The sequence below is a fragment of the Falco biarmicus genome, chromosome 7, assembly GCF_023638135.1.
Source record: "Falco biarmicus isolate bFalBia1 chromosome 7, bFalBia1.pri, whole genome shotgun sequence".
Classification (NCBI taxonomy): domain Eukaryota; kingdom Metazoa; phylum Chordata; class Aves; order Falconiformes; family Falconidae; genus Falco; species Falco biarmicus.
This window is the reverse complement of record NC_079294.1, coordinates 37,611,013-37,732,908: the sequence shown is the minus strand read 5'-3', so window position 1 is coordinate 37,732,908 and position 121,896 is coordinate 37,611,013. Positions and strand designations below refer to the sequence as shown.

Here is a 121,896-nt window from a genome sequence, read left to right as displayed (position 1 = left end):
TTGTTTAAGTGCTATGTCCCATCACTGCAGTACTGCAAGCACAAACATCACAGCAATAGTTCAGTTATTCCTCTAAGAGAGGAACAAATGGTGAAACAGTTCCATCTTACAATCGTATTTAACAAGATCTAAACTCAAGACCAAATATTGCCAATATTCCTAAAGATTAGCACACAACCAGACAAGACGGAAGGGCAACAGGCACCTTTCTAGCAGTAATGATTCCATGTCTGATTCGTCCCACATCCTACTGCGTACCCCAGAACTAGCCACTGTTCACAGGAGAATCTAGAGGAACTGGCCTAAACTGGAGTCCTCGTTATGTTTTTAATGAAGTTCACCCTTACAGTTCTGGGCAAGGACAACAATGGTAGATTAAAAACAAAACAGCACTACCAAGGTTGCAGTTTTTCTAACAAGATGTCTGTCAGTTTTGAAGGTCTTTTCTCATTTTCTGTTTTGTCAGAGCCGTTGATCTAGTTTGGTGTTGAAGACATCCAAGAATTACGCAATTGGGTGTTCTGGTTTTATACATCATGCAGACTGTTAGCTACAACCGGAACTGAGGAAATCTAGAAAGAAAATCTTACGTAAAAGCAAACTGAGAAGCCCACCCAAAACTGAAATGTATACAGACATGTCCTGACAGTAATTCATTCATGATTCACACACAAGTAATGTTGACCTTAACTTGGTTTTTATACAAGTGCTTCACAAACTGCAAACCAGCCCATTGGCTCATTCTCGGGGATTTATGGATTAGAGAAGTCTCGAAGTTTCTTCTCTGAAAAAAATGAACCTTGTAAATGTAAGAATTGTTTAATAAGCAGTAGCTCAACAACTTAATCTTCCAACACACTTTAAAATATATAAAAGTTTAACACATTTAAAAGCACAGTACTAGTAATGCCACCAACCGTAAGATACTGAACGAGAAAGCTCCCTCACTGTCACCATCAACATACCATGGTCTTGCATTTTAAAACTTAATGTACATTGTAATTTGGCATGGTTAAATATTGTATTGCTATTTACACAAGTTCTCTCTCTTCCCCCCCCCCTTTTTTTTTTGAGAGAGAGAGAGAGAAAGGCTGCAAAAATAATTTTCCTTTGAAGTTGAAAGATGAAATGTAGAAACCACATTCTTCAATGTCTTTTAAGTAAGTCCTTATTAACAAGATCAGTTCTGGGTCTAAATAGTTTTGTGGATTTTTTTGGAAGCCAGACTTTTACAACAGTCTCTTCAGTGAAACACTGAGCTCTGCAGAACCGCGTGCTGCAAGGTCCGCTGAGCCACCCCGGCAGCATGCTGGTGTGAAACAGGGTGACGGCAAGGGGTGTCTGCAGCAAGAGCTCCTCAGGCAGGGTTCTCCTGCCCTTCCCCCAGCCTGCCCGGCACCGGCACCGGCACCCACCCTGGGTGCGCAGCCCGGGTGCAGAGCCAGCTCGCTCTGGCTTTGCGCAGAGAATTGAATTCACCAATGGGTGCACATAACATGTTTTGCTTTGGGGGCAGGGGGGAAGTATATATATTATGGATTTTTGTAATATAAAAAGCTCTTAATAAAAAGATTAAAACTCTAAGAGTCTACATTATATGAGTATATATTGTTAAGATAACTGAGCAACAATCTGTTCTTGCTCAAGTTCATTAATGAATTGCACTACTCTGTGCTAAAACTTCTACACATTAGCAGCATTGTATCTCACCGTTTCTAAACTGTCTTCATAGCAGGTATACCATATATGCAGCTTTCTTTAAAAAGATGCTAATAAGGTACCTCCTGGTAAACATAAGTTAAGTGCAATACACATACAACTTTTTGCATCAGTTACTGTAACCAACGTAAAACCAGATGCAAAACCAGTCAAATACTTCTACGAACTACTGATACTAATGACTCTTCGCCGCCTGTTCAAATACTAAAACTCGCTTACATTCCTGTGAGTTACCTCCAGTTGGCGCTAACCTTGAATGAATATTCCAGCTTTTCCCAAAGTTAATTTTGTTCGGCATTTTCCAACTCGCAACTATGACCACAAATACATTTGTATACACACTGGTTGCTTTTTTTTTTTACTTTCTCATCCAGCTTCACATGAAGAAAAATTTTTACAAAAGATGAACAAAATTACAAGCTTTACAGAAAAGCAAGAGGAAACACTAGTGTCTATAAAAAACTTAATAATACACACTTAGTTCCAGCAGCAGTCCCGTATACTGACAGCATATATATTAACCATAAGTAGATTTAACATGGATGTGTAGTCAAACAAGTTGCTTGCCGCTTACGGCCATCTAGCGCTTCCGTTGGGGCCCTTTGGATTTGAGTGGTCCTCTGCACAGCAGCTACTCCCCAGCGTAACAGCCTAGTGTGTAGCTGCCCGCTTCTGCTGTCACCAGCTATTATGGAGAAAGGCAGGATTTGGAATCAGCATAAGGAAATGCTGGGGCACTCTCAGAAAACAGCGAATGGGATTGTGAATTCCAGCGGACAAGCAAGAAAGTCAACCTGAGGCTTGATGTTTCCCTAAGAGCAACAGCAGCTGCTCTGGGACAGCTGCAGTCCAACACGTCAGTGTTCTTCAACCATACAAAGTCAAGGTCAAAACGTTTCCCATTTCTCCTGAACTGTCCTACCTCCACTGATTACTGTGCCCTAAGACTTACATCAACAAGTATCAAAGTTACGGTCACAGGTATTGCTATTCGTGCTATCTATATGTAATGTAACCCCAACCCTCTCTTCCGTAAAATTTAATAGCTCAATCTAGTGGTTAAGTAAGCCGTGTCCCAAGTGCTGTTTCGCCAGCTAAGGTTTCTAACAATACAATAGTACGTGGTGCAAAGGAAAGCCCCACCAATACAGTATGCTCAATTTCAATTTATACAGTAATGCACATGAATTTTATCCTTTTCTCATTCCAGCACTGTGTGTATTTACTGCAACACATTTAATTTTGCCTGCATTTTCAAACATCATTGCATTTTGGTATGCTTTAAATATGTTTATATTTTTACATTTTTTTGGCTGCTGTAATACTTGGATCTATTGAAGAAATCAATGTAACCATGAATGGGAGCAGTGCAACGAGCAATATATATCTATATAGTTTTCCTTTAGAAGAAAATATCCACTAATGCCGTGTTTGAAATTGTCCCTATTTCGAAAAGTAAAACCAGCAGTCCATTGGAAAAAAAACCAACAAAAATCTACAGACTAGGTGTTCCTATACATAATGATGAGGAACCAAAGCTTTGAAGGTCTCAGTGCTTCTTTATTCACAAAGGAATATTAGCTAGCTTCTGTCCAAGAATCTCAATGCGCCAAATCAGTATGACTGACACTCAGAGCTCTTGAGTCTGTCAGACAATTATTTCGTTCCTGTGTGAAGGGGAAAAAAAAAACAAACAAATAAATTAAGCAGATGTCCAGGTAGTTCAGCAAATAAACAAAATTACTAGTTTTAAAAAACAGGAACAAACGGGTACCGGGAACTACAGAGAACTGGCCTTGTTCATGGTGAGTAGGGGAGTACTTTTCCATACTCAAATAAACCTCTTTTTCCCCAGCCAGCAATACTGAAAAGATCTGTTGATATGTATACACACCCTTCACAATCCTGACCCAAGTCTTCCCAGAAATGCAAGAGCCCATCTATGGGAATTGCCATGAGTGTATACAGTTGGGAAACCACCGAAGTTCACAAAAAGTGAGAACTAACTTTGGTATCACAATGTGCACAGAAATTACTCTTCTGGAAGTCACATCAATTATATACTAAGGATCCACTTTAGGGGCACTTAAGGCATGGCGTTTTGAAACCTTGGCATGGTTTCTGCAAAGAATTATGCTTTACTCTGGTTTGCGGGTTTTTTTCCCCCCTGAAGTTCAGCCTAAATTAAGTTTTGCATACATTTCACACCATAGAAAACTCTGCAGTACATTCATTAGAGATAATATACTTAAGACTCCTTTATGCCACTCAATGGTAAAATGAGAGCCATACAGTTTGGGCTTTCCTGATACTTTAGGACAAACAGCAATGAAGATCCTCACGTACAGTTTTGTTAGTACAGAAGCAGTTTTATCTTCCTAAAATTAGTTGCAGTTACTGTGTCAGTAAAATGCACACGTGTTTAGAGCGCAGAACATTGCTAGCTTATTTGACAATATAAGAAGCAGTGATTTATTAGGTAAAAACAGGAAATGGGAAGTAGCTATCGGGCACACCATATACAGCTAAGCAAAATACGGGTTTATATTAGCAGAAGCGTAACATAGATCAGACAAACTTTTAGACACTGCTCCTGTACGACCTCAGAAACAACTGAAGTCACATTTAAGGGAATCTGAAAATACAGCAATTAAGACGACTGGGCCCTTTACAATAAAGGGGCTGAAGTAAAGAAATACTTAACTGGACTTTGAAAGTTCTTGTATTTTTAAAGTAGCGTTTACAAGAACTTAAGAGTCCAAGCCAGAGGCTGCTTGCTATCATAAAAGCCAATGATCTTTACTGGTCAACTTAAGCACTTGCTTAAAATTAAGTGTAATACTCAAAAGCGTTACAGAATGACTCCTCAAGCATACGCTTTAAACATCTTGCCGAAGTAGGATCTTGCCAGTCACTGGGAGTTTGTTGTTATATTATTTATCACGCTATTTTTATCCCAAACCCTACTACTGCTATCTATTTTTGTAAGAGTATTGTAGGGCTTCTTACTTGAAAATGATCTTCAGTAGCCTTGCCACCCATGTTAAGAACATTCAGAGAACTGGCACGCTTCATGCTGCAACCAGGACAGTGAACATGCAAGGATAAACCGATCAGAAAAGCTGAAAACTAACAGCTCTAAAAACACAATTAACAACGAGCAATGCACAGTTAAGGGAGTCTGAACAATGCCCCCCAAACTGATCTGAGGGACACCCCTTAAGGTAACTACATAGCTTAGCATATGTTTGTATCTGGTTCTAACTGACATGTAAAACCAAAAAAAAATTGCTAGCTCCTCTAAGCTTAAACATTTCAGGCAAGTGATTTAATTTCAACTCAAAATCTCAATTTTTAAAGCATATCAAATCAATACACTGACTTAGCACTGACTTTTAATTAACTAATTCTCAGTTTCGATTTTATGCAGCTTCTTACAAAAGCATCAAAACAGACAGTTTAGGAAAGAAAATGTGAAACACGAGTAAGTTTGTCACACAGGCAGCATTTAACTTGGAAAAGCTACAACATGAGTATTTTCTGCCTCATCTAGGTAAGTCCTCAGCATCAATTTCAAAAAGCATTTTAAAAATCCTTTAAACATTTCAAAGCGAAGGGAAGCAAGATGGTTGCTGCTATTAACTTTGATTATGCTTTTGGCTTTACAATGCTCTGAGCAGTGGTAACAACAACCCTGCAATACTGTATTGAAAGCAACAGATGAGGAAAAAAAAATGAATCACTTACACAGGACCTACTGACAGTCAAAACATCACTGCATTAATTGTAATATCTAGTGCTGTTTGAGATGAGTATTTATTAATTTACCTACATCTCAAACATATACAAAATCTAACAAAAATATTTTACGGTGTACATTACTCAGAATGTTCTATGTTTGCTTTGGGTTTTCACTAGCTCTTCAACTATTTGGAACTACTAAACGAGGGCTCTGAATAGACATTTGATGAACTATGCACAAGACAATGAGGGCCTAATCCTGCAGCGAAACAGCTGGCTGATGCAAAGTTTCCAATGCCTTCCAGTAACATGGAAAGGTTTATCCATACAGATCACATTAGATATTAACCAGTTTTTCTTTCTACTAAAGCAAGACTACTAACAGTCAAAGTCAAGCACGAGTTTTAAATGCTTTCATAAAGCAAAGGCTTAGCAGAATAATAAGCCAGAACACTAACGCACACAGGCAGCAGCTGCCACATAACATAGGCTTACTGTTTCTTCCTAGCGTTAAATCAGAATGTTTCAAAAGCTAGATTGCACGCAATTTAAGATACTTGACATGAGTGTTAGCAACAACAAAGCAAGGACTCATGCATGGTATACACCTCTCATTTATTCAGGGAAACATGTACAACAGAGGTTATATACGGAAGTCAAAGTAAGTTAATCTGTAAAACACAAAACATTACATAAAATCTCCAAAAGAGCACAAAGGTTTATGGAAAACATTCCAGGGAAATGCAAAATCCACTAGTAAAAATTTACACATGTATTTTTAGTGCCAATTAAAAAAATTTTTTTTTTTTTATGACACATGTGATACTGGTTTGTTTGTGGGTTGGGTTTTTGTATGTTTTTACATCAACATACTTAGGAACTTTAGCCTGGCAAATGCACTTTTAATTCCCTCCATGTTAGGAACACGATTGCACAAATAGCATGAAGTTGTTTTTCTGGTACATAAGCAACAGCAATAATGATAGTTTGGTCTCTTTTTTTCCTCTTTCTTTGAAATTATAAATCTTAATTGTTCCATTGCATGATCAAAATTTTCTGAAGTGAAACAATCAAACTTAACACTAATTAAGCAAAGTTGAACTATTACATAACTGAATTCTGAAATATAATAAAGAACTGATACCATACTTCAAGTACTGTATGTTTCAAAGAACAGTTAAGAGACTTGTTCGTTGTCAAAAAGGCTTTTGCATGACTTCAAGAGTTTCCCTGATGAGTTTTCCACTCATGTATCAAACATATCAAACAACATGAAAACTAAGCATTTCTTTCATGCTGTGATACTAATGTACTTCTATTTGAATATTTCTCATTCAGAATCATACCAGCACCGTCAATTACTATTTACAGCAGCACATTATAAGCAACAGGCGGAAATAAATTTCAGAATAAAGCCTTCATAGAGACATCGGCAGGGAATGCAGAGGTGTACTAGTAAGGAGGGAGGCACATACATCTTTTACCTAGAGTGGCTGACTTCACAGCAAAAATGATGTATATGTATGCTGTATTAGCACTGTAGTATTCAGCGATCAGAACCCACTAAAAACCAAAGGTCTGCATAATAAAAACTGAATATCCCTTCTATTAAATTCAGAAGCAGAAAAAAAACAAACAAACAAAAAAAACCAAAACCCCCACCAAACCAAAATCCCCACAACTCTAGTTTACTAAAGTTTCTTTAGAAAATGAAATCAAACTGACTTCTTGGAATATCAATATATACAGCTATGCTTCACGATCTACAAAGCTGGTGTTTAATACCAAGAATCTTTGCATTTTTTAGTAAAACCAGCTAATATAAATTAGATTTTAAAAAGTCTATATTTTACAAGAAAAGAAATTGCAATATTTGTTGTCTTATAGACTAAACGTGCGTATCTACAAAAAGCCTGTCAATGCAATACACTTATTCCAAGTTTTAAGAATAAATTATTCTTTGAGAACTACGGTGACATCTAAAAACCAAGAACACTTCGTCAAAAAAAGGAAAGCAAGAAAGATATTGCTTTGTTTTAAAATTTGTTTCACATTAATGTCTTTATTTGAGGAAATCTTATCTGGTGATACAGACCCCACAGTGTAATTAACGTTAATGTCGGTAGATTACTTCTGCTTTGGTCAAATAACACTACTGAAGTGCAGACCATAAAAAGCAAGATTAAAATAAATAACATAAAACTCTTACAGAGACACTGTAAAGCCAAATGTCTTCAGTTATATGTAAGCATAGTTTTCTACATCTATAATCACAGAGTTACTCTACCTGCAGAAGTTAGCTCAATTTACTACAGAGAACAGGGAATAAAACTCTGACTTTTAAGAAACCGAAAAAAATTTGTCATGTCTCAAAAATTAGGAGAAAAATGCAAAATTAGCTATAAATATATGCATCTATTTATACAGGAATGTCCCTGAACTATGATGTATGAACTCTAGACAGAACTGAATAGAAACAGAAAAAGAGCGCATAAGAATTCTAATACTGAAGACAAAGAGGGAAATCTCTTTTGTCCTATTTTGGCTTATATTTGCTTGTTTTCCCTAAAGCATTTTACATTTACATATTTCCCTCTTCTAATCACATGCCTCTCACAGCTTTTCCCAATCTATCACCTCAGAGGCAGTTCTTAAAGATGTTATCAATAAATGCAAAGGGATTTTTGACCTTGATATTAATTCAGTGCCTTCAACATCAAGTCTCTGGCAGCTTTAATTAACAATTCTAATAATCACATCAGGCTGAATTTGAAACAGATACGTGAGGAAGCAAATTCTAGATGTATTACAGCTGTACACAATGTTTACAGCCGCATAAAAACAGTAAGGCAATGCTTCACTGGAGCACTTACAAAAACACACTGAGCCCCTGCCTCCAGATCACTGTCTCGGGTATTACCATCATCGTCATCTACTATGTTACTAATATAGGTCCAGTTGCTCCATCGAAAGTTAGTCCAGGTTCTCCAATTTAACTGTTTTAAAACCTAAGTTCAAATTCACATTGTCATATAGTTCCCTGCCAACTAAATGAGTTTCAGTTTTCCGCAGAAAGGGGAAGAAAGAAACCCTGCAAAACTGACTGCCATTATGTTGGGGGTGAGGTGGAACACCCACGAGGGCTACCATGAAAATCAGTAGTACATTTTAACATTTAAACTTCTCTGCAGCAACCAATACATGACGAATGCTTTTATACATTTATTAGAAATATTACGTACATGCAAATCCATATCATGTGGTAAATAGGAAAGAGTGAGAAGTCCAATTCATTAACATTTGAATTTTGACTTCGCTGAGGCCAAAACGTTATTGAGATATACAACTAGGTTAAAGTTTTTCCAGCATTTTCCTCTGCTCTCTGAAATCTGGGGTTTCCAAAATTAGAAACTGAGAAGGGCTCAAGTCAGTACTTCTCTCTATACCCACAATATATAAAGCTGTATCAAGAATATTTCAAGATATTAAGCTCTATCAAGAACATTAGCTGTGGGTTGGGTTTACTGTATTCAGGCTTTGACAATAGAAGTCGGTAACATTTATTATTCTTCCCTGCTGCATGAAAAGGAGAATTTTGCAGGTAACTAAATTTATCAGTAATTCTATGAGACTATTCAAGTGGCTAACAGTAAATAGGGAAAAAAACCACTTTTAAAAATGAGTTGACTCTTAAAAGCAAATACTCCTCAGATGTTACAGGACTTTCATATATATTTGTAAGGAATTATTTCCTGTTTTATTTTTCTTTTAGACATAAATCTACATTATACGCAGTTAGCTGAGCAAAGAAAACACTGTCCTAGGCACTACACTAGGCTACAGCGGGGGCACAGAACGAGGGCACACCAGCACAGCTATGAACAGATAATTACCCTGGATTCTTTGGTTCACTGTCCCGTGAACTTCCTCCCTTCAGCTTTCTAACCAGCTTCTCACTGCTGCGTCTAATGGAAGCACGAAGTTTGCTAAAGGAACCACTGCGTTTTAAAGATCCAGTGCCATCCTGAAAAAAATTGAAGAAATGTGAAACTGCACGAGTTCGTTGCCCTCCCCCAACGCTGGCTCAAAAGCATTTCGTCGATGAATTATTTTTTTTATTGCTGTTAATATATACTTGGTAATTACCTAACCACATTAATACCGTATAGCTACAACTTCACCAGAACAAAAGGGTTCCTTCCAAAGACCTCTAAAATGTGAAGACATGCTCAAGCCATGATTCATAATAACAAAAACCCACCACAGCAGCTGAGCAATTCACCATCACCATGTTACCATTTCACATGAGCACACTGTGGTTAACAGAGTATAAGCCCCAAGCAAAAACATTCCAGCAGTCTAAGAAAAACACCTGTTGCATTCTGTCTAAACATCCCCGTTACCCGCAAACATGTTTAATTACTTCTAAAATCCTTAAACAAAAATATTTCTGATCAGAAACATGTATGGTTAAATTCCTGTGCTTCCATTTTCACTTTCACCAAAGAAAATGTAAAACATGATGCAATGAATTTTTCATACATTGCATTCATGTTTTACACTGCCGTGCTGATCCAAAGAAACTTCCAACTGACCACGAGTCTATTTTTAAATGTTTTACTCTTAAAAACACCCAACAGTTTAGTAAGATTAGAAGTGACTGCTTCCTACTTCACAGAAATCCTATGTGATTATGAAAGAATAATTGTGAAAGAAGGAAGTAAAGTACTACTAAGCAGACAAAGACAGACACCTGAGTTGGAGTGAGTTTATTAGAAGTTAGAAAGACAAATACACAAATCACTGAACACCAAGATTAGTAGAGAAAAGCATAATTGCCAAAATCTCACACAAAGACTAAACAGCAATGCTACTTTAGAATAATCATAAGTGAAGACATTCAGAGTTCCATATTGATGTTAACCACGTAATAGGTCTCTAAATACATTTTAAAGCACTTGGAGAACATGCCTTACTTTTACGGGTTTTGTTTTGTTTTTCTCCTGTAAAGATCACCATCATGCCATTTCAATAACACCTTGTGTGATACTTTTAACTACCTTTTTTCCATAGTGAACAGCTACTTATAAAGTTCATTGTTACTTTTTTTTTTTTTTACTAATGTATTACACAGCAAATGGTTGTATAACATTTTGTATGACTAGATACATATCTGGCAAAGCTACACATGTACAGAAATAGAAAACCAAAAAAGGACACCAGCACTGAAGGAATGGCCAGTTTACAGGGAGGTGTAGCTCTGACAAGAATCTTAAGGGGGTTGCTAAAACACAGCAGTCAGTACTGAAGAGAGAAGTTAAAGCCTGAAGGTGGTGCACGCCCGTCATGCAGGAGACAGTATAAGAATCACAAAAGGCATCTAGGCCTGTCAGAAATGGAGAGAGAAAAACCGAATGAAACTGTTGGGAAAAATTCAACAGTTTTCAATTTTGAACAGTTATTTTTTACAGTATTTCTAGGTCACATTCAAAACAATTTTTTCCTGAGTAAGTATCTGGACCGCCCTTAAGTACAAAGTGCAGGCCCTTGCAATTACCAGGATACATATCTTTCTATAGTTTCGCCTATATCACTAATACATGACTTACAAATGAGCATGACTTACATGAGCAATGCTGTGCATTCTTTAAGTTAGAATTTGTATAAAATACTAAACACCTTTATGAAGTGATAGCTTTAGCATTACATTTTGTAAACAGAGAAAGGATTTTTTTTTTCAGCTGACATTAACACAAAAATAAAAATAAAGAAAAAAACCAAACAGAAGAAAGGAACAGAGCAAGGTGCATTCATTTCAGCTTTAACTTCTGTCAGAATTTTCCTCAAAACAAAACAGCAAGAAGAAAGAGGTTCTCCCCTAACCTCCAGACAAAATTCTGTTTATTACTTTAAGGAACCTGAATCCAACTGACCTGAGTCAATTCAGTTTCACAAATATTTTTTAGAACGTACTTCTGTGTGTGTGTGCATATATATATATATATTTAAATAGAATTCAAGTGGAAACTTCTCTACTTGCCCTAATGCAGCAAGGCAGCTGAAAGAATCCACCTTTAAAAATAAGCTGTGGTTCAATTTACACATTTTCTATTCTTGCTGTAAGTACAGAGACTATTACTGATAGTCTTAAGATAACTGCTTTGAAAGCCTTTATCTATAGCAACTGGAATGAACAGTAATTAAAGTTATTCCTGGAAACGGCAAAATGCCTTGCTACCAAGTAACTAGAAGATCAAAACCTGAGTTAGTTATCTAGCAAATTAAATTGCATATATTGTTCACACTTTTAAAAACAGACTTCGGCTTTTCAGGATTGAATAAATTGAAATCTATAAATTCCAATTAGAAATATTAGATCAGTGAAAAGGCGAATTATTCTTACGGTCTTAAACCAACAACACTGTAGTAGTGAAAGTGATCCAAAGAACAAAGGCAAGACAAATTCGATAGGTATGGAGCGTAACTTCTATTATGCTAACCAGCACACTAGGAATAATCAGACAAGCTTTTGGGTACTTGAAATCCGAAATAAAAACATCAAACCCTGAACTTAAACACTGACCGCATGATTATCAAGATGCCTTTAAAACATGAGTTTAGGATTTAAAAAAAATATCCTAAATGCACTATGAACAAACAAGAAAATCACAAGAGCTATCACTTTCTATGGCAAAGTTTAATTGCCTATTTTTACATCATTCAGAATAAGAATCACCTTATTACTTTAGCTTACACCTGCCCACCATTATCATCTTCTGTACTTGTAGCTGTCTGCCACAATGCCCACCTGACTGTCAGACACTTCTTATTAAAACAAGAGCAACTCTGACCAACTAGTCTATGGTAGTAAAATACAATTTCATTTCACACCTGAAAGCGGATTTCTGTGCCCAGAAACTTGTCTTCCTGAAGTATATGGGTTAGAGTAAGAAAAGGTACTTCCTCACACTAAGAACGTTATCTTAAATTAAGCACTATCATACCACAAAGGTTTTGTCTGTCCTGCAACTGGCTGCAAGATCAATTTACAAAAATGCCGATTACAGATACCTGCTGACATTTTTTGTATACGAATATAATAAGGGATACAAATCTTGGTGTCTCTGTGTTGAATTTTTAAGACAATTTCTATACATTTTCAAGTATCTTTTGTTAACTTCAAGGGATGAACTTTAGAAGACATATGCACTATACAACCTCACTTAACATGTCTGTTTTAATAGTCAACAGAAGATTTACTTCAAAAGGTACTTCAGGTTTTTTTTTTATAAGAGTGTAACACACTACATCAAAGCATATAATGCTTAATATGGATTACATTACATATGAAATTCACTTAATCACAATAAACCTTCCAACAAAAATTGTCCATTTAAGTTTGCTACTTTATACACTACATATTCTCTCTGACAGCCAAGAACATGAGTCAGCTTGACCACTTCAGAAGAATTTAAATGGAAAAGGCAGGCCTCTCTTCAGGCTCTGCACACAGAAGTAAAGAATTCTACTATACTTTATGAGCCAGAATATTTTGTCTGGAGGAACACATGAGGGTAAAAAAAAACCACCACAAAAAAACCCCACAAACCCCCAACTACACAATATAAATTAGATGGAAGAACAGCACTGAGATAGAAACACTAGCAGGGTAAAGGGAGAGAGAGTTGCCCACTTTATGTAAAACATGTAACACAAAATACCTTCTCTTAAAAGGAGAAAAAAAGAGCAAAGATGAGAATGAAGCAATGCCACTTCAGCACACCAAAAATGAAAAGTCTGCCCTAAGAAGTCAAAATTAAATTTTTCAGAAATTTTATCACTGAGTTTGATTCAAATACTGACCTAGAAATACTGTCTATTGCTTTTCCACAGAAGGCCCTTTCAATCCAAAACCTGCATGCTTGTTTAATGTCAATAACAGAAAAAATGTTTAATCCATTTAGAACATATAGTCATGCAAAGTACAGCGAAATTAAGGGAAGAGTACAGTACACAGTTCTAATGCTGAATGGGCAAAATGAGAATTAAAAAAAAAAAGTGTTATCCAACCTTACTTTGGCTTTATTAATGATGCAGTATTATTCACAATAGATGCTGATTGACTGTCTTGGCACTGAGAACACCAATGCCAAGAAAACAATAATAAAGAGACAAAAGCAAAGATGGAAAGAACGTTCTCCTTTAAAACTAAAGCAGTATGTGTTTTCTCAAGGTTTCTTTGGAATGCTAAACTTTGTCTCATGTGCCTAACAAAAAGAAGAAGAAAAAAGATTGCTATTGTAAAAGAAATGAAACTTCAGAATGCTCAATATTGCAAAGTAGGCTACTTCCCCTCCCATACAGCAAAAGCAGGCAACACCACTTTCATCATCTAACAGAATATTTTCAGCAGAACTGCGGATGGGAGTTAGTTCTAACAGTGCAATATATATCCCATTGCCAACAATGGGATAAAGCATGGGTAAGCTGGTGACAGAAGCAAAGACCATAAGCCAGATCAATAACCGAAAGCTTGCACCGTCTTTCAAATTAAAGGAAAACAAGTTAGAAAAATGCATATGTAATTACATCACAAATATGTTTTTACTTCATGACAATCAGTGTTACACAGTGAAGCCAATATATGGGAAACAAATAGAACAAGGTCTGACTCCAGTCAAATTCTAATATGGGAAAAGGGATATTAATTTCACTTAAGAAATATGAAGTTACTATCACGTTGTTATGTAATGGCACTGCTTCTTAGAATGGATTGCACAGCAGCCTGAAAAGTTACGTTCTTTCCTCTAACAAGCTGAGTAAGGAGGAAGATTGGAATTATTTTAGTGTTAGACTGATCACATTAATAAAACTGCTAATACTTAATATATCTCCATAGCAAATGTTCTTTGTGATTCCAACAACTTCGGTATTTTTTAAAAAAATATTTAAAACATAGGCAAATATGACATAAAAAAGACAACAGCAAAAGTAAGTTAATTGCCAGAGTATTTCTAACAGCAAAAAGAAACCACTGACAAGCAATTGTACACCAGACCATAACCAGGACACTCAATCAGCATTGGTTAAATACAACTGCTTGGGATTCTTGAAGAAATTTCACCATTCAGGACAAAAGATAGAATGTTTTAAATTTTAAAATATTACATTTTTTTACATTATGTTATGATAAACAAAATGTTATTTCTTAATTGATTCTGCAAAATTACAAAAGACGAGGTAGATCAACCAAGTAACTACTGAAAACACGATAGGCTGGTGAATGGACAACCATATTTGTTACGGTGATAATTTATCTAAGCTATTTTCTTAAACTGTGTACTGTACTTACCCCATTCCATTCTACGCTCATACTCACTTCCTCGCCTCCATCAGGACCACTCTCGTACTTTACCACATCAACATTGAGGCTTTCCCGGCTTCGCCTTTTTTCTATACTCTCAGGGTCATTCAGCACTTCAGCAACCCTCTGTTTATGAACGTTGTCAAGACCCTGAGAATTAGATGAAATGTAAAAAGGTTTTATTTTATTACAAGCTGTATTAATCTACAACCTACACACAATAACCATACCAAGAAAGAAGTCCAACCAACTCCATCACCCTGATTCTGCTTTCGAAGGACGGTTAAGTTGTCCTTTTTACATGGCAGGAATCAACACAGCATGAAGTGGGCAGACAGTTTGTGGTCTAAGAATTTGGTGACTTGTCATTCTTTTCCTCCTTCCCTATCACTTGTCAAAGCCTCATGGTGTTCATGTCACTCACCTGAAGCCAGTTTAATATTTAAGCAATTTATAGATCAGGAACAGTCAATGCAATTTCAGTTTTCCACCTACCAAATGGTGCAGTATTCACCCATCTTTGGGAAGAACATCGCAGGTGTCTGAGTATCTAATACCTAAGACACAGGCTGTGTTATTTTAAAATACTGATATATGACACTTGACACAGTAGTATAATTTATCCTTCAGAAAGAAATCAAATGAAAAGTTTATAATAGAGCAGACTACGTATGTCGTCAATAAAATACATTTACTCTGTGTTAAGGAATGCCCATCAATTACCAAATAATCCTTTATATACCTTAAAAGCACGAAAATACCTTCTGTAAGGCAAAACCTTTAACACAGAACCTAGAAAGTAACACAGCTCAAATTGTACTTATTCAGTTTTGTTTTCTTTATAACAAACCTACTCCACATCATAAATGGTATCTGCTGACAGGAAGAGATCCCAAATGAATGCCTTACATGTAAGAAAATATTTTCCATCTTTCACTGTGCAGCACTAGTAGCAACTGCAGCAGGGAATCTGTACAATAAATCCATAAAGTTTATCACAATACAGGAAGTGAAAATCATGCCTAAATTATTCTTAAAAGTCAATTGCACGAGTAAGAAAGTTGTTTCAGTGACATTGAGAAATCATGTTCTTGGTTCCCATATAGCTGCCTTCCATCAACAGAAAAGCAGAACAGCCCTCCCTGATGGAACTCTACACACAGGGAAGCATGAAACCAACATACAATGATTATATATTTTCACTTCCACATGGCTGTACGGTGCAGAAAAGCAGCTACACCTCTCAGACAGTAGAGAAACACAGCCTCAAAATGGCTTTTCCACCAATCCCTTTAGCAGCACAGAACACAAAAAGCATAAAACTATCTAAATTCACCACTAAGAAGATGACGTATCCCATACAGACTAGGCTGTTCCAAAGCTATCATCTCTTATTTACCTCATATGTTAAAAAAAAATAAATAAAAACAATAAAGGGACAAGGGAAGTGCACTTTGCCAGTTTGATTCTGTCATGAAACACGAAGGACAAAGAACTTCACTAGCCTTCAAAAATCTAGCATATTTACCCCAGCAGCTAAAGCAAACAAAACATGCATGAAGGAGAACTGAGCTGTGGAGGACTGATGCTTTTCCACACCTGGGAATGAAAATACCTCCTTGATTTTGCTCAAAATGGGAAATGTATTAACCCTGTCCTCCTTTAATGACCTAGAATAGAAAGGCAGTGTTAAACACTGCTAGTAAGACAGCACTCTTTCCTACGTACCCAAATCTAGTACTGTGTGTAATGTGATGCATTATGGTATAGGTGGTATATGATGCACCAATAAAAATCTGAAGCATGCTTAATGGAGTAGCAGCAACAAGCTTCCAACAGGCTCTATGGAAAATGGAGACAAGGAACAGTTTTTGCAGTGGGAGTGGCAAGCCAGAAATGGGCTAATTAAACATGGACTCTAGAAGACACTCCTTCAATAACCAGATGCCCCCATCCTTAAGTCCCAAATAAACAATTCCAAGCTTCACAGTAAAAATTGGAAGTTGAAAAGCTGGTGCGCTGTTTTGGTGTTTATATAAAAAGGAAACAAACATAAGTACAAGCTGTTTTCTTCCAGTCTTCTTATTACTATTATTTTATGCCAATTTACCCTGGTTGCATCTGTCCACAGTGAAAAATTATCATGTCTAATGGCAACAGTAAAACTAAGAACCAAAGCAAGTATGTTAAAGATGCATCACATGTTCATGTCTTATTTTCAAATCACATTTGAATGACACACACCAAAAATGAAACTTCAGTAAAACCATGTGAAAAATCATCCTCAGTGAAAGTACCCGTATCAACTATTTTGCCCCCACCCTTGAATTTTTCTTGCTGAAGAACTTTTGTCCCAGGTTTATACTTTCCTCTTACCAGTTTCATTCCATTTATTTGGCAAACACAAGTTTTCCATCATTTTTTGTGGAAGAAAGAACTTAGCCACCTTATATCAAAGGGAACTGTTGCAGAATTCACTAGAAGAGCATGAGGTTTGCCAGGAACTTTTTTGCTCTCTCCCTTTTCCTGAAATAATCTTCTATACACATCAAACACTACACTATCATTATTGAAAATACAACTTCAAATCAGTATAACCAATAAGAAACAGTACATTATCAATAAAGATATGGTCCATCACCTAAGTCAGCTTACTTGAATTTAGAATTTGAGTTTAGAATTTTACATGGACATATAAGAAAAATAAAATAAAAACCCAAACACTTCTGAAAAAAATACAAGTCTTATTTACTATTGCATAAAAACAAAACTGACCTTTACAAGCTTTTTTATTCACTTACATTTTCTTATCTTGCTTTCAATTTTAACGCTGACTGACAAGCCATGTTTGCTTGTCCAGTCTTACGTGCTTTTTTTATGAAAGACATTGTATCAAATATCCAAAGGGGAAAGGAAAAACAAAAAGCCAACAACACCCTAACAAAAACAAACTCTCTCCCACCTTCTAAGACTGAGAAAGGGTTATCTGAACAGCACATCTGAGAGCACAGAGACAGCACTGAACTTCTCCACATTAGAAGTCCCCCCTTAAACTGTAATATCCATCCCATTGTTTTGCAAAAGTAACAGGAACAGTGACTGATAAAGTTATAAGGGTCTTCTAAAGGTCTGCACCAGTCAGTTGTATGCAGAACAGAACATTTTTAAGTTTGACAGCTCCTTATTAAAAACAGAGGAGCATTACTGGCAAAAAAAGATTATCAACAGAAACGCTCCATTTAACCCTAGTATGGTCTCTCTCCCAGGAGACGTAACCGATTGAGGACTGCTGGCCAACACAGTGTTCTCTTCTCTTCCATTTTCCACATAATTTCACTCCTAATTTGAATCATTACCCTGGCTACCTGGTGCCACTGCCCTAGCAATTAACCAGTTTGCAAGTGGTTAAGATGGTATCCAATTTATCACCAGTTCAGACTGGTCAGGCACCAGACTCTGAACAGTGAGAATTTTATATATTCTGCTCCTATAAGGTACTGAAGTTGAAAATCTGCATGACCACAATGCAGCAGTATCATTAAGGTGAATTTTCATACTTGCCTGTTTACGAGATCTCATTGCCGCCTCTTCTAATGTTTCAGCAGCTTCGAATTTGCCCTGTCGTCTGTAAAGTGCCCCAAGGTTCTTTAAGGTAGTTGTTACTGTTGGACTATTTAAAAAAAAAAAAAAAAAGTATATACACCACACGCTAAACCCTTCTCAATTCACAAAATAATGAAAACTTAAATTAATATAGTATTTATTATATTTTTGTAATTATTTAGTAAGTTTCTCTTGAAATATACTATACTGTACTCCATGTACCTGGAAAAAACTGTTAACCCCTTTCAAGGTGCATTAACAGCTGACACTATGATTAGTCAATAGCCCTGGAACTAGAAGTTAGTAACTAGCCTCTAGGTCTACTCAAGAGAAAACTGGAGTACTATATCCTTGTGTTTCTCAGATGCACCTGGAGGTGAAAATTTATCCCAATCTGAGTGTGCTCAACTGAATAATTGCAAAGCTTCCAGAAAAATAGGCCTAACTCATGCATACAGTGACCATTAGTTAGTCACAAAACAAACTAACAGTTCCTTTCATCAGCTTTTACTTAATACTTATTTGCAGGTTCTATGCATTCAAACTACACTAGAACAAAGGGAAAAAAATAAAAATCTTACATTCCATTAACAAGCCTCACTCTCAAAGAAGACATTTTTGTTTCACTGACACAATGAGAATTAGCTCAGTCACAGTATTGTTGCGTCAAGTTTTGCTCCAGTAACAGCAGAGAAAAGATTTCCTCATGCATTAGAATGAACTAGTACATGAAAAACAAACCAACAAAACATATTGCACCCAGAGTTCAGGATGGAGAAAAAAAGAGCAGATTTCAGCAGTACAAAGGTTCTGTTGCTTGTTAAATACAAGAACTCAAACACTAAAGAAACAAGAAACCCTCACCAAGCATTTTCAGTACTAGGTGAAGTTTTTTTCTTACACCTGCACATTTCAAAAAAGGCAGTTAGGGAATAAAATTAAAGCAAAAAAAAAATATTTCACCAAGTGTAATCCAAGCTGAAGTCCTTTTTTCTCTTCTTTCATTTTAAAGTTTTTTCTTTCACACAAAACTATATACATGCACCTCAAATACTGTGTTTGGTTTTGGGCCCCTCACTACATAGAGGTGCTGGAGCGTGTCCAGGGAAGGGCAACGAAGCTGGTGAAGGGTCTGGAGCACAAGACTTATGAGGAGCCACTGAGGGAACTGGTGTTGTTTAGCCTGGAGAAAAGGAGGCTCAGGAGGAGCTTACTGCTCTCTGCAACTGCCTGACAGGAGGTTGTAGTGAGGTCGGGGTCCATGTCTTCTCCCAAGTAACAAGTGCTAGGACAAGAGGAAATGGCCTCAAGTTGCATCAGGGGAGGTTTAGATTGCATACTGGGAAAATTTCTTCACCGAAAGGGTGGCCAAGCACTGGCACTGGCTGCCCAGGGAGGTGGTGGAATCACCATCCCTGGAGGTGTTTAAAAAATGTGCAGATGAGGCACTTAGCGATGGACTTGGCAGTGCTGGGTCAAGGGCTGGACTTGATGACCTCAAAGGTCTCTTCCAACCTAAGTGATTTCATGATTCTGTGATATTCTTCAAACTATAGAAACTGACATAATGCTGAATTGTGGCAGTTTAACCTTGTTTTCTTGTGCCAACTAGAAAACAAGCCTCAGTTATTTGCAGTCTCCTTTTTGCTTCTGGCACTCTTATCTACAGATCTTGCTGGGGGCAGGGAGAGCATGTATGCCAACCAACGGTATAAAAAGAAAGAAAGATGACCTATGCTTCCATGTGAAGGATTGCCAAGAACACAACTGGTGAATTTTTTATGTCACTTACTAGGTCTAGCCAGCCTATGTTAAGAGATGCCTCAGGACTTGAAAACTGCTACTGTACTCCTGAAACCCAGTCCTGGGGCCTGAATTTTTAGTACTATAGTTTTTATAGTCCTAAGCAAGCAGCTGGTTGTTTCATTTTTAAATACACTTTAATCTGACATTTCTGGATACTGGGAATTGCTGTGGTGTTTGTCCTTAAAGAAGTTACCCACCTGTCAACTTTGCAAGCTTTGTACCAGCCACCATATTCTCCAAAAGATGTGCCATCTTTTTGCTTTCCCTAAAACAAAAGTAACATTGAAGAAAACTAACCAATTTGTAACTTAAACAAGTAAAAGCTAAAAAAAAACCCACTTATGACAATGTCCTTACTTTGCATTCTTCCCTCTCTTCTGCATGCATCCAAATAGGCTTATTTTCATCTGATGAAACAGAAGAAAACGGTTAATAGAATTACAAAGCTACAAAGTGTTTATTGATTTTCATCCTTCTGAAACGATGTTGTGAATCAGGGAATTAAACTATTACCACCACAAAAAACCTTACCGTCCATACTACAAGGAGACAAATAAACATGCACCTGCACCTCTTCTTTTCTAGTTCTACAGTCTGTCTTCTATTCATATCTGAACTTAGAAACCCTTACCTCTGAGAACCTTTGAAGTCAGCATTTGCTGCCATCGATTTGTCATGTGCCCAGTTCTATGCTAGAAAACACGTATTTCTTTCTTTCATCATAACAACTGTTTTGACATCTACTAAGTGGTGCATATGCTACCATCATGGAATGCAATGAAAATTCTTCACTGTGACTTCTAATTAATATAAGGCATTCAACTTCAATATACGGTGCAATTCTTAACTGAAAGGTATCTTCCCCATTCTTTAAAAGTATTAATGGAGGACTCACATTAACAATATATTTATCATTAAATACCCTGCACTGACTTTCTCCTGTGACTGGAAAGTGACATACATTTTTCTGCCACTGTAAAAATACAAAAATTGTTTTTGGTTTGGCATAAGATAAATTATGCCAGAAACACAAACCATAAAACACAAACCTACCAAGTCTACCTCTTGTAAGAAAAGCTCTCCCTTTCCATCAAACATTACTGCTGTATCTAAATACTTTCTTATGATGAATGTATTTCAACGCATCTATAATCTTACTTTTTAAGTCTTCCTCAAGCAGACAATTTTCATCAGGATACAATTAACTTCCCACAGATTTTATTTCTCTTTCTCAACAACTAAAAACATGAAACATACATTCAAATCTAGGGACTCGGTTTCTTACCATCTACAGAGCCAAATTCCCGTTCATGAGCACGAGTAAGAATCTCTTTGTATAAAGTTTCCGCTTGCTTAAATTTGCCCTGTTTTAGATAGCAGGATGCCTAAAAACAAAATACACACACACCCCAAGAAGATATCAGCACACTGTTTTATTTAGCTTGATAAACAATAAATACAGTACATGTTGAATAAAAGTGCATTTTAATTAATCAGAAAATTTTACTTTCTTAGATTTACTTTATAACGGGCTTACCAGGTTATTCTTTGTTTTTGCAACATTTGGATCATCTGGTCCCAGCTTGGTTTGGTAAATTTCCAGTGCCCTCTGATAGTAGTATTCAACCTCCTCATATTTACCCTGGTTCTGGCATAGTAAAGCCAAGTTATTTAATTGTTTGGCAACATCAGGGTGATCTTTCCCCAGGACCTGAAAATTAAATACCTTATATTAAAATATTATCTAGTCATCATATCAGGGTTTAGAAATGCATAATTTAGAAATAACCTGTTAATTTTTATTGCTCATCAATTCAACGCAAGGATGACAAAAGTAAAATCTGCATTTGCAAGATATGAAAGTTACTCAGTTCTGTAACAAACCGAGAATGCTGCAGAACTGCTCATAAGAATAATGCAAGTAGTATAATAACATCATATGCAGCACATTATACAAAGCCTGAAGATGCAGGCATTCAGTCTCACAGACTGGAATAAATATCCATGTGGTCACAGAACAATCAACTTAAAAATGTTAATGTTGTTTCATTATAAATTCCAATGCTTTGTCAAATCAATGATTAACTATCAAAATGGACAGAAAAAGGTAAAGAAGGTTAATTACAAGATACAGAATTTAGAATACACCCAGAGTGTTCCAGCAGCTCCACAGGACTACTGGAATTTATGAGTGTTTTAAATTTCAGACACTGCTGACCACTTGGGCATTGCTGACGCTGTGGTTTATCCGGCAGATCTACCCAACCAAACATTAAAAAAAAAAAAAAAAAAAAAAAAAAAGTAGTGTTCAAACTTTGCCCTCTCCCTCAAAAAAATCCACTAAAAGGTGCTGTATTCTCTTACTCATACCTTTTCTCTGATTTCCAGAGCTCGCTTACACAATGGTTCAGCTTCTTTGTACTTTCCTCGTTTACCATAAAGTACTGCAAGATTGTTTAGAGTTGCTGCCACCTGTCAACAGTAGAGATATATTAATTACACTGGAATTTGCTGATACAAATATCTGATAAATGAACACATCTGCAATGCATCGATGTTTTCAAATTTTCCATGCACAGGATAGACCTCTTAAAATTTGCAAATGAAAGAATAATTATTATTGAATGCATACATACACAAATGAGGAAAGAAAAAAAAAAAAAATCAAGAGATTACTTTTGCTTCATTTGTGGAAATGTCATTTAGTGCATATAGTTTCTTCGTATTTTCTTCTCTTACAAAGCTACCTCTCACATATATAATCAGAGATGCCCTGCTTCACACAGGCTACATGAAGTGAGATACCACATTAATTTTAAGCACCAAGTACAAAAGTTTGATTTACACATTTCATTTAAAAGCAGCAGTAGAACAAATCAGAAGTACCCCTTCAATCTGAGATTAATAGTGTGATTTCAGTAAGAAATTTAAAATCTTTCCCCACAAATTAATTTCCCACAGAAAATCCATGCAATCCCAAATCAACTATATCATTTATGGTGAAACTGCATTGAATAGAATGCTCAAAAGATATGTTAAGTATTTACGAGAAAGCGAAGAGTGTTACATTTTGGCCTCCTACCTGTACTGTTTAGAGATATGCCAGGTCTTAAAAACTTTCCTGTTGAGTTTAATATTAGAATGAGTTGAAAAAAATTCAGAGAAAAACACAACTAAACATATAATATTGCATATGTACAAACCGCTGGATGATCTTTGCCCAAAGTCTTTTCACGGATAGCCAAGGCATCATTCAGGAGATTTGCTGCATCTTTGTATTTGTTCTGGTCTCTAAATTTTAGAGAGTCATAATTAATACTGGCGATTCAGAAAAAGTCATAAAAATGAAGCTGACTTAAATAATGGCCTAAAGTTGCTAGTACAAAATAAAAATAATTGATAATATATTCAGAAATCAAGAAGTAAAAACATGAAGCCTGTAACTGTAAAGTTGTTTGCTGGCTGAGGACTAGCATCTACTACTACTTTACACCGTACAATTTATACCTCTAGACTACCTGCAAGTGAGTAATCAAGACAAGTCCCCTCAATAGACACCAAAAAAAGGAAAAAGTATCAATCCCAACTTCATTGCCAAAGCAAAGGCGCAGGCAACAATGCAGTAATGTGTTTGACTTTTAAGTACAGGGAGACATACAAATATTGCAGGACCCTCTTGAGAGTTTTAATAAAAATCAGGGAATGGACAATAAATGGAATGGAAAATAAAAACAGTCAAAAAATGTTAGTCTGAACATTTAACAGGTTGTAGCCAAATATTATTTAACTGATAGATATCTATGTCAGTATACAAACCTGTACACCAAAGCAAGTATGTTCAACATCGTGGCAACATCAGGATGATCATGACCTGAAGTCTTCTCCAGATCTTCAAGAGCTTGTTTACAGAGAGGTACAGCAACCTCATATCTACCTTGGGAAGCATACTGGATAACAAGATTATGAAGGGTCCTTAATCTTGCTGGAATTTCATAGCCACCTTGTTGGGCAGCAGCTGCTGCACTGCTATGCTGCTGTTGAACTGAAAGAAATTCACAAGATCTCAAGTTGTTTAAAAGATGACTGTAACTAAAACATCTAAAGTTACTCCTCAATGACACAAAATGAGACTCGCTTTTATTTCTTCAATACAAAGCAGTATTTTTAGACAAAATACTTCACAGCAGTCATGCTGTCATGAAAAGCAACAGTGAAAATATGACCATTTACTCTTCGTATTCTGTCCAGTATTGTATTAATATTATTTTACACTCCTATTAGCTCAAAGGGCCAAATGTAATAAACCAATGAAGAAAGCAGGACACTATTTCAGCCAGCAAATCATTAACAACTCTCAAGATCATATCATAACTTTGCACTTAGAAATATTGACATTTCCCTATGGAAAGGAACATTATCATAGACAAGCCAAATACCTGCAGAAAAGCTCAAATGATTTGTCCTTCCTCCTTTACTCTCCTTCTCTAAGCATACAAATTCTTTTTGTTTCCCTTTGTCTGCTATACCAAGGAGTACTTCAGGTTGGCACATAAAGGATTAAAACACCCTGGATGCCACAAATAACAATTTCAAGAGAAAAGACACTGAGTCAAAGTCAGTGTCAACAGTCAGGTCTTACTTAATAACCCTCAGGGCTTGGCCACTCATTTTCCAGTAGCTCCTAACCTTTGGCTGTTGCAACACCCACCTTCCCATTCCTCCCAAAAATCTGCTACCCCTTTTCTCTTCATTTGGGAGATGTCTGGGAAGAGTGAGAAAATTCCCTCTTACTCATTTGCATTAAATTCTAGACAACAGAGGGTAAGGGCTCCCTCCAGCTGTGAGCCCGACTTTCTTCTCTGCTTTCTGTTAAGCACAAAATGCTCTCACAGCAGCTGGGAGCCTTTCTATGTCAGTGGAACTACACAATTCCAAGCCTACACCCACAATCACTGCCTACCACAGCACTGAAGCATTTCAGTATTTTTCCTGAAGGTCAAGGAAATTACTGACATTATAAAGTGAAATAAGGTAAAGGGACTATGCAGGTATATATGCAGCTTTGCCATTCAACTTTCCTGCTGCAAAATTCTAGGAAAGCAAGGATAAAACTCAGGAGAGAATTCACGGTCAACATTAACCTATTCTAAATTCTTCAAGTCCTCCTTCCATTGCTGGCTATGGATAGCATTACCATGCTATCAAGAATGTAGTGCATCTTGTGTATGTGCCCATAAAGGAAATTTGAAAATGCTGATTACAAACGTGGGACACTTCAGACATTTTTTGAGAAGTCATTTGTCTATTAAGAACCATTGTACTACTAGCACGCTCCATATACACTACAATATCAATACATTATATAGCATCAGCTTTACACCCATATGACAGAACATTTCACTAAGCGAGGCTTATCTATTAATGGCTTCTTTCAATCACACCACCAAATCTCTACCTTAAACTTCACTGCATATTCATCAGTCCTTCTGACCTGATGACAGTACTTCTAGAATGAGTAGTAAAACTAAGGAAGACAACCTTAGCGAAGGACAAAAGATTGTATGAGAAAGGCTTCATACTGAAACCTGCCCCAAAATGTTAAGTCAGATCATTAAAAAGGTCAGTAACAGAATTCACCATCTGGTCAGACCATCGAAGAACTTCAATGTTTCAGAATCCGCCTCAGTCACTTGGAACAAACCTTTTCCATTCTGAGGCCCACAGGAAAGAGACTGCGGGGCAAATCTGAACAGAAGCCAGTCCCAAGAACTTTGTAACAGCTAGTAAACACTCTTTAAAAACCTAAGCCCCAGTTCTATACACATCAATGTACAGAATGTGTATCAATGACTGGTTTCCTTATTTTAGCAGAAGCATTCACCACTGCTGCTGTGTCCCAGAGGACACTAAGCATGGATTCATTTTTGTAAAGAGCATCTTTATACTCTGCATTGCAGAAATACACTAACATTGTAATCTGAAGTGTACTTACTTCCTTGTCCTTGGTCATCTTCATCATTGGGAAATAAGTCATCCAAAGGCTCTTTGGTGGAATCCGTATCTTTATCCTCCTATAGAACAGCCCCAAACCCAAACAAATTGTTACGCTTAAATCTAAGGCATAAAGGGACAGTCCATTTAATCACCAAAAGGAAAACTCTACATCCAGAACTTGGTAATTGACAAGAATAACATTTCTCATGTAAGTTTTATGAAGGTCTTATGTTCAAATGTATTTACATACTCTGTCCCAAAACAATACAGGACACCTTCAGAAGAGCCAGGAATAGAAATCAGGTCTCCTAGATTTCAGTCTCAATTTAAGCACACAAGAACGCATCTGCTATTCTCACAGAGGCATTATACCTTATGAAAGTACCCAGTGAAGAGTGAGCGCTACTGAACACAGATTTGTCCACTGTACTTTTTCAGTTCTAAACAAAGTTATAGATGGGCAAGGAGGAGGAATAAAGAGACTTCCATTTCTGAGTACTCAACTTCTATACAAATAATAGGTTTTGCAGCTGTGATCTCTAAGGTTCAGAAAGGAAAAAAAACCTGCTTGGGAGTCATCTCCAATAGTCTCCATCCAGAATCATATTAACTTCTGCACAATCCATTAGTGTATACTGTTCTTAAACATCCAAAGATCATTCCAAATCCCACAATTATGTAAAATAAAGTAACAGATCATCCCTCAATCCTGTTTCTTAAATGTGAAATCTACACAGTATAAACAGTTGAAGTTCTCAGAAACATTAATCTCAGTAAGGAGAAGACCCAGGAGCAGAACACAATCCTATTTTTCTGGCTCTTCATCCAACACCTTTTCCACAAATGAGCAGACAACTGCTGCTGCTGGCATTCAAGTTCAGTGGTGGCAAAGTGGGTGTTCTGCAAAAACAGCAGATTGGTTGGACTAGATCTCAGATGGGAAGTTTGTAATTTTAAATGTGCTGATTCCACCCCCATACTGAGTATATACAATTGACTGTTTTCAACGGCTAACAACAGAGATTGTCCATATGTCCATAAAATGCTTTGCTTACTTTGACCCTATTTGCTAATTAAACTTCAAATAACGGTGCTATTTGGGCCATCTGCAGATTACAGTTCAACAGTTAGCACATCAAAATCCTAATATTCCCTCCTCCTACCCCTTTCCTAAACTGGCTTCACTGGAAGTATTCAGCTACAAATAAACACCAATTCATGAAATAGCACTGAAAAGTTCCGCATGCAATTGACCAAAACAACTCTCACTACTCATAATACGTTAGAAAGGATTTAGTTAAGCATGACTAACACACACGCATTTACAACCATTATGTTGCTAAAATAACTGGTTATGAAAACAGTTCTTTCCAAGACACAGCTGAGCAGGTCTGAACGCACAAAATGAGATCTTTCCCTATAGTGCTACCTAACTTAAGGAAACAAAATAAAAGGATACCAAGAAGGGCAAATAATTCAGAAGTCTTTTTAAGTGATAAATTACTTCTGAAAATTAAAATCGTATCCATTTTCTCTCTGAATCTAAGAACGTGTAACACAATGGGCTAGCTAAACACAACTGAAAACATGCAGATGATCACAAAGTCTGGCAGAAGGTCCTGAAAGGGGGTTCAGTAACATCCTATCTTAGTATGAATTCTCAACAGATATAACTAGACAAAACTTAACTATTTTTCTTGCTGTCAAAATAAGCCAAGTCCCTTATGTACTTAGGACCTCTAATATTTTACATTCCTCACTTATATAAACTGTTGAATTTACAAAAGGAATTTTTTTGTTTGGTTCAGGTTTCTTTTTTTTCAGCTAATATGATACTAAATATTTATGGATTTTGATTCTCATATGTATTTTACTATCTACACACAACAAAACATGTACTCTCTTAAAATAAAAATGAGCCGAACTCTCAGAATCTTCCTGCAAACTATGTGACACTGGTAGAAGGTAAGCATTTTAATGACAAGTTTATGTGACAGACAAATAAAACTATTCTAACTGTCATTTCTTGGTAAGCGGGCAGGTTACAACACATATGTAAATGTAAGGTGCTTTTCACTATACAGCTACTTACTGATGGTGAAATATCATCATCATATTTTTTTAATTGATTCATGAATTCTAGATGTTTCTTTTCTTCCTCCAGTTGGGCCACAGATTGCTCACTTTTCTGTAGTTTCTGTTGTGTATTGGCTAGTTCATCCCGTAGCCACTGATTTTCCTGGCATAGCCGGCGAACCTGAGCACGCAATTTCTGCTTCTCTGATTCCACTGCATTTAAGTGATTTGACAAGGCCATCATCACCTAAAAAGGAGAAGGTGTCACATGACATACTTTCTGTACAATGCAGTTCTGTATTTAACATAAGCTTTTTATTATTTAAAACCTATGTCAGCTGTGAAATCTGGTAAACATTCACACTTCTGTTTTTTATACATCTGGTTCTCACTTTTCCTCTAACATTTTTTACCATTTTTTCAGCCAGAATTAACCTAGAGGAACTCTTTACTAATGGTTGTTTTCCATGATGCTATCAGAAATCAAATTGTTTTAGAATTCCCTGAAGATTACATATAATCTTAAAATATATGAAAATTTTGAACTAGATTACTGAAACTGAAATCTTTGTTCCACTCCATGAAATGGAGCAGTGATACTTTTAACTTGAAGGAACACAAAAATAACTGAAGAACACAGAGCTCTAATTTAGCAGCTTTCAGACAAAAAAGGATTCATATACATGCTTACAATTCATAAGGATGAACACCTCAGCATAATGATAATACTTCAAAGGGACAATTATACTGCTGAGATCTAAATATGCAACTGAACACACAGTTTATGTAAGCACTTTATACATACATATCATAAGCTTGAGTGTGTAGACATTCACTGTATTTGAACAGTCACGTTACAGACAAAAAGTAGAACAGCCATAAAAGCAGCCTACTTGGATTGGGTTTTTTGCTAAACAAAGTTAAATGAAAAAGGAGCTTGTTAAGTGAAAGCCGAACAGTACATACAGAAGATATTCTCCCTTCTCTGTTTATATAACCTCCCACTGATACACGTAGAACAGCTGACAGCAGTCCCTTTACAGGAAGCACACCTTGTAAGAATGGGCCACTGGTGATAATACAAATCTTTTAGATGAGTTCAATATCCTCAAGTTATTAGCATTTTACCACCTCAATTTCATGTTTCTTTAAAACAAAGTTACCTTGAAGTGTTTTTAAACTAAGTATTTCATGTTAAACTAGTGTCCTTAACTGAAATTTCAGCTTTCAAAAAATACATCAAGCCTTTAGAAACCACTTTTTCCTATAAAGGCATGAAAACCTCCAGGTATAAATTCCTAATACCAGTCCAAATCTCCATACTTCGGCATCTACCTATTTACATATTCAAAATTGTCAATAATTTAAATTACTTGGACTAGTCAAACAGTGGCATTTGTAACATAAGAAAGTATGCACAAAAGAAATCAGTGATAATAGGGTCAGTATTCAAACACTGTACAAGCAACAATGGCAAACTAAACTCCTTTGTAATCTTACCCTCTAGAATTAACTGAAATAAAAGTTTGATTAGTTCCTTCAGCAAAGTCAGTTTCATTTTCATGGAAATAACACTTATGTCATCAGACCTACATTCACGTCACAAAAACATCCATAAAATATTTCCATATCTTAATTTAAATACTGCAAATAAAAAAAAAATTACATTGTTGCAACCCAAAATGCGCAGGAAGACCAGGCTTATCAGGTCTGAGAGTAATAGTTTGAAGCATAATTGCTTTCCTAACAAAAGCAGCAGTTGCAAATTTCTTGGCTTCTCAGTGCCACCGTTCACAAAACACCATGTGGGGCAAACAAGGCACCAACATCCACAACTGCGGCTGATGAAATCAGGTAAGAGTGAAGAAAAAGAACTAGCTTTTCAGAGTGCCAATACCATCTCAAAGTTCTGAGAGAGAAGTTACTCATTCACTCTTCTTCAGGCACCCATAAAGAGTAACTCGACTATTGCAATTGCATCCCATATATCTTCTGGTATTTTCTTCCAATACAAGGAACTGAAGTTCATATAATATACTAAGGCCTGACAGTCTGTACCACAGTGTCCAGGGCTTCTACATTCCCATGTCTGGTAACCTGTATTTGTTCATCATTCTCTCAGGCCTCAGTTCACCATGAACCAATGCACACAACACAACTTCCAGATCACCAAACAATAATAGCTCGATCCAGATAAGATGACTGATCACAGTTACACATCAATATAAAGCCTACTAATGTAAAGCTAACTCACTGGCGTTTTCAACTCATTTGCAAACACTCTGCCATTCTACACTTAACAACTGTGTCACATCACATTGTTTCAGGTTTTTGACCTAGTACAAAATACCCTAAAGTTGGACTGTAAATATAATCCTGACATCCTGACTAAATGCATCTTAACACTCTACTTCTGCAGACAATATCTTCATCAACTAAGATAGTTCACAGAAATCAGCTCAGAGTCCTTTCTTTAACACAACTGTGAAAGTTGTTCAGATTCTGTACTCAATTCGTAACCTCTAAAATGCTTTTAGATTCAACTTTGACTTAGTAAAACGTTCAGTAAACAGTAGAGATGCTCAATCTCCAGAAGCAGCATGAGCTACTATAAAGAATCTCATAATGGAATATAAACATGAATTTAAGGTTAGGCACAGCTCAAAGGTTGGGGCAAGTTATTTGTCTGTGTGTGAGACCTCCCCATGCAATAATTTAGAGTTAAAATGCAAACGCTCAGCTCTTGAGCTGCTCAAAAACTGCCTATCTAATGCCATGGAAAAGGCTAAATACAAAATAGCAACTGTCTCACTGAAGCAGCGAGGAGCTCAGTTATGAGCTTCAGTGCTTTAACACTGAATGTGTAATTAGTTCTGCAACACAGCAAGACAGTATCTACCTCTTAGTCACAGCAGTCTTTTTCCTTAATATACAATAGCAACATAAATGTCCCAGCACATTTCTAATATTTAGTAAGGTAAATGGAAGACCTCAGAGTCTGAAACGCTTTATTTCTACTGCAATTTTACCTGTGCTTCACTAAGGCCAAGCTCCAGCATTTCCAGTGACTTTCGAATCATGTTTGATTTTTCTTCAACCAGATTAGTCTCATCATCTTTCTTCAAACATTTCAGTGTTTCAAGTAAGCTCTGTAAAATTGAATTGTGTTCATTCTTCAGTGCCTCTAGTCCATTAATCACTTGCTTAGTTTTGGCAATGATTTCATCTTGAGTAAGCTTCTCCAACTTCTCTTCCTTTAAATACACCATTGTGGACATGTTTTCATACATTCTGAAATGGAAGAGTACACTAGTTAATCCAAAAGTAAAAATAAAATAAGCTGAATAAAGTTTTCCTTTAAGAAGTCATTACAACATATGAATCTGAAATGTATTTGCAGAATGTAATTGTATTTTTGCAAAAATTTTACAGCGTTTTAAGTCCTAGGTTTGAACAGTGCTTCAAGTTTTCCAGTTTCTATTTCCAGATTTAATATTAACAATAATTCATAAGCCAAACAGGAACAGAAAAAAAAATATACTACAACACAGCAGAAGAATTTCTGATGAACATTGAAAACAGGGCTGCATCTCCAAGATTCTAGTTTGTGCAAAAGCAAAGTAGCTGGTGTAAAAAGACATACTGGAATAAATACAGCTACGTGTAGATGCCACTGATATACACCTATCTTCATAAATATCCACAAAACAGAGCTTGAAGAATTTGAAGAAATACCATCCAACACTTTAAAAGCGTTCATCGTAAGAAAAATTACCCTTTTCCAGTAAGAAGGGAACACCACCTTCATCCTTTTCCAAGGGCTAGAAAAGCTATTATCACTACGTATTTTGAAAATAACAACTACCCCCTAAGATTACGTTACATTCGTTATTGTAACTCTACAGTTACATATAGACATTCAATTGCCTACAGGCCTAGATGCAGCTGTTCTGAAGAAGTTGCAACAGCTGTCTCATGCTGGGAAAAATGGCTTGTATAGCACAATTCTTGCAAGAAACACTCTACTGTGCTATTTTGTCCATACCTCATGCACTACATTAAGGCTAGCAAATTTCAGAATGTTTCTAAACACCTTTACCAAACGCAAATGAAGATCAAAAAGAATTTAGCAATTCAGGTATCTGTACTATCACACATGCTATAACTGAACTGACAAACAAGTATAACAATGTAAAAAATACAAATAGAAGACACAGAAATCACTTGACCCTTTTTAAACTTCACCAGAAAAATGTTCTATAGCAAAAACAATTGAGGAATTGCTCCTTTATATTTAAAAGATTTATATCTTTGAGCGAACCAGGAAGTATAAATTAGAATAAAGTAGGAAAGGTTTCTCAAAAGCAATAAATTAGCACATCTATATGAAGCCACTTGGGGAAAGGTCTGATTAACATTTAAAATGAATTAGCTAAACTGTATTAAAACTTTGTACAGAAACAAGTCTAGTTTTAGCAGAAAGCAAAAAAAAATTACCATCACTTACATCTTGAGTAAGAGTGCTATAAGGAACATGCATATATGCAACACTTCATGAGAAGAGCCAAAGAATGTGCTCTTACACTTTTGTATTACATTAAAAAAAAAAGTTGCACTTTCTGTTTATATACACTCAAATTACCCTCTCTTTTATGATCTCCTGCAACACATCACCTAAAAGGCATACCTATCTGTCACAAAAGTGCTGTACACTATATTGGTTTATTTTTTAATAATCTATTGTCTGAAAACACAGATAATTTGGGGAAACAGTGGATTTGGCTTTACCACTGTTTAATACAAGAACTGTATATTCACAAATACATGTAACACAGAGCATATGCATCTGTATAAAACATCTAACCTATAATGGCATAAGAAATCAACTCACCAAAACCTGATGAGCAGAATGATATTTACATATTTCCCATTTATGACCTGAGAACTATTACCCACAATTTTAAAATAACATTTTTAAAGCACATACTCTCTAAAACTGTGTGAGTCAAATTTGTAAATAAATGCTTATAACACGTACAGTCATATAAGAAATTGTTACGGATTATGCTAAATTCAGCATACAACTCAACCCTAATTACCGTCAGCATGCTTTCATGCCTTCAACTAGCAATTTCCATCCTGAATGCAAAGAACTGAACCTTTGATCATAAGGAAATAAAACCAGCAGAAGACATCTAATGAATAGGGGCTTCCATTTTGTATTAGAGAAGTTCTGAGAAATACGATTTTTAAATACCTAGAGTTTTTCTCCAACATTCTAGGTTAAGTACATGATCATTTGTCTGTCTTACATGAACAGTAGTATCAATTCCTTCTGCGTGCTTCAGTCTTTTATTGTCATTCTACACCGAAGATTGAAGGCAGGTGTGTGCACGTATGTATGTAGCACATGTATAGATGCAGTTTAAAAAAAACGGCACATTTTAACCCCTTATTTAGTAGAAAGTAAATGAATTCTAGGTGAATACAGACAAATTAGCAGCCATTCACTGTTACAAAAATAATACACAAAACCAAGAAAGTAACTACTAAAATCTACATTAGGCATTGCAATGGTCAAGCTTTCATGCAAAAAGAATAAAGGAGCCTGGAAAGTACCTATCCAACATGAAATCCAGCCAAAAGACACATCTGTGTGCACAGTTACATCTACGGTGTGATACTGACACTGATTTATTACTTTAAGGAAAAATGGTTGTCAGATCATAGACAGAATCAGGCACATAGCTCTGGTTGAACACACTAAGCGTGCACTTAAGGAAGGGAAAGCTGGCACAGAAGCTCTGGAAGAAAGGAAAAGCAGGTTTAAACCCAATGGGGCAAAAATATACTTAAAGCCCACCAGAGCAGTAAACCTGCTTTACAAATACACGCTTCTTGTCTCAATCTGGTGGGCCAGATTTTTAGCCACCTCATTCTAAACCAAAAGTAGCCATAAGCTTTCACTGCCTCAGAGCTACCAGTACAAGCAACTGTACCAGAGCTGGTGTCCAGTGAAAAGGCTACAAGACAGACTGATCTGAAGGTCCACGCAGCCTGGGAGAGGGATTCTCAAGTGTCCTCCTGTGAAAATTGTTTAGCATCCTAATCTCTCCCACCAACAGGAAAGGAATGAATGTTTCTGCATAGGTTTTGTCTGTTTAAATGATCTCTGTGCAAAACGCTACCAAAAAATTGGACAATGTTGTTTGGAGTTTTATAGGTTGTGCTTGGGAGAATAATTTAGAAAGCGGGAGGACAGCATGATAAATTACGTGTTTGTTATCAGATCTGATTCTTTGAAGGAGTAAGATTAATAAATAAATGTCTAATGTCTTTTTAAGAGTAGTATGGAGGTGTGGTGCTGTTTCCATCATTTTTTTTACAAATGTTTTACAAAAGGGTATTACCTACTCATCAAACAAGACCATATTTGAATACATAATCATACAACTAGTTTTCCATACCCTGAGGCAGCAAATCCCATACAGGAAGCAAAAAAGTTAAATTTGTATGCAGGAAGTAGGCATGCATGTATACAGAGGAAAAGAGACAAAATCTACCATGCCTTTCTATTGTAGCTTTTCAAAAAAGTTAATTCTTTCTTCCTCTATTTTTTCCCCACAGAAAAAAAAAAAAAGGGGCATAGTCAAAGGCTTCTTAAGCCTCCACTGCACTTCAAATTTTACCTGTTATAGAGCAGGAATTCTAGACTCAAATATTAATTTCTAATTCAGTGTACAATTGAAAACAAAAAAAAAAATTAAATGTACAAAGGCTTAGTTGGAAAACAGAATTCTGGATGAGAAGAAAAAAACCAAAATGCAATGCAGCCAGAGTTACAGACTAGCCATCTGGCTTAAGCAATTTACATATCGTATTAAATATGTGCCTGTGTAGATCTTGAGTATTTACCTTCCTGGTTTACTTACCACAACACAGACTATGCTAAAGTACTTTCCAACACTAAAAAAAAAAAATCAAGCAATTTTCTTCAAACATAAAAAAAAATTAATGAACTTGGACAGATCAACATAAAAAAGCCCTACAATGACAACAGCTAAAGAGAGTTTTGAGTTTTGCAAAATTTTGTAACGTGCACTCCAATCAAAGAAATGGATTGGGAATAGCAGGAATCTGAACTAAAGAAAGCATAAGGAACATAAAGCCAAGTCAAGTAACCTCTGGTATAATCTCATATACAAACAACTTACGTGGCTGTATCTTTAGGTATTTTGTTATTCATAAAACTTTCAAACCAATTGCACTAGTAATGCTGACAAGCACAGTTTGTGCATAAATTCTCATACGGGCATAACACACATCACAGCTAGCTACTTAAGATCCTCAACTCATATATTTAAGGATCTCTCAAACATAAATAGCTTTTCCTACTCAGCTGCTTAAAAAAAAAAGTGTCATTTCCCTGCAGATCACCTCAAAGAATTCTTCAACCAGAACACAAAACCGTATGAATCCTTTGCATAGGAACACTAATAAAGAAAGAACATTTTTCTAAGAAACCCAGAAGATACTTTTTTTTCCTCTTTACTAAAGATTAGCCCAGGTCCTAAACACAAATATAAAAACAAAAAAATAAAATGGTTCTAGTTTTTATTTTGATTTTCTTGCTATGTACCTCTAAGAATTCCCTTTCTCAGTATTGACGTTTTCATTACTTGTCAGCTTTCAAGTACTAAAACCTTGGAAGATAATCTTTTAGCATCTCTAGTGTCTGATCATTATAGTTTTAAAATACAATCTGAAATACAATAAAATAAAAGTTACAAAAATAAATCCCAAAGTCCGTAAACTGCTGTGACAAGCCAAATTCTTCCTAAACTCTTTCCTCTGAATATTAGTTAGCAGGTAGGATAGCTGAAAATTGCAGAATAAAGTGTCTGCATACAAGAGAGAGTAAATCATCTTCCTAACATAAAAGCTACTACAAGACTGGCCCAAGCCGTACCTATGGGTCCTGTCATCTACAAGTACAATACCAATTCCACAAAGATATAGCATGTACTCATTTGAGGGGTTTGTATCTCCAATATGTACCTATCAGTTCACTGTTCTGTAACAATAATCAGTCTATTCAGACCTTTTAACCCTAATTTCACTCTTAGTTCCTCCTTAATGAAATGGCAAGACTCAGCATCCTACATCTGGCATGCACCCGTTTCATTTTGTATTAGCTGCAAATTACAAGTCATTAATTCTGGGCTCAGACCAACAACACATCTCATTACACACGGAACACACCATCTTGAAATACTACGAGCAGCTTTAACTGCTAATCTTCGTGATGTGGAAAACTACCTTCTCAAACAATCCGCACAAGTCACAGGCCATCCAAGCACAAAAAGAAAGCCACCAACAAAGGCAAGAGATGAAAAACTGTCTGCGAGGGACACCAGTAGTATGTCAGACACTACCTTAACCGCACCCCTTCCTAACAAGGCAGCTCGGCAACACACGAGTCAGAAATGGCAAGGATGAATCACCCACTGATGTCTTTCATATACTTAGGTATTTGTAAACGGACTCACACAAGAAACACTCCAGTCTGAATGTATTGCTGTTATGGTTTACAGTCAGAAGTCTCCAAACCTGAAAGAACAATGGTTACTTACATGTTTTTAAAAATCTAAAATGTTAATTTCTCTTTCTCTGTGAGGCTATTTCTGCTATCACAATTCATATTGCCATACATATGAAAATTTATAATCTTTCTCTTTTTGTTTGACTTGCCCTCCTTTTAAGTAATTAAAAGGATCCCTTACACTCAGGAATTTCATTCCACTGAGTATGTCTAGCTCCACAAAAGAAACAGAGTAGCTTTTCCTTCTTGACATATTCAGGACTATAGCTGAACTGCCAATGCTATCTATCACTCTTTTCATCAATCTATATTTGAATCCACACACGAGCCTCTACGGAATAAAAAAATCTTGGACTCCACCTGCAAACAGTGTCCTGCTGGAGGTCAGACTCAAGGTACGCTCGCTGACCCAGTTCTATAAACAGAATACGGCTGCACTTCTGTACTGCCTCAGGTTTCCAAATACATGATGTCAGAAAGACTCTTTACAATTCAGTGCCCATGGACACAATCTACCTTAAAAATAACTCAGTGAGGACAATTAGCAGCACATACTGGAAGCTGTAGAAGTTTAGCATTTATAAAGGTAAATGCACTAATTTCTGAAGAAATGCACAACAAGCATAGAACAGCTTGACTAAAATGTCTAAATGCCAAAAAACTTGAATACTGGCAGAGATTTCCACTGGACTAACGTGGCTGTTGCTTTTCTGTTGAGAGTAGGTGCAGCCTACTCTCCACACCGCATCAGCGGGAAGAGGCTGCACAACCACGTGTTCTACCCCGACATTACAACAGCATCCACCTCTGAAAACAACTGCATCAGACTCCAGAAAACTCCAGTGGCTATCAGTAACCCCACCCACTGCATTAAATTATGTTTAAGTGAAGAGGATTATGTACTTTTTTAGCTGAAGAACACAGCCACTGTACATTTGCCTTGATAAACGTTGGAATCTTTTAATGTCACAGCCTGCTATTAAAAAAAAAAAAGCACACCTTTCAGGGGAAAGCTTTAGATTCTTTGGAAAACTAAAAAGTTAAGGAGAAAAGCGGGCTAACAAACTATTGTTTGCTAATAAAAGATATTACAGCAAAAATAACCCCTATAAAACCTGTAGCAAGGGTGAGGCTAACAATTCGCTTTGAGAAAGCACAAGCTAAGATCTGCACTGCTGAGAAAGCACAGGCTATGAAGATATGCACTGCTGTGGGGTCCTTTTTTTAGATTTCTATAGCACACAGCATAACCACTAATGAAGCGCATACTGTTTCTCAGCAATCATATCTGCATGCTTCTAAGGAACAATCTTATACACTACTGTGAAACAGAAAGTTTTGCACATTTCAAGGATAACTGACAAGTGTTAAGAGTATTTTCAACCCTCCTTCTTTTGTAGCAAGTGAACTATTTTCATTAAAATTATGACTTCCTGATGAAACAGTCAATTCAGTAAAAAAACTCTACAGTATAGAAATATTCAGTGGCTTAAAAACGTCCTGTAACTACACAGATTATTTTTCCTCTTAAATAAAAGGCTATTATGGTGTCAATCCCTTGACAGTACTCGACTGAATAAACACAAGCTACCAGCTAGCATTTCAATTATCATGATACAGTCAAATCTGTATCCTTTTAACTGCAGACAATCCAGATGACCTGCCAATCTAACAAATCTCTTTTTGATTCAATCATATCTGGAATTCCATAACGCTGCTGCAGACCACGGCCAAATTCCACCTTCCTCTTCCTGCTCACATAGTGCAGTAGACACAGAGACCCTCAGATGATATGGCTACCCCCCAGACACATTATTATGCCTGCTCCCATTATTTATGTAAAAGGAATCAAGGGAAATTATCCTCTTTCTGGCATACTTCACCCACTACATTTTACCTTTCTGAAGTCCTAAGAATAGATAGTGATTAAAACACAGAATAGCAACATATGCTAAGATCACTGTGGATTATTCCTCCTCTGAAAAGTGGCATCTGTTTAGATCCTACAATCAGTCTGCACGTATCATAAGCGTGTTAAGAGAAAAATTTATTCTCTGTATACATTCCCAAGCTCTTCTAGCATCTTGGGTTTCAAATGAAGCTGGATGGAAATAAGATCCTTCTATGCATTTGTTATCACATCAAAGATTACTCTTTGTCAAAGCTGAAGCAAGTGCAAAAGAAATCTGACAGGCGTGTGTCTAAGGCAGTTTAGTAGACCCAGTCAAGATTTTAAAGGAACTACACTAAAAGCTGTACTTTCACAAAGATATCTGTTTATTAAATCTTTGTTAATCGAGGTTACTATCATTATTACAGATTGGTAGTACATACATACTTCCTTACTCTAAATCTAAACCAGTATACTTAGCAAATATCCTCAGACCTGTGGCAAGATCAAAACTGTGTTCTTTTCCAGAATAATAAAACTGAATACAAACCTCTGCTGCTGTTTGGTAGTCTTGGGCAAAGAGCTCTAATGCCAATCTGTTCATTTTAGTTATGTCGATGCAATTTCTGCAGACGGACAGACTGCAAATCGCAAAGTCTCCTGCCCCTTGGAGCAAGGGAGTTGTCTCTTCTGTACTACTGCTGTGTCAACAGCAAACAGTGTCTGTTGATCTTCAAAGCCAGCACTTCCTTCATTTCCTGTCAGCACTAATAAACACTTCCAAGCAGCCGCCAACGGACCCCAAGAAATCAGAGCATTTTGCCTGTTCACTAGAACCCTGACACAACATACCAGTCTGGGCTGCACAGGATTTGCCTAGTGCTTATGACCACAAAGCACACTTCACTGGATCATTTTAACAAAATAATCATGACTGTATTAAGAGTAGTTACATAAAGACAGATTAAACATATTTAAATGCATCAGAAGGCAGAAGTTGAAGTATTTAAAAAATCATTGTATTTACCCTCAGTTACCAAGAATGCTTGCCACAAAAAACAAAGATATATCAGGAAAAACAAAGGGTAATTTTATTCAAAAGAACTGTATTGTAGTTTAGTATTTTGTAGTTATGAAGATGTGCTTCATAAATTACCTACTTTAAGTGGATTGAAAGGAAATTTTGACTGTGTTTTTAAAGAAATACTGTCAACAGTTTGAGTTACAAATCCATCATCATTATCAAACTCCACAGTTTTTACCCTCAATATTCCAAGAATCTACATTTATTTCCTCGTGGAAATGGCACTTAGCTCTTCATGGATTTGCCAACTTGAGTAGCCATGCCTTCAGTGAATCTTGAGTCTCGGTAAGACATTTTTAACAGACTAATTCTAGCTGTTGAGAGTCTCTCAGACTGGAATAGGAAGGTACAGTAACATCAAAGTTGTTTTCAAAGATACTTGTCTTGCAATTTTAAGCTGTCAATAATGTAGACAAAACATTTTTTGAGCTTGACTCTAGTGCTTTCATTTTGTATTGTTATTTTTGGACAAGAACTGCTTTATTGACTAATCAAAGTAAACATCCATTTAAGTTATCTATTTATCTTAACTCTAAATAGCACTTAGGCAAAAGCACAGGAATGTTCCCATCAAATCAGACTTCTAGAATACATTAAAAACACCATCAGCCCCCACTTACTAACATCAGACCTATAATCTTAACCAAATCTACTTTTCATGGCCTATCTATAACCATTTAAAAAAATGCATGCAGGAAGGGCAGAGAAGGCCACATCTTGCTTGCCTCATATTATTGGATCTACGTGGGAAGCTTTGCTGACTACTGCAAGTACAGATTATGTTGCTCTTACATGCTTGAGGACATTGAAGAGAAGGGTTATTTGAACCAAAACAAGAAAACTAGCAATTTCTTCTGCAGACATAAAAGGAACATCCATTAGCACTGCTTCAGCACACACTAGCCTTAGGTTTAACAAGTCCTTAAATCTGATTCTGAAACTACCTAACAGTTTACATTAAAATGCATAAACTGTACGCAGTCTCCCTTCAAGTCTTGGGGAAAATAGCCTCCCCCTGCTTATTCTTCCATTAAAAAGTGAAACAGAATGACTACAGAAAAAGAGAGTTGCACAATTAAATTGTTCAGGCACTGTCCTTAATATTGACAAGGAATTAATTCTACCCCATTAAATATTACATCAAAATCGATACTTTCAATGGCAATTATCAGACTAACAGTTTTTTACACCTTACAAATTTCATTTCACAGAAAGCATACCAAATGATGCAATCATCTAGAAAAATAACCTTGTATCAGTCACTGTTTCTTACTTACTACAGCAGAGAGCCGATTTTTCTCTAACGTTGGAAATAATTTCCTTGTTAAGTTCCCTATAATCTGTAGGGCTTACTCAGATGCTCTGAACTCTACTAGGCCAGGAGGTACAAAGCAGTACAGCAGGCACTATCCCAGCATTTGACAAAGGCATCTTAATGTTCTGTGCACTCACACCTGAGGATCAAACAATAGTTTTAGCCCTCTCTCCATGAACTTCCACATTCATGATTTATCTTAGTTACTGCTGGGGCACTGGGTGCTTGTTTGGGACTCCTGAAATACTGGCTGTGGTAACACTAGTATGACAGTTCTCACCGTCCTGCTGTGGTACATCACTCTTCTGGAGGACTGACACAGAACGAGAGCACACATTAACTGTAAAACAGACACATCAGTAGTAAAAAGTTATGTTTTTAATATAACTTTTTAAACCACCTCACTTGGATAAATCTGTTTTGAAAGCATCCCCCTACTGAGGCTGGTAGAGCATAACATGACATGCACAACCATGCCATCAAAAGCAACATACCACACACTTGCAACTATTGCTCTGTGTGCAGCCAGACTACTGGCCAAGAGAAAAAAAGGGAAAGAAGGCTGGGGGGGAGGGGAGAAAGAAAGAGGTAAAAAAAAAAAAAAAAAAAAGAGTCAGCAAGTATATTTTCAGACCATTTGTTAACAGAACAACTGGGTGGGGGATCAAGATTCAATGGCCACACAAACTCACAAACTACAAGCAGGCACTGTAATTCAAATGCCACTGACTAGCTGTCAAAAAATATACTGTGCATCTTTGCTCTCTATTTGCATTCTGCATGAACTCCAAACCTAGAAATTTTTACAAAGTTCATATATTATATCAGTAATATTTTAAGTGTGCTCTAAAATCAACATGCAGCATATTTTAGCTTTAAAGTACTGTGAGAAACAAATGGATACTAGCTGTATGAGAAAGACTTAATAGCGGAGTAACTGAATCATTTATCTGCCTTTATCTCTTTTCTGAACTAGGGAAAAGAGATGCAATTAAGTAACAGCAAATTACTGGGACACAGTCAAAGTCACCCTGTGGTGCCTCTTGTCTTTCCAAAAAGTATAGGATGGATAACAAGTCCTTGAAAAGTGAGGACATCTGGCTAAGACACCTATCAGTACCATACCAAAACATTAGCAGTCATCTCTGCACAGTTTCTTAAGCCCTCAGGAATGCCCACCAAGCACCAGCACTCTGTTCAGAACCCTACAGAGTGGTTTTACAACATCCTCTCTGTTAACATCCATTCTGCCTTACAGCAGGCATAGTGGTCATTTCTCAAAATGAGCGTTACCTTCCCAAAGACTCATTCATTCATACCTCTGCTAAGACCCCTAGGTTACTATCGTGTGTGCTAGCATACTGCCAAAGACCATCATGACTCCTGCACCCCTCTGTATTTCAATACAGTAATATTCATTGTACTGAATGCAAGCAGGTTACATCCAGGGAAATGGTGAATATAAACAATTGTGCATTCTTATATCTTCCACACACTACTGCCTTCTATGTACAGAGGAATTTAAAGACAGACACGGCCACTGACTCACCTAGTCTGGCTTCCTCTAAACCAAGACCACGAGCATTCACTCACCAAGGCTATGTATAGTTAGAAATAATAACCTGGTAACGCACCTCCAGCCATACACTTCATTCACATCCTCCACCACTCCAGCACAAGCACTCCTGTCCATAATAAATCATACCAAAGATACGCTCCTTTTACTGGATTGTTTTTCAGTCAGAGGTGAGGGGACAGAAAAGGAAAAGGTCCAGGACACAAACACAGCCAAAATACACCTATTTCCCCTGGCTGTCATGCAGAGAGCTGTGCTGACAGAATGAGGACACGGAACAAGCAGCAGGAGTGTGAAACTACATAAACCAGCACTGAGGCTGAAGAAAAGTTCAATTATAGCCTTAGAGATTGATCATCTATTCTGTCAGCAGAAATGTCAGCAGAAACATTTTAGGAAGTTGTTCTCCTCCTCCTATCTCAAATCTGCAACCTCCCCTATATCCTCACTGATTACCATCCCACTAGCTGCACTGATCCGATTAACTGCAGCCACCCTCTACACTGAGGCAGGGGTGGGGGTAGAAATCCCACTTTTTTTAATCAACCCTTCTCCCTCTAAACTCCCCCTCAGTATGGGGGGGTTGGGGGGTGGGAGTGGTGGGGGGAAGAGGCAGGGAGGAACATCCAGTTTAAGTATGTGAATAAATGAAATGTTAAAGGTGAGGGTGTAGTAAAATCCACTCCTGGCAAAGACAAGAGGGATGAAGGTGTACCAGCAGTCTCTGAAATGGAAGCTGCTCAAACTGGAAGAGAAAGATACGGCTGTGACTTTCCTACACTATTCAACATGACATTGTTTCATAAAGGAACACCCATAAAAGCACTCAGTCTTAAACACAATATTTTATTTGGGGGGCGGGGAAGCAAAAAAAAACCAAAAAAAGCAGAACTTCCCCCCAACACAAAACCTCCCCTGCTAGTCTGTAATCTGTAAAACATGCTTTGCAAATCATTCAACTACCATCAGCTGGAAGGAGCAAACTCAAGATATATTGCAGGAATGCAGTTACTGCAACCTCTTAAAAAGTTTGTGGAACAGCACACACACACAACTAATAGCACATTGCAAGTAATCTTAATTTTGTGTTAACGTTTAACTACTTGTGCCATCTCCTGACAAAGCACAATATTAGAACACTATAAAATATTAGTAGTAACACGCTGCCAAAAGGGGTAGCAGCACAGAATTTAAGAAAGTTTATGAATATAACATCAATGTTTGTATGAATTGCAAATTACTAAGAATTAAGATATAGCATTATCTGATAATTCCCAAAAAAGTGCTGTCCTTTAAAAAGACTGATTTTTATATACAATTTTTTTTAAGTAGTACCAAAAATTTCAACTTTATGCCAGACATTTCTTGACCTTCTGAATGTTAATTAGCACAACATCAACTTTGTAAATGGTTTGCTGGTGTACATAACATAGTAAGACGACTGTAATTAGCCACCTCCTCAACCCTACTGGTATGTAAGGAAGCCAGTACTACCGACTAGACTGGTTACATCCCTTGCTCTATCCACTTTAAAATTTAATAGTCAGCTACAGTTCTAACATAATCCCAGAAAAACACAATCTTAATACAATGAATGGGGTTTATGGCAGATATTTACAAAAGAACCAAAATAGGAAACTGCTCACTTTTAAACTTACCTGCAAGATATTTTGCTGCTTTTACCTGCAAGCAAGACTAAGATACTGAGAAACCATGTAAAAAATACTACATCTAAGTATGCAAAAATTTGGAATAGAAGATGATATGATTCCATGCTTCCTAATTTTAAGCAAGAAAGATAACCAACAATAATTATTTGACAAAACAAATTCAATTTAATTCTACGTACATGTCAAAACACAGCTCCTAGAGTAAAGATTGTTTCTGATTGCACTAAAAAGACCTAAGTAGCAGAGTCCATGGGAGATAAGCTGGATTCAAAGCAACAAGCAGTGATTAAATCAACACACAGATACTATTACTGGCATCTGTTTTCTTTGCTGACTGAATCTGAAGAAACTGCCAACCATCAGAGATTAATTTTCTTTATACATTGTAAGAAATTAGCATATCCAGTGTTAACTCTGCGTTAGTGTTCACCCTCTGAGATCAACTCCTTTGTTCACATTCCCAAATATATTATTGGTACTGGAAGTATACATCCTCAGTCCTCATGCCTGCCTATTCACTATGGCCTGTCCTTAAATATATTAATTATCTAGCACAAAACCCACCATGTATAGTGTCATCTTATGTCTGACACCTGCAAAGCACCTCAAACAAAACCCTATGGAAGTAATTCCTCCATCACTGAAAGCATCTGTAATTCTGGCTCTGACCCTCTAACAAAGTGCCCAATTTAAATCCATAAGATGAAGGCAAAAAAAGCATCTCAGCAAATCTAAGCCAGCATTAAGTGCACCTTTTTCTGGTTAGGCATTTATTGATTAAGTAATTTTTCAAAGGAACCACACTTATTTCTACAGCCTGCTTTCAAAAGGGAAAACATTTCACTAAAGAAATTACTGGGAAAGCCTTAATACCTCAAAAATGCCCAAAGCCAACTGTGACTCAGGATGTAACTATTATAATCAGTTCTAGTTTGAAGTCAAAAAATTTATTTTTTGAATGCACAATCTGTCTTTGACTGGTACTTGATTACCACAAAGTATTAGACATTCCATGTGTCATGCTTTTGTTTTAAGGAAAATTGAGAGTTAATACTAACGTGTTTTTCTAAACTTTGGTCAAGGTCAATGCTATGGTCTTATAAAACAATTTAAAAATACTTTGGAAACACAAAGTATTATACAGGCTGAATTAAGAGAAAAGCCTGTGACTAGCCACTTTATTGCAATGATGATGGAACTGGTCCATTTCTACTATACTTGTACCATACTGAACACCACCCTGGACAGACTACAAGAAATGTTTATTTAAATAGACTTAGCATGCTCGTCCCCATCACTATCTGCTACTATGCACTTCAACATTAAATACAGAAGTGTATTTTGCTTATTTATGAATTGACTTTAATTTCCTTGTACTCGTCTGTCCCCCGCTCCTCCTATAAAAACATTACTTTAACAAGTATTTGTACACTGAATTAAGTTTCAAAATAATCATGACCTATGCATCTGAGGAGATGCTATTAATCCCAGAATAAATCCAATTACACATCTGCCAGGAAAACCAGAGGAAGAGGTGAAAGAGCAACTATATAAGCCCATGTCTCAAGAGAAACAGAAGCTGCATTAAATGGACTCAGAACTGACTATGAGGCTGTAATATTTCCCTGAACTCCTGATGGAGACATATGTAGATACGTGTGTATAGAGAAGTAGATACACATACTTAGCTATACAGAGAGAGATATATACTGTATAAAAGCACACATGTGAGGGTTTTCTGACATCATCATAGCAAGCTCTTCATAAACAGAGGAAACAGCAATTGTTCATATAGACCTTAAGCATCTATACAGCATTATTTTGATTCTTGTATGTCAAAACCATTCAGAATATTGTATTCTGGACTCCTGCAAATTTAATTAACAACTGTGTATGCAATTTCTCTTCTGTCAAACACAGACCTTTTCAAAAATCAATTTCCATTAATAAGGCACTGTTAGCATATCATAGTAATTTGACAAACAGTAAATGAGGCTATTTCACGAGACGTTTGGAGGGTAATTTTATTCTCTTTCTTTATTATATATGATAGCATGTTTTCTTTTATTAGAAAGCAAAGGGAACCAAAGCTTTAATTGCTGTTAGAATTTCTGATTACAGGAATTAATCAGTTCCATCATCATCCTTCAGAAACATAAGGTTGCCAAACTTTAACTGCAACATGATGCAGAAGTGATACTGCATTGTTGTGCAAGTTTCAGGAACCGACAATTTAAATTCCCTGCATTTAACCTTGGTTCTAGAAAGTCCTTATCTAAACGGAACCGCTAGAGTACTCCATATCTATTGGAATTTCACAAAAAGGTCCTCTTAATGTGTTTACAAAAATAATTGTGCAAGACCTTACAAAATACAAGGTCTTCTGCTCAGAATCACCAGATGGATCAGCTTTCTCTCTGCTGCCATAAAATGCTGAATGTGTTACTTTCAATTGTATCTATAATCCTAGGGTTATAATATCCTCTATCGTGTTTTGCTGAAGCTTCAGAATTCATAATCAATTAAAGCTATTTTCCAAAAGACTTTGAAATCAATTGTGCATTCAAAAAATCTGAGATTTTCAGTTTTGTTACGAGGGGTGGGGGGTTTGCTTGGGTTGGGGTTTTTTGGGCTTCTTTTAATTAAAATGCTAAACCATCTAAATCTCGAATGTTCCTTTTTAGCTTCCAAAGCACACCCTTCGGGCATAAGTTTCCATTTTAAGTGATGTACAAACACAAAAGTGGAAGTGAAAGAGACAATTACTTCCCAGAGTAATTGTTACTAAACCTTCTGCCAATTACAAGAATGCAAGAATTAAATTTTAAAAGTCTTCATTTCATCTATTTTAATCTGTAACTGTGAAAGTATTTTATATCACAAATGACATTTGCTCACCATTTTTGCTGTCCAAAGCAAATGGTAAAAACAAACTTTCACTTTTTTCTAGCCCTTTTTATTTTCTGGTTCTGTATTATGATTCCATGATTCACGTTTAAATCACATACACTAATGAAAATCACTAACAGGAACAAAACAAAAAAAGAAAGAGCACCATCATCGATTTAGCAGCCTTCAAAAAGGCAGGCAATAGCACTAGATGATGCTATTTTGGTCATCAAAATATGCTTCAATATGCCTAGAACACAGAATTCAGTAAGACGTCAAGAAGTTCCTGCTTGTGATTATAGATAACTGCTATGCAGATCTACAAATCGGGCACCTTGTTACCTAAAAATACTAGGAACATAAAACCAGAATGAGTAAGATCTTGAAGTGCCTTTCCAGTTAATCTCTGCCCTAAAGATACAGTTGTCAATTAACTCAGTCATGCATTTGTGTCATTTTACTAGAATAATGCGTCCCTAATCAATGCTTTTCTTCTAAGTCTGGAGATCTGGCCAAGGCCCAAGTCTACAAATCGCCTCCAACTACAGCACGGTAGGTGACCTGCAATATATAAATCCGGTCACTAATTACAAAACCCAAGGAAGCGCGGTCCTCGCCTCATCTTTCACCATTTCCGAATCAGCCCCGGAGTAAGCCCCCTAAGCCAAGCAGTGAAGCCAAAACAAAGCGCGGCTGGCCCCGGGGCGACGAGCCGGCCGGGCAGGAGGGGCGAGGCGGCGCCTCCCGCACCCCGGCTCGGCCCAGGGTCCCTCCCAGGGCGGCGCCCGGCTCCAGCCGCAGCACCGAGGGAGCCAGGGCAGCAAAAGGGGACAAAGCCAGGCCGATCCCCGGCGCCTCCGGGGGGTTCCTTCTTCCCGCAGCCGCGGTGACTGTGACAGAGCTTGACACAAAACACCGAAAAACCACCTCCCCCCCAAAAAAACCACCAACCCCCACCCCTCGGCGCTGGCTGTCAGCGGCGCTGCGGAAGGACCGGCCGGCCCGCGCAGCCTTTTGTTGTTTGCGTAGCCGCAGATAAAAACACAAAAAATTTACCACCCCCCAAGCTGCCCCCCGGCAGGGCCGCCCCGGGCGCGGGCAGCTCCCCTGGCTCACCGCTCGGTGCTGCAGGCTCGGGCGATGTGCGCAGCGCTCGCTGAGGCGGCGGGGGCCGCGCAGCCCGGGCGGGGGGGCGGGGGGGAGGCGACCGGAGGAGGATGTCAGCGATGGGCGGGCGGAAGGGAGGAAGGAAAAGGGTTTTTTTTGGGGGGGAGAGAGGACTGAAGAGAGGGAAGGAAGGAGGGAGGGAGGGAAGGAAGGGAGGGAAGGAAGGAAGGAAGGAAGGGAGGGAAGGAAGGAGGGAGCGGGTCAGCACCACGGCGCCCTCAGTGCCTCCCCCGAGGCGCTGACAGGCCCGGCCCGGCCCGGCCCGGCCCGGCCCGGCCCGGCAGCCACGGTGGTCAGCGCACGGCCTGGCCCCGGAGGAGCGGGCGCTGACAGCTGCAGCTAGCCACCGCCACCGCCCCGGCTGCGGCTGCCGCTGCCACCGCCCCTGCGCCCGCCCCGCCTTCCCCTCCCGCCACCCCGCCCGCCATGGCGGCTCCCCCTTCTCCTCCCACAAGCCCCCGCGCGCCCTTCTTTCCCAGCGCCCCCATGACGCCACCCCGCCCCCGCGGAGGGGATCGGGCCGCGCGAGCAGGGGGCAGCGCCAGTGGAATGGCCACCGGTGGCGCGGGGCCCGCCCGGGAGGGAGCGGAGGGATGCTGATGAAGGCTGCTAGGGGCTCAGGTGCCAGGCCCCACGCCGCCATCCCCGGGGCGGGCGGGGGCCGCGCCGACCTTGCTGAGGCCTGGCCTGCCTGAAGCGTGTGTCTTGGGGCGGGGGGGAGCAACACCCGGCGTTGCCCGCAGGCGCCCTCGGGGACGCTGGGGTGGTTTTGCTGTGGAGGGGGCACGGCCGCAGGTGCTTTTCCCGTTGGTTGCTCTCAGTGTCCCGGGAAGAAGGTGATGGTTTTGCTTCGGCAGAGTAGGCGGAGGGCAGAGGTGACGCTCCCGCCTCTGTAAGCACCCGCAGCGCCGTGGGGGCAGGGAGAACCGAGGCTGGAGGGGGAATTCTGTGGTGGAGGCTGGGTCCCTCGCCAGGGCTAACTGTACCGCTAATATATTTTAACGCCCTTGTCTTAGTTCCACATTGAACTAAGTGAAAGATCCCTACTCTTCCACAGGTTTACACATAACATGGAAGACCTGCATAAGAACGCAGTGACTTGTCACAGCAGCTATTTCTCTGCGGCTTTCAATTTCATTCCCACTCTTTACCAGAAGAGAAGGAATGGTCATGGTATTTTCTTCATGTTGCTTTCATGTTCCGCTAGGTAGAATTTAAGCCCAGAAATGAAAGACTTGAAGGAATTGGAAGTCTGAGATGGAAAAAAAAAAAAGTCAAATACAGCCAAGCAATAAAATGTACATTGAAAATCATCAGGGAACAGTGACAGCTTAACTTCATGTAAGAGTTACTACTGTCTAGGTAGAATATTTTAATGGTGTGTTATCATCCGAGCTCCAAATAGGATAGAATGGTACAGGTGGAAGGGACCAACGATGATCATCCAGTCCAGCTGCCTGTGCAACTCCTGCAGTATAAACGGGGTATGAGTCAGAAGCTAATGGAAACATATGGCGGTACAGTGTACATCAAAATGTGCAGCCTCACCTAAACAGTAATACCTAAAGTACACAAGGAAAGCAGAGCGTACATCTACCCTCACATACAACAACATTGAGCAAGTCTGCAAAATGTCAGATGTGAGAATGAGTCGGGTGAGAAAGCAAGACTCCTAAGAAGCAGGAAGGCGGAAAAAGAGTCAAAGCTAATGCTGTTGTCAAAGAGGCAGAAGAACAAGAGTCGTCACAGAAGTCCGCAAGAAACAAAACAAAGTTAGGGGAGCATGGATTGCCAGGAGACTGAAAATACAGAGTCACTGCGGGATTTGAAAACATGAGGGAAAAGAAGCATACTTCCTGAATACCACTCACTATATCTTACACAGGTCAAACAGTCCAACAAAAAACAGTTGTGGTACTAGTAGTATTTCAGAGCAGCAGCTTCTTGTGTTCTTCATTTAAAACATTTCTCTGGCAATTTTGTATTAATTGTTTACCAAAATACTTTAGTTTTGACAGGCAATACAGGCTAACTATGTATAATGTGAAAAATGTGTTTGCACAGTAATATGGAAGGGGAAAAAAGAAGACTGAAGGGCATTCCTTTATACAGACTGCATTTTAAAAGTAAGAGTCATGTCAGTTGGTCCACAGGTTCAGAGTATTTTCACAAATATGCAAGAGATTTAATTAAAAATAGAACATGCCCTAATTACATAATTATGCAAGAGAACTGATTCAAAGGAACCATTCCTGTCTTTTGAATAAACAATATTCATTGCTTTCTTCCTATCACACATTTGCTTTAAAAGATTTCCTGCAATTAGCTGCTTACCCGAGGGAATCTGAGCATTTCCGAACAAAGCAACTACTCCAGCTATGACCCTGATTCATAATACACTGGCTAATCAAGTATATGCATGCTGGCAATTTCCCACATAAGCAGCACACACTATAAGCTCCCTCCCGCAGAAAGGTTGATTAGCTCAATGGAACTGAAGTGCAGTATTACTCCCCTCTGTTTATGGCACACAGCAGAAGATACACACAGGAGAGAAGTGGTGAGTGTGCTTCTGCCTGACCTGAAATACGATTAAGAGTTCCTCTGCATTGGAATCTTGTTTTTCCTGTCTCATCTACATAAGAATTACCCAAGTTCATCTAGCAGCAAAAACTATTTATTGCCCACATTTCCATTTTCTTTTAAGGAACCAGTTATGCTATATGTCCTGCTTTTAGGATGCAATATCTAGACATACTGTCTCCAGAGTATTTGTCTGCCACCAACAAGGTCACCCTGGCTTTCTGCAGATGTCTGAGTGGATATTAAAACAGAACCTGAAAACATATGATTTATAATGCTGGATTCTTTATTCTCAATATAGCCATTTCCCTCCTCTCCCAGAAAGAGAGGGAGATTTGTAATTCACAGTAGGAGAGAAAAAAGCAAACAGTTCAGCTAATGCAGCACAAAACTCTTAGGTTTTTGAGGTGCAACAGTGTGAGAAATACATGCAGCAAACCAAGATTTTGTTTAACTGACATCCACAAATTGAGCAAGCCTCTATAAAGAAATGCAGGTTCACTTAGTTTAAGAAGTGTGGGTCAATTTACCATTGTTATTAACAAAAATATATCCTGGCTTAGAGAATCTCTCCTCCAAAAGAAACAAAAGTTTTAAAAATCTAATCCTAAAGTCTACAAACTCTATGACTTAGTTTTATAAATATGGGCTACATTAAAGCACTACATTGGAATAATTTCAGCTTCTGCTAAAGTGCTGTTTAAAAGCATCCTAGCAATAATAAATATTGAAAGGCCAGATTCAGCAACCTGTCTGGCTTTTCATCATAATCACTTGACAGTTGCATATGCTTTTAGTTTGTATTTCTTACAAGAGTGTCCTTTACAGAAAAGAGGAAACATAAAAATCAGTGCTCAGGAGTCAAAAGTGTCACGTATGCAGTCCCAGACACAATTTTAGCCTAACTCCGTTGTGTGTATGTGCAATTACTGCATGCACAACTACCTTTTTATCAGGGCGTTCAGGCACTTTGGAGTAAAAGGACTGTATTTTGCTTGCCTTAACTCATTGTTATAGTCAAGATGCCTGAACATGCTGTCAGGAACCCACTGTTGGGAATGGCATTAAGGTTCTAAGTAAAATAAACACTGGCCATCATCCTGCTTCCCACGTCAATAAGCTTTATTTACATGCAAGTGAATTCTCCTTTTTCATAGTCACAAGGATTTCTAGAAAACTGTAATAAATGAAAGCCAGTGTGCTTTTCCCTGCCTTTTTCTACCCACAGAGGAGTAACAAAGAAATAAAGCATGCAGTGTTAATTCAGCTCTTTACAGGCCATTTCATTAGTTAATTTCTGTTACTTTTTTTAAACAGAGCAGGATGCTTGCACTGGACATTAACATTTTGCTAACCAGAATTCTTTTCGTCTCCCAGCTATTACAGCGCTATGCTACTGTTAAATCCAAAAGATATTAACTGAAAGATTTAAGAAGCCCATTCAATTAGCTTTATAACAGTTGTATTATGAAAAACAGACTTAAACACCTCAGGTAATACAGTTAAAGTAACCACTTGAAAGCTAGAACTATTAGAGAATTTGCATGTCAATATTAACGTGAAAGAAAAATATTAGACAATTTCAGCAACACAGCTATATTTATATATCCCAATTTGCACTGTCATCTTCAAAGTAATAAGTGATCAAGGAGCTAAGAATTGCACCCTTTGACAAACTATAATACTCTATGCTATACAAATTTACAGACACTCAGTATTTTTCAAGATACTTTTAAGCATCAAAATTCCCAAGAGCTTATGACAAGAATTAGTCTTGTATCTTTACTCCCTGCAAACAAGGAATAGGTTCTACAAGGGAATGCTTAAGTCAATACATACTTACTGCGTTCAACCAGCAATTTCTGTTCCTTCTTTACTTCTGCCGTACCTGTCATTTCATTGAAAGATGAAGCAACTTCCTTACTTGCTTCCGTGTTCTGTAGTCAGCTGATGGTTGACTACCAGCATCTTTCTGGATTGGAAAGACTCCTCCATATTCACTCTGCATGACTTTTAGCGCTTATACATGAAGAAAGATAGCATTCCATTCATGCTCCTCCTTTCCTTCCTCTATGCTCTCACTTTTCAGTGAGTTTATTCTCTCTTGGGGTTTCAGTTGCTCATTCAGTGTTATGAGAATTACTAATCACTGCATATGAGTCACAGGAAGTTACATTTATTTCTGTATTCACCTACCTCAGTCACTGAATGATTGCAGAAGTGTATTAAATCCTTCAGAGGAAATAAAAACCACTCCGTCGGTGGAATATCACAATTTTGGCCATAACTACAGTAAGAACATTCAGTGTGTGATACCTCACCCTCCCATACCTTCACTTCCCGACTATGACTGTGCTCTCTTTCTTTACCTTGCTTTTGGGATAAGGCCTAGTATTGATAGGGAAAAAGTTTATTCCACAAACGCAACAAACAGACACTTCCAAACACAAGATCTTTGATAGTCTGTATTCAAACCCAGCAACACTTAGCTAAAAGCAGAAAATGGAAGGATCACCTCTGCTGATTTCTAAGTGCCTGCTTTATTACTGCTTACGTTATCCCCTTCCTTTTCTTTGAACACTAGCTGTTTGATACCTGTATGGTTTGTCAGTATACCTGCAAGGAGATTTGCTAACTCATCAGGCTTTGCTGCCGGATTACTTGCAATTAGATTAGGTGAGACCCTTACCTTGATAATCTTGGTAGTTATTGGAGGGGGTTTTCTATGGCAAAGGAGACCTTTAGGTACCTTTTTCTCATTAAATTCTCCAGAGTTTCATTATGAAAAGTGTTTTTCCCTATAAAAAAGCCTTGTGAGGGCTGTGATTTTAATTTCAGTCACACATCAGTGTAAATCTGGGAAAATGTCATTAACCAGTATAAAATTTTGGGGGTTTTGGCAAGTGAACCTTTGAAAGCATAAGAAAGGCATTCATTTTTCCAACCAATTTTAGGCAGAGGCACAGACTGGGACATAAACTTGTCTTGGCACCAGGGGAACTGGTGCTTCCTCATAGAGATATAGAAGATGTAGTCTCTTTATTCTCAGTAAGATTCCTACATACACTTATAAAAGAAGGAAGCTGTGATTTTTTAGATGATGCCTTTTATTAAAGCTCATGCATATGCTGATCACAAGAAATGGTAATGCCAGTGTATGCCTGTATGTGACCTTTTCCAAGTAGAAATTTGCACCTACCAATGAAAAGAGAACGAAGTCTCAAAAATCTAAAAGGCATTACAGATAACCATCCTATCTGGTCTTTTTCTAAATGTAGTTATCAAAAGGTAATTATCAAACTCTATTGAAAACCAAGCAGGCACTTTGCCCTTCTAAGAACCCCACTCGTCCAGTGTTCAGTCTCAAAGGTAATATATACATACAGATACAGTGCCAAATGGTGTCATTTCTTTCTAGCTTTTTTCCCTTGCTAGTGATCAGCCTCATTTCTCTACATGTTTGCATTTCTAAGGAAGTCCTCAAATGTAACACTTCTCTTTTACATGCTTGATTAAATTATGTAGAGAAAGAAGATTCTTCCCTGGGTAATCCTCTTAGCTGGTCCTTCCTCCACGCACCTGTGTATGAGACTCCTTTTTCCCCTCCTGATGGTCAATTTGCTTGGCTAAACAAACCAAACTCTTAATCTCGCTACGAGAGATTCTACATCTCCCTGACCGTTCAACTTGCCCTTTTCTGCTCCCATTTGCTTCCTCTTTCTTGAGCCTAATGTGCTGCAAGTATTTGTGCCATGGTCACTATTGAAAATGATTGTTCCCAAGTCTGATTTATCAGTTAACCTCCCTTTCACTTCATGTATTGCTTTCCTACACATGCCGCAGTAATTGCCAAATGCCTCAACTAATAGTCTATATGAAATTACACCAAATTCATGTGGCATCCATGTAGTTTTTTTAAAATCTAAGGAACTTCTTATTTTTTATGGGAAGCCATTTTACATCTGCCTTTCATTGCCAGAGTTTACTTTGGTTAAGCGGGTACTCAAACCAAGGCAGGACTCAGCTGCAGTGGGCTGACAAATTCGTGGTAATACGTTTTGCCTGAAGGGAAAGGGAAATGGAAATGTTTCTGCTGGGTGACAGTTGTTTCTGTAGTTTCTGTGCCAATGACCAATTTTGTCTCTACAGAAAATGGCTTCTGTGAATATGCCTGTGGCTAGATGGACGGTATACAGTACGTGGGGCTGAGAAGGGCAGAGTCACTCTAGAAATCAATAGCAAACAGAACTGCCTGTGCCAGATATTTTGTGCCTCATCCTGTCTACTTGGGAAATAGAGCAGATGCAGGATAAAGAGAGATGATCTTATTCCCAGGGGTTTGGATATGAATGTACTGTGAAGTTTTTGCTTCAGTTTCAGATGTTGTAATTCCCGTCTTTCCTGTTCTAATTCAGTCTTTTTTTATCTGCTTTAACGAAACATTTTTTTTCCACTTCAAAGAGAAATCCATTGCAAAGTCTTAAGTTCAAAGACATGCCAAGGACATGCCAAGGACTCACTCTTCACTCCTCCGGTGTCTTCACAATGGTACAGAAAAAAATTGATAAGTATATCGCTGCTATCAACTCTTAGACTTAAAACATTGGTGAGGTGATTGTGTAATTCACTCCTACAGGATGGATGGTGTGTTTGATCTCAACAGGCTTGTCTGTCAGTTACCTGAGAGCAAATATTCTTGAAGAACTCAATCTTTGGGCAGTCTCCCAAAGGTCTAGATCAGAGTCTGATGAACAGTCTCATCAAACCCAGATGAAAAGGGTTTGAGAGAAGGGTTTGAAATCATCTCTGTGCCCTCCCAATCCTATGCTATTCCCTGCTCCTTGAGTGACTTACACAACCACAAGGACCTAGCTTCCATGTGATAGTTCTGCCCAGGACCTCCACGGGGGTCCATCTGTAACCCAGCCCACACACACTTGGTATACCCCCTATATTAGGGGATGTGAAAGGAGACCTAGCCTTGTAGGTGTCAGTTTCTGAAGAAATTAATTCCTCATACATCTGTGCACAGGTGTTTTGGAGACCCGTCTATAAAAAAAACAGTGAGGGGATGCTATCTATTTGTTAAATTTGGCAGATTCTGCTGCATCACATCATGTTCTGAAGGTTTTCCTTGTGCCAAAAAGGCTAGACTCAGTTTAGGTGCATTGTAATTTATGCAGAAACTGGCTAAGGCAGCAGTTACCTCATCAGTGTGTAGATCATCACAGACATTCTAAGGCTGCAATTTTGCTTCAGAGGACAAATAACTGAATATAGGAATTTAGAGCAGGACTCCCTGACTTTTGTCTTTGGTGGCCAGCTGGGCATAGTACGATTCGCAGAAAGTAGAGCTTGTAGTAATTTCTTTCAAGGAAAATATCCATGCCACCATGGTTCTCTACACCACCAGTGTCACCTAAAACACCTGGACCGTTCGAGGAGATTACACAAAGCAGTTCACTCCATCACATCAGTTAACAACAGTCTCCTGGGGAGGTTCTGGGGAACTTCCATATGCCGTACTTTACATTTTGAATCTGTGTATTCTAACGTAAAATTATTTTTTAATATTTAAAATAAAAATTATGCTTTAATGAAAGCTGAAATACATTGAAATTGTTTCAAAGACATATATAGTACAGTTTTACATAGTTTATCAAACCGTAGGTATTGAAAATAAAGCGACTGTAAACAGGAACTGAAACATGCCTCAATAAACACTAGGAGAAAGCTGGGAACAGTTGATACATATAAATTAGCCATGAAAGTGAAATGTACTGCCTACACAGTGTTACACTTGTTATTACATGCTGACGGGTCACAAAGTACACTATCACCATATGTTAGAAAACTGTCATGACTCACATGGAATAGGCTGATGAATAATAGTATCTTCCCTCATCAGTGTCTAACACTGACCAGAAATCTACCCAGTAAATGGTTCTGTTGTGGGCAGCAATTTAACATGCCCCATATCCTTATAACTAACTACATAACCGTAAAATGTTACTGCCAGGTTTATTGTGCACCAATGCAGAAAGCACTCTAAATATATTTAAAGGAAGATTCACACATTTGTCATTTCCCATCCCACTCATTTTGCAACCAAAGGAGGCTGGAATGCTGCGTTACCGGCATTCTCATTAATTTGAATTATCTTCTTTCCCTTTGAATTTTTGGTTGTAAACTCTATTGAGTAGTGCCCAAAACCAAAGTTCATATTGTAAATAAGTGAGGTTGTTTTTCTAATTTACGTGCAAACATATAATAGAACTAAAAGTTAGTTGAAAAGACATTAAGTACAAATGAAATTGAACATTGAGTGCTAAGTGGCTGTTAGAGAATATCTATAAATTATAGACTCAAGACAGTAAGTACTAAACTTCTTTGCTGCTTTTAGAGAAAGCGTGAACCTGATGATTCAAAAGCCTGAGAAAAATCTTTCTAAGAAGGAAGCATGCTCTGTCCAGTGGCAACTCTTCAGGCACGTTCTCCCAGCATCAGCCTATTTTGCTTAGTCTCATGGCAGCCGGATTTATGGCTGCGATGCCGTGGTAACTGTTAAGCATTCCCAGCAAGCCTCCAGGTGTCACACTGAATAAACCTCTCTTTCCCCAGCAGCAAAAGCAGCACCAGAGAAGCCGCAGCAGAGGAGCATAGCAAATGAATTAATTTTGAGCATCTCTTGTAAATTAAAATTGCTCAGTAATCCTACAGCAGAGCTGATTTTTCCTTTGAAGCGGGCTTCAGTTCTCCTTTGATACAAACTAGCACCTGTGGCTATTTACTCATATGCCAGTTTAGTATTTTGTTTTGGTTTTCATAGTGGAATTTTTCAGGAGGCCTGGGGAAATGGGAGGCTTTCCAGACATGACATTGAAAGTAGTATTTTGGTAAATGTGAGCAGAATATTGGTAAATCCAGAAGACATTTTATTACATACTCATTGGAATTTAGTTTCCATTTTGTCTTTCAATCTCATACAATTCTGGACAAGTAAAGAGTTTTCTACCTATTTATAGTTTTGATGGCTATTAAGGTCAGAACTGTCTTGACTTGGTTTGTTACATAATACTTATGCTGTGTCATACCATCTGTTTTCTATATGACATTCCTGAATAATAAAATCACTTGGAGAGCAATCGAGGCAGTCAATTAATCTCTTTTGAAATTTGCAATTAATGGGTTTTGTCTTCTAATATAGCCTTGACCACAATATCTGTTTTGTAAAACATCCCCTCCTCCCCCAAATAATCTAGATTTCTAATCATTCAAATCATTCTAGAAATGAAAATCTGTAACTTTTCTGGAACCCTTTAAAAACAGCCAATGTATACTACACACTGATCATTAGATGAAAAAATTTTCCACGGCAGGGATTTGTTACAAAGATAGAGCCAAAATTTGTCACCAGGAAGTTCTTTAGCAATAAGGTATGAATAGTGACCTGAATTTCTTATGATTCTGAAACTTGCATTTTGCCTGTTAATGTGTTTTGGCTCAAATGATGAAAGTTAACACAGCCAATTCTGCAGCTGAATCATATCAGTGGGTTCTTTGGAGGCAGTGGTGTGAACAGAGTATTGCTGAATGCCAGCAGTTCTTGACTGGCATGGGGGCTGCTGGAAACTCATGCCACTCATGGTCCAGCAAAGTAGCTTCAGGGCTACTCCAGCTTAGGCTGAAGGCCAACTGCATCCTGGCAGTCTCAGGAGATGCATACAGTCGCTCTTGCTGCCTCCTGCTGTCTCAGGCCCTGGTTACAACACACCTGGGACCACCCCTAAGGGTGAGAATCTGCATGCACCAGAAAGCAGAACCACTGTGCAAAATACAAGGAACTCATTTAAACGGGTATCTGGTTTGAACTAGTAAAACACAAGCAGCTGTATGAAACAGGGACTATGTCTTCAAAGCATTTACATGGCTTCTAAGACTGATTTTGACTGTGGGCAGTACTATAAAATAATATTTCTTCTGAGTAAGATCACACTTAAAAAGCGATCATCTAACTTTTTGCCTTTTCTAGCCAGAAGTATTGCTTTTGCACTTCCACAGCATCTGCTATTTGAATATATCAGTCAATTAAATCTCACAATATGTGGGTAAATCTTAATCTGTTAATGAATGCAAAGTCAAGGCACAAAGAAGTGATTTATATAATAATAAATATTAATGAGTATGTATTCAAGATGATTACATTCCATGGACTTATAAACTCTTTTTAACAAATAAACTCATAAGAAATAAATGATCTTGTATTTCCCTTACTATTTTTTTTCTGAGAAATGAACCTGAATATTCAGTTATGGGGTTATTACTCTGTGAATCAGTTTACAGGAATCAGTGAATATAATTTTTAGTATGAAAATGTTATTCATGCATATTACAGTTCCTGGCATATATTATCCTTTCCTGAAAACATTTCAGTCTCCCATTCTTTATGCATAAGACTGGCCTATGGGCTCTGCGCAGGATGTAAATTAAATTCTTGTTTGGCTAAATCTGATTACCCTGTAGGATACCAGTCTTAGTCAGTAATAGTGGAAGCTAAAAATTGCAAGCAGAACAGTTCCCTTAAAATGGGGCCAGGAAGGGTCAGCTTCTGAATTAGAAATCTGAGTTTTGAACTAAATTTTAATTTTATCCCTAAGAATGTTCAGTGTAGAAGCTATCTTCTCAGTAGTTGCTACCATCACTTCTCAAACTCATAATGAAATTGAAAAATGCATTTATTTTTCCTTAAGATGTACAGTTCTTTATTAATAATTTCCAAAGGTACTACAATCACTTCAACCTAACCATTAGTCGGTCTGCCTCTCAATCCCCATTTGATACTTCCTCTTACTCCTCTGGTATTATATCAAAATTAAAGCTCCAGTAGAGAAATTCAGTGAATAAGAAACCCCCACAGAGATTATCAGAACATAACCACTGCAAGTCAATACAAACTATCTAAAATTATGTGAATATTGCCAAAATAATGTTGCTTTGTTATGCACTTACTGAGTGCATGAGACAGATTAAAAAGGCACATGGTGACATTACTAAATATGAAATACTGCTGTTCCTTCTGACAGGATTAGCTAAATACCTAAATGATAAGAACACTCCCCTGTATTTTTCCTATACTCAGAAAATGTGCACAGAAAAGTCACTCTTTGATCTATTTCACTAGCTTCACTTACTGTAGCAGGCCTTTGTATACATAAAAAAAATATTTTTAGTAGTCTGTGGCAGCTCCTTAGTCTTCCTTTGATGTAAAAGGATTTATGATCAATAGTATCTGAAAGCAGCTGGCATTAGTACAGCTGCTCTGAGTCAAGAAAAAAACTACCAAAAGTAATGCAACTCTGGCAAAAATGATACAGCTTTTGGCTGCTCAGAAAATGTAATTATCTCAGTAAATGTATGTGGGTTTGGTAATGAGTCTCAACATTTCAGATGGATTAGTATTATTAACAACATCTTTTCACAGAGGCTTTATTAGGTACTCTAAATCAGAGCTCAACACTTACCTAATAAATACCTCACTCCTTCAATAGGCTTTAGATGAAGGGACCCAGCACTGCACACAGAATCTTAATGAACAGGGGCAGAACCAGGCTTGCCAGAGATAAGCCTGGGGGCAGCACGGCAGTGTTTGAGGGATGGCGTGCTAGCGAGGTCCTTTGGTCTGCCATCTCAGTGGAAGTAGAGGATGGAGATCCAAGCGGCATCAAAGACACAAGGGTTACTGATGCATTAGAAACCACAGAAGCGCTTGAGAATGATCCCGTAGGAATTAGGGCTTCTCCCCGCAAAAGGATGGCAGGATCAACAGCCCAACTGAAGTGCATCCACAGCAGTGCAAGCAGCATGGGCAACAGGCAGGAGGAGCTGGAAGCCAGAGTGCAGCAGGAAAACTATGATAGAGCTGCCATCATGGAAACATGGTGGGATTGCTCGTGCAACTGGAGTGCTGCAGTGGGTAGCTATAAACCCTTCAGAAGGGATAGGCAAGGAAGGAGAGGAGGTGGGGTAGCTCTGTATGTTAGGGAGTGTTCTGGTTGTCTAGAGTTTAATGATGGTGCCAATGGAGTTGCGTGTTTATGGGTAAGAATCAGGGGGAAGACCAACAAGACACCATGGTGGGAGTCTGTTACAGACCACCCAACCAGGATGAAGAGGCAGATGAAATATTCTACAAGCAGCTGGGAGAAGTCTCACAATTGCTACCCTTGTTCTTGTGGGGGACTTCAACTTACCAGGTGCCTCCTGGAAATACAATATCACAGAGAGGAAAAAGTCCAGGAGGTTCCTGGAGTGTGTGGACGACAACTGCCTGGCACAGCTGGTGAGGGAGCCAGCGAGGGAAGGTGCCAGCTGGACCTGTTGCTTGTGACCAGAGAAGGACTGGTGGGTGATGTGATGGTTGGAGGCCATCTCGGGCACAGCGATCACAAAATGACAGAGTTTTAGAGTCTCGGAGAAGTAAGAAGGGGATCAGCAGAACCTTAAATATCCAAAGGGCAGATCTTGGCCTGTTTAGGAGCCTGGTTGACAGATCCCCTTGGGAGGCAGTTCTGAAGTGCAAAAAAGTCCAGGAAGACTGAACATTCTTCAAGAAGGAAATCTTACATGTGCAGGAGCAGGCTGTTCCCATGTGCCACATCAGCCTGGCTGAACAGAGAGCTTTGGCTGGAACTCAGGAAAAAAAGAAGAGTTTATGACCTTTGGAAGAAGGGGCAACTCAGGAGGACTACAAGGATGTTGTGAGGTTATCCAAAGAGAAAATTAGAAGGGCCAAAACCCAACCAGAAATTAATCTGACTATTGCCTTAAAAGACAATAAAAAAATGTTTCTATAAATACATTAGTAACAAAAGGAGGACTAAGGAGAATCTCCAGCCTTTCTTGGATGTGAGGGGAAAAACACAGTGCAGAATGTGCTGATTTTGGCTGGGGTAGGGTTAATTTTCTTCATAGCAGTTAGCATGGGCTGTGTTGGCTTTGTGCTGGGAGGAGCGCTGGTAGCGCAGGGATGTTTTCGTTACTGCTGTGCAGTGCTTACACGGGGTCAGGTCTCTTCTGCCTCCCAGCCCACCCCAGCAGCAAGCAGGCTGGGGGTGCACAAGAAGTTGGGAGGGGACACAGCCGGGACAGCTGACACCAGCTGATGCAAGGGATATCCCATACCATACAACACTGCGTTCAGCATAAAAAGCTGGGGGAAGAAGAATGAAAGAGGAATGTTTGGACTTCTGGTGTTTTGTCTTCCCAAGTACCTGTTGTGCATGATGGAGCCCACCTTCCCTTGGAGATGGCTGAACCCCTGCCTGCTGATGGGAAGCAGTGAATGAATTCCTTGTTTGGCTTTGCTTGTGCATGTGGCTTTTGCTTTACTTACTAAACTGTCTTTATCTCAACCCACAAGCTTTCTCACTTTCACTTTTCCAATTGTCTCCTCCATCCCATCAGGGTGGCTGGTGGCTACATGGTGCCACGTAGCTGGCTGGGGTTAAACCATGACACAGAGGAGGAATAGGCTGAGGTACTTAGTGCCACCTTTTGCTTTAATAGCAAGACCAGTTGTTCTCCTGGTACCCAGCCCCCTGAGCTGGAAGACGGGGACAGGGAGCAGAATGAAGCCCCCATAATCCCAGGGGAAGTGGTTAGTGACCTGCTACACCACTTAGACACACATAAGCCTATGGGGCCAGATGGGATCCACCCAAGGGTGCTGAGGGAGCGGGTGGGAGTGCTCACCGAGCTGCTTTCCATCATTTATCAGCAGTCCTGGCTAACCCGGGAGGTCCCAGTTGACTGTGAGGTTCCACAGGGCTCAGTGCTGGGTCCTGCACTCCGGTCACAACAACCCAATGTAACGCTACAGCCTGGGGCCAGAGTGCCTGGAAAGCTGCCCCGCGGAAAAGGACCTGGGGGTATTGGCTGAATACGGGCCAGCAGTGTGCCCAGGTGGCCAAGACAACCAATAGCATCCTGGCTTGTATCTGAAATAGCGTGGCCAGCAGGACTAGGGAAGTGATGCCCCCTGTACTCGCACTGGGTTCAGGTTTGGGCCACTCACCACAAGACAGACATTGAGGTGCTGGAGCGTGTCCAAAGAAGGGCAGCAAAGCTGGTCTAGAGAACATAGGAGTGGCTGAGGGAACCGGGGTTGTTCAGCATGGAGACGAGGAGGCTCAGGGGGGACCATATTGCTCTCTACAACCACCTGAAATGAGGTTGTAGTGAGGGGGTGTTCGTCTCTTCTCCCAGATAATGAGAGAACAAGAGGAAATGGCCTCAAGTTGTCCAGGGAAGGTTTAAATTGGATATTAAGAAAAAGTTCTTCACTGAAAAGGGCTGTCAAGTGTTGGAACAGGCTGCCCAGGGCAATGGTGGAGTCACCATCCCTGGAGGTATTTAAAAGATGCGTAGATGTGACACTTAGGGACATGCTTTAGTGGTGGGCTTGGCAGTGCTAGGGTAATGGTTGGACTCCATGATCTTAAAGGTCTTTTCCAACCTAAATGATTCTATTCTACTAAGATGCCATAAAGGCATTAACTTTACCTACAAGCAGCTCAGAGCAGAATCCTAGTGTGATCCATCATATGCTGATTATACTACTTTTGGGTGACCAACTCTAAAATTCCATGTTAAGAAAACAGTTTTAACTGTGAATTGACTGAAGCTCAATCCAAACCTTCCGTCTGAATTCCCACATCTCCCCATGCCAACAGCAGAACACTTAGATCCGCATGATCATTCAACTGACATGTAACACCTTTTTCCTTGGACTACTTCTAGTAGTAAATCAATTTCCTGATCTGGTACAGCAGACACAAAAACATCTGTTAAAAAAAGTGAGCAGCTCAGAAGATGAAAATGCTTCTTTTGACTAATTTCTACCCACTTAAAGCATATGTGAAACTACCTTAGGGATCTTATGCATAGCGTGTAAGAACATACGGCTATCAGCTACCAGTCCACTGGGGTTCTGGCTTCTGCCTTTCAGGGATATTTTCTTGTGTTATCCAATCATTCTTTTACATTGTAACTATTTAATAAGTGTGCATTTGCATTGTGGTCAAAGCTTATATACTGTAAGATACAATCTACTGTAAAGCTCTGAAGAATTACATTACACACCCACAGCGGTGTACTTCAAAAACTTATTTTCCTGAAGAAACATGGCATTTTCTAACTTTCTAATAAATATATAACTTTTACAGTACCAGTGCAGTAAATAACATTCACAAATATTTTCCTACAAGTGTTGGTTATCACCTCAGCAAACATTATTCATTTACTAATATTATTCATTTACTAATAACACAACAGTTAAAAACCACAATCCAGTGACTGTTTTAGCCCCAATGATATCACCATTGTAAGAAACAGTGTGATCCTCTACTATATCATCAATATTTATTTCATCTTGCAAAGAAATTACTACTGTTGATATTGACAAAGCTCTTATTGCTCCAGCTGAAAAAGCCTGTGAATAAATCATGTCATGTTTAGATAGGAAAAACAGATCAATGACTACTGAGCTGACATTTCCAAAAGCAGAACCTTCCCTACTGCGTAGCTTTAGGAAAACACATTTCATTAGATAACATACATTCTTTATAACAGAATCCTCTTAGCAGGTACTGTACCAAAACAATTGCACTGTATAAATGGGACAGGGAGAACATTCCGAGGAAGAGAAATTATTTTAAATTACAGATACACGGCATAGTATTTTGAGTCTTTACTTACACCTTCCCATTGATGTTACATACCTGGAGGCCAGAAAAATCACCCTCAGGCGAGCTGGAGTGCCTCAGAGAAACTGGCGAGAATAGCACATTTTTTGAAAGAAATGAACCAGTATAAAGCAGTGCATATTAGTATTAATGTTGTTCTCCTCCATACAGCCAAGTATCGGTTTCCTTTCCTACTAGCAATGCATCAGTTTCATTGCTCAGCAATGTTAGAGGTCCAAGGGGGCCAAATTCCTTTTAATTAAAACAAAATTATCTAAGAAGATCCTACTGAATTAGTAATTTATGTGAAAACATCTTAAATCCTTATTAAAAATAGTAAATAATCACACTGAAAGAGGATTATTCCAAACTGATTTTATATATATATACACTCATAAATCATACTTTTTCCTTCAGCCATGTTTTATTACTTACGGATAGCTACTGCCCCAGACAGACAACTGCTGCAAAATGAGGCATTTTTGTCTTCTGTACTAATATGGCTAGTGGAGACAACATTATCTGACTGGAGTTCGGGTGCAGCACACTGAATCACATGTTATTTTGAAGTTTTGACTCTGGTAAAAATGTGACAGCTGTGATCCACTCCGTTTAATGTAAATGAGGAACAGCTTTTAATAGCTTTCTCAGATGTGTTTTGATTGGGAAATATTTTAGATATTCTTGAAATAAAAGGTAAAGGAAATTTACATAGTGATTATAAATTAAGACCAATGACAACTTTTATTTACAGAGTTTAACGAACAGATTCAAGCAATTGTTACGTTAACCATTCAGACTCTGAACATCATTAGTTTATAGCAGGCCTAACTAGTGTCACATTCTTCCTGGAGCTGTGATTAATTTCCAACATTTTTCTTTTTCCAACGAAGGCACCTCAGAGCTCTTGCCAGTGCTACTTGTCCCATGAGGAATGTGATAGTAAAGTTACGTTTATACCAGTCTCTAGGATTCCAAAGCCAGGAAAATTATCAGCACACAGAACAAGAACAGGAAAAGGTCCACAATTATAATAAAATACCCTTTGGCATCGACAAATGACAATTCAGTGATGACCTGCATTTTCCATTCTTTGTGGGAACACTTTTCCTGCTTAATGACAGTTAAATAACCTATGAAAAGGTCTATGTGACTATCCACATCCACAAACAGATAACATGGGGACTGTAGGGCTACAATCATTGAGAGCTTAACTGTAAAAAAGTTAAGGGATGGATAGTTTTATGACCAACTGTATCTGAAGTCAGGTAAGATAAAATAACTGTAACCATATCTCATGTTTCAGAAGTAAAGCCGATCATCAAGCTATCTAGAAGAATTTCCTGCCAGTGCTGTGCTATGGGTAAGACTTGTTTGTGCATGCATGAAGATGCATGTGTTGGGAAGGGCATAGTTGGTCACCTATAACTATGGGAAAAAATAAAATAAGTCACACCTCAAAGACTAATTGTATAACTCAAAACAGGATTTTTTTTCTAGAGAGAAAAAAATCTAGAAAGAAAAAAAGAAATATATTAGAAATATAATGCAGTACCTTTTAAAGATGATGCCTTTAATATTGCCAAAGTTAGCCTTTGTATCTTTAAATAGTTTTTATGAAGCATGCATAGCTTCTGAAACCAACTCAAGATATAGATAGGAGAGTCTGTATCAGCCCTTTCTAACCTCTCAGAACTTGCTTCAAATTCTTGCCCCTGTTACAAACTAACATCACAATTTTTTTCTGGTTTCTAACAAGTACCCCACCCCCATTTTGTAAAATGTCACAGAAGCAGCAAAATATTGTAGAACTAGCAGGGAATATTAAACACTGGGATTTAGGTCTTCTCTTGAGATCTCTGTGGGAAACCTTGCATGTAGAGATCTAACATAAACCTGAGATACTAACCTCTCAGTAAGGATAGTAGCCAAGATCATGCTGACAAGCAGCACTGAGCTACCCCCTCAGATGTCATGTTGAATCAAAACATCATGCTAATATCACAACTCTTTCTTTTCCCCTTTCATGCCTCATTTCCTATACCCTTCTCAAATTTTTTTCCCCTAAACTAGACTGTAGTTCTAGTCTGTGTACCCTGAACTAAATATTCATGGCATCTATGCACAGTCATTGCTTCAATTTTAATACAATTTTAGAAGTTACACACTTCAGCGGCCAGTTTTCAGGCCAGCTCGCAACACCGCAAAAGAATGTACAGCTGGATGCATAAACAGATTTTTATAAATATGACCCCTCAAAAATCCTAGTGCCTGGAAAAAGCTCCGCCGCTTCCAGGGCTGTGCAGTTCCACTTTGAAACTACAATGCAGCTGACACTACCTGATTTTACAAGGCAGCAACAAGGAAGGTCATGTTTAGACACAAAGCCTGAACTGTCTTACCATGAAGACAGGACACTGTCCTGAGGTTGCTGCAACAATGGCAACTGGTGACCAGTTCTAAGATAAACAATTTGCTTTCTCACTCATCAGCTATAGGCAATTTGAAAGATAATCCTCTTATTAAAAATAATTTTTTACTTTCCATCTTTTCATGCCGTTGCTTAGGTTTATGGTGAGATTCCTCCCAGCCCCATGGACAAGACAAGATGTGCAGATTTAAATATTTGTTACAGTAAAATTGTTATTACGGTGTAGTATGTTATGGTATACACACAATACATACAGAGAACCCTAAACCACAATTTGTTATAGATCAGTTATAATGATGGTAGAATTCTCACTAGCATTACACCACTAGGAATGCAGTTACACTTGACACCTTTGAGCCCAATAATCTTTCAATCCAATACAGAGAAAGAACTGAAGTTGCGGTTTCATATTCAGTGGGCAGTGCTACTGTAACTGGATTAAGTGCTATCCTCCCCCAGCTTCCCATTCCTTCCTCATTTCTAGCCCTCTACCAAGTGTGCACAGCTACTTGCAGGGTAACGTGTGTTTGCAAGTCATTTCTCAGTCATTTTGGATTCCAAACCCAGTTTATCAAGCTGTTGTATAAACAGTAAGACCGAAACAATGCAGTAGATGTTGTGAAGAAGCACAGTGGAACTAGGCTTACCCAGCTGTAGCTGAGGTTCTACACAGGATGAGTTTATGCAATCATTTTACTAGCTTTAGCACTAGCTTTGCCACATAAAACCCCCTGAAACTCAAGGCTAATCACTTTCGCTTTTACTGTGTGCTTGCAAAATGACAAAACTAAGAATGTTAAATATTATTTTCATTAAACAATTTTCCTTTGAGATTAATCGTATTTACTAGGCCTTAAGTCAACTAGAATCTGTTATATTGAAATTTCAAGTTTTGTTCACATATTTATCAGTGTCAGTTCGCAGCATGAAAAGACCCACGCCATAAGAGAAACAACTGAGTGCCTGATCTTGTCTCTCTGAATCTTAGACACGAGATTCATCTTGCTACTAAATCAACAATAAGCAGTGGAAAAACTCAAATGATAATACAAATTTCTGTCAAATTTTCTAAAGTGACAGTTTTAGGTGCTGTTTTACCAATTACAGGGAAAAAAAAGTTCAAATTTTAAATTCAATCTTATGCCTTTAGACTGTAATGTGTAATAACCAACAAATACCTTCTACATACCTGTTATACTGCATATGCTTTCTAAAATTTTTACTTAGAAAGTCCTTGTAGAAGTCAGCCATTTCTTCCGCATTCAGTGTTGTTTTTTGACCTGAAAATAAGTTTTGGCATAACAGTGTCAAGCTAATTATTTGCATTAAAGCACTGGGTTCAGATGCAGGAGAGTTAGGTCTGACTCCTTGCTCCTACAAGTTTCCTTTGTAACCCTGAACAAATGCATATGCTTTTATCCTCCGGCTTTTTAAAACTTATATAGGGAACACAGCAGATTAAAAATACCATCATCTTGAAGATAGCATAACTCTTAAGCCCTTATTACTTCTGCAAGTCACCATGTTTATCAGATCTTAGATTATTTAGGGAACTAGTGGACTCTGATGGAAAAGTATCTATCCTTTGAGTAAAATTAATCTCTTGTGTGGCTGAAGTCTAAAAAGCACCAGCAAGAGCACTTAGTAACTTAAATTTCCCCCTGTAAAGCAAGTCAATATAGTCACTATCCATGACTGACATGGTATTTTCAGACGTACATTTTCTTCTGTTGCTACTGATAAATTTCAAGTAACTTAGTGTATGTTCTGAGATGTCAGATTTATTAACAGTAGACAATTATTTTGTGAAGAAGCAAGTACAACAGATGACTTTGAATATGCCACTCTCATAAGCAGAATATAAGAGGAGATGGATTCTCTCCACAGACTAAGAAAAGAAAACCTGTGGCTACAGCACACATGTAGAATCCTGAGAACCAGCACATATTCTCAGCCTACCAGGTAATTACTATACAAACTTCCTGGCACTTCCAGTGTTTCTAAAGTCAGGATGAAATTTAAATGTTCCAGGGGACACGAATACAATGAAGGAGATGGAACTGTGATATTCAACTTGTTGCTGTTCCAAAATGCTCTTTAGGGCTCCTGAGACTGATCACAGAAATTTAAATTATTGATCAGTTCTATTTGTCATTATTTACAGAGCTAGTATATTACAATGGATTAATAAACTATGGGATAAGTTTATTCTACAACTATTTGAAGACTGCCTACTTAACACCTGTAGTTAATTTGTTTCCTCATACTGGTATCAGCAGAACTGATTGTAGATTCACTTACATATAAAGAAAGTAAGTTTTATTCCAACACTTCACATGTATTGTTATTTCTCTTTATTTTTATATACACACATGCAGCTGTATTATAGAACAGAGTTAATCAACATATTTCTAAGAGATGTACATGCTTACTATTTTTACTTTTATTTCTAGGCTATAAAAACAAGCCAAACCAAAACGGCAATACAAAAGAAGCATTTTCGAAACAACACAGAACTTAATTAAAATTATTTCTCAACAATACAGTGATCACCAGGATACAAACAGAAGCGGAAAATAATAGTCTGTGATATACACAATGTCAGAACAGATACTTTACTAAACTCAAACAGATCATTATTCTGTGAACAAAATGTTCAACCTCATACTACAATGGCCAATTCACTGTCACTATGAAGGCATCTCGTTTTCAGTTTCACATGATGAATTAGAGAAGCAACTATTTCACAGCAACTGTGCTCAGGCAAATAGCAGCTGCTGTCTCCTCAGAAGCTGTCTTATTCTTCCTCAAGGAAAAATATTGTATTAATTGCATACACTATGGACCTGAAGCCAAAAAATGCTCTATTGGCTTAGGAGTTATGAAAGGAAAAAGTTCCTTCCCCCTTAGACTAGACTAGAGAATTATTGTATTACTTGGCTACAATTTCAGCACATCAGCTGCAGGGAAGGAATTAGGGATGAACAGTGCAACAGATGATCTGATGCCCACATGCACATCTCTGAAGAGCTCCTCCCCTCTTTTTATCATTCTCCTGAAAACAGTTCTTAATTCTGCCCTCAAGATTTACTTGTGACAGATCACAAAGAGCACAAACAGAATTCCAAGTTAAACAGAATGCATCCTAAACTATAAATAAACATCTCACTAACCTGTTTCATCTCTCATTTCCAGACCCTTGGCTTTGAGTCTTGAATAAATAAATTCTTCTTTTTCCTGAAACAAGGTTTTCCACATTAGAATCTGATGTGCTCAGTCCTTGAAATTAACCATTGTTTTTAATCACATAGCAGTGTAGTGCTTAACACCTTCTGAAATAACCAGCAATATTCACTGTACTTGGAAACATCACCAAAACATTTCCCTGAATCCAGCGAGTTAGTTAAACTGGTAACTTTGTCACTTAGATCCTGCTACGTGCATGCATTCAAGTAAGCGTTCTACTGAAACATAAACCACTTATTTGTGGAGTAAAGTTACAGCCGAGCCTCAGTATTGCTTGACAGGATCTGAACATTCAGTTTGTAAGAAACTATTAAGATGGCTTTAAACTGAAAAAGGGTAGGCTTAGATTGGATATAAGGAAGAAATTCTTTACTGTGAGGGTGGTGAGGCACTGGAACAGCTGCCCAGCGAAGCTGTGGATGCCCCATCCCTGGGACTGCTCAGGGCCAGGCTGGATGGGGCTTTGAGCAACCTGGCCTAGTGGAAGGTGTCCCTGCCCATGGCAGAGCATTGGAACTAGATGATCTTTGAGGTCCCTTCCAACCCAAACCATTCCATGATTCCATGTACTGTATTCTCAAGTTAATTTGAATAGAGAAAAACATGCAGCCTTTAAAAACTGAAACTTCTTAGATCGAAACAGAATAGTTATTTGTACATAAGCTTTTCAAACTTAAAAAGCAGTTCTATGGAATTAAAAAACAAGCTTTGTTTTGTCCTCTGAGATCTTTGCAAGTTGGGGAGGGTATGATGATCAAAGATCATCACAAACTATGGTGAATTCCTGAACTGTTACAGTTCTTCCAACAAAATTCAGTGTCTTTAACCAATGCTGCGATCAGGAAAGAAGACAGACCATGACTGAAAAGTCTGTGCTTTTAGCTTTGTTGGGGTTTACTGCCAGTGAAACAGGGCACGTCCCCGATTTACCCTTGGTGATTATACCCAGTTTCTCTCATGACAGAGAAAGAGCTGCAGAACATTTTCAACAGCCACTCTAGTCACAGACAGGTCTTGCATGTAGGGTGGCTACTTTTTATTTTCAGTGCAAGACAGGAAAACGGCTAATATCATTATATGCCACTAAACAGCAATAAGTTTAGTTTTGTATGTCATTTTAAAGAAATGAATGACAAAAAATTTCCACAAAGGCTCCGTGCTTACTAAAAGAAACAGTATCAATTACCACCCAGTAACAGCAGGAGAACTAAATATTACTTCACAGAGACCAAACTGCCTGATTTCAGGTGGGTGTGCCGGAGCTGAGCATCACAGGGTGTTGCAGTGGGCTCACCTGGCGGAAGGCACAGTTGTGCAGTGCCCAGAAGCGCTGGTCACAGGCCTGGGACTCCTGCCGTGCCTCCCGCAGCCGCCGCTCCAGGGGTGACTCCTCAGGGGGCACGTAGAAGATGACCGGGCGCAGGTTGGAACGCGTGTCAGGGGGGCCAATCCAGTCATTACGCGAGTGTGCAGGGGGGCTGAAACCCAGGCCCTTGAAAATACAGGCAGAATTCATTACAACCAATTTGAGACAGACTCCAAAACTCCACACAACCTTCAAACATAACAGTTTAACAAGTTCAGAATTGTGCGCATTCATTTACCCCGACTGAAAGCAATGTGATACGTTTAAAATTTATGTTTATTTAGAAGTACGCTACAGAGAAGATACCTTCAACTCTTCCAACAGACGCAAATCTTTGTTATTTCCAAAAAGCAACTTTTTTTCTAAAATTTTTCTATCACTGATGTTCTACTTCCTTAAAATATTTGATGGCACGAACTAGCAAGTATGTAAGTCTTCATAATGCTACTTTCTTCGTGCATCCCTGCAAACACGCAGAAGCGCGCAGCTTTTCAGGCCGGGCTTAGTGAGATCTGGCTCCAACAGCTCGTGACTTACCGCTCCGTTTGTGAGCGCGTTTTACCTCCCGTGTGCCCCCGCACCCCACCCGCGGAGGCCCGCCTGGGATTTACAAACACCGGGGGCGCTGGAAAACACGTAAACAACGCGAGGCCGCGGGAAAGGCAGGCTTTTACCGGGACGCGCTGCCGCGGGGGCGGCCTCCCCCGCTCCCCCCTCAGAGCTCCGCGGGGGCGGGAGATCCCGAGGCCTCCCCGCGGCAGGCCGGCTCCAGGGCGCAGGAGCTGCTCCCCGCCCAGATTTACCGCGTTCTCCTGCCGCTCTCCGCGTCCAGCGGCGGGGCCGCCGGCAGAGGAGGAGAAGGGGGCGGAAGAGAGGAGGAGGCGGCGGCGGCAGCCACCCCACCGCAGCACCCTGGCAGCCGCCATCGCCTGCCGGCGCCTGGCGCTTTACGGCGGTGTCGCAAAGGCAGGGGCGGGCGGGCGCGGGACGGCGGCCGGGGGCGGTGCTGGGAAGGGGCCGCGTCGCTCGGCCGCGCCGTTCCTGCCCCCGCGGCCGCCCGCCCGGCGGGGCGGGGCTGCCGGTGTGCATTCCGCTCGGCCCGTGGCGCAGCGCCGGGCCGGGCAGCGGATCCCTCGGCCGGGCGACCGGCGGGTGAGGCGGGCCGGGAGGGAGGGAGAGTGTACCGGGCGGCGGCGGTGAGGGGATTTGCGGCGGGGGTGGGGGGGAGGCGGCGGCGGCCGAGCCTCTTCTCAGCGTGCCCTGGGCTCCCCCGGGGTGGCCCGGTGTCATCGCCACTCACCGCTTCCTGGGGCCCCATCGCCGGGGGGGCGCGGGCGGGAGGTGGCTGCCATGGAGGGGCCGGGCCGGCGGGTGCTGCGGGGCCGCGGGGCGCGGGCCGGGAAGGGCCCTGCCGGTGGCCGTGTGCCCCGGGGGCGGGGAAGGGCCCTGCCGGGGCCGTGCGTCCGGGGGCGGGGGGGCCGTGCGCCCCGGGGGCGGGGGCCTGCCGGGGTTTGTGCGCCCCGGGGGCGGGGGTGTGTGGAGCTGTGCGCCCCGGGGGCGGGGGGGGTCCTGCCGGGGGCCGTGCGCCCCGGGGGCGGGCGGCCTTTGCCGCTGTTCCCGCGGGCTGCGGGCGGCCGGTCCGTGCGGCGGCGCCTGCAGAGGCCGAGCGGGCGGGGAGGGCTGCAGGCGGCGGGTAAAGGCGAGGAGCTGGCGTGTGGTAACTAAAGCATCACCCCTGCAGCCCCAGCGGGAGGAGGAGGTGTGCGGCGGTAGAGGAATGGCTATGAAATACCAGCCGAGCGGTTTATTCCTGTCGCTACACATATTTAAAATAGCTGTAATGCTGAAGTGCTTCAGAATGTCGTTTAAGTTGCGGTATGTGCTTGCTTAGCACTTTATTAATGACCGGTCTTCTCCTCACTTTCCTTGTAGTTCATCTGAAACTGGACAAAAGAAAAGAATGGATATGGGTAACCAACACCCATCCATAAAACGGTTGCATGAAATACAGAAGGAAGTCAAAGAGATTGAACAGCAAGTGGTTGTCTTCAGTGGTCTCTCTACTGATCGAGATTACAAGAAATTAGAAAGGAGTCTTACTAAACAGCTCTTTGAGATTGATTCTGTAGACACCGAAGGAAAGGGGGATATTCAGCAAGCCAGGAAGAGAGCTGCTCAGGAAACAGAGAGGCTGCTTAAGGAACTGGAACAAAATGCAAACCATCCGCGCAGACTGGAAATAGAGGCTATATTCAAGGAGGCACAGTCACTTGTGGAACGTGAGATCACACCTTTTTACGAAGGAGGTAACTGTATAAGCGACGAATTTGAAGAAGGTATTCAGGACATTGTGTTGAGGCTTACCCAGGTGAAAACCGGAGGGAAAGTTTCTTTACGCAAAGCAAGATATCGCACTCTGACAAAAGTATGTGCTGTTCAGGAGATTATAGAAAGCGGTGTAAAGCAACAGCTGTCCCTGCCACTCTCTAATGATGCGCATCCTTCGGTCTCCAAAATTAACTCTGTAATGTGTGATGTGAACAAAGCAAGAGGAACTCTTATTGCGCTTCTCATGGGAGTGAGTAGTAATGATACCTGCAAGCATCTGTCCTGTGTGCTTACAGGCCTCATTGCTGATTTGGATGCTTTAGATGTCTGTGGTCACACGGAAATAAGAAATTACAGAAAGGAAGTCGTAGAAGAGATCAATAAATTGCAGAAGTACCTGGACTTGGAAGAAGAAGCAAATTCTACTCACGCTTATGATTTGGCACAAAACCAGTCCATTCTAAAAATAGAAGAGATCCGTAAGAAAATGAAGGAAGTTAATTCATTACTTTTAAAAACAGAAAATGCTTCTGATTTGTATTTAGGATCCAAAGCAGAATTGCAGGGGTTAATTGCCCACTTAGATGAGGTGAGTCCAGGAAAAAACCCTTGTATTAGAGAAGCCAGGAGAAGAGCAGTAATAGAAGTTCAAACTCTTATAACATACATTGATTTGAAGGAAGCACTTGAAAAAAGGCAAATGTATTCTGAGCAAACTGCTGCCGAACATCAGTCTCATAAAGCAGTTTGGACTGTTCTTGGAAACTTGTCTCAAATTCAGCAGGAGGTGATTTCATTTGATGGAAACAGAACGGATAAAAATTACATGAGATTGGAAGAACTTCTTACGAAACAACTTCTAGCACTTGATGCTGTTGATCCACAAGGTGACGAGCGGTGTAAGGCTGCCAGAAAGCAAGCAGTAAAGCTTGCGCAGAATATTCTTTACTATCTGGACATGAAAACAGATGAATGGGAATACTGAAACAGCCATGGCCTAACACAGAACATTTTTTCCTTTGGCACTTTATGCAGATCACTGGCAGCGCATAATAAAAGTGGAGTGTTCTGTGCTTGCTTAAATCACGGAGATTGCATAAGCAGTTGACTTGGCTATATGTCTGCTATCCCACGCAGTCACCCACTTGCCATGGCAACTGTCAGTACACCATCAGCAATTCTGGTCATTGCTACAAGCAAAGAAGTGCAATTCTCTGAAGGAATAGTTTAATACTTGATCAAATGGTGGCTTCCCCCCCCACCCCCCCCACCCCCCGTTTTTGTTTTAATAACCTTGTGCAATGTTCAGCAAGTGCAGATTTATTAAATGTGGGGAATCTTCCTTATGGTACAGTGCTGGCAAAACTATTTTAAAAAGACTGGATATGAAAATTAGTTTCCAAGCATGAGGCTCCATCCAGCAACTTCACAGCAGTCTGGATATACTCTTAATGTGGTGTTACGACAAAGTATTAAGGGCAAAAAACCTGCTGGCTTTTGGGTTGTACTTGATTTATTCCATCCATCACACCTTTCTGGGTGTTTAGATTTCTAAATTAATGGAGCTGGAATGCCAACTGCAAATTAACATTTACATAGGCAAAGCCAATTAGGTCTTTTTTTTTTTTTTTTTTTTTTTTAATACCAGAGCCCTTTGATTTGCAAAACCAGGTCTTTTGTTAGGGAAAAGTCTTTCCAATTACTCCTTTAAGGTACTGAGGCTTGGAGAGGAAGATCTGTACATACATACTGATCAGATAAACGGGATGTTGAGGATTTCAGCTGCCATCCATAAACCCCTGAAAACTGCACTGAACTTTATTTAGGGGCTGCTTAGGTGTCTTTTTAAACTCGGTTGTTAGATCTGGTTTCGACTTGTCTTTTCACAAGAAAACAGGAACAGAAATTCACTTTGAAGTGAATGAGCATTTTGGAATTATTTTTGTAAAATTAGGTAGCGAGCTATAAAGATGTCCTCGATGTAAATGTGTGTTACATATTTTATACTGGTCAGGTGTGGTTTCAAACATGTCTTGGAAAGGACTTGTGGCAAATGTCTCTCTTTGCAACTCATCACTTAATTGTTTTAATAACTTCATAAATAAGCTTGCTTGTACTATTGTATGTACCTACCTTTTTATTTGTGGCTGCTAGTGCCAATCACATTTCTACTGGAGCATGTTTTTTGGCATTTTTTTGAGAGCATGGCATTGAAATGAATTAATTATAAAGATATATTGAATTATGGATATTTTTGCACTTAGCTCCTTCATGTTGAATTAATGAATTATTGTTCTATAGATGATGATTTGCACCACTTTAAGGAGTAAAAACCATTTCGGATGTTAAAATAAATATTTTTAGATCTATTTTTGACTGATTAGAGATGACAGTACTGTCTGTGAGAGACAAGTGCCTTTATGACACCACTAACTTGCACCGTCATATGTAGATATAGGAACTGTTTACTGGCAGCTTGATATATTTGTAATCTTTGCAAACTGGATTTCTCACATATATATATATAATTCTACTATAATATCTGTCAAATTAATGTAATAGTTGAAAATTGTTCTCTAGAATCCTGAGAATGAATATCGAATTTGGGAAGTAAGTGTTCTGCTTATAAACGAATGCATTGACATGGGGATGGGGGACTTGGGGCAGGTCTTTTGTGCCTATTGCTACAGGAAGGAGAGGATATGTTTGCTCCACAACATGCTTTGAGATGTGGATGAAAGGCTGTGTAACTTCAGAGTGTGAATATATTTTGTTTGTGATTGTACAGGTGATAGCTTTGCAAATTTACTTGCCAAAAATGATCTATTTTTTCAACTGAGTACAGTGCCTGAGGCACAGTTTGGCAATGACATAATGTTTGTTGGAGGATTCTCTGCTCCTTCAGAGGGATAACCCCATTGAATTTATCTCTTTTTACCTCAAAAAAATCATATCCCCTAGTTAAAATTCCAATCTATTTATATATTATGTGGCTATTTTATTAGAATATTAACAATGTTATACACCTGAATGATTTTACTCATTTCAAGCTTTCTTCTTGTTCAAACTGCAACTTCTGATTTGCACTTACGTTTTTAGGAAATGAAAGAATTTGGTAGTGTAATGGTGGTGTTCTTTTTTCTTTAGTATTACTGTCAGGTCTGCAGTGGTTACTTGTTTAAACGTTTCACAATTTAGTGTCTGTGTTCATTGGAGGTTATGTGTGGCTTTATAAATGTTTGATGCACTTACATAAAATGAGTAAGTATAGTTTTCAGATCTGTTCTATTTTAAATTTCTATGTCTTTTAGCGTTTCTGAATGAATTATTACGCCTGTGTCTCTAAGAAGGCCAATGTGTAAGGTTAGTGTAATTTTGACTGAGTAGAGTTCATTAGCAAGTTATGTGAATTAAGTTTTTTTCCATTGTTCTGTAATCTAATAAATCAGCTATTTCAATTCTATGGTAAAATCCTCATCTGGAATGGGATTAATTCAGTTTTTGCATGAATGAAAGTAGTAAACTAAATATGCGTAACCAAAAAATTAATGCACAGATTTCTCGAGATCTTGTCCTGAAGAATGTAATTTCTGGTTTTTATATCCAAAGATTGAGGGACACACAACTTTTCTTTCCTATACAGCAGGCTGAAATAATCAGCAAAATGTAAATAGATCAGATTGCAGAAGCCTGCATTTTAATACTATACTGAAATATGATAACTTTTCTATGTGCTGTGTTACTTAACTTAGAGCAAAATAAATAATTGGATATTTGGGGGAGAGACAGTCCTACTTCGTGATTCCTATTTGTTAATTGTATTCCTTTTAAAATTAGTTTTCTTTAGTTATTTCAGTGTTTATTTTTGTTGTTTACCACTCTAAGTGGTTTTTCTATTTTATCAGTTTGGAGATTTTTGTTAAATATGATTCCTACTTTCTCAATTTAACAGAAATTATATTATGTGCTCCTTATGGTGTATATGTCTTGATTTATTGCTGTGTAGGATATGGCATTTGTATATGCAAACTCAAGATTAAATATTGCAGTGTTATATTCTTGATTATTAATAAAAATACATTACTACCTTTTATTAGGTATTCATTTGAATGTTGTGCCCTGCTGCCTTTCTCTGTTTATTTTTGAATGTGAGTTATCAGAATGTAAATTATTTTCATCTTAGAGAAAGTGTTTTTATTAAACGTAGACATAAAGCTCCCTTTTTTGTTTTGTTGGGTTTGTTTTGGGTTTTTTTCTCCTTTAAAAGTTTGGGTTTTCACAGCTGTATTTATAAAAATAAAGTTCTTTGTGTGGAAACCACTTCTACCTCTACTTGCTAAATCTGATGCCTTTTGGTTTTCTCTGCATTGAACCTTGCATTAGAATCATTACATTGGATCATATAAATAGGTGCTCTGTATCATAGAAACATCATTGCTCGCATTCTTTCTCGAGAAATGGCTTTGCATGCTCCTGGGCTTCAGCTGGATGATCACTGCAAAAATGCTTGTGGCTGTTCTAAGATTCCGCCACTTTTCTGTTGAAGGATGCTGCCTTAACAGATGAGCTTGCAAAACCGATGGTATGAAGTCTCTTCATGTGCAAAATCAATGTGGATTAAGGAACCTTGGGTAGGAGTTAAGGCAATCTGAGTTTAAATGGTGTAGATGAGGCATATTCACATGATCGTCCTGATGGCTCAGTATGTTTGCTCAAGATGCAGTAAGCCAAGTTAGCAGTTCACTGCCGATGGAAATCAGAAATTCTGTTTCTGCCCAGAAAGCTGCTGGCTTTGTGCAGTTTCTGCTGCTTGGCCATCTCCTATGAGCTGATTTAATCCAATAAAACAGGAGAAAACAGACTTAACGAGAATGGAGGAGGGAGTTTTCTGTGGGTTTAGTGGGTCAAATTTGCTTGTAGAAAGGCATGAGGGCCAGAACTACTGCAAAATGAATGGGTGGGTCATGCAGCAATTTTAAGATTTTTCAATAGCAGTTAAGTCATTGGATCAACCTTCTGCGTAGTTAAATGTCTGGAGGAGAAGGAAAGAAAGAAGGTGGCGCTATCAACTCCTACACACAAGTAGGAATTTGCTGCCTTTGTAATTGGGATATGATGAAGGCAATGCAAGTGAATCGTGTGGAAAATAAACCCGTTGCTTTCATTTGTCTTTTGTGTTACATAGTAAATTCATGCAGTAAAAAATACACAAGTGATCCTGTTGAAGTGCTGTACGCAATCTGGGAAAGTTTTACCCAGAAGACATTTGATAAGAATAAGGTTTATAAAGGTTGAATGTTCTTACAGGTAACAATTTCACTGTGTCTTCTTTTTCTCCCTTGTAGCAACGTAGCTTATTTGAAGGAAATGGGTTCTTCAAAGACAAGCACGTCAGCTGGGCAATGGCCCTGTATGTTGCTAAGCTGGCTGCTGACCAGTTTGTCTTGATCAAATGTTTATTTGTCAAAGGAGAGAACTTGCTTTGCTAAGAATTTTTTTTGCCTGTGTTTGGGCCAGGCAGATTTTGGTGCCTGCAATGGTTTAACTGGAAGAACTGTATTTTATTTCCATATAGGTGTATCCTCCTCTCCGGAGAATTCTCAGCTGAGAACTTGAAGGAGTAGGACTTCAGTACTGAACTTATGGATTGAAGACCTGGGGGTTTAAGCTGGTTGCCAGCAGGAGACATTTAAGTGGCAGGATCCAGGAAAACATTCCTGCTAGAGGAAACTGCTAGCAGAGACACGACCAAATGTTCAGAGCTGATATTTTGAGTGAGCTCTGTGTCTGTTCCCCTGTTGCTTATGAGCTTTCATTGAAAAAGTGGATTTGTGGGGGAGTATTCCTTGAAATACTGTCAGGCTTTCTGTTTTAGACAAGGCAGAGACATTGTGTTCAAGGCTTTTGCTGAGCCACAGCAGGGCATGTACTTGTTGTTGGCTGGTCTGGGTATCGTTCTGTTTTGCTGCATGGAACAATTGTGTAGATGGTGCTTTCAGTTATATTAGTAGGCATGTGCATGTCAGCTCGAGAGCTGGTCATTAACTGAAGAAGCTGAGGATGAGGTGTGTTTTTGTTGAAGGCTTTGCACAACACTTCCCCTTTCTCTCTGCAGCACTTGGTTCTGGGGACTGCCAAACACAGGTGAATGCATGAATTGCACGCTTGTCAGTTCAAAAATAATGAGGCCCCTAAGTCGGCAAACTCTTTCTACAGGACATAAATTGTAGCGGAGTTTGCCATTAAAAATGGAAAAGTGCAATGAGTTTCTTAATTGGGCTATTTCTCCTCAATTAGTTTTGCTAGACAAACTTCTGTGCCACAGGAGTTCCTTGTGAAACCTGTATTTCAGGCAGCTAATCAAAAGCATCTCATGAGGGAAGAAACACAACGATGCAGTGCAATGTTCTTAGTAAGGTCCTGTCTTACCTCCCTCCCCAACTTTATCAACTCTGGCAGAGATACCCAAAACCAAATCTGTGGTCATGACCACCAAGAGGTCTATAAGCCAAATAAAAAACCCGAAGAAGCAAAGAGACAAGAAAGGCTGGAGGAAAACAAAACAAAAACCTACTAAAGTTGTCCAGCTATGGTTTGACCAACTCCTTTTAGTTTTATAGTGTAAGAAAAGCAAGCAAAGCAAAGCTCCCTGTTGCCCTGTTGCAGTTACACCTAGCCCACACCCTGCAGTTCAACATTGTTTTCCACCCTAAGTGCTCCTCCTGGGCATGGTCCGACCTCTAGCTGATGAGGGTTAGCCTTGGTGCACCCTTGGGCAACACGGTGCCACCCATCTCTAGGGATGCCGTAACTACCTTCGTTCTTTCTGAAATGTCTGGTCATGGCAATTCCTTAGCATGCGCTCAGAATATCAGCGTGGCTTGCAGAAGACAGAGTGCAACACGAAGGTTATATCCTATAATGAACTGGTAAATGGAAAGGATGGTATAATAACTGGTAGCAAGTCCGAGTAAATTATCATTTGCTGAATTTCTTTAGTTTTTTAAAGAAAACTCTTCATAACATTGTTTTATTCAAATCAACCTGTAGCCTATAATCGAATGCCTGTTTCTTACCTTCCAGGTGTGTCATGCTATTACCACATGAAAAGGAGGTTTGAAGAGCTCTGCCGTCTATGGATATTAATGAATGGCCTCTGCTCACTTTCAGACAGCTAGTAAAAGCCAGATTTTCCAGAATACTTAGCAGCCCAAAGTTCCCACTGTGACAAGTAAAGCCATGCTTTGGAAAGAGTCCATCCATAGACCCACACACCCTGTCATTTCTTGTCACAGACAACCACAGGATCATCCTTGCAGCTAATCAAGCTGCAGCTTAGAATGGCTTTGCCTTACTCCTCCAGTGAAAGATTGTTCCAAAGCATCATTGCTGTGAGGATTGAGTAACCTAATTTCCAGCATAAACATATTCATGAGAAGCTTTTCTTCTCCCTTAGTGTGTAGTCTAGAATACATTTATAGGGCAGAGCTGAGTTGCCTCTCGGCTCCTGTTTTGCTTGGCTACCAAGCGAATACACCCAAACAGGCTGAGCTCCTTTGAAAATCTCTCCTCTCTGAATCCAAAGCAAATTCTTAATAGTCTTTTTCAATTTTTTTCAAGAGTTTTTCCTGTCCCTGAGGTAGGAGTCTGTACAGGTACATTGTCTGATGCATTATTTAAAAGAAGTCTAAAAAAAAAAGTAGTATCACATCTGTAGCACTGCAAATGTGAAAAACTGAACTATGTATTTTTAGTACTTTCTTCATGGCATTGTCTTCGTGCCCAGCCTGTTTTGCTGTTTGGATATTCTAGCAATCAATAATTTTGAGTGACCTGCAGAAAAGGAGTGGAAACATTTTCAACCTCTACTGGGTGTTTTTTTAGCAACAGTAGGTGTGTTGCTTGAGGAACCATGTGTGAGTGGTTTTTAGATCAGCAGCTGTCACTGATGGTTTCACTTGGCTATAAGTATGAGGGGTTTTAGGCAAGTACAATAGAATCCAAACTAGATCAAAAGCTTCCGCAGGGAGAGTCCACCCCAATTCATCACAAAGATCTTTGAAATCATCAGTTAAAAGAGGACACTGTTCATGAAGTGTGGCCTTAGTGTAGAAGGATGATTTGCATTGCTATGATGTATAGATGTGCTTTCAAATTTGAATTATTATGAGTACAAAAGTCTTAAGAAAAAATATCTAATAACTTATAGAATATCTTGCTGAACATACATACACATGAACATTCATATGGTGTGTGTGCTGTGTTTTCCAACCTTCCCCAAATTACAAACTCAAAAGAAATACATATGGCAAATTAAAATCTACTGACAAGAGTTGCCTTTTGGGAGCTTCTAAAAGGATGCCAGGGATCACTGGGAGTCTGCAGAAGACTAGTTGTGAGGTGGCTCCCTGCAAGGTTTACATAAATTTACAGCAATGAGGGCAAGTAATCTAAAATAAATAATAAATTACAGAAATGCAGTACAGCCAGTGAAACCTCTGCACAGCTTCTCAGCACCCCTGTTTTCAGGAAAGAATCCAATTTATTGTCTCTTGTTTCTACAGAGCTTTGACTTTCTGGTGTATTTTGTCTCTGTCTTTTGTTATAACCCTTAATTCAGTTTTGTGGCAGGTTTCTTAATTTCTGTTTCTGGTTTATCTTGTTCTTCCCAAGCATGAGTTGCTTCCCAAGTTACTAATTCTTTTGTGTATGCTGTTTCCACCACTTCACCAATGGCTGAATTATTTCTCTGTCCTGGTGGAAACCTTACAGTTTACATTCAGGGTGCATTTTTTAGTTGAGTTCTCTGGAAAAGATAAATTTTACTCATTTGGTCAAACTGGAGACCCTGAAAAAATACATGCAGTCTACACGAGTGGACGAGTCGTGGATCTCTGGGACCAAGGCTCTGGTAGTTGTGAAGAAACCATTTAAACTAAAATGCAAGACAGCTGGGAGGACTTTATGAGCAGAAAAAGAGGACATTAGGAGATTGTAACAACAAATAAGAAAGCATGAGAGGGTAGAAGAACTGTGAACCAGGTGACTAAAAAATAGTAATATTGCTGATATACTCAGCTGATGGAAGGAGTCGGGGGACGGGGTGTGGAGTGGGGCGTCAGGAGCCAGCATGACGGCAGGGCAGGGCAGTGACAATATCCAGGCTGTCCCAGGAGTCCGGATCGTCAGACAGGTCTGATGATAAGGCAGGTCTGAGGTTAAACCCGCAGGTTGGGGTCAGGGCCCCAGTCAGTGAGTCCAAATAATCAAGGATGGTAACAGTCATATGACAATGTTTTAGGCAGGTTTTCCTAAGCAGTTAGGGGGTCACTGAAGAGGTGGTAATAGAAAATAATCAGTGATTGAGTCAGCACAAGGATAAACCCTGGGAGATTTGGGTTTGATCTCAGCTCATAAGGCTGTATTCCTATAAATTCAGAGAGCTGTTCAGCAAAATCAGCTGAATATCTCAAGGACCTGAGCATGGAAAAGGTCTGGACTTTCAGTAACTGTGCAATTTCTGATCATATGATACAAAAACAGCCACATACCAGCACATCCACCAGTTCATGATGCAATTGCATTCCCACTTGCTTCCTATGGGATGATGCTATATAGGATGATGCCATATGACTGGAGACCGGCAGATGCAATATTTATACGTAATGCAAGGCCAATTGATCTTGACTCACAGAAGCTGCACAGAACCTGATATGGAAATTTGAGTGGTCACTACAGTATCACTTTCAGTTTTGGCACTACCTCACGGAGAGCTTTCTCATGTATTTCTACACAGCTGTCCCTACAGTGTGGCCATAAATGTGAAGATGTTCCTACAATGCACCAGAGACAATATCTCCAGTACAGAAAGGGAAGCATGACTGTCATTGCACAGGGCAGTAGGGAAACCCCCTTTGAAATATCATATGCAATATGAAATATCATATGCTGCTGCGGGCATTTCGGGCGAGCGGGAGTCAGATTCAAATACTCACAGAGTTCAAGATCTGATCCGTTTATTGTACAAACCAGGTAGACTTTTATAAGGCATTCTATAAGCGTGCAATAATGTGGTTGGCTATTTTACAAGCGTATAATAATATGATTGGTTAACAATTGTTTACTGGGAAGATTTCTGTTTCTGCTTGATCTGGCATGTAGGCTCCTTTCTGCGGTTTCCCAGCTCCTCTTATCACGTCCCGTTGGCCTTGGTTTTGTGCAAACATCTGCAATTTGCTCCTTTTTCTTCATCCCACTGTTCTGGCCGTAACCTCGTCTTATTTCTTCAGTATTTTTCCACTTGCTTCAGAGTTCAGTATAATCATTCAATACAGCAAGAGCCCCAACAATATGCACTTTTGGTCATTCCCACTCAGGGAAGCTTAATGACTACAAGAGGTGCAAAACAGACCAGGACAGTGAAGGACCTGCTTTAGTGGAAGGCCTTAAAGGAGCTGGGTTTTGTAGCCCAGAGAAATGAAAGCTGAGGAAAAAATGTATGATTGCTCTCTCTAAATAGTAGGGTAAGTATCAAAGATGAAAAAGCAATTACTTAAGTTAATGGATGCTGTGGGCAGAAATACCAATAGATAGAAGTGAGCCAGTCTGGGAATGAGAAGAGAGAATTTCTGAAGGAAACTATATGAGATGTTGCCTTGACTTGATTACCCCAAAGATACCTTTGATTCCTTGAGTATCTTCACTTCTAAGTCTTCTAGTACAGGTCATTTTTATTATTATTATTATTATTAGAAGTAATATTTCTATTTAGCTTACTCTTCTTTGGAAATTAATGCATCATCCACTTTAGAGTAGCTATAAGGTTCTGTTAAATTCTTACAGACAGGAAGCCGTGCTGTGATGGTAATGTGGCTAAGTAAAGCCCTCAAGGTGCCCTCAAAACTTAGGAAGTGTACTTTAACTTAGGAAATGCACTTTAATTCAGCTGCCCAATGCACACAGGTTGTAATTACCCTTTTTTAACAGTGCATGAAAAGTTATTAAATATTTCTCTTGAAACTCCTTATTCAATATCTGGCTTCACATTTATATAGTTTCCCACAAATAATATAAATCCTACTCCGACTATACCATTACTAGTTTCATCACAGCCTCAGCAGATTTCACTGACATTGATGAGTTTGATTTCAGAGCACCCGTGAGAGCTCGGATTGTATTGTTGTTCCTTGTTCCTAACTGGCTTTGGACACCAGTTGGTGTGAGAGGCTGCACTATACTTACTACACAGGACGTTAAAATTTCGACGGGCCCCTCTAACATGCCTTCACTGGCTGTGTGGGAGCACACTTCAGGAGCCCACAGCCGCCAAATGAAGATGCTTTTTAATAGGAAACACAGAAAACAGACACCTGGCAGTCACTAAGTCACAGAATCAGCTTGGGAGGGACCTAAGGGGATCATCTCATGAATACCTTTGTGTTAAAAGAGGATTAATATCAACAGATCATGAGAGACCAATATTTGTGTAACCTTCTCAGAGAATCCACATCCTCTGCAGGTAGCCTTTTCTAGGTTTTTACTACTTCTATAGCTAGCAAGTTTTTCCTAACAGGTTCACTCTTCATCTAAAGATTTAAATAATACTGATTTTTTTCCCCTTCTTACTCTATCCCCATAAATCTAGAAAGTAATTAAGTAATCATTAGTAATAAATAACTAATCTCCTATTATTCACAGTAAACAGCTGTTTCTCCAGCTCCCCTTTTAGCGTTTGCTTCCATAAAGCACCCAAACAGCTTCAGTATTCCATCACAGAATAACATCACACCTTATTTAAATTTCTGGTGCTGAGGTGGCTTTCCCATAGATGCTCACCACGGGCCTGTTTCTTGAAGCGCTGTTCCCAAAAATGGACACAGAACTAAAGCTGAGGAGCCATTAGTAATTAGCAGCGTGGCATAATTGCTTCTCACATTTTAGCTATTAGTTCTATAAACACAGCCAAGAACACCCTCCTTGCAAGAGCATCACACGGTTGACTCACATTCAGCGTATGCTCCTACATGAGCCTGGACCTGCCTGATCTCACACATCACGTGCAGGATTGATGCCACCGGCTTCTGCCCCTGGCCTGCCGGCAGCTAGGGTGAGAGCTGTCTGCTGTGCCAGGCAGAGCCTCCCTGGCTCCGCACGCCAGCCACGGCTGGTTGCCACCACCAGTGACTCACTGGCCAAGGCTGTACCAGCTGCTAGCCACCCCCCAGAGGAGATGACCGCTCCTGTGGCACCCTGGAGCTGCGCTTGCTGCCCCATCACGTGAATGGAGGTGCTGGGTGGCTCCTACCCAGCTGGGGATCCTGATGTGCCGTTAACTTCTGGGCATGCTTGGAAAACCTGCAACCTCCCAGACCCTTTCCTGTTCATCTTCTGATCCTGTGATCTTCTGGAAGTTCAACAGGCAGAAAGGACTCGCGTGGAAACTTCCCTGAATTATTAAGGCTGACAGCTGGAGGGAGGAAAGGTCCTTAGCTGGAGGGGGAGGCATGTTTCAGCTGCTCCATCTGAAACCTCCAGAGAAGGCCTCATTCAGAGACAGCTCCCAAATGTTTTCTGAAGACAAAGTACTGCTCACAGAGCTTTGACAGGGCACGTAAAAAAATCTCGATACTCACTAGAAGCACATTAAAATCTTGCTTCTTTTCATGTTGCTGACTATTCTCCTGATTCCCACACCCTTCCGTGGTTTTACATGTTCAGCTGCCAAAAATAGGAGTGCCTCCTGCTTTATGGCATGCTGGAGTTCTCATGCAACAAAGAGCACTCCTTCGCGGGGGTTTTATAGGCTTGTGTAGCACATTGACAATGAATACATTCTCTTCCACATAAGCTGGATTAAGGTAGACAGTGCATTGCATCACTTACATTAGTGATTGCCAGGCTGTGTGTTTAAGGTGAAGCTTTCTCTGTGTTCTCTGTATTTCTGGTCTGTGTTCTAGCTTGCAAGGGAGTAGTGTTTGTGGGTGGCAGTCATTACCGCAGGCCCAGAAAAATCTTGTTTTGCTATCTGGCCTTTGAGTTGCCGGTTCCTGGGTTAGCGGTTAGATCTTTCTATGTATTGGTTCAATACCCAGCACGATGAGGAGTTAGACCAGTGACACTGGGGAGCAGGGGAGATGGCTGTGCTGCCTCGCATACCTGCTTCAGTCTGAACCCATGAGCTGAACTGGCGTTCCCAGCCTGACCTCAGTGGCCCACCTCAGCTCCGACACCAGCTGCATCTGGATGGAGGCGCTGCTGAGATAAGCCACCGCAACCAACAGCAGAGCAGCCTTCCCCAGCAGTTATGCAGTTAGCTTTGCTCTCTCCAAGGCCTTTCCGTGAGATGCATGCCCTCCTGCACAAACATCTACACTACAATCCCTACTTGCGATTGCCAACCTGAGCTTAAGCTCAGCCTCTCCCTCAGATGAAGTCGCCTTTTAAGAAGCAGCTTGTCCCCTGGTGGGTCCTACCTCCCACAGGGATGCAAGACCACCAGCCCACCTGGAGAAGCCAGCTAACATATGAATGCAAGGCAACTCTGGCCATTTGTGCAACTCATATGGATGAAAGCTACCCCATTCCTCATGTCAAAGAGTTAAACACTTCATTTCTTTGCAACAGGCACCTGGATACTTCCAGCCATGGTACGAGCTGCTGGGTGTGTTGGGAGTGTCTATTGCCTGCACTTGTTGCAGCACTCTCCAAACTATCAAGCTGCAACAAGGCCTTTCACCACCTCATACCAGCATACGCTTCATACAATCCCTCTGCTGCCTTCTCCTCATGCCAAGCTCGCTCGCTCTTCTCTTGCTTCTTCCTCTCTTTCCTTCTTCCTCAGCTGCTCCCTCTTCGTTGGCTCTCAACCACTTAACAGCACCAGCCACAGCTGCACCTTATCTACATCAGCCAACCCACCGCCCCTGAAGCCAGCCCACAGCTGTATATTATCAATGCTAATTAACCCAGCTTCATTCCTCTACATGCACTGACCATTGTTCTTCCCTTCAAGGCAGAAGGTCAGCCTCTGCTGTAGGTTGTCTCACCCCTCCTCCCTGTAGGTGGAAAACCCACCTTTGGCAACACCTAGCAGTGTCTTGTGCTGCTCCTTGATTTTCTTTGTGATTCAATACTTGCTGTAACTCTTAAATCTCACCAGAATGGTTCTGCTGTGAAGCACGAAGCCACAGGCTCCCTTGGTTGCAGTGTTACTACAGTTTGATGGAAGTAGGTTTCATTTGGGAAGGAAGCAGGAGGGACGGTACCAGCTTTCTATTTCTGTACACTGCTCTAGATCCTTGCTCTCCACCATGCACAGCCGCTGCCTTACAGGTTGTTAACAATTCCATTTCTTCTCTTCTCTGCTTACCCGTTTTGCCTGACATGCTCCTGTGCTTGGGCACCAGATGCGTGCTTCGTCCCCTAAATCTCATGGGAGTCTTGAAAGAACAGGGCATCACCTAATCTACTGTTTTCTATATATAACTGGAGTGCATGACACACTTCCCAAAATAAGATGCAGTAGTTAGTGGCTGCTGTATTGTCACGGTGTGCAGAAATGCAGTTCCTCAGCTTTCATGAGGGCATTTATTGCTGACCTGACTTGTCACTTTTCTAACTGAAAACAGCAGGGCTTAGACTTCTTTGTTGGCTTCACAATTTTACAAAACAGCTAGTTGTACAAAGAAAATAAATATTGTCTAATGGCATTTTGGCAGTACAAGAAGTCAGAGGGATTATTGCCTGTGGATTTATTATTGCTTGTGGATGCCCCATCCCTGGAAGTGCTCAAGGACAGATTGGATGGGGCTTTGAGCAACTTGGGCTAGTGGAAGGTGTCCCTGCCCATGGCAGGGGGTTGGAACTAGATGATCTTTAAGGTCTTTTCCAACCCAACCCATTCTATGATTCTGTGATTTGTAGGGAGAAGGATTCAGCTCTGTCATTTAGCTGGAGAACCCGGCTCTGACTTCTGTCTCGCAACACATGATTCTCCAAAGCTATCAGGGAGTCTGCATCCAGTCTTGCAAAATCTTCAGCCCCTCCTCACTTTCAGTGGCCTGGCCTGTGTGGAGGGAGAGGACAGCCTGTCTGCTCACAGTGCCAAGAATGCACTGGCAGATGTTTATAGGGTGCTGATACGTCTTTAGCCACTGGTGTTAAGTTCCTAAAGATGTGAGGCTGTGAGGTGTCTAATAAACTACTCAGACAGGACACTGCCGCTGTTCTCATTGAGTGCCAGGTGAAGAGAAAAAGGTTGTGATTTTGCAAAAATGAAACCACAAAATGGAAGCAGAGGAATGTGTCTGCATTTTTTAGACTGAGTAGATTTCTTAACTACAACTCATCGACATAAATGCTGGCATGTAAAGTGTTTTTTAAAAGCCCTTCACAAATGTAAATGGTAGGAGAAACACTAAGAAGCTCAGTGAGCAAGAGGTTTAGGTTAATAGAGGTCTTTTCAAAAAATTTCATGAGGCTAATGCTTAGCCAGCTTTTTTTTTGTTTTGTCTCTTGGTTGTTTCTGGCTGCAGAAATGCAAAATCTGTGACTTCAGCCAGCAAAGTAATTTGTATGTGCAAACCTATGCACAGGAGACATCACGAAAGGCAAGATGCTAACTGCATTACAACTTGGTTAGAAGATCAAACACTGCCTGGGACTGTAAGCTTTTACTTTAGTGTTGATACGACCTAAAGACCCAGCCTAAGCCAACTTTTACTGGCTGAGAACACCTCATACCAATGGTAAAACAACAGAAGGTTTACCTTTCAATAACAACAAAAAATAAATATAACCATGGCCAAACAGCAGTGGACCGTAGGAAGTCTTGGTGAAAAATGTGGTCCTGAGTTTCTGCTTGATGTGCACTTGTGAAGTTCAACATGCTGACCCAAGGGATTTGTTCTGCTCCTCTTGGTTTAGCATAAGGAGACGGGCAGCACTTCCAAGAAATGCTTTCCGTCTTGTTTTTTATAAGAGGTTAAGCAAATAAAGGCAATTTCAGGCCCTCAGTCCCTGTGATAGGCAATGGGCCAACACCCAGGGCACACTTCCAGGTCCTCAGCTGCTCTATCTCTAGCAAACAGCTCCACAGCTGCCAGTTGTGAGCACAGCCCCTTCACATAGAATCACCTAGCACGGAGCAGAGGCTCGTGTCCAGGCACACAGCTTAGCCACAGGGTAGGCACCGTCCTGTGCCCTTGCAGGGTCAAGAGCCAACACGCAGCAGTGCCACGCTGGCTGGCGCTTTGGGGGTCACTGCCTGATGACCCTGGCTATTGCAAACACCTCTTTGTACAAATCCCCTCCATAAACTCATCAAACCTCTTCCTGAAAGGGATTATTTTTGCTCCTGCCACCCTGCTCTCAAACATCCCAGCTAGTCGCAGTCTCGCAGTGTCCTGCCTAAGATTGCTGATGATCAGTTTATAACCATTTGTCCTTGTGCTTTGGTTTTGCCTTTTAGCTTCAAAAGCACATCCTCCCCTGGGTGGGTTTGGGTTTACGTGGCAGCCCTCCGCAGCACGGTTTGTGCAGGATTTCCTCAGGGTCTCTGTCTTCAGGCACGTGGGCACATTTTGCCAGCCCGGGTGTGCCAGGATTGTTCCTCAATAAATAATTTCCTCACTGTTTCTGCAAAGGTCGCTCATGTTTCCTCTGAAAGAGTTTTGTCTATACATTAATTAATTCCTGGCTGCTTTGCCTACCATCATCTCCAGTCTATCTCTGTGAGTTCAGGCCAACCGAGGAGCATCAGTTAAGGGCACAGGGAGATGTTGCCGCTCTTCCCTGCATCCCCACTGCCCCGTGGAGAGCCTGAGACTTGCCTGCTGTTCAGCCCTCTGAGACACCAACCTGCTGCACACAGCTACTGTTTCCAAGGGTACTGAGAAAAAAAATCCTCTTTCTCCTGCACAGGAGGCTGGAAAACTGCCCACTTGCTCCAGAAATGCTGAATATAAGCTGGTAGGTGTGAGGGGTGCAGATGGTTTAACAGGGACTTTGTTTCACGAACCAGCCCTGCTGTGTGGAGACAGTTCCAGAGTGTTGTGTTTGCAGTATTTGGGTCACAGAAGAGTGATAAAAATAGGGTTGTACAGGGCTTACTGCAGAAGATGTACTGCCATCACACATGTACCTGCACACAGCACTGTTTAATGTTCATTCCCCCTTGTTGATATTGCACTTGCTCATTTTTTACCCCACTGGTGCCCACCCTCTCTAGACCATTATTTAACGCATGTGAGGGCTGGATTTTAATTCTGAGCTTCTTTGCAGCATATAGTGCAGGTACTTGGTACCCTCTTGATGAGGTGAAATCAAATTCAGGAGCGTTTATTTGTGAAGCAAATAACTTTTTGTTTGATAAACAGCATCTGGCTGAATAGCTGAGTGACAGTTTCTTTCCAGACCTTTCTCAGAAGCCAAAAGCAGCTGTTATCCTTGTGCTGAGCAGTCTTAAATGGTATGAAAATCCTGCAGCTATTGATCTCTTATAGCTAACTCCACAAATTTTGCCAGTAAGCATCTTTTTTCTTTTTTCTTTTTTTTTTCTTTTTTTTTTTTTTTGAGCCTCCCTGAATAAAAGCAAAGAGGGGAAGCAGCAGTTTTTCCACCTCTCTGCCAACGCGGATCTGCCTCTGGGATGAGGACAAGTGACAGCCAGGCCTGACAGCCCTCTGTCTGCAAAACAACATGAGATGCTAGAAGGTCTTTTAGCGCATTTGCTCCACCTGCAAAGAGAGATGGGGGCAGTCACACTCCTGCTGCGGGCATCAGTGTGCTTGTGGCTCAGGGCTCAAGAGGGAAATCCAAATTCCCTGCTTAGCCACAGAGCTCTGGTGTTAGATGCCCAAAGCAGCCTGGAAGTGGGCAGTCATGGTCTGGCAGATAACTGCCGGTTCACTTGTTTCCATGAATGCCCTCTGCAATGTCACAGTCTTTCTGCTCTGGGTTTTTCTTTCTCTGAGCGATGGGAGTATTGATTGTGCAAGCTGTGGCTCCAGCTGTAACCACGCTGTGTATTTGTGCCTTTGAGTGCCAGGTAAGGGAGACTGGGTGAACAGAGAGAGAACAGAGCATCATTTGTGTGGTTGGGATGGTGATGAAGCAGATGAGACCTCGTAAATGTCATGGGAGGGCGGCTCATCTTCGCCTTCTCCCTCTGGTGCGCAGCCAGGTGAGGTTGGCAAGGAAAAACAGACTTCCTGGATTTTTCCCCATGGCTGACACCTGAAAGCATTTACATTTTTTTAATGTACTTATTTTGAGGAATAAACAAAAGGAAATTCGTGCCTGTCCTCTGCTTTATATGTATTTAATTATTCTTTGCAAATTCAACTAACAAATCAGCAGGGTATGTCTCGCAGCCGTGCCTCCCTTCCCAAGGACAGCAGTGATGACAGCCATAGCACTATCCACACAAGCGGTCCCACCAGACAGCCTTTTCTGTTCCCTGCAATGAAAAGGGAACTCAGAAACACCAGCTCTGCACAAAGTATAAGTTTACCCCCATGCCTTGAGCTGCACCAATATATTGATGTTTCCCTGAATCCCGCTGCTGGCATTTTCTGCACTGTGCTTCGCGTGGGGCAGTCCAGACATGTCCTTCAGGTTAAGTCCACCTTTTATCTTCTGTGTTTTCCACTGTAAGAGCTTTCTGTCTTCTAAGCCCCTAAGATGAATGTTCGCAGCAGTTCCTCAGTACTGCATGCAACCAAGGTAACATCCCCTCTGGTTTTGAGACAGTTCCCTGGAACTGCTGAGTCTTGACTGGAGCAGCAAAATCAGTGGCAGACATGAAGGATGCTTTTCAGTAGCATCTGGTCAAGGTATTGAGGTCCATAAGGCTCACACCCCAGCAAGCCACCACTGGAGCCCTAGTCCCCTCAGCCACCTGCCTTTGTCCCCTGCAATATTTCTACCTCTTCCTACTAGGCTTTTTGGCCAGCCTGGGGCTGGACAAGAATTGCTGCTCTGGGAGTTGCACGTGCCCTGGCAGCCCCAAATGGAGGGGCTGCACCCCAGGCACCGGGCGAGCTCAGCCCTGCGCTGCTGGTGTGATGGCTGGGGGGCTCCATGGGGACCTTGGGATGCTTGAAGAAGGAGCAAACTCTGTCCATGCCTCCTGCTCTTGTACACTTTGTACAAGTTATCAGCTCATTCACAGGTTTTTCAGAGTTGAGACTTAGCACGAAGATTGCTGAAATAATTTATGAACTTGTTCTGCGGGTACATTAACACCCCTGCAGCCAGCGACTGCATTTGCAGGCTACCTCTGCCACCACCAGCTCCTGCGTGCATTTCCCCCCATTTCTATTTCACCTCCGCTGAAGCCAGGGCTGTGACTTTCAGAGACGGCTTGCAGCTGTTTGCGTGAGCTAATGGAAAGAAGTGAAGTCAGTTACAAAGTCAGTCCTCGCGTGGCTGGTACTTGCTTTGGCTTGCATGAACACAGCGTTTCAGTTGGCAGGTTTGTTTCTGGTGTTGCTTTGATGAGCAGCAAACACAAGCCTTCAGCGAGTCTGCATCTGAGTGAACGTGCCTCCAGAAATGGCAGGGCACACTGTGATGGGCTCATTGCCTCCCTTCTTTTGCTTCCAGGGCCCTATTAAAACCCCAAGATTTTTGAAGCAGAACAAGGTGTCAGCTGGTAGCTCAGCTGATCACGCTCTTCCCAGAGGGGATATGAAAGCACCAGTGCATTGCAAAATGTTTTGTTGACCTCGGTGAGGGAGGATGGTGACAAGAGTGATACTATTACACATTACTGGAGGTTGATGTGTCCCAGTACCTCCTGAAGATTTTTCCTAGCTGAGGAACCTGGGCTGCTCAATAGCCATTTAATTAATCTCTGAGAATGACATACAGCCCATTTATTTTCCTTGCTGGTAAGTACATGATGCAGCATGTCATGAGCTTGAGTCCGAGAAGATACATGTTCATGTAACAAGGGAAAAATAATTCTCTTCTGCTGCAGGGGTTAGCGGCAGAGACTCTGGCTTGTGCTGTGCAGGAGTCACACCACAGCGCTGCAGCAGTCCCTCTGGTTTTCAGTCTGCGAATCACGTCTGGCAGCAGGAGAGTAATTGAAGCAGGGTCAGGAGGGTAGGCAGCAGATGCTGTTAGCCCTGGTCTACTCTGGTCCTTGGGGACCTCACTGAGGGGGACCCCCAGCAGCAGCAGAGTCAGGGGATGGTCCAGCCTGCCCTGCCTTCGTGCCTGGCCACATGCTGTGTGCTGTGGAGGGGTTGCTCACTCCCTTTGCACCATCATGTTGAAATTTGTGGGGTTAACCACTGTCTGCAAGGGGACACTGGGTGTCCTTTCAGGCATGTCCTGGTGCCCCTTCACAGGCCATCTCCAAGCTTTTCAGACCACAAAGGGTTCTACAGTGCGTAGCAGTTAACTCTGTAAAATCAGGCAAATATAAAGTGAAAATTGAGCAGAAAAAGGTGTTAGGTCAGGAATTTTCCAATCAAAACTGGTCAAAAAACACAGCAGAGATCCGCTGTGGAAATGTGATTGTATTCATAGGACCATGCATCCACAGGATGCAATGACAAAGCAGAAATAGCTTTGATAATAAATGTAACCTTGACCTGAAGAAAACCTGAGGAGTGTTTTCTCTAAGAGAACGGAGGGAAGACATCTCCTTGTTGTCCATCTTCCAACGTTGTCCAACTCAGATGGGCTTTAGGGAAGCAACTGAAACAAAATGCTGTTTGGGCATTTTGTAAGGTCCACACAGGCTCAACAAGAGCTGCAGTTTGGCCCAGCTGGACAAACTGACAGCTGCTATTAATGAAGAAGCTTTGCTTTTGGATGGTGAAAAGGGGCTCAGCTCTGATGGACAGGTTGGAAGAAGGTTTTGCAGGAAAGCTAGTGTGATGAGTAAGAAATGTGCCTGTGTTTAATGGGGATTTTCAAAAAGAAAGGGTGTGCTAGATGGTCCCCAAACTTTGCTTTGTCAGTTGGATTTGAAATACTGTGTTTGCTTAAAGGTAATGGCCTCTGGGAGTTTACTGTAATGAGGGATGACGTACACTCGTGTTGGTCAGCCTCAGCTAGAAGAGCTTCCTAAAGGGTGATGCTGCAGGACTTGGCCTGACATGACTGTGGGGTGATTCAGCAGCTTCTTAGCTCTGGCTGGGTTGGTGCAACCTTCCCATGGAGAGAAAGGCAACATTAAATTCATCGACTGCTGGTCTGAGCGGAAGGGTGGATGTTCCCCTTGTCTGTATCACCAAGGCAGGGAATAATCTGGGTTGGAAGGGACCCCTGGAGGTCATCTAGTCCAGCCTCCTGCTCAAAACAGGCCTGACTGAAGTTAGGTGGAGTTGCTCAAGACACTTTCCAGTTGAGTTTTCAGAATCTTCAGGGATGGAAAGTCTACCTGTTGCTGGGCCTCTGCTCCAGTGTCTCATTGCCATCATAGGAAAATACTGTTCTGTTATATATCAGCCCGGATATCTATCTTCTGCTTATACACCTGGCTTGTAAGACTGCTACCTCTTCTGTTTTTCTGCAGAGAGTGTGAGATTCTGGAGGGATTTGTGTTTTACCCCCCAAGGATCCTTAAATGAAGTGAGATCATCCTTGATGTTCATTTCCTACAAACGGTGCCATAATGAATACCTTTTCTGAATTCTTATCAGCTTCATGCCCTAGTAGTGGAATGAGAGACACTGTTTTAAAGACTAAATATAGTTATTTGAAAAATAATGATGAGCTGCTTTCTTGGTCCCTTCTGGGAAAGATCAAACTGTAACTTGCTGTATGCAAGCATTGCCTGCAGTTTCTCCTAAGAACCAGAGATACGTAAGAACACAAAGCAATATTTCAATCATACTTATTTTATATTCTGACAGCTTGAACAGCCTCTGCAGCTGTTCTGTGATCACCTCTTCCAGCTAGAAAGCCAAACCTCAGACTGCAGTGTGTCTTAGCAGGTACTGGCCAATGCAAGTGGCAACGCCGAGCCCATCTACATGAAAACTGGATATCAAACAGAATGAGATCTTTTTCTTATAGCAGCCAATTGGAATAGTGCCTCTGTCTGGAAGGGGACCTGGACATCCCCTGCGCAGAAAGCAAGTTCACGCCTGCTGCCTGTCCTCCGTGGGGAAGAGCAAACACTCTCCTTCCCCTCTATCAGAGCCTGCCCATGAGTGCAAGGGAAGGTGGGACCACGGCCCTGTTTCCACCACCTGGATGAGGCGTTCAAGGACGCGATCTTGTCTGACTCCGACACGGAGTGCCGAAGGAAGAGGCTGTTCTGCTGTCTTGGCAGAGATCGGGCAAAAAACTCGTGTTTTCTCTGCAGTGTCAATACAGAGGAATGCGATCCAGGCTGCCGCTTGGTGGGTGTTACCTGCTTCATCCAGCCTGTACTCCCGGCAGGAGTCATCCCCATTTCCAAATCTGTGGGAATTTTAGAAGGCAGAATGGAGTGGAAACTGAGGGTGGCTTTATTTAATGCACAAAATGTGAATCTTGAGGTGTCTTTTGAAATTCCATAGGCCTCTCATTCTCTGAAGGTTGGAGCTGACTCTTCCTGTCTGGGAATGACCTGGAGCTGTGGCTGATCTCCCAGGCCTCTCCTCCCCAGGTGGTGTGGTGCTCCCCCATCTCAGGCCAATCCCCAACCCACTGAGCCCCCCCGAGCGCCACAGGGCATCCCCCAGATACACCCGCTGCAATGAAGGTCGGGAGTAGAGCAGTCTGCTTGATCAAACTGACAATAGTGGGTAGGAACGTAACACCAAAGATGCCCCTTCCTGAGCAAATGAGCATTTTTAATTTAAGCAGAAGCTTTTTCTTGCAGCTTAAGAGAACAGCGATGAGATCATGGACGGCCCTATGACATTTTGAAGGCAGCTGGGTGAGAGGAAAGCAAGGCTCAGCCATCAGGTGGCACTCTGAGCATGCCGTTCGGCGGCGATGTCACTCAAAATGTTCCTGGGCTGGAGGAAATTCCTTCAATTCAGTAATATGACATAAACTTCATGAGCTGTGATTCATTTCAGGTTAACACCCTTTCTTTATTTCTGCAAAATTAATCATCCAGCTATATTTATTGCATTGTTTTAAAACACGGGAGTCCAAGGAAAAGAAGTACAGCAACTCCATGATTTCTTAATGTTTCTTTATCTAAATATTTATTATGCGGCTCAGTTTTTTTGCTGAAGCAGATAATTCCACTATTTGTTCTCGGTAGTAAACCAGCATATCTTGGCATCTGTTATGAGTTTGTTTCTGTCTTTGTCTTAATCGCTTATCATCAAGCCGATCTCAAAATAGGAACCTGAATTAATGGTCTCCGGGTTTTTCACGTAAATCCCTTCTTAACCTTTTCAGCCGTTTAACAGTATTTGCAGTCTCTGCTATTGTTCTACATGAGGTTTCACTTGGGAAGAATTTCACTTGAGAGCTTTTATTTTGGGATTACACAAAAAATAATACACAAAAGATAAAACCATGGTACTTAAAATGCCTTCCTGGTTAGTTCCTGGATTTTTTTTAATTTTTTTTTTTTAGTAGAGTGTCTTCCACTTTGATACACAAGCAGTAGGATATTATTACTGTGTTGGTTCTACATTACTGTTTCTATAGGAAAAATTGTGGTTATGGCAATTGAAGGGTGAAATTAAAGGAGTCATGGTTAGTGCCGCAGAACAGCACTGCAGACTATCAAATCGCTGTTCTGCTGCTTAAAGCCAGAATTTTGTCACAGGCGTCAGTGGGAGAGAGACCAGGCTCTGTGGTGCATGGGCAAACACTCCTCACCCGCAGAAGAAAGCGGGGCTGGATGGCTTTTGCACAAAACTCTCCCCTCCTCCCCAGCACGTTGTAAAACATATTTTTTAACCTTTCTAACTAACCCACCACTGAAAACAATTGAAGTTCTTGCTCCTGCGTCATCTGACCCTGACACTTGGTGTATTCCCTGCCATTCACGGCTCCCATCCCCAGAGCTGAACAAAGCCCTGCTTGTTGCAAGGAAAAGCATGAGCTCATCCATTGTCATCACCGGGCCCCTTTAGCTGCTGCTCCAAAGGAGGTTTTGTGACAATTTCTGAATGCCTTCAGACAAGCTAGTGCTGGATAAACTTTGGTTGAATCTTCAGGGAACAAAACCGAGTGGATTAAGTCCTCGTATCTGATGTAAGAATAGGTTTTTTTGAATGCAGGGAAGCCCTGGTTATTCAGATAACACAGTTGTGTTTCAGCTCCAAATACAAGACTTCTTAGTGGCTCGGGGAAGGCAGGTCCCAGCATAGTCTTCAGGCACCCGTGCAGCCAGGTAACCCTGATAATCCTTTGATCCTCTGACAATCAGGGCTTCAGGGAAACAAAGGTGAGAAAATGAGAAATGCAAATGAGTAATTTTGAAAGTGCGAAGAAAAGGACTTCTTGAAGCTTAAGCTTGCCAAAAATAGCAGCGAAACAACTGCATTTTATGCAGATGAGCTATAATCACATGTAAATTGCATTTTTTAAATTGGATTCAACATAGCTTTCAATTTAGAGACCTGCTTGAGGTCCCTAAAGGTCTATAGTCTCTCCTTCAGCTGCAGCTCCAAAGCACAAAACTTTGATAAAATGATGCGTGCTGCCTGGCTCCTGAAGATCAAGCAACCGATGCCTTTTGTGTATTAACTACCTGAAAGGGCTTGAAGGATGAACAGAGGGCACTGTCCTGCAGTCATTCACTACCAAGAACAGAATTAACCAGCCAGTAGTTTTCCAACTGCACACCTGGGTAGAAATGAAGCAGCTGTAGCTCAGCTTCCATCCCATCTTTTCATTAACTTGTATGTTAAAGAACAGACTAACTTCTGAATTTTTAGTGTTAAATAATCTAATTCAATTATATAATCAACTTGAGAAGGAAGTTCAGTGTTGGAGTTCAATAAATCTTCAAAGCTTTATTTGTAATTTGCTGTGGGACCTTGGGAGACTTGCTTTGCTCCTCCATGGATCATTTTTCCCAACCATTAAAAATTATGCTGTTGTCACATCCTTGCCCGTGGGTGACAGAGGAAGGATTGCTATAGCTTGTTTGGGATTTCCTATGTCTGACTTGTCCCAGTTAACAGAGAAGTAAAAGACATGCAAACCGTTTTTTCCCTTTTTTGTAATGAGTCTTTAAAACTTCCCCATAGCTGAGATGAACCTACAAAAGAAACGTCACAGATGCCAAGATCTTCACACTTTTCTGATTCCAGTTTCATAATGTGAGCCCAACGTTGAATCTAGAAATTAGGAGCTCAGACTCTCCTCTTAATGTTGTGAGGTCAGTAATCTCTTTACATAACATGGGGAAATGGCATGATTCTGCCAGACGCCCGCAAACTTGGTGGAGAGCGAAGCATTCAGACCTTACCTATTGTTTTCCCATCCTGAGTCATTGCAAGTCATTTTTTCTATGTTTCTTTCTAATTTTTAAATATGGTGTGATTCTGGTTTAATTTTTTTCTCCTGGCCACACAGCTGTCTTGCAATAAGTGCAGGTTTTATTCAGCCAATGCACTAATTATCACTGCCTCAAGAGAGAGCAGCACTAGAATTGCAGATGAAATGGAAAATAGACCCACAGCAAAACGTACAGCAGGTTAAACCTAACTCATGACATTTTAAGACTTGTGGGTTAGCTCTGTGCTACACATTCCGATAACGTGGAATTTCCTGGCTTTACCAGAGAGATACTCAGATCTCTTTGCTCCAAAGCACAAAGTATTTACTGCTGAAGAAAAAGGAAAATCTTCCTTGTCATATGCCAGGCTGGGGAGGAATTTTATTTTTCCCAATAAGATGCACATGTACATATTTGACTATCATTTCTTCATGTTAAATTATATATTATATTACTAACATGCAGTCAAAACCACCAAAATAATTAAATTTTGTAGTACCCGGGAAAGTAAATCGTGGCTTGTAATATTACCAGCTTACAGGTGATACAGAGGAACAGAAGCACAGAGGGATTTATGTGACTTGCTAGACGTCATGAAATGAAGGTCTGCCAGACGCCAGAGATATCCTCTCTTGCAGTCTCATGTTTTAATCCCTAGTCTTTCTTTCGTTCCATTAAGATGAAATATGTTTCCCTAATCCACTATATTTAAGGGTGGGGGTTTTTTTCAGGTAAGCCCTGAATCACTGGTATTCTCTGAAGCTTCCACTGAGAAAAGCAGAGTGTGAGCATTCATGAATATTTTAGCCAATGTCATTATTTTTTTAATGTGATAAATATCACAGGGAAGAGCTGAGAGACAGCATAATTTTGCGTTTTGCTGCTTTCAGGAATAGCATTGTGCGGAGTCACAGAATTCACGGCCAACGGCTCATTGGTCCTGTCTTTACTCAAGCATCTCTCGGAGTGCAAAGCCAGATCATCACAGTACGTGTTTTTAAGTTGCTCACAACGCCTGTTTCATGCAGAGAAATTTGCCATTCCCTTTGCACCCCTGCTGCCGCCCGCGGGTCCCTTTGCAACATCTCCTGTACCCCTTTGTGTCACCAGCCACCGCTAGGTGATCTTCAAACACCTTCCTTGCCACCCTGCTTCTGAAGGGAGGCCGTAAACAGCCAACAAAATTTTCCACAGAGATGCTATTCATGAAAATATTTTTGCACGCGCTGCCTCGCAGCCTGCGAGCTGCAGTTTTGAGTTTCCTGGGAAGAAAGCCTATTAAGCCGCCTTTCTGCGGGGATTGCCATAGCAACCCTCGCACAATGCCAATGGCCCAGATTTCCTTCAGTCCCTTCTTTCTGAACTGACAGCAGTGATTTTAATGCTCCTTGAACCAAATCTTTGCATGCAAAGATCGCTTTAGAAAAAAAAAATAAAATAAAAAAAGCTTTTAATCAGGGCTGGTTGTTCTCTTTCCTTTCTTCCCGAGAAGCAAGCGGGGAAGGCTTTTTAGCACGGCATCTCTCTCAGCCCCCTTGAAGTCACAGCTGGATAATGGCCACAAAGCAGTCCTGGGTTTGGCAATTTCAATATTATTCAGGGTTATAAGACACTGTGGAAATTATGCTTGCACAGGGTTTGCTTTTTTACAGATATTTGCATCTTCGGGTTGGGAGGTTGGGAGCGTAGCACGGAAATAGCAATGAAGTTATCACAGAAACCAGGCAAACTCCCAGTTAAGTGTAAGAGTGGGACAGACTCAGGCCAGCAGTACCCTGTAAAATGGGGCAGGCTGCTCCGTTCATTTTAAGCATCCCAAAGAGGCCAATATTTGAATACTGCCAGGTCTGTAAGCTGTAGCAGGATCCCCCAGTGACAGGGCATAATGCCATAGTTAGGGCTGGCTTGTGCTGAAAGCTGGTGACATGGGAGATGGGAAAGCAGAGCCACCACCTGAGGACGCAGCTCAGAGCCAGCTCCCTGCATGGGTGAAGCCACTCGCCATCTGACCACAGGCAGACTGCACCCCGGGCGCCCAGAGCCGCCAGCGAGCCAACATATGGGCAGGCAGTTAGACACAGTTCAGGCAGGAAAAGAAATAAAAATCACCTGTGTCTGACAAATGTGACCCAACTTTTATGGCAAGCAGTGCCTGTCCGGGGTTGGTGCTGGGGTGCAGGGCTGTCACAGCACCCCCTTTCTCTTGCCACTGTCGCTGTCATCTCCCCTTTCCTCATGCCTGCCCTCGGAGTGGGTCCGTGTCTCGTTGTCCACAGGGCATGGAGAGGGTGGCAGGGTGAGGGTAGCCTCGGAAGGTCCCTGGAGAGGGGACACCATGTCAAATCCCTGGTGCATTCAGCTCCAGCATCCCGGGGTGCTGCACCCACAGCTGTGGGGGGCCCCTGGGATGCAAACTCCACCATGGGCACCTTCTGCAAGGGGAAATACATGAAAGGTATGTGTGCACTGTTGTGCCTGCTAATGGCCAGGCTCCAACCCCTTCCTCACAACTGTTCATCATATCCATTGGCAGCGTTCCCCAGCCATGTCCCAGTTTGCTGTAAGCATCTGGCCCTCAGCAAACATGCTAAGGGTAGTGCTTAGCGCTTCTGTCTTGAAAGTCTGTGCAAACATTAGAAACAGAGGGAGCTCCTGAGTCACTGAATCCAGCCCTGGGCTATCTCAGGTAACCATGTCATGTACGCTAACTAATCCTTCCAATAGTCCCCAGATGGAGGGATGAGCTGCCTGGATCTGTCTGCGGAAGGGAGGGCTGAACTGAAGTGTGTGGTGGGCAGAAGAGATCTGCAGGGTCTCATCCCCTCCCCAGCTGAGCCTGCCCTGGTCAGTAAAGATGAGCAGCTCAGACAGGGATCGTGCCATTGGCCCAAACAAATGGAGCATGGATACAGAAGCAGGGCTGAGTGGAAACATGCTTTAGGGGAGAAATAAAGGCCGATTCCCTGTCACATGCACGAAACCTAAGAAGCTCAGAGACCTGCCCCAGTCTGAGGGAGCTGAGCCCTCCCAGTGTCTGCAGATGCTATGTGCACCTGCATCAGCCCTGCCGCGCTTCCACTGTTTAGTGCTGGTATCCTGCTGCCCTGTCTCCCCTGCTGCCTTTTGAGGATGAGAATGCCAAGCCTCCCCAAAACTGACTCTCTCCACAGCCACATCCTCACATAAAGCCTACCCTGGCAAGGGCAGCTGCCCTCCCTGGGGCTCACGGGAAATGATCTCCCTGAAACAGGAACCTGCAGAAAGGCTTGCAGCAGTGGAGGTGATGCAGCAGATTCCCCCGAGCTGTAAATGTATTTATATTCCTACCCCATCCGCTTGCGGTGAAAACCCTTTACAAATGCCATGGACAAGAAGGAAACCATGTTTGCATTTATCTGCACTTTTTTCAGCTCGTGGTTTGATGGTCTGCATGAGCTGTTTCCCCCCGCATCCTCTATAAGCTGCTTTGGTGCTGGGAGGGTGGGAGAAGAAATAAAATGCTCCCTTGCTGGTGTCGTGTCATGTGTCCGTCTGTAGTCCCCCCCCCCGCTGTAAGCTGGCACGCCACGGGGCAGAGGGACTGGGCATCCCCTCCACAGCCCCGCTGCCCACACAGCCCTTCAGCAACGCTGAGGGCAGCAGCGGAGGTGGGAGGAGGTGGGAGAAGGACGGGATGGGACAGGACCATTTTGGGGTATTCTCATATTCTCACAGCAGATGCATGCAAGGTTTTCATTAAATTTCCCTCATATATTTGTCACAAGTTCTGTCCATCACAGCAAAGAGATAAACTATAAAGTCTATCTTAATACTTCTTAGCAAAAAAAAAAAAAGGGATTTTATTTAGTATAAAAATAACCTTTCTCCTATTCAGAAAGATAACAGCCTGTACAAAAATGAAGTTTTACAGGATGATTTGCCACTGCAGGAGCCAGGCTAGGTCCCAGTTTGGCCACTTGCATCATCTCTGCACTCGCATGGAGCTTGAGGCGCCATACAGCCAGCGCTCCCGGGCTGAGCCGGCTGGAGAGACTGCTTCGCTGCCCTCGCTCAGCAGCTCTCCAAGACAGAAGAGCACAAATATTTGTGTGTGAAATAGAAAATAAATCATTCATTTTGCTGGAGGACTGGCGGCATTTGTTTTACCATGCTATGCTTGCAAATGTTTGTAAACACTGCATCAATTTGCCATGCTACAGCAAAGACTAGGATTCATTGCTTTAAAGCCTATGTTGAGGCTTGAAGCAACTCTTTTTTGTTGAGGTCTTTGAGGACTGCTCATGCGCCAAGGAGTATGATTTGGGTGTGTGAGTCTGCCTGTATTTTCGTGCTGGATGTGCTACAGCTAAGGGCAGTACAAGAGATGCATGGCCTCCTGGACTTCTCTTTCCACCTGGTGACACACAAATGCCATCTTACTAGAAAATATGTTTCTACGATCGCTCTTCATGTGGCTCGTGCCACAGACCAGACTCAGACTGAGTTCATGGCTCCACACTGAATTGAAGGCTCTTAAGCAAGAAGCAGGTTAGAAACTCAAGGAGATGGAGAAAGTCAACGTGAAGCTGGCAGGAGACGGGCAAAGTGGCGCAGCTTTCCCACTGCAACAGATTATAAATCTCAAGGTTTATAATCAAGCTGCAGAAAACAACCCTTGAAATCCCCTATTTCCAGGCTGTGTCTCCTGCTGGCGCCATAGAATATCTTCCATGTGCCCTGCTCCCTCCATGCTGCTGCACTCCTTCCTGCTCCCCCTGCTCCCATCCGTGTCCTGCAGGACCGCATCCCTCAGCCACCACTGGGGTTTAGTAAAGATGGAAAAAACATGGAACACCAGGAAGCCAGCTCCATGGGTATGTGAAAAAACTGACCACTGCACGTTGCTAACTGTTCGCAGAGTGGAGAGGAGGCAATGGTCCCTTTTGCTTGGAGTGACCTCTTGCAGGATGTGGCACTCCAGAGCTCGGAGCAGGCATGCCTCAGAGAGGAGGGAATTGCCTTCTCCAAACCACTCCCAGGATGATGTTTGCCTGACATCGTGCTGGAAAAGTTGCTGAGCTCATCCTCTGCTGGGAATACTCCTGGCAACTTGCAGGCGCATGCCATGTGTCCTCTGCCAGGCCCTCGCCCTCTTAAAACAGCAACAGAGGAACCACAGAGCTTAGCAAAGCAAAGTCTCCCAGAAACATTGAACATCTCCTTTTTGTAGGTCCAGCCATCCCAGCTGGAGAACCGAGGACCAGAGCAAAGACATCTGGTCTGGCACTATAACCTGCAGGGTGATAGACCCTCATAAATACTGTTGGCTACGGCTGCGAGGGCCTTTGTTGTAGAGGCTCACATTTGTATTTCTTTTTATTGTGGAATAAAGCTGAAGATGCTAGGAGCCTGAGTCATATGGGTGTGTAACGTTACAGACAGTTTTTATGTGACTGAGCCTCTTGGCAGGAAACCAACTTCAACGGCTTGCTTGACCCAACTCAACTGTAGCTGGCATGGGGTTCACCAGATAGTCTGGGTGCTGTGCTAATCCTCCTCATTAAAGTCAAAGCTTGACATAAAGCTCCTACCCACCTCTCATCTCCCTGATTTATGACACATACAAACCATGAGATTATTCATTTTGTCTAATTCACTTATATATTTAAAAGGTGCCACGTATTTGAAATCTGATGGTCAGGTGTGCCCTGGCTTTACTCATAAGTTGAGGGTCTCACCCCTCTGCCTCACATGGGGATTTTCTTTTACTCCCGAGTGTGTCCCTTCATATTTCATCTTTCTCTTTCAAGCTGGCAAAGCCTAACTTGGCTCTTTGTTTGGGTTTTGTCATGAATATTGGAAAACAGGCAGGAGGTCTGTCTGTGACTTCTTGTTGGCCTTTAATGAAGTACTTTGTGTTTCATGCCCCAGTTTTTTCTGCTAACACTGACTAGTGAAGCCTGCCTTAGTACTCCCAGCTGTATTGGGTGGTTTATCTGTGAATGCTTATAGAAAAGTGATGGAAGATGAGAGATAAATCTATATCTATCTCCCCTTATTGGGACCTCCAGCATTTTGCCTGGTTTCTCCAGTAGAGCCATCTCCTTTGCATATACCTTTCAGTCCTGCCTGCATCCAGGACAGTACCTGAGCCAAGCATACGCTATTATTTCTGTCCTGCTGGAGCATGTTCCCAGCAAAAATCCTACGTGAGTCATATCACCCTCCCAAACCCCCTGCCTGCTGCCAAGATGTCCAGCTGCATGAGGAGGAAGCAGAAACTGTCACATGAGAATCCTTTTGATGGTGGAGTCCCGTCTGCCATGCGTTTGTCAGAGCCTCTTCAGGCAGCATTCATCAGGCTGTGCTGCCTGATTTGCAGCAAAGCTTCCTTTGCCGTAGGAGATGTGTCGTAATGAATTCCCTTTGGGTCAACTTCATCTGCAGCAGAAAACCAGACAGACGGTGCCTGAGGGAAGCATTTCCATAATGAAGCAGAGAGGCAGAGTACCTCTAAGGCTGGCAGGATTAATAACATTCTTAAATAACATGCACTTTTGATAATATTTTCTCACTAGCTACTCTTCTCAGAAGTCCCTTCATTCAGTTTTACTGCTTCCCCTTTGATGCACTTGAGCTGTCTTACAGCCCCATTCACAGACTTTTATTGTATTCCAGCCCTTACAGACTCATTCATTGACTTGCTGCAACTCCAACAGGGCTGTTAATGGTGCAGCCATGTAGTTATCACATATATCACAGATACCTGTTGTAAATGTTGAGTTTAGCCCCTTTCATTAGCTCAGAATATTCTTTTTTTCCCCATTAGAGATGAACAGAAACAAAGACAAATGTGAGATGCGGGGCAGGGAGCAGGAAGAAGGCAAGAGTGGGAGGAACATGCAAATGGTTTTCATGGAAGTAACTTTCAAACGGCTCATTTTCTGTCATTTGAAGGCCAAAGGCTAATGCACAACAGGAAATGTCTTTACTCCAGCAATATCCCTTGGCCACACACTGTCAGAAGACTTCAATGTTTTGTGTCCTTCTGTGTGGGTGCACAGTTTACACAAAAGTGTAATGTCCTACTCCTCAGTTTTCCAGTAACAAACCACACCATTGGGCCAAGATGCTTGGCCTGTCATGCTTTTGAGGATGAGGGGGATAATGCCCACCTGTGCAAATCACGTTACTACTTACAGCTAGGGCTGCCCTGTGTTTATCTCCTCGTCAAAGTAATCCAGACCGCTGGAGGAGGCTGATGCTGGCTTAGCAATTAACCTTGTTTTGTGTTTTTATGCATTTTTCTGCTGCAGCTTCTTTGGAGACTCATGAAACTCTTACAGAACACAAGAGTGACAGTGAAAACTCTGGCTTGTTCATTGTGCTGGCAGCTGCAGAGGGCTAGAAGTAATGAGACTGACTTGAAAATCACAAGTCATATAATAATGTCTATTTTTTCATTTGTTTGCCTCCCCCATTTGGAGCCTCTGGCTACAGCCAGGGACACATTTTCAGGGTTTTTTTTTCAGCAAAAAGGGTACAGTTAAAGAGGAAGAAAGAGGGATGGAATAATTTTCAGCAGGTGAGACCTGCACCAAACGCAGTAACTACTGTGAGCACTGATAAAACCAAAGAAGGTAGCAACGCTGCATTAAAAACAGTTCTGGAATTTAATTTAATTTTAAACCCTGTTTCATTTCTTGTCTGCCTTTAGCTAATTTTAAACCCAAGCTAACTCTGCTGTTGCTAAGCCTTCCAGAAGAGAAATCCATGTTTCTAAGGACCATTTCAGTTGACACAGCAGGACTTCAGCTGAAAACTAATCTGATGTGAAGGTTGGGTCCGGAGGACACCCTGGTGTTTATTGCCGTGCCCCTGGCTGCTGGGTCAGGGTGAATTCGGTGGAGCTCAGCACCGAGAATAAGGGTTGTGATTGTGCTGGTGTGGTGGGTGGTGAGAGACAGCCTGTTCCTATGGGCATGGGGGAGGGATGGGAGGTGGAGGGGGCTGGGGGAGGAGAGCTTCATTTGCCACTGCTCCCAGGGTCTTAATTGCAGCAGCATACATGGTGATAAGCTGCTGAATTGCCTTTCATCGGCCAGGAAACCCAGCATGTGAAAAAATTCAGTATGTCATTGTCTGTTTGCACAGCTCGCTGCCTGACCCGCCAGTCTGCACACAGGACTGGGAAAATAAAAGCAAATATTATTGCCACTCCAAGAGCCATTGACCGAGGCATCGTCCTGCCTGGCTGAGAGAGGTGGAGGGATCAGATGCTGGAAATTAGTTCACACTGGCCACGTTGCATGCTTCATTTCTCCTCCTTTTGGGCTATAACCTCTGTGACAAAGTGTTTTCCCAGCTGCAGACGTATGGCTGGGCCATATGGAGCTCAGAGTGGAGAGCAAGGTGACGCGTTGGTGACTGTGAGTGGGGACAACTTCCCTTGGATTTTACAGTTCTCAGGCCCAACCCCTGAGCTCCGAGTATTTGCAGGGAACCTGTAGTTTGCTTATTTATTTATCTAGCTCTTCCTGTGACATCCAAGGAACGGTTTCCTTGCCTTTATGCTAATTCAAGCCCTGCTGAATAAAGAGGCTTTTTTTCCCCCAGCCCATCCTGCGAGAGGTCATCTTTATTCAAGAGCGATGAATGATGTGCGCGGGGTACTAATCGCGCACAAAGAGCCCCGTCCAGAGCCAGCCAAGCGTACAGCTGTCCTTTTGTTTACAGAGATGGAGAGGGAACCTAAAAAGTGCTCCTGCCCCAGGGACAATAGCAGCGGCTTGGGAGACGCCTGAGATTTGGCAGGGCCCCTCTTTCCTGGCGTTAAAGGGCCTTTATTAAACATAAATCATGTCAGCTGCTGCTGCGGCCCTTTCTCAGCTTATAAAAGATTCCCCTTTACTGCTTAAGTGACACGATGGAAAGGAACCGCTCTGAAATACCCCAAAGACTTGAGCAATGGACCAGGTTGGGGACAAATGACACTTCTGACTGTTTAATAGTAGCGGTCTTCTGTCGCTGTTACAACGATGCTTGCAGCTGGGTTATTTTTTTTAAGCCGTCTGGTGATTCAGTGTGCTTTATTGATTTTGTGTTGGCATGAAATGTCACGAGGTCACAAGGACAAATTTTATGTCTGTGAGTTATGAAAAATAACACAGAGCCCTACAAGCCCTAGGATAAATATGTTGCCAGCGCTGATATCACTGGAAAAGTGTGATGCCTGGGGCACTGAGAAAATAACTAAGTGTTATCTGCAAAGAGCGGCGTACCTCTGTTAAGGGAATAATTATTAGACTTTCCTACTCAGTGATGTATGACCTGATTACAGCATTTCCCTGGGCTGGGGAGAAAATGCTTTTTCTTCTTGCCCTTGTAAATAAAAGGGCAGTCTGAGTATAAGGAAAAAAATTGTGCGTGGAATATGTGTTGCTTCAAGTACTGCTGTTGGCAAATCCTGTGCCTTGCTGGGCAGCGGGTGTTTCTGTGCAAGGGAAGGGCCTCAGGTGTCACTGGGATTGTGGGACATGGCAACCACGGGAGCTTTGGGCAAGATGAGGATGCGTCAGGAGTTTGATGTCCCTCTGGAATTTCAGGCAACAGGATGCTGGTTGTATCTGGAGCTAACTAGGGAATGACTTAGAGGTCTTATCTGTAGGGCTCCCTTCAAGCTATAACTGGCTGGGCTCATCTTCTGCTTTTTGTACAGAAAGTTACCAGCCAAATCTCAGCAATTACCAGCTATGCACTCTGTCTATTAATATTAATATCCACCTGTTGTTTAAATTTGCACTTTAATAGTAGGGACAGCTGATTCAGACCATGCCTTGCCTATCTCTCCTTTCCTCCTGCTTGTGTGCACCTTTGTTTCCCTTGAGCTGATATACCCGACTGTCCAGCTGGCTTGCTTGCTGGCAGACAGTGTTCACAAGGAACATATTTCTCTGCCACAAGCGTCTCTGCCCGCTGTTGTGCTCTCAGGCTCCATGTCTCGCTAACTCTTGCAGGTCAGGCACACCGGGGCTGCACATCTCTGAGCTCAGTCCATGCATTTGCATTACCCGCTGGCATAGGTAATTCCGTAAGTGGCATTAATCCCCTGATTCAGCCTCAGTGCTATGCTCCATGACATTTCTGATCATCACCTTGTGGAATCTGGAAAAGCATATTAGTGGTTTTCCTAGGTGAGGTCCTGCTGTCACTGGGTAACAAGCAGAGCTCTGTATTCGTGTAATGAGCTCCTTTTTCATGTTTCCAACACATTCTCGGCTTTTGACAAGGATCCCCACTGATCTCCCAACGATTCATAAATAACTGAGCCCACAGCTCTATGCGTCATGGCATAGCTCCTCTCTGCAAAACAAGTCATTGCTCCCAGTCGCCCCTGATCACCATGTCTAAGGTCCCACAGCAGTTTCAGTTACGCTGTGTGTGGGCTGCTCCACGCTTTCCACGCAGAGCTCCTGGGTTCAGCTCCTGCACTGGTAAACATGCAGGTTTTACTGTTTTGCTTTGGCTGTCTGTTTGCAGAAAAAAACGTTGACTGGATTTTCCTGCTGATTTATGTCGTATTATCACATTCTATTAAAATTGTTTTTAGAATCAGTTTTGGCCATGCTTGATTTTTCCATTTAGGGCTTTTCCTAATTTGTAGTTTCACCTAAAGCCATCAGGTTGGCTTTAGGTCTGATTTGGTCCTGCTATATTGTTCAAGTCAGCAAGGAGTTGCTAGTTTATACTAGCAATAACTTTGTCCGTGAATTTCCAACAATTTATTCCCATTTGAAAAAGAAAGCAGTGTTGTCTGCAGAAAAGTTATAACGTCAAGTGGCTTGGTTTGCCTTATGAAGAGGCTGGAGCTCTTTGCATTTGATATTTGTCTTGTGAAGATCTCGGTGACACTGCAGCCAAATGAAGGTTATTCAGAAAGACACATTTTTCCTCATTTAGTAATGGGCTGGAAAAAGGACTAATGGAGTGTTCGTAACCCAGAGACCAGCCACCACATCGCTGTCTTCACAAAACTCATCTGTATGAAATGCAGATGTATGAAATGCTTTTTTACAGGTGTCGTTAACCTTGAGTTTTCTCCTAAATAATCTATCTCATGATTGAGATATATATCTCAAGATATTGGGGTATGTGTGTGTATATATATATAAATGCATATCTCATATGCAAAATATGTAAAGCTGAGGTATCAAAGCTTAGTTTACCCAAGTAAAGCTTAGTGTATCAATGCTTAGTGGAGCTGATGCCAATGAAAGGCAGGGAGAAAATGAGGTATTAATGGCTTTGGATCTTCAGATTTATTATTTCTGATTTGCTGCAGACCAAAGTAAAATGCACAATAGCACAGGTGAATCATTCTATGTACTTCCTTTACACTGAGAAATTTTAAGCAGTTTTAAATGTATTTGTTTCATTAAAATAGTTTTTCAACTGCTAGTATGCACCGACACAAGTTTCAAACATATTTCACTCGCTCATTAAACAGAAGAAGAAGGACAGCAAATGTCAAAGTGAAATTGTGCAGAGGATGGGGAGATGATTCAGCCTTACTGATAGCTATTTACCATGGCAATTTGCTTTATAAGTTGCAGATGTAACTTCTAGCAAAGCAGGATCATCTTGAACTGTTTCTCCTCAGTGCTTTAGTGTGTCGCCATCAGTTGAAAAATTTTGCTAGGGCTGAAATACGTAACTTGTGATTAGTCATACAAACGAGAAGGCAGATTCTCACAGTTTCTGTGCACCAAATTCAGCCTAAGTGCAGCCACTCGCTCCCCTGCCCCATGGTCTTCTGTGTTCAGCACTTACCCTGGAAATGTTTGAGCTGTTGGAAGGATGGGGGGCTCAGTATATCTTGTGTTTGAGTCCCATCTGAGAGTGCAGATGTCTGCCTGTGTCAAATCCTGTTCCTTCGCACCCACGCAGGATCACTGAACTCTTTTCACATGAGTTACAGCTTCAGGAGCTGGCCCGTGGCACTGACACTTTGCTGGGGTGGTTTGGCTCTGTGCTTCCCAAGCAAGTCCCTGGGAATTCAGTACTATATCTAATTTCTAACGTTATCCACAGCTTTTTGCATATGAAAGCATGAAACATGCTCTCAGAGACTCCTTGAGCTAGGAGAGCACAGGTACTCCTAGAAAGCACGTGAGTTGTGGGTGGACTGAGTTCATTCCTTTCTGGGGAAAGATTGCCGTTGGTTATATATACAGTGCCGAAATAGCGGAGCATCAACATTTCTGAGGTACAGCTACCCAATTATTGATTAATAAAAGCTTAATATTGCAAGCAAGTGATCACAGGTAAATAAATGGTATGTCCCTGGTGTGTCCTTGCTAAACAGGTGTGTGTCCGTGGGGGTGTGGGATTTCTGACAGTGCCCTAGAAGGTGCCAGGGAACACTAAAGGATTCACTACCTATTTTTTTCAGCTCTTGTACCACAGGAGGTAGGTTCAGATCCCTGAAATTTGTGCCACCAGTCCCTCATAGCAGTGAAAAGGAGATCTGATCCTGGTCTGCTACCAGAGCACATCCCCGTCTCTAGATAAAGAATATAAGCTCACTACCCAAAGCTGCACTTTGACCTGTACTCAAGTAAAATTTCTGCACTGTATTCTGCTGTCTCCTGAAATGCTGCTGATAACTGGGTCCTTTCTATACCCATGAAGAGCTTTAGCCCCAGAAAAGCTGAATTCTGGGCCCAAAAGTACCTGGACTTGCAGGGAAGTGTGCTCCTATTGATTATTTTTTTTCCCCACTGAGCTGATATGAAGCTCTATTAATCCTGGCAAACTTCTTAAACTATCTTCCCAGCCCAAGTAGCACATGCTTGATTGGCACTTCGGCAAAAAAAGGAATGTGAAATCCTCATTTCGTTAGCGGCGTCATTCACACAAGGGAGCTGCCAGATGGCTGCGCTCCACTGGGCCAGCCCATTGCAGGGAGCAGGGAAGGTGGCACGAGTCATGCTGGTGACCTCAGGCTAGCCGGTACATGGGCCAAGGAGGCAAATCCCACCTCCTCCCTGCTTCAGGACACGCTGTCTGCAAATGATGCCTGGCTCTGCGTGTCAGCCCTGCTCCTGGGCTACAAGCAACAGTGAGTTTGTGGGTTCTCAGCGAGGTCTGGAGGGAGAGCTGCCACACTGTGTCAACGATGCCGGTGGGCTTGGTGGAGCGAGGATGTCAGAGCCTGGATTAGGAGCAGAGCAGCTGGAGGGGGACAGGCGGGGGCCAGGGGTTTGGTGGGACAGGGTAGGAGAGTGCCCCACGTATTTAGCAGCTGTGGAAATTGCAAGGAGCTGGTTTTCCTGCTGTTGGAGCCCAGGGAGCTTGTCGTGCCTGCTGAAATGCTGGGATGCGCAAGCAAGGGAAGCAGGGTGGTCTGGAGGCAGTTGAAGAAGCAGGCGGAGGTTTTAGGCTGGTAACTGGGAGTTTTCAGGCTGCTGTTGGGAAATGTGCAGTATCCAGTGTCTCGTTCCCTGCCTAACAGATGAAGGTCATCAGCACAAATCCAGACACTGCCGTTTACATTTTAATCGATTTCAGAAGCTAGATGCCTTTTTACCAGTCCCCACTCTCTGCAGGTGAAGATACAAACTTCAGCCACGCTGGAAGCGCCGCTGCCTTCGTTAGCCTGGCCTCAGCCCTCCCCGCTGCCCTCGCCTGTGATGTTTGCTATTTTTATCCTCCGTAAAGACAGTGCAATCAGCTCCCTCTGCTACCAAAGGAGCTCTGATGGATAATTTAATACCAAAGGCTTAGATGGTTAGTGGTGCAGGGAGGCTTTTTTACAGTCAGAGAGAAGCTGAACAGGCGAAGGTTGTGCTGCACTTCTGAAATCTCCCCAAAATAGCAATATGGAAAACCCACGGGGGGAAAAAATCTCCAGAAGTGTCGAATGCTAAAAGATGCTGGTAGTTCAGGGGGAAAAGAGGGGCTCCTTAGAAAGAGGGCTATTCACCCACTGTACCTGCCCTTGCGTCACCCTGCAAAACAGGCTGGCTTCTGGTGTGGCTGAACCGAACATGAGGCAGCTATTCAGGCTGTCAATGAGTCAAACAAATCGGACCGTGCTTTTGTCTGCCTTTAATTACACCCACTACCGTTGGACCCAAAAAGGAGTAAACAACTCTACTTTCCCCACGGGAGAAAAGACAGGATTTCTTGGAAGAAGCTCTCCTGATGTTAGACATCGCTTGTTTTACTTTTTTTTTCAGCACTGGCTCTACTTCTTGGTCACCCGCTTGTTGCTGGAGGAAGGGTGCTCATCATGGCTTGCAGAAGAGCATGTGTTACAGTAGACTGCATTCTTTTTGATAGCTTTTGCTGACTGGAAGATGCCCTCATGCTGAGCTGTGCACACAGTTAATGTGGTAAAACTCCTTTCGACTGGGCACAGATGTGCTGGTATAAATACATCTGTATCGGGATACCTAATGCTGTACAGTAACGGAATAACTCTCCCCATCTAAAACATATATACCAGTTATACCAGTACAATTTATGCACTGTAGTGGCAGGTAGACATATGACTATATACAGTGGTTGAAATGGGATTTACCAGCTACTAGGATGAATATTTATTCTTATTTGTACTGAAATAAGTACAGGTCTGTTATTAATCTATCCCATGTAGCAGACACGGTATGGCAGTATGAAGCATCCTATAACAGTTTGTTTCCTGGATATATCAGTAAAAAACCATACCTTGCCAAGAATAATTATGGCAGGACAAAGACTGCCCTCGTCCTGTCTGAGCAGCTGTGTTGAAGTAATTATGGCTGGAGGTGGGTTAGGATCCTCTTCAGTCCAAAACCGTTTGAGATTTCAACCATACAAGTATGGTAAAGGAAAAACCTTCCTTTTATTTTGGGACATTTCAATAAGCTCCTCAGCTCATGTGAAGTCCACCTACATCAGCTAACAGCGTGGCTTGTCAGTGGGAACTCCTATTTAAACCTGAGACCGATCATCATGGCAGTGTGAGGAAAAGACCCATACTGGATCCCTCTGTCCATCTTCCTGATGCACTGGGCATAGTTTCTTGTCCCTGGTCCTTCGCAGGGGGTTAGCATGAGGGAGACACCAGGGATTGCCCTCAGCGTCGGTGGGTGCCAGTGTTAGGGCCATGGCAAACTTGTTCCTTTTCTCTTGGCTGTGCTGAGGAGCAGAGGCCGGTGGGACATGAACATTAATGCTGAGCCGGAGCACTCACATTCCACCCCTGTTTTTCACTTTTACCTTATATTGATACATGCCAGCCTTGAGGCATACAGGATCTGGCCTTTGCTAATATTTTGTTAGAGCCCAGCAACAGAACTTCTATTTTGTCTGGCAGGGCTCATTTCAAAGACACCTGGTCCCCAGAGAGGCAGCTGACATTCTCTCTTTCTTCATCTCATCCTGCCAGCTGTCTTCTCATTTCTGTCTTTCAGACCTGTTTTCATTCCTGGGCAGAAATATTTGTGCAGGTCAGCACTGAGCTTTCATTCAGTAGCGAGCTAAGTAATTTTTCAATGGCCTAACGTTAGCCTATTTTAATCCCTGCATAAATTCACTCTCCTATAACCTGGATACATTTAATTTAATGGCAACGGTAAGTCACATCGAGAAAATAAATGGCAGAAGAGGTAAAAAAAAAAGGCCCAAATTTTTTATTTCAAGTTTCTCAAAGAGATTTTTGCAAAATGGTTGGAGGATGCAGAAATATACTTTACACTGCATCACCATGGTGACTTTTCCAGGCCAGCAGAGATGTTCCTCAGCACCTGATACTTCAGTTCCTAGCTCAGCCACAGACATCACTATAAAGGTCAATTCTATACCTTCTGGTGGGAGTTGCTGATGTGGGGAATAATAAGCCAGGCTGCAGAATCAAACCTAGTGTTTCCCAGACCAACAGGGAATGCCATGATGGTTCTCATAGTCTTTGGCGATTCACTAACACCAACAGGTTTTCCCAGTATGAATGTCAACCAAAAAAGCCTTCTTCCTGGATAAAACCCCCTGTGCCAGAGCCATCTCCACCCCTGCTTCCCCAGGGTCCCTGTTGCAATCGTGTGAGAAACCCTTCTCTCCCTTCCCTTGCAGCCGTGTCTTGGCAGTGTGGGTGAATTTGCTGCTCTGTAGGTAGCAGTGCCCTGGGGCTTCGTTTTGCAAATCGCACTAGAGCAGCCACCTCTTCTTATCTGCCAGTCAAGGTATTCTCCAACTAGTCATTTTATAACCTACACTATAGTACTTTACAATCTACTGTAGGGTAGACTTTTGCCAAGACATTTCATGGTTTATTGAGAGTAAAAGCACGCTACGCTCGTTTAATCTAGGATGCATGCAGGTTTCCGAAACTTCCTGTCCTCTCTGTGTCCCCTGTCTACAAAATTTGCAGCTTTTCCTCCTGCAGCTTGGACGCTAACAGGACTTTATTTCATTCTTCTGCCTTTTCTCTTCCTTCTTCAACTGAAAGTCGCTACCAGCTTCTCTGAAGACAAGGGCAAAGCTGTGATGGACTTCAGCAGGTGAAAGGCTGGGTCTTTAGCTACCGTGTTCATTTACCAGAAATGAGAAGAACAGCATCACCTCCACGGGATGTGAGGGCACCTCTGAAATACATTATCCACCGTAAAAATAGGGCCGTGCAGCAGCACAGCTGCAGGCAGACCGCTCACTCAACAACAGATTGAGTTACCAGAACTCAGACTTTTGAGTTACCAGACTTAGCCTGAGCATGGCTAAATTGTTGAGAAGATTTTAAACATTAGCCCTGGCAATGCTGAAAAAACAGTCTATTGTGAAAGTCATGTTACTGTGCCAAATAAACTTGCGGAACGCCAGCAAGTGGGATAGCCTCATGGGAGGGTTTGGCTGCTGCAAATATAATGTCATCGGGGTGCATTTTTGTGTCCTGACTGGTAGGGAAAATGTTGTTAGAGTGCTGATAGCAGCATTTTGTTGGACACGGCTCCTACAAAGCTGCTCCCCGTGAGCAGCCTGTGCTTTCCTGGGGTGCCTCTCCCACTGCTGGTGCAGAACCGTAACTCCCCGAGCATCATGGCTGGGGGTTCGACCCAATGCACCTTATTAGCACGAAGACAAGCGATGCTTTAGAGATGTGTATTCCCACCATCGCTGTAGAGCAGTAAAATTGCTGGAGCCCTTCACATACATATGGGCTTGCCCCAGTGGCACCAGCAACTGTGCTAAACTGGTCCCATCCATCCCCATCTGCTGCATTAGTCACACAACGTGCCTTCACAGCGAGGCAAGCCCTGGTGTCAAAGGCCTGGGCTGCAGCTGCTGCAGACCCAGATGCCCCCAGATCTCAGGTCTCAGCCAGGGATTTCCTTGAGGTAAAGAGATACGTTGACCGAATTCCTTGCCCCTCGTTCCTCCCTTTTGTTCCGTTGGTATTTCTTCCTCGTCACATTCTGAGGAAGCCTCTGCTTTGTGAGAGACCTGCAGGACATCGAGAAGACACAGAGGCAGCAAATGGCCCAAAATTTCATGAGACCACCATTATTTTGCAGATTATTCCTACCAGGAGGGTCTGTGAGGCGAGAGATGTGTGGGAATGGCGAGCTCGCAGCAGGGGGCAGTGCTCCATGGAAAATCCGCCCACAGGCCTGCAGGCGTTTTGAGCAGGGGAATTGTGAAATTACAGGGCTTGACATGGCAGCCTGGGGTTTCTATAATGTCCCTCTAATTCCCTGGCTGAGAGGCAGCACTTGCAACGAGGCGGGCTTGTGCACAACTGACACTGCACAACGTCAGTTGTGCTTCTGTCTCAGACACATGCTTGATTTGGAGGTTAAAGAAAACTATCAGGTGATGTTCCGGTGTCTAAATCCGTGTTTGTGTTTTCCCAGATGTACCTGGTGTCTCCTTGGGCTGTTTCTAGAAAGGAAACTCAAATGACCGAGGCACCTCCACAGCACCCTGAAGAGGGAGCCCTCAGCAACCTGCCTGCCTTCACAACCGTCATCATCTCAGGAATCACATGCTACCCCAAGAGAGGCCATTTTAATTAAAACTTGAAACTATCGCCAGCCCTTCCACTCAGCTCCAGCGTCAGTCCTTTTCCTGTGTTTACTGCAGGCACATCCTGCCCGGAGCTCTATCCAAACACAGCAGCATCTTGCAAATAAACACTCCGTGGCGAGGTCCGAGCCTTCCCTCCTCCCTGTTCACCGACCGCCCCATCCCGGAGTGCCATGGCCATGCGGCAGGGAAGGTGTCTGTGCCGTTTGAGAGGGAGCGGGGACAGGTGGCCTTGGCGAGCCAAGCTGCAGCTCACTGGTGCTGTTTCAGCAAATGCAAGGCTTTGCTGAAGGTCTGCTGTTGCCATTTAGGGTAGAAAGTGTCTCGTTGGTTTGGACCATGTCGCCACTGGGGAGCTCAGCTGGAGGTGGTGAGGAGCTCTCCATCCCCTCTTGCCTGCCTCCAGCATGCAGAGATCTCAAGGGGACACCACGTGTGAACCTCTTCTGTGCTTCCTGCAAGCATCAGGGCAGTGAGAAGATTTCCCTAGCTAATCTGTATCTATTTACTTGCTTAGACTTGTAATAGGCACAAGAGAGTGAGACTGCTCTTGCCAGTCCCTCCCTTCCCACCCAGGACTCACTCGTGGACCCCTGCTCTCCATCCCATTGATGACATCTCCATGGAAACTGCAGAAGTGGTGTTCAGGGTAAAAAGGGTTTAGAGAGGATTGCAGGTCCTTGAAGAAGCCTTTTGCACCATAGGCTTTGTCTCCCGCATCCCCAGAGGCCCCACGGGTGCGTGAAGCCACCAGTGGAGCTGCTGAAGCTTTTAGGAGCCTCACAATGTTGGCCCCGTGTTTTGCTTTCTGTCTTTGTGATCTCTGCTCTCTGGCTTATCCTCTGATCCCTTCCTCCTCCACTCTCTGACGTGCCTCTCTGGCTTTCCCAAGCACCATGCCAAGACACTAATTACATTCCTCATGCTCCTGCATTTCCATTAATGGCTGAGGGCTTGGACTCATTCCTCCTTCCTTCTCTCCTCTTGGCGTACCTGTCCGCAGCCCAGGAGATGATCCTGCCCCAGGCAGAGTAAGTGCTGAGGGTGCCTCATGGGACGGGGCAGAACTCCAAAATCCTAGTGAGCAGAGAGGAGACAGCACGCGTGTTCCCCAAACACGAATGTGAAGGGTGGGACACACTGGCCCACAATTACATAGGTTCAAGAAGCAAACTCGCTGAAGGCAAATATAAACACACAGACATCCGCCCTAAATGAGGACACCCCTGAGCTGTGGGTCAGAGGTAGCTGGTGAGTGTTCTGGGGAAGGAGCGTATATTTTTACTCTTTAGCTCTTCTCCATGCTGTACCAGCAAGTGCTCTGCAAAGTCAGGAAAGTCGTATGAACTGCCTTCCACAGGAATCTCCCTCAAAATATCCCTTGCCATATCCCCACTTGCTTGCTTCCAGGTTTCCAAAATCAGGGAGCTCATCTTCCACCGCAGGGAGCAAGGAACTGGCTTCACCTTGTGGATGGTGTACTAAGGTGGCAATGGCTTAACTGGCAAGAAAGCATGCTTGGATGGTTGCCCATCCTTCTGCTCACAGGTGCAGGATGCATCATCTGGGCACCAACAATCCCCCTGGTTCACCAGTTGTACCTGAAAAGGCATTTTGAGCCTCTACACCGAGGTGCTGGAAGCCACACGGGACTTGATGGGAAGCTCCCCCAGGCAATCTCAGTTGTCAACGTTGCTGCTCAGCCTGTTGCTGTTCATCCAAGAGCTGCTGCTCCTGCTGCCCATCTTGCCCATGTGCAGCCTCTCTCCTCGGTGGGCTGGGACTCTGCCCCATATCCATGCTCACTATCTCCATTGTCTATCAGACATCAGTCTTGGGGTGCCATGGGGCTCCTGTGCCTTCCCCTGACTGTGTGCCCCCAGAGAAGCAGGTCTGGGTCCCAAATTGTGTCTGTATAGGGGAGGGGGCAGCCCTGCGAGAGGTCTCACTGCATCACACCAGTCCCCCATGACAAACTGCACCAGATCTGTTTAAAGCGATACTCACCCAAAGGCTGCACAGCATCGCTCCCAGCAAAGGCTCGGGAAGCTCTTGTGGAAAGCTGACCTAATTTATAGCTTTCAGTGCTATTCTAGTAGTTTGGATGTAGCAAAAAGGAGCCTGGCATCTATCCTCATTTAATACCCATCTCAGCCTGACTTTGAAATGTCCTACTGAAAGTACAGCCAAGGGAAACTTTCTTTTTTTAACAGACAAACAGCCAAGGGGTAGTAAAAAGCAGGGAAGAGGGAGTGAGAAAGAAGCAACAAACAAACAGCAACTAAAAATTTGGGGACTGCAAATAGCTTCATGAATAATATTACCCCCTGGAAATCAAGCAGCTGGAAACACTTGCCTGACCCAATATGCAAATCTGTCCTGGGAAGGGACGGGGCAGACGGGATCCCTTATAGCCAGTGCTGGGCTGTTGCAGGGGTGGAGGGAAGCCTCGCTGGCTGGGCACTGTCAGAGGCTCTTGGGCACAGCCACAGGTGTCTGTGTGTGCCACCTGTGGAGAGGCTACTGCCACTGAGGCCAGGTCACTTTGGTGAAAATTGAAGGGATGCTTTGAGGAGGAAGGGGGGGCACGCGGTTGCTGGGGGCCAGCACTGGCCCGCGGGAGCTCAGAGCACCTTGCAGGGGGAGCTCCCCTGCACCCACAGATAAATGTGGATGTGCACGGGCGCTGTGGGGGCGGACAGGGATCCCTTGTAGCCCCACCTGGGGAGTGCAGGCCTCTTCCTAGGAACCGCGAAGAGCCTCTAACCCCGCAGTGTGGCTGCTGCTGGCACCATGCCACCAGCACGCGTCTTGCAGCACACAAAAGGCAAGTGCTCCCGGCCAGGGCAGCTCGGACCAGCCCAGCTGGGAACATGCTGCAGCAAACACCTTTGTTTATAAAATATTTGTGAATAATGGCCCTGACATTGCACCCAGGGAGGCAACAGGTCCTAGCAAATGCAAAGGGCATTTGCTCACCCTTGCCCTTGTCAGCCCATGGCACGGAGGGACTTTTGCTGATGTGTCCTTTCTGCAGAGGAAAGGCCATCCCTCCTGCTGGCCCACGTGCTGCTTACTGGGGAATGCAGCTGGTGGGTCTCGGCAAAAGCTGCGGCAAGGTCTGGGTTTTTTTTACCAGGTAGTTTCTCAGAACATTTTCATGTGTGCTAGGCTTGGTTTTCCAAGGCAGAGAGGTCCAAAATCAGAGTGACTTTTGTCAGTAGAGGTTATTAGGTTCCCATAACATGTAAGATGTCACTAGGTATTTCCTTGTCACCAATGTGCCCATGATTTACAGCGGCTGCCTAACTGGTGTCAGTCAGTGATGCACGGGGACTGGTGTGCTGGCCTGGCAGGGTAGGTAAAAACCATGACAAATGTGTCATGGCAGAGGTGTTTGCAGAGCTTTTGCCCTCAGAAGCCAGATGCACGTGGTCATATCGAGGTCTATTCAATGCTCTCATTGTGCTGTTTCAGCTGCCTTCCACAGGTCAGTCTGCTCCCCATGGCTCATCTCACCGTGAAGACTTTTTCTTAATTTCTTACATTCTTCTCTTGTCATGGTTTTGTTTTGACTTCTTCCCCTTTTCCCTCGGTGGATAACTTTGTAACCGTTTTTATAGGGAGTTGTTGCTCCTTTTTATGGCCCTTAGCTTGGGTATCACAGCAGAGTCTGCTTTTTGTTTTCATGTGACACATCATTGCATCTTCTGTACTTTTCATGGTTATTTTGTGGGTTGTCCCCACGTATGTTATAGTGGGTCCGCCAGCCGCTTCTGGTGCAAATAACTCAGAGCATCTCCTTAGCATCAACACCCCTTTAAAATACTTGGCAGTGGAGTGTTACAAAGAGAGCTCCCAGAGCAGCAATACATCTTGTCGGTCTCACATGAGATGCCAGTACATTGAACTTGAGCACAAGGTGCCTGCACTTGAATTAAAACTAATTGCTGTAGCACATCGGTGCCTGGAAGGAGCCTGATAAAGCTGAAGCCAGCAGAGATCATCATCAGATCGACAGTTTGCTGGGGTGCAGCTTGCTGACCTCTCTCCGGATGGAGCAAACTTTTAATGACCGAGGACTGATTGCTGCACATCAGTTCACTCTTCCATATACTCATGCAGTTTGCAGAGATTTTGAAGGTTGAATCCTGTGACAGCTCTCTTGGATGCATCTCACTGAGATACCTATGGGACTGAGTCCAAAACAGTTGTGTTGCCTGACATATAGCTGCAGTGGGTAA

General features: G+C 41.5%; 2 protein-coding genes across 9 annotated transcripts; one reads left to right on the top strand and one right to left on the bottom strand.

Moving 5' to 3' along the window:
• Positions 1-1,077: 1,077 nt before the first annotated feature.
• LOC130152705 (kinesin light chain 1) lies at positions 1,078-72,832 on the bottom strand. Of its 8 annotated transcripts, none has more exons than XM_056346688.1 (19): positions 72,669-72,832; positions 71,794-71,991; positions 70,427-70,490; positions 68,443-68,533; positions 31,333-31,594; positions 28,320-28,550; positions 26,226-26,304; positions 24,050-24,275; positions 23,437-23,524; positions 22,604-22,705; positions 21,771-21,944; positions 21,519-21,618; positions 20,591-20,640; positions 20,431-20,498; positions 18,386-18,494; positions 14,813-14,974; positions 9,354-9,484; positions 4,729-4,795; positions 1,078-3,386 (listed from the first exon to the last, which is right to left on the bottom strand). In XM_056346688.1, exons 1-19 carry the CDS (start codon positions 72,789-72,791, stop codon positions 3,321-3,323), a joined length of 2,391 nt encoding a protein of 796 aa, XP_056202663.1. In that variant the 5' UTR covers positions 72,792-72,832; the 3' UTR covers positions 1,078-3,320. The 8 variants fall into 8 exon arrangements, with proteins under 8 accessions (XP_056202663.1, XP_056202664.1, XP_056202669.1 ...); XM_056346689.1 differs by having other exon boundaries at positions 14,840-14,974; XM_056346694.1 differs by lacking the exon at positions 72,669-72,832 and adding an exon at positions 72,403-72,640.
• A 33-nt stretch (positions 72,833-72,865) lies between these two features.
• BAG5 (BAG cochaperone 5) lies at positions 72,866-78,286 on the top strand. Its single transcript, XM_056346697.1, has 2 exons — positions 72,866-73,017; positions 73,798-78,286. The coding sequence occupies exon 2, from the start codon at positions 73,826-73,828 to the stop codon at positions 75,176-75,178; it is 1,353 nt and encodes a 450-aa protein (XP_056202672.1). The 5' UTR covers positions 72,866-73,017; positions 73,798-73,825; the 3' UTR covers positions 75,179-78,286.
• The last annotated feature ends 43,610 nt before the right edge of the window (positions 78,287-121,896 follow it).

Bases quoted from the DNA above. Each gene is read 5' to 3' on its own strand.
- BAG5 (XM_056346697.1), top strand. From the start codon at position 73,826: ATGGATATGGGTAACCAACACCCATCCATAAAACGGTTGCATGAAATA.
- LOC130152705 (XM_056346688.1), bottom strand. From the start codon at position 72,791: ATGGCGGCTGCCAGGGTGCTGCGGTGGGGTGGCTGCCGCCGCCGCCTC. The intron at 70,491-71,793 runs GTGAGCCCACTG...ACCTTGTTTCAG, and splicing joins ACAACTGTGCCTTCCGCCAG to GAAAAAGAAGAATTTATTTA. The intron at 26,305-28,319 runs GTAAGTAGCTGT...GCTGTTCTATAG, and splicing joins ATGATGATATTTCACCATCA to GAGGATAAAGATACGGATTC.